Source organism: Oryzias latipes, chromosome 15, assembly GCF_053564925.1.
Source record: "Oryzias latipes strain Hd-rR chromosome 15, Olatipes_Hd-rR_3.1".
Lineage (NCBI taxonomy): Eukaryota > Metazoa > Chordata > Actinopteri > Beloniformes > Adrianichthyidae > Oryzias > Oryzias latipes.
In genome coordinates this window covers 5,820,457-5,964,635 of record NC_136251.1, presented here as the reverse complement: position 1 = coordinate 5,964,635, position 144,179 = coordinate 5,820,457, and the positions used below count along the sequence as shown (strand labels likewise).

General features: G+C 39.4%; 2 protein-coding genes across 7 annotated transcripts; both read left to right on the top strand.

Annotated features, from left to right (window-relative positions):
- The first annotated feature begins 36,255 nt into the window (after positions 1–36,255).
- On the top strand, positions 36,256–105,914 carry col13a1 (collagen, type XIII, alpha 1). 2 transcript variants are annotated; one of them, XM_023962961.2, is made up of 39 exons: positions 41,347–41,438; positions 44,685–44,720; positions 47,015–47,041; positions 52,715–52,765; positions 54,307–54,342; positions 54,785–54,811; positions 55,061–55,087; positions 57,224–57,250; positions 57,647–57,673; positions 57,843–57,869; positions 59,261–59,332; positions 62,435–62,527; positions 65,413–65,454; positions 65,567–65,584; positions 66,035–66,061; positions 66,736–66,780; positions 69,014–69,058; positions 73,344–73,379; positions 73,464–73,517; positions 76,059–76,145; positions 76,264–76,281; positions 76,356–76,391; positions 76,503–76,559; positions 76,638–76,661; positions 76,757–76,810; positions 76,943–76,987; positions 77,955–78,080; positions 78,973–79,044; positions 82,066–82,107; positions 82,251–82,301; positions 82,626–82,652; positions 82,754–82,840; positions 84,266–84,301; positions 85,722–85,775; positions 85,862–85,915; positions 87,218–87,244; positions 90,259–90,345; positions 95,960–95,998; positions 103,115–105,914. In XM_023962961.2, the coding sequence occupies exons 2-39, from the start codon at positions 44,700–44,702 to the stop codon at positions 103,145–103,147; spliced, it is 1,758 nt and encodes a 585-aa protein (XP_023818729.2). In that variant the 5' UTR covers positions 41,347–41,438; positions 44,685–44,699; the 3' UTR covers positions 103,148–105,914. The 2 variants fall into 2 exon arrangements, with proteins under 2 accessions (XP_078788411.1, XP_023818729.2); XM_078932285.1 differs by lacking the exons at positions 41,347–41,438; positions 44,685–44,720; positions 59,261–59,332 and adding exons at positions 36,256–36,432; positions 60,508–60,570 and having other exon boundaries at positions 62,438–62,527.
- Positions 105,915–108,197: 2,283 nt separating this feature from the next.
- prkg2l (protein kinase cGMP-dependent 2, like) lies at positions 108,198–140,255 on the top strand. Of its 5 annotated transcripts, none has more exons than XM_004076916.4 (20): positions 108,198–108,333; positions 108,644–108,781; positions 109,158–109,520; positions 110,947–111,113; positions 117,545–117,658; positions 121,582–121,687; positions 124,550–124,613; positions 124,695–124,772; positions 125,278–125,372; positions 127,169–127,237; positions 127,859–127,957; positions 128,257–128,404; positions 130,251–130,387; positions 131,479–131,568; positions 134,017–134,158; positions 135,577–135,740; positions 136,438–136,560; positions 136,826–136,888; positions 137,436–137,502; positions 140,033–140,255. In XM_004076916.4, exons 2-20 carry the CDS (start codon positions 108,660–108,662, stop codon positions 140,126–140,128), a joined length of 2,307 nt encoding a protein of 768 aa, XP_004076964.1. In that variant the 5' UTR covers positions 108,198–108,333; positions 108,644–108,659; the 3' UTR covers positions 140,129–140,255. The 5 variants fall into 5 exon arrangements, 4 of the variants coding, with proteins under 4 accessions (XP_004076964.1, XP_020564938.1, XP_078788409.1 ...); XM_020709279.2 differs by having other exon boundaries at positions 136,438–136,565; XM_078932283.1 differs by lacking the exon at positions 131,479–131,568.
- Positions 140,256–144,179: the final 3,924 nt, after the last annotated feature.

Below are 144,179 nucleotides of genomic sequence, written 5' to 3'. Positions count from 1 at the left end.
TTGAAGATGGATGGACCACTTTCTGTTTTGTTCTCACTGGATTAAGTTCAGCATTTTTATTACAGTTGGTGCAGCTGAAGCTGCAGATGGAGAACTGACGATGAGTGATTGCTGCTGCATGTGAGACTGATGGGATTAGGATGGTGTGACAAGTGCTTGTAAGGTCGCACGAGTATTTGATGATTTAGGAATACAACTGTATAGAACATAGCCTATTTGACACATGAATTAAATTATTTTTTTTGTTAATTTTTGACCTTTAGAATACTTTGTTTTCTTGTCCATGGTGGCCAGATGGCTCAATTGGTTAAGTGCAGGACTGGCACATGGAAAATCAAGGTTTGATTCCTAGGGGGCGTTGAGCTTCTTCCAGTGTGGGTCCTCCAGCAAGACCCTGCACACTATTGCCTAACTATGTAGCCACCAGGGGGCCCAAGCCTAGATAAATACAAGGTTGCATCAGGAAGGGCATCTGGCGTAAAAATCTCTGACAAACCACCTGTGTGAATCAGCGAAAGCTGACTTCTTGTGGTGACCCCTGAAGGGATAACACCAATCAGTGTTAAATGTTGTGACATTCTCTACTTTTAACCTCACAAAGCCTTCTGTATGAAGCATTTTCGACAGACATGTCCTGAATTGTTTCCGGCTCCGAAAAAAGGACAAACTCAGGAGTGTAAGACACCAGATGTATTTATTCCTGAACTTGAAGGAGCCCAGGTACTGGAGATACACAGCCAATGCACAGATGTGAGATGAGTGTGATCCACAGGTAGAAGAGAAGGGCAGAGTGAAGTCCTCAGTAAAGCAAGTGGGTGGAGGTGTGGCTCCAGACAGAACAGTCAGAAAAGAGAGGGACGCTCATTGGAGCGTGGCAGAACTCAGGAGCCTGGAGCTCAGTCACAAGCACCCTTGATTTTCCAATCCAAATAAATGATGTCCAGAAGGTTCTGTGGGAAACACTTCCAAAAATTGCAGAGGAGGACTTACGAGGCTAGGGGCAAAATGGTGTGGCAGGGAAACAGGAACAGACAATGGTCGTAGAAATGAAGCTGAGAGCAGAGACAGGAGAAAGGCTGAGCAGGTTAGCAGGAAGCCAGGCTGAGTGGAGGGCAGCCAGGTAGACTAGCTGGCAGTGACACCAGAACAGGTGAGTGACTGAATGCTTGCAGTGCAGCGATGCAGCAGAGTGAAGAGCAGAGGCAGAGATTTATAGGTGGAGAAAATCAGACAATTAACACCAGCAGGGCAGCTGCTAATTGGGACATGACAAGTCAGTTGATTGCATTTTACATGGATTGATGCCCTTATGTTTTTTTTATTTCTATTTCCAATCTCATTCTCTGTGTGGCCTTTTTGAGGGCCGGTAGCAGCGGGTGCCACACCCACGAGTTCTTTAGTTTGAAGAGGTATTGACTAATTGGGTCAGCTGGGACAGAACTAAACGCTACCCTTTAGCAAAGCTATACATTTAAGTATATAGAAAATTTTTAAAGAAAACTATGGAATTTATATTGACGACAGATGCGCAATGGGTGTTAGTGATAACATGATTCATTTGTAACATTTCCACATGAGATCTAAACTGAAGGATTCATGTAGGTCAGGGGTGGGCAAAATGAATTATATTTGCGTTTGGGCGCCCCTACTGTCCCGTCAACTATCTGCTACGATGACCGTATGATGCGCTGTCTGTGTGAAGGGGTGGTTGCACGCGGGGAAAACAACGAACAGGTAGAGAGGTGGGGGGCGGGGCTTAGACTCAACGGTTATGATTCCAGACCCGCAACAAACCAACAGCTGCTTCCTAACAAAAAATAGTTCTCATCCATAAAATTAATATACTTTATTGTGTTTACTGGATTTAAAGAAAAAATAAATAGAATGGAGTCTGCATCAACGTGAATCTGTTTCCAACATCTCACTCATCAAACACAGATGGAAAAGTCTGTTCAAGGTTGTGGAAAATGGAGAAAAGATCAAAGGAAACATAACGCTCATAAATAATGAAATACTTAATTAAATATCCTGACAGCATTTTGAATCAATACAATTACTGCCAAATGAACTTTAGGGATATAACTATATATATATAAACGATTTTTTTCTAACAGCATTTTTCAACAGGTTGCTGACCCCTGATCTAGATGAACTACCTCTGTTTCCATCCACACTAAGGGGCCATGTTTCACAGATCAACTGGGTTTATTTGGTTGGACCGGCTAATCTGCTGACATCTATGAGCGTCTCTTTGCTGTCTGCTGTCACTAGAAGTGTCAAGGACGATGCACAGAGCTTGTTTCAATGGACAAGGACTCAAATCCCAAATCAGAGATATCTTTATGCAACACCCAACAACAGTTGTGCTAAGAAGAAAACTAGATTGTAAAAAGTCAGTGCTGGAACCGACACAGAAAGAGATTTGTCATCAAAATTGGCAAAAATAAACTTGCAGCAGCAAAAAATGTCATCTGCAAGGCAAACAAAAAAATAATTCATCTTAGTTCATTTTTCTATGGATCATATTCAAAAAATCTGTTATAAGATCACAGAAACCAAGAGATATAAATTAGGAGTGAAAAAAATGTCATCAAATCACAAAGGATTGAATTTGACAAAACAAGAAGAGACATTTGAAAATGAACAAAAGAAAGAATCAAACTAAATAATTTAAACAAAAAAATTGATTTGTCACAATAATTTAAAACAGAACCGACTTCCTTCTGATAACTCCATCATGCAGCAGACACACCTTAGTGGTGAGATCATGGATCCCGATGTGTCCCCAGCTCAACATTAACAGCGCGGTCCAGGATGCAGCCATCAAGACAGCCACAGAAAGATCCAAGTTCTGGTTCCAGGATATCCTCCTCCCATCCTTAAAGCCCTCCGTGAACCTTTTTCTATCCGTCCACATCGATGTGAATCAAAGAAGAAAGACTAACTCTTCCCTATAGTTCCAAGTATTTAAATTCATTTTGGAATAAAAAAAACAGAAAATAACAACATTTAGAAGAAAAAACAGTTAAAAGTGTAACAGGAAAGCACCATCTGTTAAAAAATAAAACTGCAGACACCCACATTGTCCGCTCCATCCAAACAAGTCAGTATTTCCTGACAGCGTGGTCTTTTCCTCCTTCCCTGATCAGCACAACAAGTTTTTCATATTTTATGAAACAGAGAGCTGTTGTTCCTGAAGATGGGAATTTATTTAACTTTCTCCTTGTTGCCTCCAGACTGGCCAGGATTTTGTTTTGGTGGTTTCAAATGTCAAGATTCCTGTTGAAACTTAAACGTAATGTAATGAAACTCCGCTGTGGCTGATCACATGACCCTTCAGAACACATCTCAGCTGCTCACCTTTAACCTGCAGCTGGGTCTCCCTTTAAATAGTGGCAGTTTTACTTTTATGCTGTGTCTTCTGTTTTTGTTGAGCCTCTCTCGTCTTTTCACAGGTGATAACATGAAATCAAAGTGCTAATGCTTCATGCTACTGCAGAATGGTAGCATGGTCATCACAGTGCCTCTCTGCTCTCTATTTTAACACTGCAGCTCCCCCGTCTGCAGCACCGTGTCAGTGTGTCTGCCCTGATGATCCCAGCAACAGACGTGCACGTTTCAATAGGAATACTGTGCACGCTATGCTGCAAAAGTGGAGTAATAAGTCAGGGTAAAGAAATCATAAGGGGCTGGGGGGGGGGTTCTAGAAGCTTCTAGTGCCTCCGTCAGATTTTCAGTGAACAAAGCCACACTTTACATTTCTTGAATACTTAGTTTGACCTTTGTGACCTTTCAGTGACAGAGAAGGGGAGCAATTCTGGGGAAACTCAGAGAGGGAGTCGAAAGTTTTCAATCGTGTTTCGGAAGATTTACTACAGTCCTACGTACGCACACCCAAACACACATTCACACTCTGAAAGGACCTGGAGCATGTTGGCTCACATGTTTTATCGACTCAATAACAAAAAACAAATATGCAGCTTAAGTTCCTTGACATCAATTTTTGATGGCTACTCCTGTAAAGCATCTCATTAAAACTCAATGCCATGGTTTGACTATGGAAGAGTTTATGTTGATAAAGGACTGACACAAAGGCAGCATGATGTACTTTCATTTAGGGCTTAACAGAATCTGGACCAAGTGCTCAAAATCTATCAATCTTTATGCAAGTTTTTTTTAAATCTGCAAATGTTTTTACACAAATGACACACCAGTAGCGACATTATGTAACAATAAAGCATCTACTAGAATATTGTAGTTTGTGACTTGCTTGTTCTTTCTTCTCTTAATTTTTTAACAAAGAAATACAAGGATATCAAGTATTCCTGTGATTATTACTCACCACTTCATAAACAATGAAGGTATGAAGTTTATGCTCTAAGATTTCCATGTGTGTTTTGCAGAGAAGTATTTAAAGAGCATTCATTTGAAAAAAAAACCTTCAGTTTTCCACTCGTTTACACATAAGCATTTCAAAGTTTTTTTAGTTTTTTTAATCAGTTTTGTAAAGGTCAGCGCTTGGAGAAGTTCTCCTTAGTCAACGGGTTTTTCTCTCCGTACTCATTTCACTCCAAATCTGTCATTTCCATTTCCAAACCACAGACTCTGAGATGTTGCCTATCACCTCTTTAGAAAACATTTTAGCTCTTCAGCATCATTTCTGTCTTCTGTTTGGCTCCTCTCAGATCAGGACTGGGGGTTGTTGGTGGTAAGATGAGGGGATGCTGTTGCCCTCAAAGCTGGAGGTAAAGTGCCTCTTTAGCAGCCAGGTCTGGTTTTGTCGTTTGGGGGAGCTCCGTATGAAACTAGATCCCATTGTGTGATGGAGCTTTTCATTTTGTTTGCCTTTGCAATCGATGCTGGGAACCTCGTCAGCTTTTACTGTTTATTTTAATGGGTGGGTTTGGAAGTAGAACGAAACCATTCACTGACCACCAATATGAGGTTTGACCACAGGAATTACAATGCCCTTCAAGTGTGGGTCAGGCTCTCATTAACCATATGCCTGCTGGAGCAGATTTAACGAGCTCTATTATGCTTAATGCGTGCTGTGTGCCGTCCTCAGGCACAAAACTGTGAAAGTACGCATTAGTGGCTACTGCTGCCTTTGCTCTAATGTGATTTCACTTTGGTGTTTGTATCAGAATCAGAAATACTTTATTAAATTTGTTTGTCACCATAGCAACTGACAGCAGAGGGAAAAAAAGACTTAGAATTAAATAAAAAAAGCAAGAACAAGAAAATGTAGCATAAATGCAAACATCAAGGTATTATAATATAAAAAGCCATTTACAGATCAGCTCATAGTTCATCCATGTTTAAATATCATCTGCCTTTGATAAGGCTGATGTTCTTTATTATACAGTAATAATAATTAAAAAAACTCAGTATATCAATCTAAATGAATGTATTTTCATAATAAGTGTTTCAATAAAACTTTATGAACAACTTCTAAAAGAAAGAACTGTTCAGTTTTTTATAGCACCAATACAAGTACTTCACCAATTCCTGAATAAAATATATTCTAATGTTTTTTTTAAATAAAAACATTTTTACTAAAAGAAACCTCTATTGAACTAATTGTTATTTCTTTTAAATCGTTTTATTTACAAGTAAAGATTGATTACAGTGAAAACTTTACAAATCAATCTATTACTACTATTGCTCTGTGATATTAAAGTCCCACTCTGATCTATTTTCAAAGCGTTCCCAGTGCTCTTTATTATGATTATGCTGTAATGACCCAGAATTTAAAAACCCTGTGTCGTTGGGCAACTCCTGGGCTAAAGGGCCACATTCATGCTTGCTTTCCAACATACCGACTCTCTCATGTTCTAATTGACTAGACACACCTGAACCAGGTAACCTGTCATGAGTAGGGCTTGGATATCTGGAAATCATGCAGACACACCGGCCCTTAAGGCATGCAGATACTGTTCTAGGACATAGTTTCTCCAGAGCAGTGGCAGCAAGAGTGCATCTGAAATTCAACTCTGAGTTGTGGGTGGGACTGTTGGCGTGGAGTAGGTCCTCCCCCCACTTCCCATTGTGTATCTGTTTACACTTTCACGCTAGCTTACAGCCCCTCACAACCCCAACCCAACATTACCAGATTCCAGCTCAGACAAGGGAAACAGAGACGTACATGGATCTGTTTGTCTGCTAGTTGATTCATCAGAATGGAGCAGAGCAGGGAGCTTGTGGCCCACTGATTGTAGTTGGTATGTAACAGCTTCAAAGTTTTGTCTAATGGCATTTTTTCATCTGCTCCAGATTCACAGTGATTTTAGTAGATACTCAGAAATGCAATTTTGCATTTTGCTTTGTTTATATATGTCCTGCATCATCATAAAGATCCCTTAAGAATATGTTCAAAACACCAAAAACACTTTTCACGAACCAATTCTTTCAGAAAACAGAGTAAGTCTTAAGCTTACAGCGTAGCAGCCTTCACACTTTCTGTTTTCATAAACACCTAACATTTTGCCCAGTTTGAGGAATCAGCTGTGTACTGTTCAGAGGCGACAGCTGACACACATCATGTCCTCCTGGGCACATGATTCATCTGCTGTGGACACCAGAGTCCAGCTGACGAATGCTGGCGATGACATCTCCATTCTGGGGCTGGCCTTGTGACATTTAGGTGTCCCTGCAAACGACAGACAGCCTCCATGGTTTCTGCTGTTTTCCTGGTACACTAATGCTCCAATTTGAGGCCTTACTTCTTCATACTCTGTATTAGCCAATAATATATAGAATGATGTCAAGTTAAAGTATAGAGGTTGATAGGTAATAAACAAAAGCTACATTTACACAAAATAAATCCCTAAAGCGAAATTAACTGAAGAACTGCATTCATAGGTAACTTTGTTTTCAATAATGCTTTATTTTTCTCGGTTGTAGTATCTGTTTAAGGCACCTTTATTCTATATTTGACCTCAAAATTGTCCAAATGCCCTTTCGATAGAACATGAAGGCTCACCTCTAAATAAACTCTTAAAATACTTAGAAAATAATTCTTAGTATATTTTTAAAATAAAGTTCAGTAAAAGCTTTTCTAGTTTCTAGTTCTCAGCAGTCTGTCTCCTGTCTGTCTTTATGTCTCTCCTGCAATCCGTCTGCTTTGGGTTCAAGGGCATGGAATGGCTTCCTTAGGTGTCCAAAGAAAGTGAAATCAGAGTAATGTTGTGGTTGTGGCTCCACCATCAGACTACACAGGGGGGCATAAATCTCAAGCTCAACTTTCTGGAGTCTAAGAACTTATATGTCTGGAAAGACCTGGATGTGAGTTTGAGAAATGTGACATTTCTGGGGTCTACATTTTACAGAATTTTCTTTCTTATTGACTTGGTTTAACATCTTTCTTTTTCAAGTTTTGCTTTACTTTCAGCTATTTTAGGCTATTATAAGAGTCAAAAACTAGTTTTTACCCGGCATTATTGAAAAAAGTGTCTGACTAAAAATGTCTATTTTCATGGATTTTATAACCTGATCAAGTTTACCCTTTAATGCAGTGGAGATGTTCTTGTAACTTTTCAACTATTCACAGAGTTGAAATCCCATTCCCATACAGTTTAGATCCAGATTGCAGCTCAGACAAGGAAAACAAAGACGTTCATGGATCTATTTGTTTGCAAGTGGATGCATCAGAATGGAGCAGAGCAGAGAGACTGTGTCCCGCTGATTGTAGCTTACTCATCACTGTTCCAGGCTTTTTTCATCTGCTCCTGATTCACAACAGTTTGAATATAGAAATACTCAGAAATGCAATGTTAAGCTTCAGTTTTTAAAGGTGTCCTCCGTCTTCAGAAAAATCCCACAGGAACATGCAAAAAACACCAAAGATGGCCTTTTGATTGGAGGTGGTCTTCACCGTAATTCCAACTGATTCTGATGTTTAATGTTTTAATAGTTTATTGTAACATACCATTGCCATGCAATATAACTCTGGACTTGTTTTCATCTAACCCTTTATGCTTCCCTTGACTAAATCAACAGTTTTTCATTTCAAATTAGTCTAGTTCAGATGTTTTCATTTGATCTACTTAAATTGATCAATACATAAAATAGAAAAAAACTTGACTCAGATATAGTGAAAGCAACTTGTTATTGTGGGAAATGATGTGATCTTTGAGTTATTCCGCAGTATATTTAGCTGAGACTGGGAGAAGATAGAAGGTAAAACGAGGTGGGGGAAGCATGAATGTAGGTATATTTTCTTAGTGCCAAACTCAGGAAGAGCCATGTGTTTATGAGCTAACTTACTTTAATCAGAGATGCTTTTTGTTATCATCTTTAGATGTTTATACTGGAGGTTCTGTTTTCGTTCTTAGACAAACAGGCAAAAGTCATCAGAGAAAACCTTCCTTTTAATGTGAAGAACTGTGCAGAGTGAGGCTGGACAAATACCAAAGTCCCAAAGCACATATGGTAAATGCATTCAGCTTTGTCCATTTATTTCAGTCTCTCCCCCCTCTGTCTGAGCTTCTGTTTAAATAGATCACATATTCTAGCGTGTAGGCTACCATTTGTTCTGCCTGGTAGCTCAATTAAAGGGTGAATCACATTATTTAATTTTTACAGCTGCTTATTCTTAAACTTGGCCAAAGAACGACTCACGGAGTCCCAGTCACACTCACCTAACTGCTGCTCCAGGCGCCTGTGACGTTTTACATCAGCGCTGAAAGTATTCGCCTTGATCTGCAAGCTGGGATGATAGAAAAGAGTACACATAAGGGATTACTGGGAGACCTAAAGGGTTTTGTCTGTTTTAAGACCACAGGGTGGCCAAAAGTAGCTACCGTCCATGTAAAGCCCTTGGAATAAAAACATTTGTCAGAAAAATCAGAGGATAATCTGTAGCTGTACAGTGGTCCCTCATTAATTGCGGTAGCTAGGTTCTTAAACTAACTGACAATAGGTGAAAAGTAGTTTAGTTTGTACAATTATTCTAGATGATTTAAGGCTATAAACCGTGGTGTCCATTATCAGAAATTATACCATGATCTGGGTGAAAACCTGATTCTGATTGGCTGCTGGGTGTGCATTAAAAAGTGATAATGTATGCCTTTAAAAGAAGTTCCAGTCCATCCAATCATTATCAGTGATCATGCACCAGTCTCTGTAAACATTTCTAGGGAAAAATCCACACCCTCTGGTACAACCTGGAGGTTTAATACGTCTCTGTTAAAGGACCAGGAATTTCTTGAATTCTTTAAAAAAGAGTGGGCAACCTTCTTAGACTTCAACAATACTCCAGACATCCCACCGTGCGTTCTTTGGGAAACAGCAAAGGCAGTCATGAGAGGGAAAATCATTTCTTATTCAACGCACAAAAAACGCAAAGAGAAAGCAGATTTATTAGAATTAGAAAATAAAATCAAAACCCTGGAGACTGCTTATGCTGCTTCTGCACAGGAACACATTCTGGGAGATCTGAAAAATTTAAAGCTGCGGTTAAATGACATCATTAATAAACAAACACAATTTCAAATACAAAGGCTACGACTTGAAAGATTTGAAAACTCTAATAAATCTGGCAAATTTCTGGCTAATCAGCTTAAAATTAACAGAGAAAAATCATCAATCACCTCTATTATGGACCAAACAGGAAATGTCACCCATGACCCGGTCGAAATTAATAACGCATTTGAAAACTTTTATAAAAACCTGTACACACCGCAGATCAATCCGTCAGAGCAAAGTATTGACTCATTTCTTAATAATGTAAACCTACCCAGGCTAAATGAGGATCAAATCACAAACTTAGATTCTCCGCTCTCGCCGTCTGAACTTCATGAAGCTCTGTTACTTATGCCTAATGGTAAAGCACCAGGGCCTGACGGCTTTCCTGCTGAGTTTTATAAAGAATTCTGGGAACAACTGGCACCAACATTTTATAAAACTGTCACATCTATTAATGAGAGCCAATCAATGCCACCTAACATGAACTCAGCCAACATAATTCTTCTTCTAAAACCAGACAAAGATCCCACTAGTCCTTCAAGCTATCGCCCTATTTCTCTAATCAATGCAGATGTAAAAATTATCTGCAAAGCACTAGCACAGAGAATAGAAAAAATCACTTCTCACATAATTCACTTCGACCAGACTGGATTCATCAAAGGCAGACACTCGGATGATAATGTCCGTAGACTAGTTAATATAATAGACTTTGCCACCATTAAAAACCAGGAAATGACGGTACTATCGCTGGATGCTGAAAAAGCCTTTGACAGAGTTAATTGGAAGTTCCTTATTGCTGCCCTCCATAAGTTTGGTTTTGGAGAAGCATTCATCAATTGGATCAAAATATTATATCACAACCCCAATGCATCAGTTAGAACTAATAAACAGACTTCAAACAGTTTTTTTCTTGGAAGAGGAACCAGACAGGGCTGCCCACTCTCTCCTTCTCTTTTTGCTATATTCATTGAGCCTTTAGCTGCAGCAATAAGACAGAATGAGAGCATTATAGGAATAAAAACCAAACACAGCCATCATAAAATTAGTCTTTATGCGGATGACATATTACTGTTTTTAAGGAATTTACATTCTGTAAATGAAACAGCAATGATCATAAATGAATTCTCCTCCATATCAGACTATTCCATTAATTGGAATAAGTCTGTTTTATTACCACTCAACAGGAATATGGAACAAAGACTCACAATTCCAGTTAAAACAGGAAATATCAAATATCTGGGTATCTACTTTTCCCCCAAACTATCAGAACTGGTGCAGCTAAACCACACCCCATTACTGAAAAGCATACAGGACGATCTAACACGCTGGACCAACCTGCCTTTGTCACTTATGGGCAAGGTAGCCACGGTTAAAATGAAAATCTTACCCAAAGTTAATTATCTCTTCTCAATGATTCCCACACAACCGCCATTAAAATGGTTCAAAACATTAGACTCATCCATATCAAGCTTTTTATGGAACAACAAACCTGCAAGAATTAGTCTAAAAACTTTAAAATCTGCAAAAAGCTGTGGAGGATTAGAACTACCTAATTTCCACAAATACTTTCTTGCAAATAGATTACAATATATCTTAAAATGGTTAAAAAATAATCCAGAAACCAACTCATGGTTAGACTTGGAACAGGTGTTATGTGGAAAGATCAACCTGTCACAGCTACCATTTATTAGCCAAACAGTTAAAAAACAGGATTGTTTCAAAAGCATTAATATAAATGCCACCTTAACAGCCTGGTGGGAATTTCTCAAAATATCAAAATCATCAATTCAACCGTGCAAAATGACACCCATCTGGAACAACCCGGACATCCTTATTAACAAAAAAATGATTCACTTCCCAGCTTGGCAAGCAGGGGGCATAAAACAACTAGAGCACGTAATTATTGATAGAAGATTCATAACCCCCCAGGAACTTCAAGACAAACATGGAATAAATAACTTCTTGGAATATCAGCAACTTAAATCAAGTATTACTAAAAAGTATAAAATTAAAGACGACGATTTAAAGCTACCAGATGTAGTTACCACTCTGATTAATTTTTCAATGAATAGAACTCTCTCCAAAATTTACAAACTTTTATGTAATTTAGATAACAATATTGCCCTTCCAACAAAAAAATGGGATGCAGACTTGAGCATCAGCACAGATGAAAGCTTCTGGTCAGAACTTTGTCTAAACACCTTTAAACTGACAAAAAGTCCAAATCTGCAGCTAATCCATCTCAAAACTCTTCACAGAATTTACTACACTGGACAGAGGATGTTCAAGATGGGTCTCAGTAACTCAGACATTTGCGAGCACTGTGATAATAATCTACCCGACAGCTACATGCACGCACTGTGGTTCTGCACTCCTGTCCAAGCTCTCTGGCAGCAGGTATGTGCCGATTTATCAGTCTGGCTTAAGGTTTCAATCACTGCCTCACCGTCACTTTGTGTGCTTGGTGACATGAGTGCCATCGATATAGAAGAAGGATTAGCATCTATCATTTTCATAACTCTTTGTATTGCCAAAAAAACTATTTTAATAAATTGGAAAAACAAGAAAAATATAAACATAAGTCAACACAGAAATCTGCTGTTTGATCATATCAGCTTGGAAAAAATGTCAGCCCAAAGCTCAAGTAACTTTGAAAGAATTCAGTCTCTCTGGTCTCCTGTGGTTGACTCCATGACTTAGGGGGTGGAGGGCTTGGTCGTCGCTGCTCCTTGCCCTTCTGCCGTGGTTTGGGGTGGGGGTCGGGGCTTCCGGTGCCTGGCGGGGGCGGTGGGGGGCTCCGTTGGTCGGGGGGTCGGGTCCGGTGCCTGGGTGGGGCGGGCTGGGGCGCTGCGTGGTCCTCTGGGCTTGGGTGTGGGGGTGCGTGGTGGGGGGGTGGGGTGGTGGTCTGGCTTGGCTTGGGGGGGTGGTCCCTTTGCCTGTGCTGGGGGGGGTTGGCGGGGGGCCCTGCTCGGGTGGGGGGGGCCCAGCGGCGCCGGATGGGCTGCCCATCTGCACCTGGGGCTGGGATCGGCCCTTCCCTGGCTCTGGGACGGGACGGGACAACCCTCTCGGGGCCCCCGGTCGCTCTGGGTGTCACCCGCTTCGGCTGCGGGGTCTGGGGTGGGGTGGGGTGGGGGGCTTGTCGGCCCTGTCCTGTGGGGGGGCGTTCTGGGGGGGAGGGGGGGCCCATTATTAGTACGGGTCGGGGGGGGCTAGCGGGTCGGGGTCTCCGCTGAGGCAATCAGTGGTTGCCTCGGCCGGTTGGCCTCCTCGGTCCCGTCGAGGCCTGACCAGAGCTCTTCTAGGGCCGGCGTCTGGGGGTGGGGGCCTGGGCTTGCTCCGGGGGGGGGCGACGCTTTCTGGCTCCTCTCTCTCTGTGTGGGGTGGGTGGTGCCGGGCCTGGGGTGTCGGCGCCTCCGGGGGTGGGCCCCTGGGCTGGGTGGCCCTGGCCCCTTTGCTGGGGGTGGGCTGGGGGACGGCTGTTTGACCACCGGGGGACAGTCTACCAGCTGTCCCCAACTTACCCCCTTCCTTATATAACCTCATATTAGGGTGAGGGGGTGGGGGGTCTAGCCTGCGATGCGCCTTGGGGGGGGGGCTACTTGGGAGTGGCCCCCCTCCTATGGTTGCCGTATGGAGTGGGCCCCCCCTCTTTCGGTTTTATTTGCACCTTAGACATGTAGGGTCCTTGGTAGGGGGGGTGCTTGGACATCACTGCAAGCAAGCAGCAGATGTCCTCCTGGCACCCTACCCGCCAATTTTAACCGCACCTTAGACATTTAGGGCCCCTTGGTGTGGAGGGTGAGGGGACATCACTGTGAGTAATCAGGAGATGTCCCCTTAGTGCCCTACTCGCCAATTTTAACTGCACCCCCCTTAGTACACACACCCCTCCCCCTTCAATATATACATTCAAACATAAACACACACACATGCACACAAACACCCTCTCAAACACCCATACACGCACACACATTTTACAAGGAAGGTGGGACCTGGGTCCATCTGTCCCCTACCCCTTCCCTGGTGGGGGGTGCGGGCCCCTTGGGGATGGCGGCCGTGTCCCTTGGGTGCCGGCTCCCTGGGCCCGGCGGTGCTCTCTCCGCACGGTGGGGGGGTTCATATTACACCTGAGCCGGGGGTGTTCGTGTCCCTGGGGGGTGGGTCCTGGTCCTTGCCCCTGGACGCTGGGCCCCGCCAAACTTCCAACATGGCCGAGCCTGGTCGGGCCATATTTATAACATCCCTTGTGGGCCGCCCTTTTTTCCCCGGGGTTCCCCCCTCCTGGGCGGGGGCGGCGGGCCCCTGCCTTGCTCCTACCTGGACCAACCGTGGGCCGGGTGGGTGGCTGCCTGGAGTGCGGAGCGGGTCTCCCTTGGGGGGTCCTGGCTCGTACCTGGGGTCGGGGCGGGGGGATGCCCGGAACTCCTGGGTGGTGGTGGGGTGCTCGTCTGGGGCTGTGGGCGTCCCTCTCCGGTGGGGCCCTGCGTTGGGCTCTTCCGGCGCGGCGGGGGGCTGCTTTCCTGGCTGGGCTGGGGCGGCGCTCTCTTTCCCTCTGCGCCTCCCTGCTCTCTGGCTCTGGGGGCCTCGCGGCGGTCCTGCTGGCCCTGGCCTGGGTGGCGGTCTTGGTCGCCCGGGGGGCGGTTGTTCCCTGCCTGTTCCCGTGTGGCGTTGGGGGGGCTCCAGCTGCCGCTGCTGCTGCGGCGGGGGTATGGGTGTGGGGGTGGCTGGGCGCTCCTCCTCCTTCTTTTCACATTCCACCATCCATTTTAGAAGAACATAAACACTCACCTGAGCACAGGTGTTAGCTCACCTTTGCACTAATAGTTTGCATGATTGAATGAATGAAAGATTTCACACTAGTTGGTTTAAAGGCATAGGTATGCGTTCGTGAACACTATCTGTTTTGTGTGCATGTTGACATGTGGACATTTCTGCGGCTAGCAGGTGTGTTGATAATATTTGAGTGTGTGTGAACAGGCCCCGCCCTTTTTGTACTACATTTGAACCGTACCGTAACGATAAACAACCAGTAAACCTGCCTGCTCTATGCTGCTTCATGGTCTTACCCCCCTTCCCCTCCTATTATCACCCTCCTACCCCCCCCTCTCTCTAACGTCCCTCTCTCTTCTTCCCCTCTTTCCTTTTCCGTCCGGTCCAACACCAAAGATTTTCAAACATGATTGAAATTAATAAAGTTTGGCCTCAATTACAAAAGGGGTTTATTCAGACATACCTTTGGTTTGTCTGAAGATGAATAACCCCTCTTGTTAAAATAAAATATGTCCAACACAAGAGGCCCTCAGCTCTCATCTGTTTGCCTAGCTGTTGGACAGGACAAGTTAAAAAAAAAAAAAAAAAAAAAAAAAAAAAAAAAGAAGTTCCAGTCATATGGTTTAAATGTTCATATCACTGCGCTGGCTTCTTTCAAACAGCCTTTTGCTTCATCATCTGGACAAAAACAAGCGGTAAGAGGCGAACTTTCTCTCTGAACTGATGCTTTATTTATCTCATCGTGACGATCAGCATTTATATGTCGCTTTCCTCTGCCAGCTTAGCTGAGCTGGCTAAGGGGCGCGTTGTCACTGTAACGCACATAACAAATAGACAGCTTTTTGTGAAAAAAAGTGATCCAACTGAAAAAAAAACAAGACTAAAGTACTAAAAACTGATTGAATATTTATTTCTTTAGTAAATGACCATGGTATAAGTGGGTTAATGGCCTTCGAAGTGTGCATTTGCGTCAGACGGTTCAGGCTTCCACGGTGTGCGTTAACTTCTGATAATGCACACTACGATGGACTTTAACCCGTACTTGACAGAAGGCTGAATCATCCAACGCCAAGCAGAGGACGGCTGCTTTAACTGTAATTCAACTTAAAAGAAAAAATGGAACCATCTATGAAACCAAAAGCTTTACTGTAGAGTCAATTACTGCTTATAAAAACACTGCTCAGGTGGTTGAGCGGGTCGTCCAATGATCGAAGGGTCGGCGGTCCGATCCCCGCTCCCCCCAGTCAACTGTCTTTGTGGTCCTTGGGCAAGACACTTCACCCTCCTTGCCTCCAGTGTGGCTCCACTGGTGTGTGAACATGCATGAATGTCCTGGTGGTGGTCAGAGGGGCCGTAGGCGTGTACCGGCAGCCCCGTCTCTGTCAGTCTGCCCCAGGGCAGCTGACGCTACATCAGTAGATACCATCAGCAAGTTTGAATGAGGAATAAATGAATAAGGTAAATAAATAGTGCTTTAAGCATCTGAAGAAAACGCGGATGAATCTAATCGACTAAAAACAAAAAGTACTTTGAGGAAACTTAAACGCTGTAATGACTCCACTATAGATCTCTAGTGTTGTCTCCCTGTTACTCTGAGTTTTAACTTTTAAAGAAAAGCACCATGCTTTTAGAGTTTTCTGACACTTTTTCAAACATTTGAACTTTATTCTCACCTGTGCTACCTGTCTTCCCTTCACACTGGTTTGCTAATGTAGTTGTTTGTAATGTTAATCTCTTGTTGCAGTCAGTGATTGCTTTCCCGTGTGCCAGGTCAGCATCTGGTTTTCTCCGCTGCATGATGTTGAATTTCCTCCTTGGCAGCATTCTCACTTTGTTTTTGCTCAATTTGATACCCCGTGTATTTGGAAGCAGTTGGGCCTCGAGCCTCACCATGCAGAACCGTAAAAACGTCTCAGTTATGTTTGAAAGTAAACATGCAGATGAGTTTGATGGAGCAGTCACAGACAAATGGGAATAGATGGTTACAGCATCTGATTAGGAAAACAATCAACAGAAATAGTTTGAGGTCAGACTTTTTATTCAAAAATGAAACATTAAACAAAGTGTTCCATACCCATTCTGCCTTTAGGGTAGAATGAATCGGGAATAATTGCAGGTTCTAGTTGGGTAGAGACATAAAGCAGGACTATTGATCACACTGACTAATAGCTAGAAGGTTCTTGTTCTAATCCTGGTTTCAACAGCATTACCCTGGTTAGTTTTTGCTCTAGCCTTGCCTCCAGTGGAGCAGCTCAGTGGAGTGGAAACCAATCATCCTTGAAAAGGAAAGTTCTTTCTCGATAACCCACCTTTGAAAAAGCTTAAAGGAGGTAAAACTGGTCAAATAACAAAAAAGAGAGTAACCTTTTTAACAAAATTTAGACTAAACATGAACATTTCTTACATGTTTTCTTTATTTATTACTTTATTTATTATTTATATATTTACCGTATTTTCTGGACTATAGAGTGCACCTGTATAAAAGCAGCACCTGCTGTATTTAAAAAAACAAAAGATATACAAGCCGCACCGGCCTAAGCGGCCCAAGCCGCAGATATCTATGTTGAAAAACTAACATTTACTGCATGAACAGAATGATTTTGTACTGTAAATAAACATGTACCTGAACAGATTCTTTCCGAACGGCGCTTTTTAACATGGCAGCGACTTTGCTGATTAACAAAACCAAGAGAACAAAACCGGTATTTATTTACCTTCATTTCTCTAATGTTTGAAACCACAAGTTGCTTTAAACATCTTCGCTGAAAGCCATGAAGTTGTCTTCTTCAGTTTTGGAGTTGAACAGCCTCAGAAGCGCTTCGTCACATCTGTCTCCATCGGTCTTGCTCTCCGTGTCACTGTCATCCTCCGGTAAAGTTGGCTCTGAAGGTCCGTCCCCTCTCTTTGTGTAGCAGTCCGGCCTTTCGGGAGCCGTTGTTGATGGTGGATTCTTTCACAGCACTCCATGCTGTTAGGATCCACTGACAGACATCAGAAAAGGATGCTTTTCGCATGCGGCCAGTTTTTGTGAAAGACTTCTCACCACTTGTCATCCAAGTCTCCCACTCAATCCGGAGTGCAGCTTGAAATCCCTGATTCACACTGATGTCAAGTGGCTGCAAATACTTTGTTGTACCTCCAGGAATCACAGCTGGAATGGAGTTTGTTTTCTTGATCGCTACTTTCACAGAATCTGTGATGTGGAGCTTAATGCAATCCAAAACAAGCAGGGTTTTTTCCGGGGAAAGGGTCCTCCCGGGCACTTACCGCAGTTAACCATTCCTTCATTAGGCCTTCCATCATCCACCCTTTGGTGTTCATTTTGACCACTCTTCTTCCTCTTGGGGGTTGTTCTTTCATCATAGTTATGCGCTTAAAAATCACCATCTGTGAAAGTTTTTGTCCAGATGCCGTGCACACCAGAACGCAGGTAAAGTGCGTCCTCTCGTGTTGTTTTCAAGAACACGGATGATGCTCCTGTCTTGGTCAGAGGTAGATCAAACGCCAAAGGAAGTTCATCCATATTTATGATGTCGTCTGGTCCAAGGGAGTTTTTGTGGACGTTTTCAACTTTTTCCTGATAGGCAGGGTGGAGTTGTTGACAGAGAGTATTCCGTGCCCGAATGGACATGTTTTTACATCTGCTTTTACACCAGCAGCGCGGTTTCCTTCCTGGATAGCAATCTCGATGGCCTTCAACTTAAAACTTGCATCATATGAACTTCTTCGTGTGGTTTCCATGAGGAAGGGGTGAGGATTTGAAAACTAATTACCACTTAGTAATTTGTCCTGCGTGGTCTATCTGCTAAAGAAAAAGTAGCGTAGTCTATTCTTCTTTGCGTTGATTATTCGTCTCTTATTTTTACATTTTAATTCCGATTATAGAGCGCCCCTAGGGGTGGAAGAAAAATCCACAGAATAGCCGCACATTTGTACAAGTCGCAGAGTTCAAAACCTTGGAAAAAAGTAAAGGCTTACAGTCCTGAAAATAGGGTATATAAAAAAGGCAACCATACCAAAACCTCCAAATAAGGGACTGATATTTTAAAGTGCTGTACCTTACATTGGTGAGAGTTAAGATGATTTTGATATTTGAAGCGTTAAGACAATGAATAAAACCAACAAAGCTTGGAGAGGATTAACTCTTGCACCAACAAACAGACTTCTTTAGGGCTATCATTATAGGCTACCTGTAGCTTCTTCATGCTGGATGCCCTGTAGTTGGTCCATAGGTGGCCAGTTTACAGTGGTGTGCTTTGAATATAAGAAGTTTAAGATTGTCAGAACATAAATCCAACCTGTGTGAAAGCATGTTTGCCTGAGCATATGAAATATACCCCTGTCTGTGGATATCATCATCATCTGTCAGTTTATCGTTTATGATATGTCCAAGATATTTTACTTTGTGACAGACATTAAGCTCAGAATCAGACAGTTAAAAAGCAGGAACATTCAATGTAACATCCTCCTTTGTATGACAAATCAACTCAGCGCTTTTACTGGAATTGTGTAAAATATCATTCTTAAAACCAAATTCAGGACAGACATTTAAAAGTTGTTGCAATCCAGAGTCGCTGGAGCTAAAAAAAGAAAAAGAAAAAAGAAATGCAGTTAAATCCTATGTATAACCTGGAGCATTGCTCTGTGTCATTACACTTCATTCATACACTTTATCATTTGAAGCATGAACTAGAAACAATAACACACAAGACATAGAAAGAGACGCAAATGTCTAGAGGAAAAAATGAAGCAGGGACAGCGGTTCAACCTGCACAATACACTGCACTGTTGTTGTAACCTGTGCAGAACACAGGTTACAGCTTTAACCTTTGCTGAAATGCTGTTTGTCTGGACTGAGTGATGTGTCCTGAGGTCAAGGAGAGGTGGAGTTTCCTCCACTTGTCACCCACATCCGGCCACTTTAGTGGGGTTCAGAGGAAGCGTGTGGTGCCTGTATACTGCTGACAGCCGAGCTACCAAGTCAATGGTGAATTGTTAGAATCCGCAGTAAAGGGGAATAATGCCAGATGGAATTATTTATGATAAAGACAAAATGGAACAGCACAGTAAAATAAACATACGACCAATCTCTGAGGATGATTAAGCATCAGTGAAGAAATCTTACTGATGTCAGTGAGGATGAGGAAGGTTGTGTTTACTAACATTGGAACGGCAAGGAGATCACATGATGTGTTATATTTGCCTTTGATAATTCTGCACTTTCTGGAATCCTGTTTTTAACTACTAAATTGTTGGAAAAATGTAAATAACATACGTCCTTTGTGGTGATAGTGAAGTTTCTTGGCTTTACTCACAGAGCAGATGTGGCATAGATCCTATTGAAGCCTTTAAGGTTTGTCACTTTTCATGTTTTTTTTCCTTAGAGATGCATAAATAAATATGCCAGACTTTTGGAACAGGGGCATTTTGCAGATTAGTGTTCCAGACCCCTGACTTTCCAAGCAGCCATTCATCTTTACCTCTAGTGTGTGCATGTATATTTATACCACAACTTTACCAAACACCTCAGCCAGTCAATTCACTGACATGTATGCATCCAGGGTAAAATAAAACTGATGAGAACAATGACCAGCAGCCTGTGATTCCTACTGTTGCTACATTAAAACCAGGCATGTGGCGCACTTAGCTAAAGGTGTTCACACTGGACTGTCGCTACCCAATAATAGTGCGTGTCTGTCACCTACGGTCAGAGATGTGGTGTGAAATGTCAGAAGTGGTGCAAAAGAGGTGAATCTTGCTGCAGGCTTTTTTTTACAGCTTTAATCCGATATATAATAATAATGATAAATCATGTAACGAAAATGGTTACGGTAGAACAGGGGTGCGATGATATAAGTTTGTTTCCTTCCACTCCCTTTCAAGCAATCTTTGGTTTAATGTGTAACTATCCTACGTTTGAAACGTCTTTTTACGAATGTATAACTGCTGATTGTATTGTTTTGAGCATTATCCTCACTTTTATTGCTTGAAATAAACCATTTCAAATCAAATTTAAATATGTGAAAGACTTGGTGTCATAGAAATCCAGCAGGGAACAAACTGCAATTATTAATTTCTCCTCCAAGATTAATTTTCAAACAATTGCTACTTCCATGAATTGAAATCCATCCATTCGTCACTACCAAATCCCAGTACCTGATCAGTCAAAGTTTAAATGGTTTAACTTTCATCGTGCGTTAAGCTGAGCCCAAAAAACACTTAAAACTTGCCCAGAACAGTCATATACAGGCGTCTAAAAAGACTGTTCGTTGAAAGTAGTCGCTCAAACCCATGTTGCTGAGGCTGGTCTTAACGTAGCTTCAGATGCTCCAATGATGCACCTGTTTGGTGTTATTTGGGATTATGAGTGTTCTTTCTTCAGTCCTATGTTGATCTTACTCTTTAGAGCAGTGGTCCCCAACCTTTTTAACACTACGGACCGGTATTACGTCACATAAAGTTTTCACGGACCGGCCTTTCACATGTAGGCTGATGAGTAATAGAGCAACACTAGAACGAAGGGGGAACAGAGGTGTGTCAAAACAAACTATGAGCTTTTATTTTGACACGCATGACATAGTACATCGCACAGGTGTCATCATTCTCTCCCCTTCCCACACTCATGGCGCAGAAAAGAAGTGCTGTCTGTTAAATGTAGCTTTCTTTTTTTTTAATCGAAGGCTCCTCTTCTGTCTCCTGGCTGGGCGTTTTTCCCCTTGGCAAAGAAACGTTCCAGAGATTTTTGTTTTTTACTCATTTTGCTAGGTCCTGGGTTTTATTTTAGCGGTGACCTATCACGTGACAGAGAAGAATGCCTTGGCCTGCATCTAAAGCAGGGGTGGCCAACAGGTTTGACACCAAGAGCCGAATTGTTTCGCTGTGAGAGTCAAAGAGCAACACCACACCTGCCAATACATCAACACACAAACATGCAATTAAAGCCATATTATTTTCCATAACACACTCCTCTCCCTACAACACAACAGCAAGTATTGTACTTGTGTTTATTTCAAGTTTCATTTCAGTTGAGTGTAGCATAAATTAATTTTAACCTTCAATAAAAATAAAAATAAATCTTTAATAATTTTTTTATTTATAGTTTTACAATTGTTTTTTGTCATGAAAACCATTCAATTGATGACAAGTTTATGTAAATTGAAATGACTCAGCTTGTTCACCACTGTAGTAAAGGAAACAAGTATTGACCTGCTTCCTACCAGCTTTTCAGTTTCCTGTACATATCCTTGTGACGGGGTCCCGCCGAGAAAGGATGCAGAGGAGCCAAGGTGAGGAGGTTCTGTCTTTATTTAGGACAGTAAGCACCACAGTTGCTACACGCAGGGCCGCACCAGCGCGTGGCACCTCCGTCTCACTCCTCATTTCACTACCTGTGGCTCCCTTTTGAAGAGCGAGCCCCTACCATTGGGCGTGGCTCTCAATTATTGTCCAGGTGGCACCACAGGTAATGATTTTAAACATAAAATACATGAATACATAAATAATAAAACACAGTGTGGCCCCCCCTCGTCATCTGACGGTGCCACACCGTCACAATCCTACTCCTATCTTTATTTTATTTGTATTTTATTTAACTTAACCTTGGCATTCGGAGCAGACAGCAAAGTACGAATTTCTTTGTACAGGGAAACCCGTTTCTAAGTGTTCATATGACAATAAACCCTTTGAATCTTGAATCTTGAATCAATTTCCTTCCACCAATCAAATTTTGAGTTGGTGTCAGCAGGGCCTTCTAAACTCAAACTCAAACTCAAACTTTATTTATTTATATAGCGCCTTTCATTTCAGTTAAAAACACAAAGGGCTTCACATAAAAGCAGATAAAACAGTCATAAAAACCGAAAATTGTTAAAAACAGCAAACAAAGGACAATCACACAAAGATGGGACCCCTCCCTCACCACCACCCCCCAACCCACCCACCCACACCCCACCTACCCAGTTCCCCCCGTAGAACCCTGAACAGAAACAAAGAACTGCAGCTTAAAGAAGCAGCAGGCTTGGGCAGCGTCACAGTATTCAGACCTTCTGATTGGACAGAAGTTCCAGGAAGTCACATGCAGCCTTGCCCAGTTTGACACAGAGCCACCGAGCACTTTTTGATCTGTCTCAGTTAAAAACAGAGCTGACTGTAATGTCCTCCATAGAGGATTAAGCAAGAAAATCTCCCACTGAGATCCTTGTCTTCTTTCATCAGAAAAATCTGTGTGAATCATGAAGCAGCTGTACAGATTTGTGTGTTTGTCAGTGACCATCCCTGTGTCCACTGTGTCTGTCGAGCAGACATTTTTGGCCCAAAACTGAATTAAAACCTACGCAGAAACACAACTGGACATGCTGGGCTCTCAGCACTGGCCTTGATGGTAACAGAAAAGAACTTCTTGATGGAACTGAAGCGATAATCTACATGACAGGGTCATGAACTGTTTTTGAGGAAAGAGAGGAGGATGGATTTTGTCTTTAAATAATCTGATTGTTTGATGAGTGAAATGATGAATATCATAACAAATAATATTCCAAGTTTATGTGGTTGTTTTCAATGTTTATTTCTGGCTGTAGTTGCATAACGAGATTTGTTTACTCTTTTGTGCAAAGCTCCTTTCTGCATTGTAATACGGTTCATGAAGGGTTGAGGGATTCAGACATAGAACTACTGAAGGCCCAGGTGTGGAAGGCACGGTCCGCCACCTGTATGTACAAGTTGCAGTAAAGCTAGATGTGTCCAGCGTTATGCCATTATGTTCCTTGAATGGGCTAACAACCACAGTTAATCTTCAATAGCTCAAAACAAAGCTGTTATTACTCCAGCCCTACACTTCCAGGTGAGCATCACTTTCAAATTAGCTTCACTTCTCAGCTTTGTTGCTCTTCTGTAACGTTTGTGAGTGCAGCTGTGCTTTATACTCAGTGCCTAAGGCCTCAGTCAAATGCAGCTGCACGGGGGTTGACCCGTGTGGGGGCCGCAGGTTTCTGGGTCAACAGGAGGGCCATAGAGAGGAGGGGCTGCATCTTAAAGGGAGGGCAGGTGTGTCATGCAGTTCCCTTGAAGCTCATCGGCCACCTTAAGGGATGTCATTAAATGCATCGTACCATTGTTGTGCGTGTGCACTCACTGTCGTACAGTGCGTTTTTGCCGCACTCTAGTTGTCAGTAAGGTGCACGCACTGTCTCCTTACTGACTGTGTTAAAAAAGACATGCCTGTCGGACACCAGAATATCCTCACAAACTGCACTCTGATTGTCTAATGCCATCATTTGTATCAGCCAGGCTGCATGCACAGTGGGCGCACTAATCACTTTAACAGCACTAAGCACCCCCTTGCACTGCGCCTGCGTCTCACCTACTTAACCTTCAATTACCCTTAAATGTTGTATAAGTGTTCACTAAGACCTGTTTCCCGCAGCATGCCTGTAGAAAAAATGTACAACATGCACTGAGCGGTCTACAACCTCAATATTTCGTGTGGACCACTTGTACAGGTTTGCCCATTCTTTGCCTGCAGACAATCCATATCCACCTATAAGGGCAGTCTGGATTAAGGTTAAAACTAAAGATAGAAAACATTCAGGTTACGCAACTACATTAATGATGTGCCTCTATTTCAGTCACAGCCATTGTACATCACATACAAAAAGAAACCTGCCCTTCCTTTTGGATGGAGTAGTTTGGAAGTTATAAGACATGCATTTTCTTTTTCCTGAGGGCAGATTTTGGAATGACGACAGAGGACGGTTATTAGTTGCGTCTCACATGAAGATACAATTTCATCTTTGTGCTAATCAGCTGTTGAACCACTGTGTGATTATTTAATCCTTGTCAGAGCATTGTTTTTTTGTCTCCTTTCTGTCTTTTGGCCGGTTAAATAGTCCAGTCTTCTTTTTTCTAAAAAGGTTTCCGAAAGGCCTGTTAACTATTTTCTTCCTATTTCAGAGCTGACAAAAATCAAGTAACATAAAACAGCTGGACTGAGCCCTTTCCAAATTAGTAGCCTTGATACAGGCCAGGTTAATCAGCACTGAATAGATTTGACCCATTGCGTATTCCATATATTAATGCATACATGGGTTTTTACAGCTACCATATGGATATTTCATCAGTGAACAATGTGCCTTTAAAGCATATTGGCTCCTTAGCCTGTTCTCTGGAGCTTTCAAATCTCAAAAACTAAGTAAAATTGCTCTTAAGATATGACTTTCTGCCTTGAACTTCCCTTGTCAAAGTGAATGGCATGAAGGAAATGGAACCAAATCAACTGAGTATGTTTCCTAAACTTTCGTACAGGTTCTCCACTACAACAAGCATCATTTTTTATGCATTTGAGTTTCTTTTATTTCTGCGTTTTTAAAATTTTGTTTCCTATGTAAATTGATGTCATGTTAGCCTAGAGCCAGACAGCTGTCAAATTCTGAATCAATGTTTTAAAAGGCAGGAGAGGTGTAACAGCAACATGAGAGAGGCAGTTTTTCCCTTCTAATGTGGTCATTCCCTTTCAATCAATAGCATATAAAATATCATTTGACCTCAGTTGGATTCAGCTGTTTATTTTCATGTTATCATGCTTTGGACCTAAATTGGTGGTTTCATTAGTGCCTAAATGGATTCAGCCATAACAAAGCAAATATCTGTTTTTATTAGCTTTTTTATCAATATGCCAGCCTTACAGCATTTGCTTGTGATACAGTTAGTTCACTTTTCTAATTAAAAGTCTACAGACCTTCAGGTATTAAAAGTAGAGGGCAGTTTTTGCAGAGTGGTGGAAATGCATGAATCTGTTTTCCATACTCGTTGGCTCTCAGTGCAAAGTGCAAAAGTTCATTTCTGACAAAGACACCGCCCTCTGTAAAGCCATCCACTGTGTGCACAACTGCAGCACAAATCCTTCAAATATGAATTTGAATTCACACCAAGCTGTGCTTTTTATCCATGCAAGTCTGCAAGCTTCAATAGTTTGGTCTTCAGGTGGCAGGAATTAATGTTTGGCTGCAAAGGTGATTGGACATGTTCTGCTAACAGGCTTTTTTTTTTCATTTTCCTGTCACATTATCCACAACTGAAAGCTTTTGACGTCAATGTGGATTGAGTTTGGGAAAAGCTCTCAAACTCACAGCACTTGCAAAACTCATCAGGGCGCTCAATGAGGAGTTTTGTTGGATTCACAGAAAAACTACTGACTGAATGATTTAAATTTGTATTTTTAAGCTAAATGTTTTTGCTCTCTAAAACTGAAAAATCACTGTTTCAAATAGCAACCCTATGTCAAAGCACTCAAAGTATTTCTATATATAGTATTCATTAATTAAAACTACATAATTTACAATGATGTTCTTTTTTTATTTATTATAGGGCATTCTCACTGTAATACTGCCATAGAAGAGGTAATAAAACTTTGTGGGACTTACCAAATTATTTATCAAGTATGACTTCCTAAGACAGTCATGTAAGTCATTTATTCAAAGCCTGAACCTTTAGTTTAGTCCCATTCTTTTCTCCAGGCGTTGTGCTTTACACATTTGTGGGGGATATTTCCATTTTCTGGAAGCTTTCCTATAGTGATCATGACAGTCAAAAATCTCTTCTCTATATTTATATAAGTATAGGACTGCCTGGCTTTAATCAAAGTGAATTTTTTAAAGTTTTTTTTTAAAAATGTAGCTGTGTTTACTAGGGAGGCCACAATCCTTCAATTAGAACCTAACTGTTTGCTCCACCATTGAACCAAATCGTGGAGAAAGTGAATTGTTGCATTCCCTACTGTAATCCAAAGTGTTTCCATTAAAGTGCTTAGTATAGAACAACTAAAAGGTCTTCACTTCATTGTTACCTGATTATTAGCAAACAAAAAAAATTTTTGTTGTACTTTTGTAATGCACAAATCATATTGAACCTAAACAAAACCAAGACAAAAAAAAAGAAAGAAAGAAAAAATGTGAACCATAACATTGGGAAAGGGAATCATTATATATATAGTGATTACTGTGAAGGCCTTTGAAATTACTCCTTAAAAAATATGTACGATTTCATAACATTACTGAAACTTTTCCATTTGAACTGGAATAGTGTTTTTCACTATAGACAGACTATAAGAAAGTGTATTTGAACTATTTATTCTCCTTTGACTTTGCAACGATTCCCTGTAAACACTAACTTAGTTTTTATCTTCCATGGCTTTGCTAGCTTAAACATCTTGGTATCCTCGTCCCCTTTTCATGCCCATTTCAAATCATCTTTTGAATGCAGGCAGCCAATTCTGCACAAAAATGTCTTGAAGTCTCTTGTTGGTGCTCACCAACAGAAGCCTGACAGCCGACACATTTGCACCAGCCACTGCTGTGTGTTTACGATGGCAATCGGAGAAGCGAGGAATCTGACAGACAGGCAGGGATGATGGGGAAGCTGTCCTTGCTGTTTGTGTCTGTATATTTAAAGTGCTAAAATTCCATACGTTATTCTGGGGTCCACATGCAGAGATGGTCTCAGGAAGGTCGCCCACCTGCCGTTCACACCAGTTTCCTCGACGAAACACAGAAGATGAAGTAGGCCGAGGGAAAGTGCATCTTACCAGTTTAGAATAGAGCGGAGACAGAGAACTTCAGCTACATGAGATATAAGCTCATTAAAATCAAATATAGAGAAAAGGGTTCTGCTACCATAACAAATAAGGTAGCTGTTCTAATGAAGATGAGGCGTCTAGTTATGAATTGTTATAGTTTGCATACAGGTTTACAGCAGAGATATAACTGAAGTCCTGTTCTGCTTACATTCTGCTGTTGTTTTTTAGAACTCTGAGATCTTTTCGTCTTGAGACATACCTGTGAAATGAATGATTTAGCTGGTAAACTGGTGGGAAAATTTGATTTTCACTGTGTCATTTACTGAGAGACCCCATGAATCAATCCTAAGTGAGTGACATTTCTTCTCCACATTTGACCCATCTCTTGGCAGTCGCAGACACCTTCAGAAAGGTTTTTGTTGCCGCATTGAGCCCCTGGTATTTTCAGCACAACAGCAGCTCTTTACTGTCTAAAATCCTCATCTAAAGGAGCAACAACTTTTAAACATGTTTGCATTTATCATTCTTGTGACTGTAATTGTTACATTTGTTCACAGATCAGTACGTATTGCTGTGCCTCAGAATACGTGTGTTGAATATAAGGGGGTGCCCATGATTTTGCATGATGGTATGAAATATCAGATGTCCATTTCCGGCTGCAGTAAAGCAGTGCTCTTGCATAAGCAGAAGCAACAGGTGTTGGTAATAGACAGCATTAAGCCCAGCGAACAAGAAGCCTTGGAATACATGATATCATTGCAGACGAGCAAATTTCCTTTACAAGCTGTGTGTGTGAGTAAAGTTTGTTTCATGTTCTGCCCAATGCTTGTTGCACACAAGCTGTTGCTTCAGAGGCCCCTGTCAGGCGCCACTTCATGTGCTATATTTGAATCGACTTCCCACAGGCCTCTGTGAGTGCCTTTGGATCAAGGTGATCTACAGTTTGTCCCTTAGGTGAGCGGGCCCCGCCAGCAGAATGTGATGGCAGGCCAAGAATGCAACATGAATCTGGCTTCTATGTCCAGTTCCTGCATGCTTGCATGCAGAGATGGGTTAAGCTTAGCCTCTGGAACACAATGTCTGGAAGTGAGATGATTTGTCCATTTTTGTCTCTGGATGGGGCGGTTGGTAGGGTTGCACAATTTTGGTATAAAGACAAATTGGTTAAGTATTAAGTGATGGCTAATGCAATGGCTAATGTTATGGTCATGTAAATAATAGCTTTTTTGTGGCTTGGTGTTTTCGCCAAATTCCTTTGTTTTAACTCTTAGTTTCTCACTTTATTTTTCTTCTTGTGAATGGAGATCCTGTGCAGTAGTTGACATGAGAGATGCTTTGTCCTCAAAGCCTAATGATTGGTGTTTGTCAGGCATTCAAAATACTTGATTGCTGCCTTTTCTGTTTGAAGTGACTATCTAGATTTAGTAGGCAATCACTTTTCTAAGAGAGAATGGTAGGTTAACCCTACAGTTTTTGTAAAACTGAGAATGTGTGCGTTGCAACCCGAGTCCAGGATCAGTTGGTGGAGGGGGGGTTTGTTTACAGCAGGTCTTTGATAAAAATCACTTGCAGTCAGCAAGCAGCAAGCCACACCTTCATAAACAACAGGAAATGAAAGAATAATGGTCTTGTCTTGTAGGGGGAAATATTGTCACCCTGACAGCATCAACAGTTGGTTCTGGAGATTTTTACACACCAAATACTTTGTGCTTTATGAAAAAGAACCTGTATGTTTTGCTGAAGTAAACAATGCAGGATGTATGAAAGAGCCGTCATAGATTGTTTTACGGCTTTCCTGCACATTTATAAAGTTACTAACATAAATGACATGCATACAATATCTCTTAAAAACTACTTAAATATTTTTTTTCACATATTTAGCTTTTTAGTGAGATGAAGTTTAACTGTTTTCTTCCAGGTGTAGATAGACTGGTCTGAATAGTAAATAGAAGTATGGCGTTTCATGGCCAATAATTGAATGAGCGCAAAGATAACTGAGCGAGTGTATTCAGGAACTGAGTGTTTTAATAGCATAAAAAAGGCGGATGTAACATGGGTTAAAATATTAACCAACGTCCTAAGACCAAGGTAAAAAAGTGCAGCGAGTATTTTGTGCTGTAAGTTTTTCCTACGTGAAAATAATTTTATACGTTAACGTTTTAATCCACGTTCCATCCACCGTTTTTTTTTCTATTAAGGCCTAAAAAAAAATGAAAATCCCGCCCCGCCGCTTCGCCGGATTGGGCATGGAAATTTCAGCCAATCAGATCAACCAGAAAGGTTACCGCCCCCAAGTGACAAACACACTCTCTGATTACCGCGCCCAAACCCAGCAAGCGGGCAGGAGCGCTGCTCAGTTAGCATATCAGGCGTGCAGTTGTAAAATCCGGGGTTGCTCGGTTAGCATTGCATCTGCGTGGTTGTAAGGTTCCTCACTCAGTTCCTGAATACACTCGCTCAGTCGTCTTTGTGCTCATTCAATTATTGGCAGCCATGAAACGCCACACTTCTGTCTACTATTCAGACCAGTCTATCTACACCTGGAAGAAAACAGTTAAACTATGACTTTTGTCTTCATCTCACTAAAAAACTAAATATGTGGAAAAAATTATTGAAGTATATTTTAAGAGTAACATTAGAAATTGTAGCATGCATGTCGTTAATTTCGGTAACTTTTACAAATGTGGAGGAAAGCCTTAAAACAGCCTATGACAGCTCCTTCATAGTCCTGCAGACATGAGATTATTGTTTTTTTTGGATAGACTCGTGTTTTATTGTAAATAACCTTTGTAAATATCTTTATCTCTAATATTGTGCTATTATATTGTGTTGTAAAAGTAATTGCTGAACCTTTAATCCTGCCTTAGGACAAAAGATGAAATGTAGCTCCTGTGCTTAACTCTGGCATATTTATGTTGAAGCAACTGCTGAAACATTGTTTAATATGCACTGTCCTCATTCAAATAAATAAATAAACTAAAACTAAACCAATCAATTCTGCAAAGTTAATGGGTTTGTTAGTTTTAATTTTGACATTTACTGATGATGATTGTCATTACTGGTTTCCTCATCTGAATGGAACTGTTGGAACAGCCTGTCTGACTTCAGCATTAATTTAGCTTGTCAGATAACTCCCAGTTCTCCCATTGTGTTTGCAAAAAGGTCAGGGGCAAATAGATTAGTTTTTGCGAGAGGGCTGTTTTATGGGTCTGAGTGTGAGTCATGAGGAGGTCCTGAGTGCCTTAACGTACCACATCATTGATGCAGATTACAGCTCACAGTTTCGGATGGTTTGGATGGATTTTGCTTTCAGCTGATGTATTTACCATTTTAGACAGTTACACGTGTTTTGTGTCATGTGTCACACTGCATTAAACCAGATCATTTACCAGACTGCTAATTTTTCTAAATGCCTTAAAGAGCCTAGACTATGCAAAAACAATTTTGGGGGGCTTTTAAGTGTATTATAGAGTTCATTCCTCACAAAAAATAACCACAAAGGGGTATTTAGATCTACTAACACATTTCTGAAAACCTGCTCTCTGAGCAACAGCCCCTCCCAATCTACGAAAACAAGCGGGTTCTCAGATTGTGATGTACAGCGGTGAGAACAGCCCCTTCCAGGAAGAGTCTGCACTGCCAGCACCGCCCCTAGGCTAACACATACACACACATAAATAAATAAACACAAACAAACACATAAATAAATCCAACTTACTGACACTTTCTCCATGGAGCTAGCGGTGATCTGCAAAATGCTTTCCTTGGGGCGGCACCCACAAGGAGCGAGAGGCGGAGGAGATCGAGTCGTCTTACCTTCCGGGTAGAAAAATTAACTCATGAAAATAACTCATATTTCCTTGAAAATATGAGTAAATAGTTCTTTAGTGTGCCAAAGGTAATATATTATCATATAAATGGATATTTTTTTGTTAATTTTTTTATGAGAAAAATAATAAAAGACAGGGTATGTGTGCATTAATGTAAATAAACTACATCACTAAAGGAGAACTCATATTTTCAACACTAAACACAGAGTACCACTTGAAAATGTCTAGATATAGTACAGTATAAACAAAGTCATCTTTGTACTGATGGACTTACTTCTGACTTTCTTGTGTTTAGTTTGTCCTGTAAGTCCACTAAGTGCAGTCTGTCAGATGAAAGTTTTCCTTTAAGTCCCACTCTGATCCTCTTTGATCTGTTTTCAAAGTGTTCCTAGTCTTCTTTTAATTATGAAAATGACATTTTAAACTAAATAAAAAAAACCTGTGTTGTTTTCATAGTTTCTGCAGAGCAGCAGGAATTCATTAGAAATTCACCTCTGAGTTGTGAACAGGACTGTTGGTGCAGAGGAACCCCGCCACCCTTCCCATCACCTATGACAGAGCTCTCTCTCTGTGTATGTCATCTCCCGCTTGCTTAAACCCCCCACAGGCCCAACCTAACATTAACAATGCACCAAAAAGGTGAACAATATTGAAGCTATCCATTGTACAGTTTTGATCCAGATTCCAGCTCTAATGAGGAAAACAAAGACGTTTATGGATCTGTTTATCTGACAGTGGATGATTAGAATGAAGTGGAGCGAGGAGCTTGTATTCTTTGCAATTTTAAGCTTTACTTTCTTTAAATATGTCCTCCAATATCCCCAAAATACCACATGTTAAAAACACTAAAAAATGATTTTCATCAGACAGGATATTTAAAGACTGATGTGGATATGAAATAGAAACTCTCCAATTGCAACCTGCTCTGGTTACAGATGAAGTCTAGTCTGCCATCTCCCTCACTTCTTCCTTCACTCCCAGGACTGATTGGAAGGCAGAGTATTTGACGTGCTGCCAGCTGGAGAAATGTTGTCAAGTGTCAGAGGTCTCTGTGGTTCTCCCAGGGGAGATTACGTGTAACCTCCCAAAGGCACGATGGTTAACTAGTGAAAAGAATACTGTGCTGGGTGCTTTGATTATTGGGAATGTTTTTCATAACAGACCTGTCATGGTTTTGTGTGAGATGTGTTCCCTTTCCCTTTGTTTTTGTTTTTTTTTGGCTAAAAGGGAATGGTACAAAATGTGATTTCCATGTATGAAAAAGATGTTTATCAGAACTGATGAAAAACACAAAGACTCTTTAAATTGGGTAAACCAAAGACTATCTTGATATTCAAAGTACCACTATGACTATCATTATTTAAGACACTGTGCTGTCTGTGTGTAACATCCAGTGCGCCAAACCCTGGATTTAATTGTTTCCCTTTCTCTGTTTTTCTTGCAGGACCTCCGGTAAGTAGACCTGCTGCCCGTTGTGATCAGCATGTGGTAAAGTAATGCTAAACACTATTTCAAATAAATGACATTAACAACCTGTCTTTACACACTTACATTTTTCCATATCAAAGACTGTTCTGATGCATTGGCTTGACATGTAACCTTTGGTGTGGCATTAGTGTAACAGTTCAAACAATTCTTACTTCATGGTTATTCGCAGACAGGTTTTGCAGATTAGTTTTTATAAATATGCATTATTGTTTTGATCGGCTATTCTTTTTTCAAACTCAGAAATTTCTTTCTGGGTTTCTTTTCAAACAAATGGCTCCCTATCTTTAGGCTGGAATTGAATGGGTTAATTGGTTGTTGGTGTGGTTGACTATTGACTTAGACAAAACACATCCTGCCTCATTTATTAATGCATTTGTGTCTGCACACAAAAAGTGAATTATACTTTCAGTTCAGTGCAAGCAAACAGTTAAAAATGGGAAAAGGAAAATGTTCTTACTTCTATTTCTTAGGGCCACATGAATAAGGAAACCTGCTCCAAACATCTGGCTAATCGGACGGGTTCAACAATGAAAAATATGCAGCCCTGCTGCTGTTGCAATCAGCTTTTCCAAATATTAAAAGAAGAAAAGGTTAAAAAACAGTAAAGATTGTTTGTAATTTTCAGGGGAACTTTGCCTTATGTCCTTAAGTGAAAAAGTAAACCCCTTTCTTTGTTTCTGTTTTTTTTTTTGTTTCATCAGAAAATCCTCTTATTTGCATCAGCTTTAGAAATTGAAACAAAAAATGTAATATGGCGAGCAAGAGATGATATTTTTCTACATGACATTTTTGTACAACTGCAACCACATTGGAATCATGCTAGGATTACATGTACACTTCATGGACCTCTGTCTTGGTAAATCACATTTAGTAGCAGTGACTGTAAATCCCCATGCATTGGCAGTCTTCAAATTTTGTCATCCATGATTTACATATTAGCCTTTTTGCTTTCGATTGGTGTCTGTATTGTGAGAATATGTTTTTTTGGACACTTTTCAGCAAAGTATTAGCTGTAGAAAATCTTCTAGAAAACTCAGGTGTCAAGAAAAACATCAGTTGACTGCAAGAAGGCCTGGTCCTGAGTGAGAGATGAAGTTGATGAAATCAGCACCTCTCTACGGTGTTAAGCAGTTTAAATGGGATGTTTGTACTGCTGCTCTTTGGTTTTCTCCATGTTCTGGGTTGTGGGGCTCTGGGAAGCTTTCCATTGGCTACTCCTGACATGAACCCAGCCAAGTTTAAAATGTCAAGGATTTAGATTAGTGAGTTAATGAGCAATCTGCCAATTAGTTTGTTAGAGCTTCAGTTTGTAAACGTCACAGGTAATTGGGCAAGACACCAAATCCCACTTTGTGGTGAAATGTGAGTTCCATTGAATCTAAAGCTGCTGCTAGATTGTTCCTGTCTTTAGACACAATAAGACCAGGATGGACAAGAATGCAAAAACATTTCAGACTTTCGTCTCATTTAGCATGCTTTTATGTTCCACATATTTTTGAGAGAAGACCAATCTTCTTGGAAATTTTATGCAATTACAACAACTGCTAGATTGGGGGCTGGTTTTGCCTAAACTAAGAAATAATAAGAAATCGAAAAGTAAAGAGAATAAGAACCAGCAATTCCTGTGAGTTCTCTGAAGAACATTAGATGTTGGTTAGCGCCTCTACACTAAATTATATTAACACACAAAAGTTTTTCGACATTTTCTACATTAATTTATTTTTTTTGTTTGCACTAAGGACTAATCCTATTCTCATGTTTAGTAAAGATAAAAAAAAAAGTCCAGTCAAAATCATTTTTAATCTCACAATAACTACAATTCCTAGAGCCTCACCCTTTCACATTTGGTGTCAGAACAGTTCCAAATATCCTCTGCAGGTAACAAACAGAGTTTATTAGTAAGTGTGTAGTGGTTGGGAACTAGTCCTGTTCAGAAATGTCCTCTACAGAGGACAAATGTGCATTTCTGGTAGTCAGGATAATGATGCAACATGATGTTCACACCACTTTGGTCTCAATTTGATTTACTCACATTCACTTGGTTTGCTAGAAGTCTGTCTGCATTGTGAGTGAAACAGTGCAGGGTTTGATTGCAAGTAAAGATTGACTTTTAGGAAGACCAGTTTATCAGTACAGTCTGCATCAGAGTTAACATGGACTTTCATTACTTGTAAAAAAAAAAAAAAAAAACATATCCAGGAAAATAGCGTTGGTCTGAACGAAATATCTGTGATGTAAACACACCAACACTGTATAGCAGGGAGTTCAGTTTTGCATGGCACTAAAATGACACAAGCCAAAACAGAGAGAGCAGTTTAATGAAACCTCTCTCCTATACAGCCTAAAAAACGTTGTATCCAACAGAGTAGGACACAGGGGACTATGAATCCCACGTACAACTTCCAAATATATTCTTCTCCTACCACCCCCTCCTTTCCTTCCTATACAGCAGCACTTTGCCAAATGGGAGCCACATGTTGGAGGGTTACTGTGTAATTTAAATGAAGGGTTCCTTCCGCCGCTGGGGTGACCTTCACCCCTTGCAGACAATCCCTTGAGAGCCGGTGGCTGAGGGGCCAACATCTTAGTGCAGGGTGTTCACACTCAGCACTTGGCAGCTATGCACCTTTGTGTGCTGCTCTGTAACTGCATGAATTAGAAGAGAAGGTGTAAATGTGAGTCATTATACCAGCCACAAGGATCTACAATTCCAGACTTAATGACTAAATGTGAGAAACCTGTGTTTGTCCACAGACTGCAGTGTGTGTACTGTTTGAAGGGAACTAGCTCACCAGACAACAATGAAGAGCTGACGTTTGCTAGAAATGTTTTGAAAGGTTCTCTGTAAATGCAAACCCTGATTTGTTGGGAACGAGTACCACATCAGAGTTACAGGGCAATAATCTTTGAGGCAGGTGACAGTTGATTTTGGTTTATTTGGAACTGGCACATGGATGTAGTATGACATGGAGGAATAGTGCTGAAGGAAAAAACTCTGAGTAACCCTCCTCCTTTATCCGGGCTTGGGACCGGCAAAGTGATGGTAAAATAAATCTGGCTGAGTTACTTTTTTGTCTTTTTTCCAAAAACTACAGAATTGGTGTGGGAAGCAGGAGTACCCAGAGAGAAACCCACAGGCCACTTAAAAGAGCTCACAAGTTAAAATCTATGATGTTTACAATTTTCTATTTCATTATTATTTTATCGTAAATTTTTCAATTATTTTTATTTCTATAGTGCTTTATTTTACTCTATTGTATCTACTTTTCAAAACTTTAGCTATTCTGTTTGCAAAATTAAAGTACATTGTGCAGTGTATTGCTAACTATTATGCTGCTGTAATGACTTTATGTCTGCATTGCCCCTTATTATGTTGTACTTTATTTATTATGCTATTCTAATTTTAAGTTTCTCTATTACTAATGCTAAAGTACATCTACCATCCAAAAACACGCTTCATAGGTTAATTGGTCAATCTAAATTGTCCCTAGGTGTGAATGTGAGTGTGCAGGGGTGTTTGATTGGGTGTTTGATTGCGGCCCTTGGACAGACTGGCGACCTGTCGACCTTGGGACCAGGATGTCCCAAGGCTTCGCCCGCAAGTGGCCGGGATAGGCTCCGGCAGCCCTGTGACCCCGAAAGGGAATAAACAAATTAGAAAATGAAAAAAATACCCTTTAAATTAGACTAGTGAAAATATAGTATAATTCAGAAATATTTTCAGTACAAAATAAACATTATAAATCAAACAAAACAACAATGATGTAGAAAATTGCAAAAATATCAGAGTTTTAAGTTTATAAGCTCTTGCCATGACAAGTGGGGTTTTTTCCGGGTACTCCGGTTTTCCACACAAATTTAGTTGTTCAAATAGTAGATGTATTGTAGTTTTAGTAATAGAGAAGCAAAAGAAGGAATAGTAAATAAAATAGGACTATTTTACATACAGAATGGAAAATTAGGCTGATTTGGCTGCATAAAAAGAAGCTTGACATACCAAAATGTACTTTAGTAGTAGTAATAGATCAGTATATGTCATGATTTGAACTTGTCTTGTTTTTGGTCCTTGTTCTGTCTTGTTTCTGTTTCCTGTTTTATTTTGAAAGTCTCCTGTCTTGTCTGTTTTCTTGAGTTTTACTTCCTTTGGTCCCCATCAGCCCTGATCGTGTTCACCTGTGTCTTGTCTGCCCTGTCTGTATATAAGTCTTGTCTCTGCCTTCCTCCTGTGTTGGTCCATTAGTATTCCTGTTCTGGTGTTCATGCCATGTCATGCCCTGTTCCTCGTTCCTTGTCCCTCGCCACGCCACAGTGAGTTTTCGTTTGGTTTTTGTCATCCTGCTCTGCAGCGCTTTTTGTTTGTTCTTTTTGTGCATTAAAACCCACTAGCCCTGATCCTTGCCTCCTGCCTCTGCATCTGGGTCCAACCGGCTCTCGAGCCACCTCACCGTGACAGTATATTAATTCAAGTAGAACATAATTAAGGAAGAAACAGAAATGTTTTGACAAGTAGATACAACATCATGGCTTTGGAATATAGAATAATAAAGGTGGTACATGTTTACAGTAGTTTGACCAAAAAACTTCCAATGAACATACCTTAGCTAAAAGAACTGATATTATGCAGCTTTAAGTGTTTTATTATTTGCTGGAAATAAATAAGCATGAACCTTTTCTATCATTGTTATTAACCATTATGTCATTTCAGCTTTGCCAGACTGTGTTTAGCCTCGTTCTCTAACAGTGTTTTTGCAAAAGTCTGATTTTCTACAACATTAAGCTTTTAAGGTTCATAATAGCTAAGCTCTAGATGACATAACTAAGTTAGGCTTTTTCCTAATTGTTGTGAGAGCATACCATGTATAACATACACCAGAGTTTTTCATTGTTATACTGCTAGTTATGGGCTGTTTTCAATGTATACCATAAATATAGCATATACTATTCATATTAGATTTTTTTCAATTAATATTCAAGTAACATTTCCTAAATAAATTAGCCATTTAGGCTTGTGTAAACACTATTTAACTTTTTTCAGGTAATTTCTGATGTCCTTCACCTTACTCAGTTTGTCTTTTAATCTATACTGCCTATTCTGGGAATTCTTTGTTTTAGAGGTCTTTTTTTTTTTTTTTTTGCTTTTATGGTTTTATACTAAACGTTGAGCCATTTCTTTGTCAGAAATAGAATAAAATAAGGAAGGGGCACAGTTTTAGTGGACCTACTAGTGATGTTACACCTTCTCAACAGCTCTTCAATTTATTACCATTGATAACTAAAACACTGCTACGACACAAGTCAAATGTGATAGATGTTTTTAAAAAACGGCTTTATCAGCCCTTTAATATCAAACAAAAGAAATGTTGTTTGCCTAGATTTCATTCAACTGGCTGGATTAAAGTTGCTTTTTAGTTTTCCTAACAGCTCATGTTTGCATGTGTAATTGACTTCTGTAGTTTAAATTTTTACCACCAGTATCAAAAAATTACAACAAAACTGTAAATGTCAGCCAATCTGTCTCCAAGACCACGCTATGCATTTTATCAGAACAGAAGCATCTAAATAATAATTTCAGAAAGTGTCCGTTTTTGATCCATCAAATGACAACTTAACAGTGACCTTTTATAAGTAAAACTGGGTTTGTATTTCTTCAAAACATGCAATTTCCTGACAAAATTGTTGAATACATATTTCTTTTGAATATAATCAAAATTAATCCACTTGAACGCTTAAACTGTCATTACTTTCATTTGCATATTTGTACTTCATCTACTAATTAAGATCACGACCTATTAAGTAGTTTAAAAAATGCAGCATTTTAAAGTTCCGGTTATGTGTCATTGACAACCAATGGACGCTAGTTGTATTCTGCAGTAAGCGCAGTCTTGAAACTTAATTTAACGCAGAATTACTGCAAAGAAGAGAGCTGACCATGGCCCCAAAGAAACACAAGGCCACAAGTGACAAAGACATAAAGAAAAGCGCTTAAAAACATGAGTAAGTGCATTACATTCATGAAAACCAAACTAGCTCCGCTTCTGAAGCTAGCAGAAAAGATAAGGAGACTTTGAGCCCAGAATGAACGACGAGAAAAAACAGTATCGATATACTCGAGCAACAAGTGGACGACTTGGAAATACACTCCAAGATTAACAACGTGAAAGGCTAACGCAGCTAACACTAATGGAGCTAATGCACACAATACTTTTGACCCCGGCGGGGCAAGACTCTGTGGAGCAACAGGTTGAGGTTTTCTCAGGTCTAAAGGAATTTCCCTGGATCTAAACAATGTTGAGAACTGCCACACATTTGACAGTAGAAAGGAGATGATAAATCAGTGATCATCATCATCAGGTTTTTGAAATAAAAACACAAACCAGCTCTAATAAAGCAAAGGAAACTCATCAAAGGATATACAGTAATCCCTTGTTTTTCGCGGGGGTTACATTCCAAAAAGAACCCGTGATAGGCAAAATCCGTGAAGTAGAAACCTCTATTTTTTTTTTTTACAATAATAATCCTATTAAATACTCTTTATACATTGAAAAGAAAGAACAAACCATTTTACAGGCTCAAGCATTTGTTTCACAAATAAAAGTACTTTAGAAACGTTTTTTTCAACAAATAACTTCTGTACTGTACTGTCAAATAATAATTTGAATCATCAATATGAAGGCTTCAAATCGCGGAGATTAGCCCCGCCCACCGCCACCCGAGTATTGGATTAAACGGGAGAAAATTTAAAAAACAATTATGAAAAAAACAAAGTACAATTGGACAAATAGTGACTAAGGTGTATTTCACTGCTCTTCAGACTGAGCTGCTGCATCCTGACTCCGCTCTGCAGTGTTTTCTTCTTTTGAAGCCCTCGGTGCAGCTGTGTTTGTTCGGGAGAAGAACATAGTGATAGGCAGTTGTTGTCGCTCTTTTTTCTATGGGTTTTAGAGAAACTCCAAATTGCAAGATGATTTGCACGTACGTAATGTACATATTAGACTGCAACACTATTGACGCACAGGAAGAAGCGGAGTGACTTTTTAGCCAATCAAAATGCAGAACACAATGCACGATGCAAATCCGTGAAGTAGCGAAACCGTGAAAAGTAAACCGCGTTATAGCGAGGGATCACTGTATTTATCTGATTGAATCAGCAAAATATTCAAACACCTGGGTGAGAAATTGTAAAAGATAAAAATAAATATATGAAACATCCAAGATGCATGAGTACATCAAGCTCAAGGCCCCAACTGACAGTGTGCTCAGTGAATGTCTCAGGCAATGGAGAGCAGAGGATACAGTGCTGGAGGACAGATCCTCATGGAAGGACCAACCCCTGCATGGGATGTACCAACGGACCATAACTGAAGTGGCTGATATCAAGAAGTCCTACCAATGGCTAGAAAGGGCTGGCCTACAGGACAGCACTGAAGCACTCATCCTGAGCACCAGAGCCATAGAGGCTCATATCTACCACACCAGACAAGACCCAAGGTGTAGATCTACCACACCAGACAAGACCCAAGGTGTAGATCTACCACACCAGACAAGACCCAAGGTGTAGATCTACCACACCAGACAAGACCCAAGGTGTAGATCTACCACACCAGACAAGACCCAAGGTGTAGGCTGTGCAAAGAGGCGCCTGAAACAATCCAGCACATATCTGCAGGGTGGAAGAGGCTGGCAGGGAGAGGCATACATGGAGCGCCACAATCAAGTGGCTGGAATAATTTAACCCTTGTGCTATCCTATGACCACACCCTTACTTTGACGTGTTCTCCCTACCATGACAAAGGTGGATAAAGGTGGAAAGATTTCATGTAATCCATGGACACCAGTGAAGATCACAAATCGTTGAAGAAAAAAGGTTCAGAGCACTGTCTAGTGGGTCTAGATGACCCAACTCCCAATGTTAAAGTGCCTAGGATAGCACAAGGGATACAGGAACATATGTGGAGAATTTGAATTGGAAACCCCAAGGTCAAAATGGGAAACACCTCTGATGAAAGTGGTAGAGAATGAAAGGGACAAAGATCCTGTGGGACTTCCCTTTCAAGCAATTAATAAAACTCTTTTGACAAACTGAATATTTTACAGTCTTATGTGTTATGTTCTGTATGCATATATCCATATATCTATGCATACATATATAGATATATATGTATGCATAGATATATAAAATACATATATATTTATACTATTTATGATTAAGTGTAACATTTGAATTATTTATAAGTGTATGTATTTTATGATCTATGGCACAACTAATTATCCTAGGTTTGAAATACAGTATCTGTGTACAGATGTATATTTCTGTTGTTTATTTAGTTTAGTTTTAGCAATTTTGTTTGCTTGAAATAAACAATTTCCAAACCCAAATTTCAAAGTGCTATCCATTCACGCAGACTTGCAGGAACAACATGGTATATTCTGACAAAATAGATAATAGTGTTATCTGGAACATTCTAAAGTGGTGATGCTGCTATCGTGGTTGGCCCTCATAGAAAAGAGCCAGTGCTTCTGGGCCTTCATGCCCATGTCTGTCAGATTTCACTACAAGCTTATATTTGTCAAAAGGAATGTTTGAATAAAGTTTACATATGTATAGGTAACTTTTTTGTTTTAATTGATAATTACATAAGTCAGATTTTGTTACTATTGTTTAGGTGACCAACTTCATGTTTTTATTTAACCAACTGTTGTAGAAAAAGACTGTAAAGGCTTCAGCATACAAGAAGAAGCGGTTAGCACATAGCGCTTGTTAAAATTTCAAGCCTCAGCTTCTTCTGTTACAATGTTGAGAGTTCCTGTATTACTTCCACCCAATTAGCTCAGCATCTTTTATTTAAGATCCACTTCTTCAAGTTCTTTTCATTCTGCAGAAGAGAACACACTTGACTTTTCATAATGAAGTCCTGGTTGATTCCAGGCATTGTGAGACAGTTTCTTGTTATTTGTTTTAGGTAGAAGTCAGAATGGCACCAAATTGTTATGTCTGTACTAGCAGGATACTCAGAATTGAATTAGTGAAGAGGGCTGAATCACAATTACTTAAAGCATCCGTTTGGCCAATTCCAGCGCTCAAGGTCTTCTTTTGAAATGGCATCATTCTACACCAGAAAAATTAAAACAGAAAGACAAATAAACCAACAACACAATAACGCCAAGAAATGACCGTTTTTCTTCTAGTTCTCATTCTAAGGTTTAATTAGACCTAGGTCAGTCTGGTCTTGATGTTATAAAATTTGCTTTTTTCTCTTTGTACCAATCTTCTTGCACCCCTTTTTCAGGGCCCTCCTGGACGAGCAGGCTTTCCGGTAATTGACATTCTAACTTGTAATTGTGTGTTCCTTTAAGCATGCATGAAACATGCACTGTTCTCTACTCATCACTTGAGTCTGTTTTGGTGAGATGACAACCACAGCTTTCTTAAACACATTTTTTATTTCCTTTTAAAGCAGAATGTCTGTTGCTTGCAAACTGCTGAACTAATTAAACCGTGGCTGTGCAACTTGTTAAGAAGAATGCAAAGTACACAGGCTAAATGACACATTTGGTCATTGAAAAGAAACAACCTATCTGCCTCACTGTACAACTATTTAACTTGTTACGCTAAAACAATGTCAGCAATCAAAGAAACTGTTTTGCTTTTTTGTAAGTGTTTTGAGAACAGGTGGTAGAATTTCTGAAATTGTCAGCTAGTAATGAAAGCTAAGTCATGACTTTACTGTCTGATAGAAGGTTAGGAGGACATAAGTATAAGATTCATCAAGTGGCAGAACACTAGACATCCACATCTGTCCTCTAAAGACACATTTATTAAGTTACTGCTTTTTCCACAAGTACCATCAACCAGTGTACTTGTGGATGTACCATGGTTGATGGTACTTGGTGGAAAATAAGCAAAAACATTTTTTTTCCTTTTTGGATAGATTGTTTTCAAGAGCTGAGAGAAGAGAAGACAAGCAGAAATGTCATTTAATAGGAATATTACCAAATGTGGCTTGCTAGCTTGTTAGAATTGAAGGATGGAACGATCTTTAACACATACAGTACAATTGTTAGTACCTGGTACGTGCATAGTACCTTCATATCAATTGAGTTGTACTGGAATACATCAGACAGTAAAAAATATCAAAGAATCATAATGTATGCAGTAAATACCACAAAGATAGTTTTGAACGAGTCCTTTTTGTCTTTGGGATGCGCAGTATAAAGAAGAACAGCAGCTTCAACCATATTTCTGTTGAAGCAGTTAAAAAAAGGTTTTAAAAACTTCTCAGTTCAAGTGATTACTATAAAACGTACTCTGCTAAACCTGTACTTTGCGGTCGCTGCAAAGAATCATGCTTTGCATTTTAAGAAGCACCCAGATTTAAATAAAGCCACATTTGGAAGAACCACATGGTCTCCTTGGGGACCATCTGTTGAGGTTGATCAGTACCTTGGACAGGGCTTGAAAGAGCTCAGCTGCATTTGGTTGACTTTTTAGGTTTAAAAGGATACACCACAAACTAATGAAAGAGACACTAGCATATGCTGCACAAAGAAGGAGAAGAACCAAATGTTTGTTTTGACTCAGGGTGCATGGAAGACCTGGGATGGAAGTTTGAGTGAAATGTAAAATCTTAAATCGTAAAAGGATTTCATCTTTTCTACTCTGTTGTTTCCAACAGGAAAATCAAGAAATTTCTTAAAGTAGTAAATATGAGGATCCAGTAGCACAAAGTGTGTCTTTCTTGCATTTCCATAAGACCCAGATGATGATGATAATGATTATAATAAATGTAATATTCAAAATTTGTTTTTCTGCTGTCTTAATACAAAGAGGATTTCTATTTTTGAAATGTCCTTCAGGATTGAGTGTAATTTAGGATGTTTCTCTGTGTGTGATCTTGAGTTAGGTGGCAACCTGTCAGCAAAACAAATTCATCCTTCAGTAGCTGGAATACGCTCCAGCAACCCCCATGACAAGCGGATATTTATCATGGAAGGATATCTTTAACATATATTATTCTCAAAACGGTCTACAACATTTTTAAACAGAAATAACTGATCAGGTTAGCAAACCCATAACATATGGGCAAATGCATGACAGCAAAGCAAGAAAAAAAAGATATCAATTAATTTTGTCCTTACTTTTTTTTATTCAATCCTGTATTTTGCTCAACCATCACTTGCTAAACTGCAACACCAGTATTTGTACTTGCTTTTTTCAACACCTGTAGTCTGTTCTCTTATGCTATGTTCACAGCACGCATGTGACATGCATTCTTGAACATGCATTTAGCCCATAGTGTTCACACTGGACAAGCAGGGAGGGGCTTTTTCTTCTTCTTTTCCTGCTCTTTACTATTGCATGTCCATCACCTACAGTTGGAAGAGGTTTGGTGTGAAATATCAAAGTGGTGCAAATCTTATTGAAAACTTTACATAAACTTTTCATTAAAAGTGGTTGCTTGAATGTCCGTTGCTGAGGCCAGTGGGAACATAGCTTCACAGGAAGATCAATCACTCAAAAAAATAAATGAAGATCCTATTTATGTCCACTGATTGGTTATTTGACCAGATAAATTCGAATATAGTTTGCAAGCTGCTCTCACACACATTGTTTCAAAAAACAAAACAAAAAACTCATAAAACTTTACAGAAAAGAAAATAATTCAATTGAAGAAAATGTTTTAAAAAACAAAATGTTAATGATAACAGTATTTTTAAAAAAACAAAATGAACAGTATATTTATTGAAATAAAAAAATACAAATGGGAAAATCTTCTCTAGAGAATCTGTTGCTCTGTCAATCATTCAGCTCTCTCTTTCTTAACCCCTTCACGGCTGAATTTATTTCCAGATATGATTTTTATTGCTTTCATGTAGATGCTAACTTGAGGTAATTTTAAAAGCCACAGTGATTTGAAGCATATTTCCGTCACAAGCCTTCATGCTGTTTATTGGGAAAGTCTGATAGGTGTTGATTTCTGCTTTATTGTTGCGCTGTATGTGGAGGAAATCATTAACAACATCCTGTTACTGAGACTTCATTTAAGTGAATGGAGGAGAAAAGAGTTCCTTTTCCTCCTTTCTTTCCACAAAGCCTGACATAGATACCCTGTTTGGTATTAAGTTGTGAGGTTTGGGTTAAGTACAACACACAGCTTTGCTATACAGTTAATGAAAGACAACAGTTCTAAAAACTAACACAAAAACAGACTTTGGCTGGTTTGCTTTAGCATGTCATAAGTCTGTTTAAGCTCTGGGTTAAAGGATGATTGCATCAACTGAAGTTTTCTGTCATGGTGCAATGATGACTCAGGCACGGCATGTTCTAACTAACCCAAGTATAATTTTGATCCTTAAAGGGACACTATGACAAACTGTCCTAGCAGATATTCTAATGTTGATATGCAGTGGAGTTTGTTTAAAATGAATAAATAGCTAAAACATGTTAGTGCCGTGTCTTTTTGATGGCAAAACATGTGTAACTCTAAGTGTCACAGTGTCCCTTCAAGAGTTCATGCCAGTTCGTTGAGCCCTCTCACTTTTGAATCTGCATTGGTCAATAGGGGGACAAAGGAAGCATGGGAATTCCTGGAAGAATGGTGAGTCCACGTGGCTGCTGCACTCAGATGTTAGCAGAAACAAAACAATATTCAGGACCTAAGCTATTCTAAATAGAGCTTTTATTTTGGCAAATACATCTGGTCCATTTTCCTAGTATTTGCAGACAGAGAACATGGGGCCTTACATTCAGCAAATATTTTTCACAATTTGGAATTGTTTTGAAGGCAAAATGTTTAGTTTTCCCGTTAATGCCAATTAAACGACCTGATATTCATTACAGAGAGATGCAGTTTGATTAAGCTCATATTTTTAAATGTAGTCTTATTAGGAGCTAATATAGTATTGTCGATTAAGAAAACTAACAATGCTACTATGCTTAACACAGTAAAAGCGTGTCTGGAGTTGTCAGTTTGTAAATATTTTTATAATATCTGTAACAAAAACATCCAAACATATGTGCAGTATTTGATTGTTATCTGAAAGTATCACTTCCAGTTGTCTAAAACGTCTGTTTTTCCAGGGTTTGGTTCTATTCTTTACAGTAAAGTTCTCCACCTCTCTTAAGCTTTGTTCACCCTGAACGCGATTGGCAAGGGGCTTCAATTTCAGTGTTAAGTTAATTAACAGACACAATCTGAGGTCCTGCAATGCATTTTGAGCTTGAAGCACTGCGTTTCGCGTCCAGAGTTCAAATATCTGAACTTTGGCAAAGAATTTGTCAACTCGCCTCAACCAATCAGGAAGTCATCTTTGGGGTGTGTAATCAATGGGTGGAGTCCAACACCAACTTGGAGGAGAATCTGATCGTCCCCTCCTGAACTTTATGATATTTTTCTTATTTGTATAGAGACAATGATAAAAAGGTCCTCTAATTTTATTTTCAACTCCTCGGACTAATGCGGGACAGCAAGTCATGAAACTGGGTCACAGAGAGACAGAAGTACCGCTGAAAGTGCCATCATTCAGATTCAGCTTCTGCAGTAGATGGTGAAGTTCACCGTACTGGAAGAATCTCTGAATGATGTCATGGATCCAGACATGGAGACGTGATTACGGATATTTTTGTAGAGTTCTTTAAAATAAATAAACGTGATCTTTCATCATCATTGTAAAAAAAGATAAACAGTCAATGCTTCCATGTAGCAATGAGGCTAAAAACGTTTGACGGTTCCTCCTCCCACATGCGTCCGGAGGATCAAGTGCATGAACGCACTTCTTGACAAGCAACCCGCATCGAATTTGAAGTGTGAATTGTGTTCCTGAGAATGTAACATTTGAGGAACATCAAAGTTAGATGGAATAGATTCAGTGTTTTTTTTTTCATGCTACAACGTATATAATTAGTTAATATTGAAATACATTTTATTATTAGCCATTCAGGAATGTTAACAAAATAATCTGACATGACTCCAGTTAACTAGGTATTCACAAAATCCCTACGTATAATTGTAGCTCCTATTTACAGGGCACTATACAATTGGTGTGTGTGCAGACTCCAATATCTATTACTACTCAAATAAGGGTTGAAATTTCAATGAAACAATTTATGAATAGATTTTTTTCATCTTAACTTTTCAGTATCCCTGACAGAACTTAAGGTTTTGACCACAGCAGACTGCTGAGAAAGAGATTCTTCAACTCCTCCATATGAGATTTTGTCTTTAAGAGATGCCTTTAGTTCCCTGACTTATTTTTGTACTTGTTAAGATGCTTAAGTTACACCAATGGCAGCACATTTTAATATACCATAAAACATGTACATTACTTAGGGAAGATTTTCCAATATTTACAGATCAATTGTCCTAAAGGCGAATTCCAATGGGGAGTTTGGTCATTTTCTGATTAAGACCAAACAGTTTTTATGTTTTCAAATAAAAGATCAAACATGTAGACAAAAAAATAGGTCCAAAGCAACAGCGGATGTGACTTACAAACTTAACGGTGAGTTCAGAGATACTCACTGTCTCAAAGGAACTTTAGATGTTATTTTAAACAATCAATAACCATTAGGCATTAATCTTCAAACTTCTGAGTTTTTTAAATACATGAACGACTTCATTAATTTGCCATGTGTCATGAAGAAGCGTTTAAACGTTTCCAACTGGAAAGCCTTCATATATTCAAATACACAACAGGACGTGTAGCAGTTTTATCCAGTTCTGCTTAACCTCCACATTTATTCCCCAATACTTTACCAACATCCCATCACTTGTCCTGAGGATGCTGCATGCCCCAAACCCTCTCCATGGCTAACACTGGTTCCTCTCTTGTGTCTCTTTCTCCTCCCTTCACACCTCTTGCATGCCACTGTGTCTGCTGTGACTGATCCCAGGGCTTAAAAGGACAAGCAGGGGAGAAGGTAAGTTTAGAAGCTTATACTATTTGCAGGATCACATAAAAATGTCATGTAGTACATGTCAACAGCATTTTTATTCTGTTCATCCTGGTTTTCTTTGTGACAAAGGTCCCTTTAGTTCAGCTTTATAAACATGCAAAGCATCAAAACACACAAAGCAGTGTTGGATGTTGTGCACTGCATTGTGAGCACACTGTGTACAGGTAGTCCATGATTTATGTCGCAGGCTTGGACCTGTATTTTTAAACAGCACTTGGGTCATACTCTAAATGGTTTCCCACCCTGGTTGGATTACCTGAACCCTTTAGTCTGTGGAAACACAATAGCAACTATTTGTCACATAAGGATCTGAAAGCTCTAATTTAAGACTCCCCAAAGAAAGTGGAGACACATTTATTGGAGAGGCTCCTGACGATGAATACTTGCAGAACTGTCTCAAATGAACACGGTTACAGTTATGGATTTGATCATGTTGTTGTTAGTGGTGTGTGGCCCCAAAGCAACATCTTAGTTCTTTGACATGTTAGAAGGAGCATTGATATGATTTGCAGACAGTTTTTTTAAAATAAAAATCTGTCCCGTGTGTCTCATGGGGACCATGGGGCCAGAATGCACAGAAGAAGTTTGACTTTAGGTTTCGCCACAGTCTGTTTAACCCCTTGTGCTATCTTAGATGACTCCACCTTTACATTGACGTGTTCTCCCTACCATGACAAAGGTGGATAAAGGTGGAAAGATTTCATGTAATCCATGGACACCAGTGAAGATCACAAATCATTGAAGAAAAAAGGTTCAGAGCACTGTCTAGTGGGTCTAGATGACCCACCTCCCAATGGTAAAGTGCCTAGGATAGCATAAGGGTTAAGCAATCTGCCATGGCTTAACTATCTTCAAATATTACTACTAACGTTTTTGAAACATTACTCTATGACATACAGTTACTTGCAAAAGTGAAATGACGGTAAAATTAGCTGAAAGTCCCACTCCAATCATCTTTGGATCTGTCGTTCCCAGTAGTCTTTAAATTATGAATATATCATTTTTAGGCAAAATCAAAAACCTGTGTGGTCATTTAGGGTAGAGGTTATTAACCTTTTTGACTCTGGTGCCCAATCTTTCTAGTACAAAGTGATTCGAGGCCCATTCCAATATTAACATGCTAATTTATGTTGACCTATGTCTTGTTTGATTTGTATTTGATAATCAAGTCCTTTTATGGTTTATCATCGGACAACGTTTGCCCAAAGTCAACACACTAAGCCCTGCCTAACTGCCTCTGTTGCACAAAGCCAACATTGATAAAATCAGGGTTGTATTTGTAAATAAATTTAACCTTTCAAAAGGGACTCGCACAAATTTTTTCTTCATTTTTCTTGTTTTAAAAACTTCTCCATGACTTCTGCGACTGACTTCATTTTCTCCTGTGTAGCAGTTTTAAGATTGTCGAATGCGACAGAATGAATCCACCACACCTGGAATCAAGATCTTCAGTTTATTCTAAGTAGTATCAGAGCACAATTACCAGACAGGCACATCGACGACACTCTCTGCTGCTCTCTGCAGTGAGTCAGAGGAAAGGAAAAAAAATCTTCACTTTTTAACACAAATATAGTGAACATTGTGGCAATCAGTCTGCGGTAAGATTCCTAGACAAGGTAATAATATGTTTAAGTTACTTTTTCACAAAGTTTGGACCAAAATAGATTGTCTTAACGTTATTAACAGAGAGACCATTTTAGTTCTACTGGTACTTTAGTAGTCTTAGCATCAATCAGATCTCCTGGTGTTTGCTCATGAAACTTCAGCAGCGCAGAACGTGGAGAGTCAGCAATTAGTGGCGTGTACCCCCCACTTCAACCCGCTACAGTGGCTCGATAGGAACTAAGACGTCATAACAGCAAGAAACCTGGGTTAAAAAAAGCATATAAAAAAACAAGTGGGGAAGGTTTTGAGAATTTTTACTTGGATGATAACATTTTTTTGACTCAGGTACACTGCATTTTGCCGCATGCTACAACACCTGACTGACTCCTCACTGCCACCAAGTGGTAGGAAGCTGCATTCAGGTTTTAAGCTAAATTTTCTTTATGAATATCCTCCATCATGTGAAAAACGCTATAAGAACATGTAAAAAAATATATATATATTCATCAGAGTTGAAGCAGAAAGAATGCTGCTCCATATTTACTTATATTTACAATAAGTCTTTCTTAATTTTCTTATGGGATTAATTATAGAAAACTTTTTAGTGTCTCAGTTTTAAGTCATTTTGACAAATTCTCAACTCCTACACTGCAGTCTGTCTCTAAATGTTTGGTGCGAGCCATCAAACAAATATATATGCCAAAAATGAACCTAATGTTCATCACATAACAGTCAAATTCAGAATTTCTGAGCATTACAGAAAATGAACAATAAGTTCCTGCATGGACCAAGACCTGTTTGAGATTTGTTGGTCATATATAGGACTTCAGTCAACCGTATGCCCTGCAAATGACTGAAAAACCATTCAGGGTATACTTTACCTTTGCCTGACTGTGGGATAGCATCCCTGTGACCTCAGAAGAGTTAAGTAAATGGATGGATGGATTATTGCCGTATAGTTTCATATAATTTATAATAATAAATAATGGCTTGTGGCCTCTTACAAATGACTGGTTAGTTAAAACAAAATCAGTTTTATCTTTCAGCTCCATCTGCTGCCTTAATTATAGCACAGCACAGAGATAAGGATGTGCTGAGTCTCAGAGTGGTTGCTTTGGTTGACAGGACAAAGGGATGCAGAAACTGTAAACGGTCTGGTTGGCTGTAAGAGGCCTATGAGTCAAATATCCTAAAGGTAACCACAATGAAAACATGAAACAGAGGTTTTCCAGAGCTTTCTACTCCCCAACACCTCTGTGAGTCTTGTTGGAAAGGGTTTAGGCCCAGACGCTGGCCAACTGAGCTGTAACAGATATGTGAAGGCTTCACAGGACATATCGAGAAAACAACACTCAGCCGAAAACTTCGAGGCTAGTTTAGTTGAAAAGGAAAAGAGATCTAGTTTGTCTGCTCTCATTTGGTGGTCTTCTGTTTACATCAAGTGACCTTGGCCATATTGAAGAGCTTTCTTTACCTTTTACTTGTAACCTTGACCTCTCGCCTGTTGTTGAGTCAAAGTAATCAAATCTCCATGAATGTATCGGCAGATGTTCACTTGTCTGATTCACTGAAGCAGCTAAAAAAACCAAGGAAGCATTTGAAAAATGGCCTGGGTATCACAGCTGCTCTTATCACATTCCTGTGATGAAATGTCTAATGTTGCGGTTTTGTGTTTTGATTAGTCTGGCAGGCTGGGACTTCTCCTGGATGTGAGAGTCACAGCTTCAATTTAGTTCTCATTAAGCTCCTATATAAGGTGTGGCTTTCTCGTGTTCAATGTCTAAGCGTCTTTGAACCTTCGTTGCTTTTGGTTCTGTTCACTCGGGTTTTAAAACATTTAGTAATTCAGGGACCTGTGTCATGGCCTTCCTGCTCCTGGATTTCATCGTTTGGTATTTAAACATATTTCTGGATACATTCTTTGTGTCATATGGATATCTGGTCCTGTCAGACAGATCCTGGTTTTAGGTTTCCTCTTCGGAGCAGAGGAGCTGATTGGAGAGGCGGCTGGAAACCCGAGTCGGGTCTGTTTGGGTTTTCTGGTTTATGCCATTTGAAGAAAGGACCAGACGGGTTGCCATGGTGGAAATGAAGCGCTCTTTGCCAAAAACAAAATCCCAGAGACACTTTTCTGTTTAGACCACAGCACGGATGACAGTAGGAATGAACTGTGAAGAAGTGCATGCAACCCTGCCATAAGATCTGAAAACTGATACATCCAGCATTCAACCCACAGAGGACAAAAGTTAGATTGTGCAAGTTAAAAAAATCAACTCACTTTTCATAAATAGAATCATGAGTTGCTCTTCTACAAAGACCTAAACACCAACTAATCTCAGCTGGAGACATGTTGCCTAAAAGCAGTGTTGATCTTCAAAAATGGTGTGTGGTCATGAAGAAATGAAGTGCAGCAAAACGCAGATTATTATCAAAAAGTTGATTATTCTGTTTTTCCAATTTAGTGAAATGTCTAAAAAACCTAGCTTGTTAACCTGGGCTCAGCGAGTGACTCCTGCAGTTAGTTTACTGCTCGCTGGTCTCTAAGATGAGCCAGCTGAAGGCTCGTAAAGTTCTGAAGATTCACACTCGAGCATGTTGGTGTGCTGAGGTGATGTGTCAGGTGTTCATTTGTGGCATGACCTCATAAATGTGTGGGTTTAATGTTTGTGGAGAATTTGACGAATGAGCTTGACCATAGGAGGTTTTAATAAACAGTGGGAAAGCATGTGTTTCTTTAGCTGATACTTTGATAGCACATCTTGTCCTTTTAACTAAAATCAATACAGATATTATCTTGTCATTTCAATGATTTCTCCTACTTCTCCATTCTGATATGAGTATGTTTTTAGATTAAATGAGTTTGCTCAAACCATATTATTTTTCACAAAAGCAGAACATTCATTTATTCATCTTCTAAACGCGTTTTGTCCCTATTGGGATCATGGGGTTGCTGGAGCCTATCCCGGCCAATTGTGGGCAAAGGGAGGAGACATCCTGGACAGGTCGCCAGTCCGTCACAGAGCCACAATCACACACCCATGCACACTCACATTCACACCTAGGGACAATTTACAGTTACTAATGAACCTATGAACCATGAACCAGAACTTGTAGTTTTACTCATACTTGCAGGTTTTTGTGCCAATGTTAAAACAATTAAAAAAAGGTTGACAGTAAGTTTTTTATATTAAGATAAATGTATATACATATATATATATATATATATATATATATATACATCAGCCAACTTTTTAAAAGTTGTAATTGCAGAAGTCTTTGGCACAAGTAATGTGTACCAAAGTTTCAATAAAGATGTGAAGAGAGTAAAAAGAGAACACAAATGGTAACAGAGAGAAAGCACACTCTACTGGCAAAGTGAGCTATGATTTGACCTCTTGACATTATTTTGTAATAGCTATAAAAGCAAGATATTTAGGTTTTATTGAATAAACTGAGAAAAAAGAAGATTCACTACTATGCTCAAGTCTGAAGTGAATAGCTTGATAACCAATTAGTGTTGATTTAAAAGGACATTTTTTTTTATCATTTGTTCAACATTCAGCTGTTACAGTGACATTAAATCTTTGGCAATTGCTGTATTTATAACTTTATAATATGTAAAGTCTTACCTATCAATCAACCCATAAAAACTGCTTTGAAGAATGAATGAAACTAGAACTCAGAATCCCGATTTACATCAACCTGCTAACTTTGCATTCTCCATAGCTTGAATTCCCAGCTGGCCAGCATGTTTGCAGTTTACTCATTTGCTGCAAGTTTGACCTCTAACCCCTTCAGATTGTCTGCAGGTTGCCTCAGTGTAAAACCCCCAACAGCTGATTGAAACCAGCACTCATGTCTCTCAAAAGAATATGACTTTGCTACAGTTGCTTACCAACAGGCCAATGCACTGCTGGTATCATGGTTTTCCTTCAGATTTCTCCAAAGGTGATGGAGAAACATGAAAGCGAAAATATGACATCTAGTTTCAAGTGTTTTTAGTAATTTCCGCTCATCTTTTTTTATTTTTAGGGAGCCCCAGGTGAGCCAGGTCTATCGATTATTGGACCCAGAGGACCTCCTGTAAGTGTCTTTGTATGAGGAACTCCTTATGAACTTTTGTAGTGGACTTGGAAGAAAAAACAATTTTTTTTCTTTTTTCTAAAATATGCATTATTCAGGTTAAGGGCTGTCCATCATTACTTTGGTGGTGATCTGATTTAATTTATGAATCAAGATCAATAATTCACAAAGCAAACCATAATTCTAACTATTTAATCCAAATATAATATTCTGTAATCTATACTTATTATATTTTTATTCTTGTTATTATGTTTGATTATATTGTATATATTTATTCAAATTGTAGTCTATGTTTAAAGCAAATGAGTTTGTTTTTCAGAATTTATTTCAGTAAAATAAACCTCAGTCTGATTTTTTAATCAACAAAATACTTTGGAGAATCATTTACTTCAGTAACACATTAGTTTAGTGTATATACTTAAAATCCAACAATATTCTTCATTTTAGAGCAATGATTACATTGCCTGAATATATATGATATTTATAAAGATAGCAAACCAGCAAAACATCACAAATATTCATCCTCAAATTTTCGCGAAGTTTTAAGTATTAAGATACTCGGTACAGCTCTATTCCCATTCGGTTAACGCTGGTCAAAACGTCTTTGAAGACAAGAGGCCTGATGTAACAAAGATGACTGTGAAGTAAACACAAATAGACTTCAAGAGAACAGCGACAAAGATTTGGTGATTTACACTTTTTATAAAAATTAGGTAAAGTTTTGTGCTTTAACGCTCCTGACTGAAACACTTGAAAGGTGGAGTATTTTGTATAATTATTGTTGCACTCCTAATTTTGAACATACATTGATAGATAACATATCCATTAAGCAAAGGTAGAAAAAAAAACCAAAAAAAAAAACAATTTAGCAGCCAGCTTAAGCCAAGCACACATCTGTTTTAGTAATTGATGATTATTGTGATCTATGTGCCTGAACTCCCTGCATGGTTACGGGCAGTTATAATGAAAAACAAGCTGCTGAGAAACTCTGCACAGTAGGAGCCAAGACCTGATGTCAGAGAAGCAGTCAGTTAGAAAGCCCTGGAAGCCGTTCACCTCAGCATGTCGGACCGGCATCGGAGGCTCCAGTCATCATTCTGAGATGGAACCAGGAGCTTTTTTTCAACACTGGCATGAAAAAAAGAAAAATAGTGACAGCTATGACGAGCTCAGGTTGTGGCGTCTTTATTACATGATCACTTTATTACAGGTTAAATCCCAGATGTGTGGATGTTTACCACAAAGGTTTAAAGCTGGTTTGTGAAATATTCAAGATAATGTAGAGAAACTCATTCACCTTTTTTGTTCTGGTACATCTTTGTTTGATCACAACTCGTCGTTTTTCATCCACCAACCGTGCTTAGACTCACTTAGACATACGTATTATTAGAGAGCGTGTTCTCCTCATGTCCAAATCAGTTTCATTTGTTACCTAGTGTGTTGCTGAAGGAGAACACTGATCTGATTTCACTGCTCTGGCTTCAGCACATCTCTCTGCCAGACTCTAGGAGGTTAAATGCTGTTTTTCTTTTTCTCTTCAGGGACAACCTGGCACTAGAGGGTTTCCAGGCTTTCCAGTAAGTCACGGCCATGCTGAGTACAACTCAAGTAAATGATCGAAGGCTGATTTATGTACCATCTGGGTATTTTACACCAGCAAACAAACAAGTCACATTTGATCTCTTTACATGTAATGAGGCATTTTAGCAACAGTCAATCATCATTGATGAATAAATCAGCTAGGTTTAAACACCGTCTTTCTTAATTAATCATTGTTTAATATAGTGTGTTTGAGAACATATATCTATTATGTCTTAGTATCTCAACATTTAAGTCTACTGTAAAAATAAGTTTTTTTTCCTGATGTCAATTTAAAAACTTAATTTGTTTATTCATTTACTGAACCTTATTTACCTTAAACTACTACTTCCAATGCACTTAAATGTTCCCAAAGATACGGGATGCTGATTCCTGATCCTTTTTTGTACTAAAGCATCCTCTTCTCAATTTTCTACCCAGGGTCCCATTGGATTGGATGGCAAGCCTGTGAGTTCTCTTACATTACAATCTAAAAGTTTAAAAAAATGCACGAGCACTGCTTCAGTTTGAAGAGAGAAGTGGTAAAAATTAGAAAGTTACAGTAAAAATGACTGACTTCATTGTGGCCCTCGATGTTCTTTCAAACGTCTTGATCTGTATTAAAACTGCAAAGGATTGAAGTGATAGACCTTTCTCTGCAAAGTTTGTTTGATTTCTGACCCATCGACTTCCTTCATTGTTGAACTCTCCATGCAGGGCCAGAACGGGCTGAGGGGGGACACAGTAAGTATTCATAAAACACGTCCTGCATGTTGTGGCACTACAATACCATCACCACCGTGGTAGCACTTGCTTTACAGCAGTCGCTTCTGCTGCTCGTTTGTTTTGTGTCTGGAGGGAATTCAGGAAAACAGAGTGGGTTCTAGCTTTATGCATGAACAGCTGAATGCAGGAGAAAGTTTGACAGATGGGAGCTGTTAGGCACACTCCTGTTTTCAGTCTGTGTTAGTATGACTAAGAAATCAAACGAGCACAGAGGGATTCTAGCCCGTGCTTTTGAAAGCTTGATAACACTACACCCTTTTAACATTAGAATGAGATATTTTAAAAACATTGGACCCTGTATTAGCCAACAGTGGACATTATGATACAGGTAGAGCAGGACTAACTGAACTGCAGGGAATTTATCATTTAAATCTAAGATGTTATCTAAAGACATTTGGATTTTTACACAATAATAAGCCGAATAATTAAATAAAGCAGAATTGATGCAGGTGTATTGTTTTGTCTTCATTTGCCTGGGCTTCTTTGGGTTACAGGTATGATGATGAGGATGATGTGCCATGTCTAAAGATCAGTGTGTTTATTAGGACATACATTAAATGCAAAATGTGCTCTTGATACCTACAGAGCTGGAGTTGTAAAGGATCAGGAAAGCAGAACCATCAGGTCTATGGTCGTGAGGGAAATTCAGGCATAATGGTATCATGACCCTGGCTGTGTCCGAATTCACTCGACATTCCCAGTGTAGTGCACTGAACAGGGTGTTCACCATTTTGTCAGGGTGTCCACCGCCAGGGGTGGCAGTGGCCCAGGCAGTAGAGCAGGTCGTCCAATGACTGAAGGGTCGGTGGCTTGATCCCCGCTCACCCCAGCCGGCTTTCGTTGTGGCCCTGGGCAAGACACTTCACCCTCCCTGCCTCTAGCGCGGCTCCACAGGAGAATTATTCTTGATCTGATACCCTTTTCTTGACATCTTCTCTTTTTTAATGCTATTTTTTTCTGTATTGCAAGTTATTAAAGTTATAAACTGACCAATCAAATGCCTCTATAAAAGTATAGTCTCACGTCAAAGGTTCAAGATGTTTGAATGACAGATTTTGTGTAGTCAAGCGGTGGTCAAGTGCTTTCAAGTGGAAGGGGTGTGGCCTTCCAACAAGCTCACTCCTGATTGGCGAGAGTGGTTGCCATAGAAACAGTAACTCAGACTGACTCGGACCAGTCAATGCCTTTTGATGTATTCTGGCTCAAACATGGTGACGTAGCGAAAAATTGCAACTGACTTGACTTCATTTGATTGGAGCTGGAAGTTAAGCGTTTTCCATGGGTGATGTCAGACTCAATCAGTCCAGTCCATAGTCAATGATCCATCACCGCACAGATTCAAAACAGAGGTTTGAAAACTAATAAATGCTCTTATTTTCTGTTACAATAAAAAAACAGAGTAAATGTTGATGCCAGTAAAGATAATTGTCTGCTTTTCCTTTACAAAGACCTCCAGCTTCATTGAGAATGTAGTGCTTCTGTTTAAATGCTCACAGTTGTTTATTGCTGCTTAGGTCAGTTCGGTTGCAAACCTGAATTTCGTAGGGAGTATGTAGACGCTTGTTTGATTACATTGGGGAGTTTATGCCTTCTGGCCCTGTTTTAAGGAGCTCCATTCCATTCAGTCCAAGTATGTTGTCTGAAGCCAGACGGGGGACTTAAAGTCAAATGTTGATTTATGGGCCCATCATGAGCTTAAATGTTAGGGATTATTGAAATTGGCTTTGAGGACTGATTTGGTAAATGTACAAATATCCTCTTGTGTTCATTACATGGCTTTGAAGCTGTTAAACCTGTAGGGTCACCAGCATGGGGTCTGCTGGAGGTTTCCTACTGGGTCTTTTTCCAGAGTTCATTAATCAAGCAGTGACTGAGCTTTGACAGCTGCCTACACAGGAATCGGCTCGCCTCTAATGGAAAGTCATATGGAGCGTCTGTCTCCAACAGATGACTGCTGCTGTGTCTCCGGAAACAATAACTTCATCAGTTTGATTAACATATTTGCATGTTTTATTTGAAGACGCGGCATTGTAATTTGTGTTATCAACAACTGAGCTTCAATTAAAACCAACCTGTGTTGCCATTGTTTTGCAGGGTCCGCGTGGTCCAATAGGACTTCCAGTAAGTTACTAAAGTTTTGTACAATTCTTGCATAAAGGTTGAGATAAGCCGGACTTTCCTTGCTTTATCTGCTTAAACTATCACATGGTGTTAATAAGGGTATCTTTCTAACAAGAAATGTATTCAAATCTTGAATTACTTTAGTTACTAAAGCTAAAAACGTCTGATTGGGTAAATTTCATCAACAGTCAGACGTTATTTCAGATGAGTTTGTGCACAGGCACTAATTGTAGAAAATAAGCCAAAAAGATTTTTTTTTTTTTAGAAAACAACATTGCAGAAAAAAATACTCTATAAATCACTTGAACAACAGTCGGCTCCATGAATTCCTGCTATAAACAACAAGTCTGTGCAAAATCTTGATCAGTTTCTTAACCGTTTGTTTTGTTTTTTCAGGGAGAACCAGGACCCAAAGGGGAGAAGGTAAGATGTGGATTAGAGTACTTTTTTGCAAATGACAATAGTTTAAGTGTTTCCGTTTAAGATGTAAATATTGTTGTAAAACCTGATGTCTTCATGCAAGCTGAATGTAAAGAAAGCTCCATTAGGGTAAAATGATGTGAGTTTTAAGTTTGGGATTATTTTTCTACAGGGTGTTTGTGGAGACTACACACACCGGGTAAGCAAACACTTTTCTGGTAGTAACTGTTTCTCATTGTTTTGCAACATAATTATGTGTACATACTTCAACAGTGGTTTAATGAGACTGACGGATGCTGCTTTTTTTTCCACTTGCGTGCTCACAGTGAGCTCTCCACCTCTGTTGTGTTCTGTCAGAACAAAATAAGAAAGTTGGGTTGGGGAGTAGATTTTGGGGCAATAGATGGAAAGGAGAATGGCGGGCGGCACAATGATAGGAAGCACATGTGGAGCTCTGCGGCTCCTTTCCGTGCTGTCCCTAAGGGTTTGAGAAAAATGATGGCAATTATCGGTGGCTTGCAGGAGCGCAAAGTCAGATGTGATAAGAGCCTGTGTGTGGTGTTGCCAAGAATAAGACTCTTTTGTGTAATTGCATGTTTTTCTGAACGATAACTCAATTTTTAGTGTAATTTGAGCTTTTAGCGAAGAAGAGTACATGAAAGCGCCAGTAGAAGTATCTGAAGCTGTGATTCACATCTACGGTCACTACCAGCTGTGGGACACTCAACCTAGAGAGAGAACATTCCAGGATTCATGGGTTGAAAGTCTCACTGTCCAGAACCTATGGGCCTCGTGAATTTGTTTTTCATAGTCCTCTCAGACCCCCCCCCCACAGCACTCTGTCTGGGAGGTCCATCGGCTCACGCCCCGGGTCCCAGCCCTCTAGTGAGTCCCTTGGGTTTGGGGTTGTATGGAGATAAATGTTATCTTTGAAGGAGTTTTTTCTGTTTACTAAATACTGCAAAGTATCTATTCTAAAGCAGAAATTACATTGATGGCAAACACGAGTGAGTCATTTACAACTTCAAATGTGTATGGTAACTTTTGAAGGAGAGTTCCTCACCACCATTTCTGCATGTCGGTTAGTCTTGGCGATCGCAGCCTTGTTTTCAGCCACACAGGACTTGATATAGACTTAAGATTTTTAGATATTGATATTTTTAGATTGATAGATGACAACAGTCAGTTTTAACTGTAAGTTATGACCAAAACGTTTGAATAGATGAAAGATTCAGACTATGAGTTGTGAATGTGCGCCAAAGCCAAATTATGTCTGCAGATTTAAGCAGCCAGATTTAATAGTTTCATTATATAAGTAACGTAAGTCTAAAGTTCCATTTAAAGTCGTACTGGTATTAGCAGAGTCAGGTCAGCTGTTTGTAGCTTGATGAGATGCTAAAGTGGTCTCAGTCAAACTCCAAGTCTGCCTTCAGATCATCTTGATATCCATCTAAATGAAATGCATCTTTTCAGACTCCGGTGAACTAAATATTGACAGCAGTACATTATCACGGGGTTTGCTGCTATCTTTACTGGCTACTGTCCATGCCCCCCCCTCCTGACTGATGTGACCGCTTCCTTTATGTGTAGACTCTCTTTGTGCAGGATCTTCCTCTAAAAACCCTGGCTGCCTTGCGTTCCAGTCAGGCTCTTACGTTGAAGGTTTGTGGGTGCTTTTGAACACCCTGATTAATGACCGCCATTGTGGGTGTCGCCAAGTCGTGCCACAAAGAGAGCCCTTACCTTCAGGCAAAGGCAGCCCTCAGCCTTCTGTTCTCAATGGCCGAGAACCGCTTTTGACTTGAAAAATGTACATTTTACATGAGATTTGTTTTGTTTCATCTTCTGTCATGGCTTACTCTAACATAATTATTGTAAAAACAACCCAGAAAACTGTGGACCTCTCTCCACTTGTGGTGAATAGATGGGATTTGTGAGGGGAATTGCAGCACACTTGCCTACTTTTTTTAAAAATGTATACCCCTAATTTTATTCACACAACATGCTGTACATATTTCAATGCAAGTAGTACCTCTGGTATTTTGTTTTCACAGATCTGTATTAAATTATTGCATTGTATCACACAAAATGATCTATATTTGAGTTGCATATGGAGTACCAGAGCTGTAACAGGTTTGATAACGTGATCGTGGACATTAGCTTTGTTGCAACTGTGGAAATAAGTACAGCGTGTAGAAAAAAAAGAGGCAAGTTGCAAGCAGTTGGCATTCCTTGGTCTCAGCTGGGAAATACTGCTGTAGTGGTGGGAACTGCACTGGGCTATGTTAAACCTGTACCTGACAATGCTGGTCATTTCAACAGAAGCGGCGTATTGTACAGCCCTGTGTTGGACAGTTGGCTTCAGTAAGTCTGATGTGCGCCGCAAACATACATCTGTACTCTCTTTGTGGCAAGACTGACGCCCACTTCTCCTCCGCTGCAAGCTGGGGGTCTGGATGGCATTTCATTGGGATGCTGGTGCTTTTCCATGAATTGAATACTCATTCATTTGACATGAATACAAATTATTGCAGTGAGTTGATACGATCTTCTGAGAAGAAGCTTACCTGCCATCCCATGTGCCCTACCAGGCCCATAGTTTGCTCTGCAGGTGCCTCAACTTCACAGTTTTTCTTTCCAACCTTGTTTTGTTTTTACTTCCCGTTTCTTTGCTTTTCATTATCATGTTCTATTTCTCTTTCCCTCCACATCCCCTCCCCATCTCCGTTCACTTTCCTGGTTCTGCCCTGTTTCTTTTCTCTGGCCTCCTGGTGATCTTTGCCCCGTGACCTTTTTGCACTGCTGGCCAACTGTGCTTTGTGACTCCCCCCTGGCAGATGTTGCCCATCACCGTCCGCAACATGCCCTCAATAAGCCCTCTAATCCTAAAACGCCTCAAGGTACAATTCTCTCTGCCCCATTACCTTGCTCCGTCCTCCAATGCCCACTTTGAGAATGTCAGCCGCCATCATCAAATCCTCCCCGATTCCTCATGATGCTGCTATTAACCAACCTTTGGCTGCTACTGCTTCAGAATGCTCCTTCATGATCAAACTCAAAGACATTTTTGAAATAATATATAAGCAAACAGTTCGTGTTTTAAAGAGGATTTAACTTAAAATGATGAGCACGAAATAATTACATTTGGGTCAAACTTACAAAGTAATTTCACTTTTTTCTCAACTGTTATCATCAGTTTTGCTTAAACTTAAAAAACTAAAATGAACAATCCTTTATTTTTGAATAATTTGACCCCAGAATGGCAAAATGATTAAAAAAAACTTTTTAGTATGTTGTTTTTGGATTGCAACTGTGGATGTGACATAGCCTCAGCAAAGCTGAGAGGCCTCACTACACCACATCTATTGATGCAAATCTTGAAATCACAGCGGATTTGTTTTAGCAGGTTTAGTTTTCCACATCAAGTGGATATATTTAGCCATTTTCAGAGTTCTAATGTACTATTGCTTCTAGTGTTAGGTGTACAGTTGTATGCCATTTTTGTTGAGCTGGCATCAAGCACAACAAGAAATCGACTGAAAAGAAATTATGCAGATCCCAAATACAGTTCTATGTTTGTGTTGTTGTCTTGTTTCGTGGGTAATTTGTTTTCTGGCCACTCCAGTGACCATCTGTTCATAGGCATACTAAATTCAGATTTCAGTATTACCACATACGATGCAGTTTAAAGTCTGTGAAAGAAAAGTTTTAAAATAAAGCTCTGACACGATGATGAAACTATTTCCTAAATCCTAAAATCCAAGTAGCAGAGAGGAGTCACAGCGGAAGTGTCTTAAGTTTTGAGCCTATGCATTTTCAAACAGCCATCTTTGCACTTCCATTTAGTTGTGTCTTATGAGAAACTGTCACTCATTGTAACTTTGAAATAAAGATTGTTGAGCTAGGAACAAGCGTCAGGCCAGGAGTTTTAGGTTTAAAAATAGAGCAGACTCAGGCTGGGCAGCACACAAGGTGCATTGAATTAGCCAGTTACTGATATCTTTAAGGAATTCATCAGAAATTAATATTAAAGTTTGTTTTTCCTGTATATTTTAAGCATTACGTCCATGCTGTTAATCTGAAAGAATGTGTGTTTTTTCTTGTCATTGTAGACCTTACAATGACAACAAAGGTCCTTCTTGTTACCCCACTTTCAATACACAGTACACAGTAAAACACACTAAAACTCAATAATAAAAGAATGTTGAGTCATAAAATTTGATTGTCTATCAACAATAAAGTCTTGACCTTTCCGAGTGTTTGCTGTTGACTGGCTCATCACTCATTTATGGGGAACGGTCAGTAAATTGACTTGCAATTTTCTGAAACTCGTTTTTTCTTAATCCAGTAATACGTCATTTGAAATAAAGTCATGTTTGAAAAAGAGCCAGAAAAAAAAAAACTTTCTTGTGTCATCTGAGTTCAATAATGGCCCAAAGTAAACAGGTTTTAGACTTTTGAACACTGATTGTTCTTGCAAAAACCTTTCATTAGGACCGGTGTTGACCTGAGGATGTACAATTTCCCAATAATTGAACAAAAATGTGCAGAAATGTTTAAATGTATAAAAAGATAGTCCTTAATGCTTCTATGTAAGGTCAGTTCCAATGCATACGCTTTAAAGCTGCTTGCCTTGCTCTTGAGCTAACCTTCATTTCTCAAATGCCACTGACTTTGCTCCTTTTGCTGTGGTGTGTTGGCATGGCTTGTGTGGCAAGGCTAAGAATTACAAATGAATGAAAGTTAAAACTCAAGGTCTCTCAGCAGGGTGAACCGGGAGTGCAGGGGCCCCCAGGACCACCAGGACCCCCTGGACCCCCAGGTACCCCAGGGCTTGATGGTGCCAGTGGTGCTCCGGTGAGTGATCCATACAGTATGTCGTAACAGTGATGGGGCCACTGATTTGGTAAAGTATTGTCAAAGTGTTCCCAGCAGTCTTTTAATTGTGATGATGCTGCTTTAAGCCAAAAAAAATAAAATAAAGAAACTGTGTCATTTTCTAGAACATAGTATCTGCAGAGCAGAAGGAGTTCATAAGAAATTCACCTCTGAGTTGTAGTCGGGACCATTGTCGTGGAGCAATCCCGTTCCCACTTCCTGTCACCCACAACCGAGCTCTCTGTTTACACTCTCTCCTGCTAGCTTACAGCCCCTCACACCCCCAAGCTAACAGTAGCAGAGCAACAAAATGGCGAGCAATATTGAACCTATCCAGGCGTACAGTTCTGATCCAGATTCCAGCTCCGACGAGGAAAACAAAGACGTCCATGGATCTATGTGTCTGTAACTGGATGCATCAGAATGGAGCAGAGCAGACAGACTGTGGCCCACCCAGCTTATATTCTACACAATAGATGGAATCTTTTTCCAATGGCATTTTTTCCTCTGCTCTTGATTCAGAAGGATTTTAATAAAGAAACAGTTTTAATCTTAGATTTTTTTTAAATGCCCTCCATCATCAGAACACACCACAAGAAGATGTTAAAAACAGCAAAAACCCCATTTTCATCAGAGCTGGTCATTAAGTCTTAGAAATTGAATCCTGGGTTTGTGTGACTTTTTGTGTTCATGGGAAGCAAAGTCTTTGGAGTTAAAGTACTGACAATATTTACATCAGCACTTTACATCGCACAGCTTCTATGTATGTTCAGCTTGGTCAGAATTAATACAACTGAAAGGGTTTGAATTTGTACCTCTCTTTTTTGTTTTTTGAAAAAAATGTGCTTAAAACGGTCTGAAAATATTTCAAGTATCTGTTCCTTGTTTATACATAATTAACATACAGTCTGGGCAACGTCTTTAACCCAACACTGCATTTGATGGCCAACTTTTTAACACAAAACAGACTATCCACACAAAGAGAAACAGACTTGCCAAGGCGTCACCAAAACAGATCAAACTTGCAAAAAGCACAGGACAGTAACTCTCAAAGTCCACTGCTGATTCAGAGTCCAGAAGAAATGCGGAAAAAAAACATTTGAAAAACGTACAAACCTTAAGTCCTTCTATCATGAAGCGATAATCTGGCAGCTAAATCCTGAGCTGCACAAAGGGCTTCAGGGAATACATCAGACAGGAGGTAAAACAGACAGACAGGATTTACCATGATCCAAGTACAGAGGAACCACTCATACAGGAAAAAAATCAGAGCAGTTTCCGCATACAAAAGCACAAGAAAAGAAGACTGATGGTCAATACATGTCAGCAAAATGAGAGCAGCCCAAATGCAACCAATGCAAAAAGGATTTTTTGGAAAGGTTAAGCAGTTATATCAAACATGGAAATACGAGTGACTCTTACACTCTCTGTTGGTTTAATGAAATTGGGTTTAAATTTAGGAATACACATTTTAATTTTGATATTAATTATAAAACCAAAAGATTATCTTGGAATCAACTTTAGCAGTGCAGTACTCTTTGTCACTGAATTTAAAAGCCATTGAAAACATATTCTTTCCAGTAAATCCTACCACAGAACATGTGCTGTTCTGTTTTTGACATTCAGATAGATGGGTCTGGGTTGGAAAATTACATGTCATCCTGAATAGACTTAGTTTGCACCAGATCCTAACCTCAGAACTCTTTGAAATAAGAAATTGAAATAAAAGAGATTAAAATAAAAAAGAGACTAAAGACCCACTCTAGTGAAAATCATATTTCTGGTGCTTGTAACATGTTCATTTTTCAGATGAATAAAACTGTGTTTTAAGTATTTTATTATTCAAATCCTCATGGATCAGGAGTAGTTACCCCTGCGGTTTTAAATAGCTCTCAGTTGTAACGCAACAGCTGAAATGGGCTGGCCGAAGTCTCTGTGTTCTGCTCAATTCTGGTGCATCCACTTGAAGACAATTGAATCAGTTAGTTCAAAAGGGGCCCAAGTCCACAATTTGTCAAAAAAGAGATATTAAATGTTCTATGGTCTTCAAGGGAAAAGCTATCTGATTATGTGCAAAAAAGTCCCAATTCCGTTGTAATGTATTGACTATGCTTGACATTAAAAATGCATTAAGTGCAAAATTCCTGGACTTGGGCCTCTCTTGCATGGGTTTAGCTTTATCTCATAGATGGCAGCACTAGTTATCCAATATGGCAGCACACCTGTTTAATTCAAGAAGGGCCCAAGTCCAGAGACTTTAGTTTGCTAGTCCTCTGAAATGATAAAAGTGAGGTGCTTCATATTATAACATTTGTAAGCTATGAACTGGTTCTAAATCTGGGTAAAGTATTAATCATTTGGTGTAGCCTCCCTTTAAGCTATGCAATTAAAATCATTTCCTGGAAAAACAAATCTCTTGGACTTGGGCCCCTTTTGAACTAACCGATTCAATTGGACCAACAAACGTCATTGTTGTCCTCGTCTATGCTGGAATCTGGATCTAAACTGTACAGCTGGATAGATCTGATATTGGTCACCATTTCTGTTGGACTGATAATGTTGAGTTGGGGGTTTGAGGGGCTGTAAGCCAGTGAGAGAATGTAAACAAGGGGATGATGGGATATCAACACAAAGCAGTGATTTCCAACCATGCCGCTGCCCTGCTTGTTTTGCAGTCAGTCAGTCAGTCAGTCAGTCAGTCAGTCAGTCAGTCAGTTAGTTAGTTAGCAATAAACCAATTCTCAATCCATTATACTGCCTTTTTTAATTGTTCTAGAAAATACAAGTTTTCAGATGTGCCTGGGATTGTAGAAAAACATTTTAATTTGTTATTTAGTGTGAAAATAATGATGTAATTTTCCCAGGGTAAACCTGGGGAACCAGGAAAACCAGGAAAAGACCCAAGGGTAAACAAGCTCAGCTTCAATATTCTATCATTTTCCCAAAGTAAACCTAAAACATTGCTGTGCCACTAACATGTGTTCTTATGGTAACCCAATTGTGTGTTTTTTTCTGCAGCTATTACAAGGACTAAAGGTAAACATTCTTGTCTCTTGTCTAGTTCAAAAGTTATATTTTAACCCTCATGATGACTGCCCGGTTCGGACAATCAAACACACTCCAAGCAAAACGTGACTCAAGTGGTTTTCTTAATAGATTTTCTCTACTGAAATATCCTATCAATGCAAAAATTGAAAGTTTTTATGGTAAGTCTTAAAAGAGCCCCATAAGTATCTCTTACTGCAATAAACTCACACAAGGAATTAGCTTTCACTGTAACAAGCCTCTAGAAGAGGGAGTAATAGCTGAGCTTTGCTACGGTGCCACCAGGGAAACATGTGGATGGAAAACATACGGTTGTAGCTCTCAGACAGCCAAAACCACCTGCTTTTCTGGACTCTGCTCAACATAAAATAATGCACTTGTCGGCCACGTTGGATTTGTGCTTCGTAACAAATATTTTCTCACTTTGCTTTATTTTTCCAGGGAGAGCCAGGTGTTCCAGGACAAAAGGTGGGTTCTCTTCTGTTGCTTAACCTTTGAACCTGAATATATTGAGCAGAATTGAGAGTTTTTTTTTATTTCAACTCAATTTACATAGATACGCTGTGTCTTTTTTCATTCCTTAGACCAAAATTTCAATATTTATTCTGATACATATTGTTTTCCTATAGTCATCAACTTGAACACAAAATGCTTGTTTTGAACGACGGCTTCTAAAATCCACCTCTTTCCTCCTGGATTGCAAAGGCCACCGTTTGAGCTAATGCCCCAGACTCTGCATCCCCGGCCACCTTCTCCAGTTCCAAGGCAGCTTGAGATATATTGGTTCAGATTTTTACGACCCTAATCCTTTTGAAAAAATGTATTTTTGCTGGAGATGTTTTTGACATTCCCACTTGGAGACAAATTCAGTTGCAAAGTTTCAAAGTGAATTTAAAGCTCCTTGAAACTGCATCACTTACTCAAGTGTCGTAATTCTAATGTAGCTGTTGGTGTTTTATTGACAGATTTAAATGGTGACAGTTTTTCAGAACAGCTGTCACAACATGCTCAGAGGCTAGACAGACAGGGTTATGGCAGGAAATGCTGGAATCCTGTTTTCTGTCCTTTCAACATCTGTTTGCTATTAATTAGCTCCTTTATGTCAGCATTAAATTAATACTTACCTTCCTGATTCCCTTTAGGGTGATCGAGGCGATGTTGGCCCCCCAGGTCCCGAAGGCCCCAAGGTGTTCAGCTTGCTGCTCTTTAAAATGTTGTTTTAGCAGCACAGGAGAAACATGACATTAAATTCCAAAGTTCTGGCCATATTTTTTTTTAATCCAGCCTCACTCTGAGGCCGGATGTGTATTGTAAATGTGAAGGCCAGATTTGTCATTGGGTTCCTTTTTAAAATGACTTTTTATCCAGATTTCATTTATAAATTGAAAATTTTTTTAGAAGTTGTGGTACGTTAAAACACTTGAGGGCTGGGACCACCACATTCAGATTATTTAGATCAATCTAGAATAGAACCAGGAATCAAAAACTGTCCTGAGATTCTCAATTTGTCTCTCAAGACTTAACAGCAATGAGGTTTTTTTTGAAGAATACTTTTGTCAGCCACCTATGAATTGTTTGCTGAGCAGTGTAAGTTTCTTGGCTAATATTGTGACTGTTAAAACCAAACCTACAGGCAGCTGTGTGATTTGTGGTGTGGTGGATTTTTCCCAGAAAACAGAGAATTATAGAAAGAGGCTGTTGTGTTGTGAGGCTGAATTCCCCTCCATGAAGGCATGTTTATCTGGCTTCCCAATCTAGCTAATAAAATGTTTTTATATGAAGATATTTAGTTACATAAAAAAGAATCTGTGATGTTGTCTTGTAAATCTCTTTAGGAAGACGTTAAAAAAACACTGTGCTCCTACTGAGACACTGTGGACTCAAATTCATGAATGCTTCTGCAAACAGGAGCCTCATTGCCATCCTTAGCAATCAGTCCCACTTTGAAAATCAAGAAAGGAAAAGAAGTATCTTAAGTGTCAATCAAAAGATGAATGACTGGATGCCAGGCAGAAGCACTTCATTCTGTTTTTTTCTTCAGGAAACAGTAGAAGTTGTCTTAAATGCAGACTAGAGAAGCCGTTCCTCTTGTGTGTTTATTAATCTTTACCTGGCAGAAAGTGATTGCAGCTTCAGTTGTGACTCATTGCAAAATCACATACTTTGTATTTCTAGTTTAATAACAAACACCTCAACAACGATTGTAGAAAACGTTTCTGTTGACCAGTTTCTTTGCATAATAAGCAATTATTAAAACATAAATCTCAGTGTTGCCAAGTAAAAATATTTTGGAGTTACAGCTCTAATATTCTGACATTTTTGACCCAAATAAACAATTTCTCCAGACTTATGGGAGAGGCATTGGTGCAGTCAGTGAAAAAACTTGCAGCCATTCACGTTCCCGACCATTCAGTTCAATGGTGTAACCTGTGGTTCAGTTTAAAATCAAGTATTGTGGTTTCTGTGTATAGATTTGATCTTTCATTCACATGCTTGCATACATTGACTTAAAAAGATTTAACCTTGGCTCAAGAGCTGCGAGGGGAACTATGCACACTAAGCTCCTGCTCTTATCCATGGCTCAGATAATCTGCAGGGACGGGAAGCTCCAATGTGGCCTTTCCTTTCCCTTTAAGTTTTTCTTTGATGTAGCAAATCATTTTTAATGTCCCATCGCAGTAAAGCCAAATGACAACACAGAACCTGTGAAGGAACCAGAGGTCAAAGTAGGCAACCTTAACTAAAACATGTGGGAATGGCAGTGAATCCAGATATGGTTGGGAGTTTCTCAGACTGGACTAACCTTGCCACTGTGAACTTCTGTGCATAAAACTGCATTGAAGCACATCTGAGCCGTTCTTCCGTCTCACGCTGCTTTCCCATGAAATCAGCCCAGACTTTATGTTTTTCCTGCCGAGGTTCTTACAAGCACATCAGGCCAGGGAAGGTCACTGAGAGGGCAGGAGACACTCAGATCCAGCCTGGTTTGGTCAGAATTTTGAAGTAGGTTTTGTGCGCCACCTAGTGGACTACAAAATTCCCTCACAAAGGCGAATACCGTATGTCTTTTTTTCTTCTTCTGGATTCTCCATCTAGTCAAACATTTTCATCAGTTTGAATATAACTTAATACTTTTATCATTTTTAACAGATTGACTTCTTTTTCTTGTGTTTTTTTTTTTTTTTTTTTTTTTTTTACAAAAAAGCTTAATGATAGACCAACATACTTCCAGTAGTCCAGCCAATGCAGCCATCTCTTCCTGATTCTTCTTCTGGTCATGACTGAATAGTCAGATGTCCAGCCGTCATGAAGGAGGGTTCTCCCCCCGCTGGGCTAGTTTGATGTATCTCTGGTTGAAAGGCGTGTCAGCTCGTCCTGCGCTGCTGCTTCTCTCAGCTGATCTTTCCATCTGCTTTGCAGGGAGATGAAGGAAAGAGAGGTTTCCCAGGAGAGAGGGGCGAAAAGGTAGGATCACAGCAAAGCATGCAGTTGTGTGTGGCACTATGGAGTTTATTTATGCATGTCAGCCTCACAGATGTAGCTGCTCATGTCAAGATGGTGGAAATTTGGTTTTGACGGACATTTCTGCAGAACAGACTTTTCCAGCTGTCTTTGAACACAATTGAGCTGTAATCCCTCACGATGTCCTTCTTGGGGTCAAGTAACAACACTGTTAGGATTTACTGATGCAATCTATTGCAATTCTCAGAAGCTTTACTAAGTATTGATGAAGACTGAGCACCTGGTTGTTTGATCTCCCGCCTTTACCTAAATCTAAAGGTCACTTTCAGGTCAAATGTATTCTCCAAACAGTTTTGCAGCTACTGCCTCATACCTGCTGTGCCTTCTATAAAGCATTAAATCTATTTACATTTCATTTATTTGAAGTGTGAGGACAGAAAAAGATCTGAACTGATATATGTTGACAGTTTCAATGATATGCATATAGTCAAACTCGAACGAACAAGCAATATTGTAAATATACATTTATACCTACCAAAGATTATGTACAAGTATGTATGACTTCTGAGATCATAGAGATAAGAATTGATGTGGAGAGTTTGAAGATTAAAGTCCAGGCAGTTGATGCTTGCTCTGTCATTCAGCGCATCCTGTCAGGGATCACCACAGCTTACACTGATTCGCACATTTGATTTGGCAGAGATTTTATGCCGTATGCCCTTCCTGACACAACCCTGCATTTTATCAGATTGCATTGACTTTTGAAAACTAAAGGGCTTTCATTGTTGAAAACAGTTCATACAGCGTCGATGTGCTTCTGCAGAAGATCTACGTTCTCAGCTTGAAAACATTTGAAAAGTGGATGTGTCCTCTTTGAAAATCAAGTATATTCTTGTTTTTTATTTAGTTTTTTTATTGGCGTTGTCTTATGTAGATAGCACCAGAGGAGTAGATAGGCTCTACTCATCTGGATGATTGCTATCATGTGTGGTCTAGAGCGGCTCTACATTTACTTTGACTTTTTCTGAGAAATGTTCCTCGGAAAACTTTTTTCCTAAATGTGAAGGAGCTCCTTTACTTCTCTAATTTCGATGGTCCTGCTGAAGTGGGCTTCAGTTCTTCAGTTTGCCAAGCGTAAAAACTGCCTACACTTCAATCTTCAAACTCTCCAGATCAATTGTTTTCTCCAAGATTTCAGAAGTCATACATACCTGTACATTATCTTTGGTAGGTATAAATGTATATGTACAATATTGTTTTATCGTTGCTGTTTTTTTTAAAGCTGAGAAAAAAAGAATGCAGACATTGGTTCTCAGTCATTTCAGTAAGAAAATCACGACAACCAAACAGACATTAGAACAATTAAGTATTCATTCCAATGAAAACTGTGATTTTGATGTTTTTAACATGTTCTTGTGGCATGTTTCTAAAAATGGAGGACAGATATTTGGAAAATTTAGCTCAAAAGCTTTTTTGAGTATCTGTGACTAACATTTACACCAGACAGTGGATAAAATATGTGTAACACAAGAGGCCTTTAGCGACTATCTTTCTGTTCAGCTGTTGCATAGAAGTAAAAAAAAAAGAATTTAATATTGCAAGTATGAGTATTCTGCATTCAAGTCATTGTGAATCAGTAGCAGAAGATATAATCTTTTTCCAATGGCATTTTATCCATTACGTAGAAACACAGTCTCTCTGCTCTGCTCCATTCCGATCATCCACTTACAGACAAACAGATCCGTGCTCATCTTTCTTTTCCTCGCCTGAGTTGGAATCTGGATCTAAACTGTACGGCTGAATAGCTCCAATATCGCTCGCCATTTATGAAGCACTGGTAATGTTAGTTTGGAGTTGACAGGGGCTGAAAGCTAGAGGGAGAGGGTGTAAACACGATGGATGTCGGGAAGGGCGGGCGGTCATTCGCTCAACCAATAGTCTAATAACCTACTGCCACTCTGCAGAAACTATGTCCTAGAAAACTGCACGTCTTTTTGACTTTGGCTACAAACCTGCATCATTAGAATTAAAAGACCACTGGGAACGCGGAACAAAATAGATCAAAAGATGGTCAGAGTGGGACTTTACAGCAACAACACGGAAGAGTAGCAATTTATTAAATGCTAATTTGAAAAGTGTAAATGAAATGTTTGTCAACTTATATCTGAACCATGTGTCATCACTATCATTTGAAAGAGGCATGTAATACGGCGCAATATGAGCACAAGTACATCATGTGCAAAGTAAACAACTAAAATATTTACAAATCAAATAACCTTAAAAAAAAGATAGAAGGATGTGGGTCTGCATTTGCACAAGTCTGTTATCTTTTATGTATCAGTTTTACCTTTCCTGGCTATCAAGTTTCTCTGTTTTTCATATGTCTATGATTCATTATAACTGAATCCAATTTGCCTTATATTTAACTTCATTCATTCATTCATCTTCTGCTGTTTTAACCCTTTTGGGGTCAAGGGGCTGCTGGAGCCTATCCCGGCCACTTGTGGGCAAAAGCAGGGGTCACCCTGGACAGTTTATCGCAGGGCCACAACCAGGGACAATTGGTCCCCCATTGGTGTTCTGGTTCAGGTCCCCCAGCTGGGAATTGAACTGGGGACCTTCTTGCTGTGAGGCAAGAGCGCTAACCACTGCCCCACCGTGCAGCCCAGCCGACTATTTAACTTCACTGATGAAATAAAAGTGAAATGATGCTCACTCTACAACACAAAACTAGTTTGTGTGCAGAAAAAGACATGTAGGTTTGCTGTGAAATGGCATTTAGGAAGCTGAGGGGATTTATCAGGCGGATTCTTTGGTGTTGATGATTGAGGAGTTTGAGCTTTCATCAGCTCAGGGAAATCGGGTTCCTGTATAGATAAGAACAACCTTGTCGTACCCTTTCTTTGCTATCCAAGAGCAGCTGCAGGAACAGACTGAACCCCAGTTCTAATGAAAATCATGTTTTTGGAGTTTTAACATGTTCTTGCAGCATTTTTCTCATGATAAATTTTATTTATTTATGATTCATTCATTCATTTTCTATTCCGTTTATTCCCTTTTGGGGTCACGGGGCTGCTGGAGCCTATCTCGGCTCCAGCAAATATGAGTATTTCTTTATTTAAATCATGATGGATTTGGAGCAGATAAAAGAAAACACAGTTTGAAAAGCTGTCAGTTGTGATGTAGTAACTGAAATGGGGGGGCCAAAATCTCCCTGCTCCGTTCCATTCTTACGCATTCACTTGCAGACAAGTAGAAACATTAACGTCTTAGTTTTTTCTTGTTTTGGCGTCTGTTCAGCCGCATGGCTCCAATATTGCTCGCCATTTTTGTTGCACCTGATTGTTGGCTTGGGGTTGTGAGCTGCTGTAGGCTAGAGAGTGTAAACGAAAGGATGATGGGATATCAACGGAGGTTTACTTCTGCCACCCAAAACTCAGAGGTGAATTTAAACTCCTGCCACTCTGCAGAAACTATGTCCTAACAAATGAAAGAGTTTTTGATTTGTTCGAAAGACCCATCATCCTAAAAGATCACTGGAAACACTTTTACAATAGATCAGAAGATGATCGCAGTGCGACTTTAAAACAGACCTGTGTCATTTGGGGACAGTAAAATACTCCAGAGAGTCCTGATACAGACTGTAGTCCCATTCTGCAGACTTGATTGTATATAGGAGATAAAAATGCCACAACAACATATTAAAAACACCAACAATATGATTTTTATTGGAATGGGTCTTTAAAAAATCTCATCTCATCTGCTGCTGATTATCATGTGTTTAACCAATAAGGAGCAGGTTAGTTGGAAAACATGTTGGACACCGGTCCTCTAAGCATAAAGTCTGACCTTTGGTCTGAGGAATAAGATACTGAAATAATTCTAAGTCAGATGTTACCTGTTTGAAATGGGAAAATATGTTTTATGTTTTTCATTTTCCTCTCTTTCTCTTTATGTTTCTTTTGTTGTTTACTTTTTTCCCTGTTGGTTGACTTTATGTTTGTAAATCAACTTAAAACTTGAGTCTCTGCTGCTATTAAAAATCTGTAATCATCATTTATTTAGTGGTAGTTTTCAATATTGAGTTTCTTGGATCAAAACTTGTGAGAATCAGCACAGATCAGTTGAAACAAGTAAAGCCAACTTCAAGTGCAGCACAAAGATTTGACAGTTCATGTTACATTTGTGTGGCATGATTTTTGCTTTACTGTTGATTTCTTTCATTTCCTTTTTCCCCTGTCCTTTTTTTTTTTTTTTTTTTACTGTAATCTTTTCTTGGGTGCTGTAGGGAGAGCCAGGTTTCCCGGGTGCCCCCGGGCTGAAGGTAAACTTCATTTTCAGAGCTTTGATAGATACCTCATTGGCCTTTAACCTCAGTGAGCAGTAACGGCTTCCCTCTGTGACTAAGGGCCAGGCTGGAATCTCTGGTACCCCTGGCATTCCTGGCAAGAGGGGCTACAGGGTAGGACTGGAATGGAATGAGCATCCAAAAACGTCTGGTTATGCATGTGTCTGCTGAGTTCTCTGGAGTTTGCTTGCTCACCTTGGTTGGGTTTTTGTCAGCTGTCTTTCTGTCAAAAAGGGTTAGTTGGTGATTTAATGTTGCCCCAGGAGAAAGATAATGAAAAAGATAGATTGATAAGGTCATGAGACAGGAAATGGCTTGTAAATGTGGAAACTGGTGTACCTTTTACTTGTTTGACTTGTTACATGTGCTTAGAGGAAGCCTCAGGGGTGAAAGGTTCAGGGTACAGTTCACCACCAAAGCCTTCCAATATCTCTATCAACTACTCAGTCACTTTCATTTAAATTTCCACACATTTCAATCTGCTGGCATGTTTTTGTGTGTAGTTTGCTGTGATGGAACACATGTTCTAAAAGTTCAAAGGAAGAGTTAAAAAAATTCCCGACATACCAGGGGGGTATTCCAGGAAGCACGTTTAAACTAGCCTGACTTTAAGCCTGAACTCTGGCTGAATTCCGCCTGAACTTGCTTACTCTGGGTATGTCGGTTCCAAAAGACGGATATGAGTTGGCGTAATTAGGCTCGACTCGGTAACCCTGGGTTACAGCAGGTACATAAAGACATTCTCAATGGATCGCCGATTTCCGGAGTCACCATGCAAACGCGTGGAGAAAAAAAAAGAAAGCGCTATACTTTGGTGAGACCGAGTCTGAGATTTCAGTCACGGCGTATGCAGATTAGACGTCCATCAAAAAAGTAACACTGCTGCATCAGCAAAAGAAAGAGTTTCTGCTTGGAGAAAAAGAACGGACAAACTAAACACACAAGGGTAATTGAGTAAAATTTTTTCAACCTAATTTCCTAATTTCTTGCGTCTATCCAACATAGTAGTTTTTTGTAGAACTCAAATTTACATATTTATCAAACTAAATGTAATATTACTTGAATTCAATTAAATGTTTTTTCATCTTAATTTATACTTCTTCAACACTCATATGTCGAAGTTTCTCATTTTAATAACATTAAAATGAATGATGCAGTGTGGATTCACAATATGTAAAATACATTCAATCGCCATGATTCTGACCGTAACTTCGGTCCTTGTAATGTTCAGTTGCACTAGTGGTGCTAAATAATCTCATCATCCTCTCCCTCCCTCTCACTCATGGTGCTGAAAGAAATAAACTTAACATGATAAAATAATTCTGCAAAACACAGTAAAACAGCTAAACGACTAAACACATTTGGAAAAAAAGCCACACTTAAACCCAAATCCGTCCAGACAGGCAAAGGGAATGGTATCCCAAAATCCCTTGTGCTAACAGGGGCTCCAAAGTTACACCTACTTAATTGAATTAATTTGAATGAAAGTAAAATAACTGTCTGTGTTATTTTTAAGCTGACTTAACTAAAAAAAAGATTTATCTCAACTGAAGCAAATAATTAAATTAGATCAAAGTAAGCAAGTTTATCTTTCCAACATCCATATGTGGTCTTATCACCCTCTCATGGTGGAAAAAGTATTATCTGAGCTTCTTCATCCACTAAATCATCTTCAAATGGACACGCCATGCTGCTTCACCTCTCTGAAAACAAACTAACCTTCAACTAAACCTGCTCCAGACCTGGTTATGTTCAGAGCATGAGTTGCTATGAACTAAGCATATCCTGAAACATACCTCCATTTTTGGAACCGAAAGCTGAGGTTGTCAACTTCCTTAGCTTCAAACTTACCGTGGGAGCTAGCATAACCTGCTTTCTGGAATACCCCCCTGTTGTCCTTTGAAGTCTGTACACTAGATGTTTCTGGTCTTATAAATCTGGTTTCAAGGGTGAAAATGGGTAAAAATGGAGATGATTCCCAACTGTGGCTTTTGTTGAGAGAAATGTTGAGATATGTTGTTGAGGAAAAAGCTGTAACCTTGATCAACCATTAAGGTTGAAACCTTGACAGGTAAAAGATTTCATCAGGTGAATAATGGAAACTTTATTATTGAACTATGTGAAAACAAAGAGCAAGACCAGCAAAAAGGGACTTGGAATATTTGGTTGACGTTTTAATGAAGACACACTGCAGTTAGGTTCTGGTTCTGTTACATCTGTCTTTTGGGTTTGAGTACATTCGCTTCATTTATTGTGTGTTCAAGTCAAGCCACCCTCACAGAATAATTCTTCTAACCTACAGTTCTTCTTTCTAAGTGAAAAACTGTACTTCCTGTAATTTGCAACTGAAAAAGAATAATGAGAAAGATGCCTATAAAAGTACCTTTGAAGTTTAAGGAAAATTGAAAATGTATAAACAAACACTAACAGAAAAGCTACACATAAAACAATTTGCTGTTTTACACCATCAAGGCTACCTTAAGACAATATTTCTTCGAGGTTTTTGACAGTTCATCTATTAAAAAACATAAATAAAATGTTTAAAATGATTTGAAGTAAATCATTTAAAACAACCATTGATCATTTCAATAAAAGAGTCAGAAACTGTTTGGTCAGGTTAACAGTGCTTAAGTATCTTGCCTGTTTGTATGGCAGGGGGAGAAGGGGGAGCCAGGAACTTTGCCTCAGGGTATGAAGGGAGAGCCGGGTTCTACAGGACTGCCAGGCCCCATGGGGCCCAAGGTAAAGTGGATGTGTGGTTTTTACTTTTGTAGTCACAGATTAATATAGATTTCTTTTGAAATTTATGAACACGTTTGGGCTATTTCAAAGTACTTATGGGGATATTCTTGTTTTTTAGGGTGACAGAGGTGATAAGGTAAGACGGTTGCTTCATAAAAAGTGAAAACTAATAATCGGGCATTTTAATGGCCATCGTTGTTTCATCTCCAGGGGGATGTAGGGCCAGAAGGTCCATCTGGACAAAGGGTAGGTCTCTCTGGTTTGTCACACACACACAAAAAAGTATTTTAAACGAAAACTAAGAAAATATTGTGTATCATTTTCCTAGCCTTTTAACAGTCTTTTTAACCCTGTTAGGGTCTTCCAGGCCCAGCCGGAGAGCCAGGACGAGCTGAAATCCAGTCCAGTGAAAATGTATGTGATTCTTGCAGTTATTGTTTTGGCATAAGCAGAAAGAGAAAGTCACTCAGCAAAAACTCTTTTTTTTTACAGGACATCCGAAACATACCACTGATGGTGAGTCTATTCAAGCAGTTTTTTGTGCTTTGAGACAAACATTTGTTAAACTATAGAGACAATTATGGGCTGACCAATATGAAATGGTGTCCTAGGGTCCCCCTGGATTGCCTGGACCACCCGGAACACCTGGTGTGCCTGGCACCAAGGTATTATTTATAAAATAATTGATAATTATATGTTTAGTAAATAGGAAATCCCACCAGAGACCAAAGAAGAGTACACACACCAGACCCTACTACTAAACCTTAGTTGGTCATTTCATCTTCTAACATATTCAGGGGGAAGTTGGGCTGCCAGGTCCTCCAGGAGTGGATGGAGAAAAGGTAACATTTTTGACATTTCATAAAAATAGTTCTGATTTTTACTAATCAGATGGCAACTTTCATCAAGAGAGAGTTATCAAAAAGAAACATAAAATGCAATAATCAAATTTACAAATAAAAATGTTGATGATAAAATGGAATGAGAAAAGAAATGAGTAAAGATAAACCAACAAATGCTTGCAAATTGACAGAATTGTAAAACTAATTGTTCTTTAAAACTTCCACACTCTTCATTTATCGCTTTTATTTACTTGTACTAAAAGTACACAAGTTTGGAAAAGGTGTTAGCTCCTAGTAAGGTACTGTTGTTACAAGAAGGCAACATGTTAATGGCCTGCATGCCTCTTTTCATGGTTAATAAATCCCTTGTGCTATCTTAGATGACCCCACCCTTACATTGTCGTGTTCTCCCTACAACGACAAAGGTGGATAAAGGTGGAAAGATTTCATGTAATCCATGGACACCAGTGAAGATCACAAATCATTGAAGAAAAAAGGTTCAGAGCACTGTCTAGTGGGTCTAGATGACCCAACTCCCAATGTTAAAATGCCTAGGATAGCAGAAGGGTTACGGAGTTCAGGGCAACAATATAGAAAGTCCTAAAACTTTGTACGTGGCTTTTTATGCATCTTCTTATGCACATGACCCCAATATTTTGAAATAATGTAAAACCTATAAAGGTCATTTCCGAATGCTCGCTGAGCCGCTGTTGCTCTTTTTATTGTTAAGTATTTAGGCTAAATCGATAGTTTAAGTTATTTTTGTCCGACCAATTTTTTAGTGAATTGATAAAAAACAACAGAATATTTGAAAAATAACTGAACTAAGACTCGTGTCATCGTATTCTCCAGCATAAGAGGGGCATAAAAATCTGTTTGGGACAATATAAAGTATAACCCCTAGAAATTATTATCATACTTTTGAATGTCAATAAATGGAAGTTTTTTTAATTTCATGTGATTTTAGGGACCTAGAGGGAAGCCCGGAGAGCCTGGTCCAATGGGCCCCGCTGGTCCTGAAGGTCCCAGAGGAGAGAGGGGTGTCATTGGCTTAACTGGACCTAAGGGCGACATGGGTCCATTTGGAGCACCTGTGAGTCCTGGTTGTTCTTTATCCTATGTCAAATTGTCAATACCCAGGAGGCCTATGGTTGCCACCATACTATTTGATGAAAGACAACAAGCAGCTCAGCTTGTGAATTGCTTTGTTATGGATTTGGCGTAAAAAGCGTTTACAAAAATCTTTGCACACTTTGAACACTGGCAGCTCCATTTCTCACAACTTTATTTTCTAAGTTTAGTTTGCGCTGATTTTATTGGTGTTTTATATCACTGTTTTACATCGCATCAAGTACAACTAAACCTGAAACCATGAGGTTATTGAGGTACAGAATCTCGTGACAATAAACGTTTTAAAGGAGCTCAAATAAAAAGCTTTACCCTCTGTGCTATTGGTTGCAGTGCTTCCCAACCCCAGTCCACAAGGAACACTGTTCTTCATGCGTTCCATGTCACCCTGCTTAACCCTTGTGCTATCCTATGGGGTCAAGATGACCATTAACGTGTTCTCCCTACCATGACAAAGGTGGATAAAGGTAGAAAGATTTCATGTAATCCATGGACACCAGTGAAAATCACAAATCATTGAAGAAAAAAGGTTCAGAGCACTGTCTAGTGGGTCTAGATGACCCAAATCCTAATGCCAAAGTGCCTAGGATAGCACAAGGGTTAAGCACACCTAATTCAGCTCATTATCAGGCTCTGCAGACACCTGACAGTGACAGTCATCAAAGGCAGGTGTGTTTGAGCAGGGTATCATTAAGAAAGACTGGACAGGGTCCCCGAGGACCAGGGTTGGGAAACACTAAGTTGGTGTAACATTAAGAAATGCTTAGATGCAGTCTAATTTTTTCTTGGTCTCAGTGATACTCTTTCATCACTGCCCTGCTGATTGTGACGCATCTTTCTACTTCCTTGTTCTGTAGGGTTTAGATGGCCCTACAGGTGAAAAGGGGGCTACTGGGGCCCCTGGCCCTGTTGGATTACCTGGCACAACGGTATGCAGTGGTGCTCTTCAGGCTGCATTGGTCCTAATCTGTCTATTATCCTGAATAGGGAAGAAAAAAAAATCACATTATTAGTAATTTAAAAAAATATGGGCAAAGGAAAGAAAATTCTTTCTTTTTTTCAATGTTTTCCCTAACATACATGAGTAAAAAACAAAAATTATCATCTTAATTATCTGATTTTGTTGTATTTCAACAATGAAAACACTTAAAGATTGTACATTGGAGTTTTTAAAATTATGAAATAAATTAAAATTACATTGAAAAACAGCCTAGCATTCAGACGAAATGAAGGGAAAAATATGTCAATATGGAATTTGGCTTAAGTTTTCACCAAGCTTTATGCAACAATGCATATGACTTACAGACCCACTCCAACCTGATCCAGTCATCTTTTGATCTATTGTAAATGCGTTTCCAGTGGTCTTTTAATCATGATTATGACATTTTTAGCCAAAAAAACACAAAAACTATGTCATCTCTAGGACATAGTTTCTGCAGACTGGCCGGAGTTCATCAGAAATTCACCTCTAAGTTAAGGGCGGGGCTGTTGGCACAGAGTAACCCTGCCCAACCGTCCCCTTCCCGTTGCTGAGACTTCTCTGTTTACACTCTCTTTTGCTGACTTACAGCCTCTCACACCCTCAACCTTACGTTACCGGTGCAACAAAAACGGCGAGCAATATTGTAGCTATCCAGTCGTACAGCTTAGATCCAGATTCCAGCTCAGACGAGAAAACCAAAGACCTTCATGGATCTATTTGTCTGACAGTTGATGAATCAGAATGGAGCAGAGCAGGAAGCCTGAGCCCCACCCAGCGTATTTTAAAAATCCAATCTTTTTTAATCTCTTGAGACCTGAGGTCTTGTTTAATAGCCTTTTTCTTTTGTAGTCACAGGCCCCCATGTAGAGTTAACTATAGTGGTAAAAAAAACACAATGTGATGTCCTTGTATTGGGATGCCAGGTCTCAAGAGGTTAAAGTGCATTTGTTTTGTCTGCTTCTGATTCACAATGATTTTATAAACTCGTATTACAGGGGGGTCAAACTCAGTCACCCAGGGGGCCTAAATCGAAAACACGCTTTAGGTTGCGTCCGAACAAGATAAACATTAAAGCGAAACTTTTAAACCTTTAAAACGTAACTTTTTGAACATAAATATGAATAAAGAAAAACAGGAATATTTATCCAGAATAAATTAAGTTAAACCTGAAATAAGGTATAATGTTTTGCTTTCCATAAAAGTATATGCTGTCAAAATTATACAAATAATAATATATGAAAATGCTGCAGAAAAAAACAAACAAAGCCTGGAAATATTAATAATAACAAATCATATCATTCCGTTTTCTTTGATATTTTGTCAGTTTTATTACAGCTGGACTCCCGGCATCATTTTTAGCAAGAAGTTCATTTCTTGGTGTGTGACGTCCTGTGTGCGTCTTTGTGAAACGGATCAGAGAGGTTTGATTTTTTTCAAAACCTGTTAATGTTTATATCATTTTTAGGTTTTATAAAACATTAAAAACTAAATCGTAGAACTCATCACTGGGATTACGTCAAAAATATTTGCCATTTCCCTAAATTGGTGCAACATCAACAGTGGAAATCCTTTAAAAACCTCAATACTTTCATAAACAAATGATTTATTTTTATTTATGATCTTATAAAGTGCAGCTGTTTTGTCAAATGTCAAATACTGACACCAACTACACCACAGGGAGACAAAGAATACATTTATGGAAAATAAAGACACGTAATAAAAATGTCTACAAAACTTAATAAAGAATTGCATTATTAGCATGAAAGGCACGGCATGATCCAGGTGTTGCGCAATCGTGGCTGCGTTCCTCGCCGCCCTTCGCCCCTCCCCTTTTTCTTAACATGCATTTGCGGCTTCTGCTCTAAGACCGGAGCGCGTGCAGCTGGAGGGGCGCCAATTCGCAGGTTTCAGGCCGTTTCAAAGTCTGTGATACAACAGAAAACCAATATTTATTTTTTCAAGGACGAGGATGGCGCCCCCCATTTAAATTTGCACCCCGGGGAAATTGCCCGTATTGCCCGAGCCTAAAAAATGCTACTAACAGTACTAGCCGTGAACTGTATTGCATAATACATTTTCTAAAATGTATAGGATTGGTTAAAGATCAAGTATTCTCAGTGCTGACAAACAACAACTTGAAACCACTGCTGACCAAGCAGAGTGTGACCTTCAAGCCTCAAGGTAGCACTTTCTGAAACTGTTATGCTGGAGTAAGGAAAGTAGGGGCTACATTAGCTGGTTTTGCCAAACCACTATTGCTCTCTGCAGGATCCAAACATGTCATATGAACTAAAATTCCAATAGAGGAAGTCAAATAGCTTCTCTGTCCTACAGCCTCGCAGAGATTCCTGGCCATCAGTTCGTTTCAGATGGACAGAAAGACGACAAACCTCTGTACCACATAATGAGTCCACAATTCAGTTGGTTCATAAACTAAAGCCAAATACGACAAAGACCAAACTGGAGATTGACAGACGGAGTTGAAAAATAGAATGCCGTAAGAAGGCCAACTCGACATGCCATGATGATGATGTCCGACCTACTCACTGTATGCACAGATCATCCTGGTCACTGTTGAAAATCCCAGGCTGTTCATTTCAAAGAATGACATCAACCAGTCATTGAGCTGCTGGTCTTGCTCAAAGCTTCATATACAGCTTGTATTCCGGTTTTTCTGTAAAACTTACATTTCTTTTGTGCCTTACAGATTGAAATGCTGCGAGAAAATGTTAGTGTCCCGTCCCAGGACACTAACATTTCCTCGGAACCTGGAAATGTTACAAGGAAATCTGCTAATGATTCTTTTTGTCGCTTTTAGAGAAGTTTATACCATTTCCAAAATTACAGTTACATTTTATTATTATTATGTTAAATTCTAGCGACATTTGAATGCATTTATTCAGATGCTTGCAGTAATGATTTGTCCAAATCTTTGCTTCTCTGTGTCCTTACCCCCTTGTTGTCACAGGGTCCCAAGGGTGAACCGGGAGTTGGAGGAAGGTCGGAAATGGTATGTCAGAAGCCCACAAATGTAATTCACACTCTTTCAGTTTAGAACCAGATCAGAAAATATGTGTTGTTATAAGTAACCACTTTCTAAATGTAGCATCACTGTTGCTACTGATTATTTCTCAAAATGCTGTTTGTGTCTAGATCTATGGTCCTCCAGGGCCTCCAGGACCTCCAGGACCAGTTGGCCCTGCAGTAAGTAAAACAGGATGTCTGTGCAGAAAATCTCTGACAACAATTATAGGAAAGCTTTTTATTAGAATATGATTAAACTGTTAAACATTGTTTCATGACACAACTGTTGTGAACAGTTTTTGTTTCCCACAAAAGAAGATTCAGATTGCCATCAGGTTTTTTAAATGCGCAGGTTCAGTCTTTATTATTGTTTTTAAACTGTTTTTTTTTAAATAATAACAAAGAAAAATGCATGTTATTCTTCTGGTCCTGTTTGTCAATGGAAACACTGATCTATTATGTAGTAGTTCATGGTAATCATCTGGCTGTTTTTGCTTTGTTTAGGGATCACAAGGATCCTCAGGACCAAAGGTTGGCTTCAATCTCTTTAAGCACCAACATGTTTGCCTGGTTGTTGTCTGCATCCCTGTTTTGTCTGTGAATCTGTTGCTCAGAGATCTGGTCTGTTTCAGGGAGAGCCTGGTATAGGAATCAAAGGAGAAAAAGGAGCGTCGGGTCAGAAGGGGGACAAAGGAGACAGAGGCCACCTCGGGCTCCCTGTGAGTATTCTTCCAGGGTTTTCTTTTTTCTAACCGTTTCTGTAATGAAAAGGTGTCACAAAAATACACGTGTGGGAATGTTTCATATTTAACAATAAGCTTGGACATGGCCCTGCATTTTAGTCTCTCGGTTACCAGCCAAAATAGGTTTGCAGACACATTTTCTTTTAAAACAAGAACAACAATCAGATGTGTGTTTGTTATGTGTTTTCTCTGTTTCCAAATCGTCAAAGTAAAAAAGAGAAATCAATTCGAATTCAACTTTATGTCTTTTTGGTTACAAGTTTAATGATAAATGCCGTTCCAGAGCAAAAAACTGTATCAAATTTATTGCTGAGAAACTATTGAAGTGCTAAATTATTAGTCTTTGCGGGATTTGTTGTGGTTAACTGCAATTAACACATCGCTGATTGAAAAAAATGATGAGGAACTCAAGGGGGTGAATGTCATCATTAAATAGAGGTAAAGCAGATTCACCTGAATTCAATAGATAATATCAAGTCAAAACTTGGATTTTCTCTACGTAGATCTTTAGTTTGAAGCAGTTCTGAAGAAGACTCTTCTTCATTGTTTAGGAAACTAAAGGAAAGCATTTCTACCAAACTGCAATTTACATGCTTCTTCTAAAGTATAACTAAGAGGCAAACCCTGACTGTCCAGCTGTTTCTGATATATACAAACTTATATCTGTAATTAGTGGCCTGCTCAGTTATTTATTTTCATAGAAAATATTAATTTTTTTGGAAATGCTTCACCATTGATTTAAGTTTCATATGTTGTTTGTCATATTCTAGAATGCTTCACAAACCATTAAAACAGGCTGCTGCTGCTGTTCAATGCAGAATATTTAAACAAACAGTCTGATTGCAGTTATATTCAGTCCAAAATTGGAACCTTATTGTCTTCATGACTGTAGGTACTCAGTCTGTCAATATTTTTGAAAAATGGTTTGGTTTGGTTGCTTTCTTTTACCACCACAAGTTTGTAGTGGTGCTGACTCTAGATCTCAGTTTTTATTGTGTTGCAAAACTGCAAAAAAAGCTTTATAACATGACGGATGTAGTACAAGGTTCTGCATTTGATAAAAAAGAGGAGCCCTGTCCATCCTGACACTGAGCTGCATTAGCCTCCACCCTCACAAGTGCTGCAGAAGGCACCGTTTGTCTAGATGCGTGGTGTCTAATCACGTCATGACAGCTTAAACAGGAACCCACATGAACACGTCTGTGCAGTCGTCCATGTTCATGTCACTCACTTCAGCTTCACCACCACCACCCCCCCCATTTGTCATCATCTGAGTGTGTTGTTGATGTCACAGCTTGACTCACCTCCCCACCATCCCTTTTCCCCCCACCTAAACCCCCACTCCTCTCCTACCTTTCTCCCCATCACCTCTACTGTCTAACTGTGTACGACGCAATGCAGGGGGCTCATGGGTTAGACGGCAGACCTGGTCCAGTGGTGAGTGGCTCAAATGTCCAGTTCTGGTTCCCTAACCCCTTCCTTTAATCGTCCTCTTCCTCCTTGAGTCTCCCCCCCCTGCTGCTGCTGCCTCTGCTGCTTGCTCTATGTCTCAGATGTCTGCTTGTCTTTCTTTTCTTGTTGCATTTCTTTTTCTGAATTAGCTCTGGGAGGACAGGACAGTCGAGCCCTGAAGAGATTTCCTGATGGCTGAAGGAGCCGTTAGAACTTTCAACAGTATTGCTAACATCGTCAAACAAAAATCTATCATTTACAGATAAAATAAAAATGTCTGAAATAGGATAAAAACCTAAATACAAAGGATCAGTAAAAGTATCTTATAAGGAATTATCTACACTCTGACAGTTTAAGCCCAAATAATCAGGTTGATCAGAGTGTTGTGTCATAGTTCGATAAGATTACCAGAAATACATAACACAATGGCATTACCGCCTTTTCAGGCTCGGAAAGACTTAAAGTTCCATTTCCAAACTGTTAGGATTACTTCTTTGCACGAGAGATCATCACAGACAGTTCAGTGCAAATCTGATCATTAGGATCGAGCCAGGTAGTCCTTTTTATCTTTGGTAACTTACCTCATCTTTGCTAAGTAAAACTGAAATAAACAAATTTATGTCTGAAAGAAGATTTGTTCGACATTGAATCAGAACACAGCTCCCCGTCTGCTGTGGAGAGGGAGCAGTGGATGCATGACAACGGTCTGCAGAAAGAACCTGACCAGAACCTCTGTCGATCACACAATATTGTAAAATCTAGATTCTTAAAACCAAAAAATTGGTAAAGCTTCTCACTACAGGTGATGCTGTTTATTTCTTTTTTTTTTCTTTTTCTTTACGAGGACACAGTTGCAGGTGCAACTTACAAAAAGGGTAATGCCCTAGTGTTGCTCTCAGATCTCATTTCTTTTTTAACCCTTTTTCTCGTAGGATTTTGTTGAGTGCAATCGCTCGGTCCCCTGTCCTATCTCAGCAGTTTCTTTTCTCCTGATCCTGTATCAGCCGAGGGCTGCAAAGCAAACCAGTTTCCAGAATGATGCAAAGGGAGCATGCAGAAGTGTCTTTCATGCATGAAATCAGTGATAGTCTGTCTGGATGGCTCCTCTCCATTTTGCAAGTTACATTATGTGAACGCACCATTTGTAAAGACTTCCGTTTTGATTTTTATAGACACTGTTTGCATTTATTTCCCTTTCCTTCTTTTTTTAACAGTACGATCAGTCAGTCAACAAGCATGGTGCTCTTTTAAAAAAAAAAAGCATTTTGTTTTAAGTAGTTCATGGCTTCCATAAAGCTTGTTGGTTTACTGATTTGACACACATTTGTCATGTTGACATTTCCTCTTCCTGCTCTGCCTGCACCAGCTTCCAGGTATTGAAATAATATTTTTTCTTTTTGTAAAGGGTCTGATGGGACCAGCAGGTATGCCTGGGCCAGCAGGACCAAAGGGGGAGCGAGTGAGTCATCCACTATTTCTCTTTGTGTTTCTCCTAAAATCATCTATAATGGTTTGGAATGATTTACTAAAGATCCTTCACTGCAGGGTGAAAGGGGAGAATCAGGATTACCAGGACCAGTAGGACCACAAGGCAGCCCTGTAAGTTGCTCTAAAGACTTCGAAGAGGCTAAATCTAAGAAAACAAGAAGTTAAAGAAAAATCTATGGATTAGGATAACGCTGAATCTGTCAAAGTCTAATCGTGACATTTATTATACAACCAATTTTGATAAAATAATTTTTAATCAACCAAGATAATTTACCTCTTTGTACCATATGTCAGTAATGCAGGGTGGCTGGGTGGCTCGGTTGGTAAGGTGACAAGCTACCATGCAGGAATCCAGGGTTCGATTCCCGGAGGGGAGCAGTTAACATCACCCAGTGGGGGTCCTTAGGCAAGGCCCTTAACACTACTGCCTCCCGAGCGCGGTTCAGCTGCAGCTCACCGCTCCCCCAGTGGATGGGTCAAATGCGGAGAAGAATTTCCCCATTGAGGGATGAATACAGTATTAATTAATTAATTCACAACAGACCATTAAATCCAGGACTCCACTTAAATTAGCCTCACTTCTGGAATGGAAAAAAAAACATTGAAGAATAGTTTTTATAACTCGCATGATGTGGTTAATAAAAACAAAAATGATAAAAATGACAAAAGTAACAGTCATTCTTATTATTATCTTTACGTCCTTCATTGTAGTGCACCAACACTTTCTAACACTTGTGAGCCAAATGGGTAATGTTGAGAAAGTTATAAATCCCCCGTTGACTGTAAAGAGACCTGGACTGAGTGAGTGTTAATGTCACCCATAGAAAATGAATTCCAGTTACGACCACATGAAGTCAATTCAGTTGCAGTTTTTTCACGAGTCAGAAATCTTCATTTTGGAGGCAGAAGACGTCAGTAAGCAGATTTAGTCTGAGTCAACGTTTCTATGGCAACCACTCTCAACAGTCAACAGTGAGCTTTTTGGAATTCCAAACTCCTTCCACTGAAAGCAGGCTTGGCAGAATCCGTCAATCAAAGGTTTCAAGCTTTTGTAGTGTGACCACCTACTTTTATTGAGGCAGCTGATTGGTCAGTTTATTACTTGAATAATTTGCAATAAATAAAAATTATCCAGAAAAAAAGAGGATTAGAAAGAACTTGTTAAAAAAGGAATCAGATTCAGAATGGTTCTTCTGACCAATAGAATGACTGAGTAACAGCTGTTTATTTCTCTATAGAAGTCTATGAGATTTTGGCTTCTCGGAGCCAGCAGGTACTTCCTGTTTGAATCCCCAAAGGCTAAAACTAAAAGAATATTTTAAAAAGTTCATTAATCAGCTGTAACCTTGGACATTCTGCAAATGTTGTTTGTTCTTTTGAGGTCACTAAATCATTACATGTCCCTATTTTCAGGGATTACTTGGACCGAAAGGAAACCGGGTAAGACACCATCCACAGCACAAAGACTGACATAATTCTGTTAATGAACAATGTCAAGTTTTAGAAGAGTTTTAGATTAGTCATGGGTTTTAGCAGCTTATCTTCTGTAGTTGGCGACAGTTGTTCCTCAGGTCAGGTTAGTGGTCAGGTCATTTGTGCATCTGCCCTGTGGGGTGACCTAGCCAACTGGGTTCAGCTTCAAAGATGCTCTTGAGGCAGAGAGTTAAGGAGATGCACATCAAGAACAGATGTCCACTTTGATATTTTGCATGAATATGAATACATCATGTCCAAATGTGTTTTGCCTTTTTATCAGGCAAACCCCTTGTTTTGCAGTGGCTTTGATTTGAAGATGAGCGTTATAGCTACACTTCAAAACCAACTTCATCACATGAAAAGCCATGAATATGTTGGATAATGCTCCACCTTCAATCCTTCAACCAAAGGGGAAATGATGATGTTTATTTAATGTAAATGGGAATTTTTCCGAGACATGGTGCAAGTCATGGCTTATCAGAGAAGTGTTAGCTTTAATATTATGCATTTCCCCAGATATGAACTATCAATTTAACACACAAACCAAGTCCATGAACATAAGTAGTATTCTTAAGATACTCATCATCATCAACGGGGTCTGAAAATGGAAATAGCCCTGCAAAATGATGTTAAACTGTTTCTCTTCCCCAGATTTTTGTGAATGAGAAAAGTGTTAAACTGTGCACACACCTTTCCCCTTAGAGAATGTTTGTCTTCATCCCATTAACCTGTGACCCTTTTAATATTTCCTCTCCCATCTATTAAGCCATCCTCTTTCATGAGCTCTTTCTCGGCACATTCAACTTGGTTCAGTCTGAAAGCATCCGGCAGCGTCCGGTTGAAAGTGCTGAAGTCAAAGCTGTACAGTAGTGTTGGTGTTTTCACTCTGTCCTGTCTTCTTTGTTTCCGCAGGTCTTCTTATTCCCTTTTCCCTCCCTCCACCTTGTTCTGTGGCCTGTGGCTCTTTTTATTGGAGGGGTTGCCCTCTCTCCCTCTTACCAACCTTGTCCTCCTTCTCCTGCATTCTAATGTAGACCTGCCTTAATTATTTTCCCTTTTACCCCTCCCTCTGTACTAAACACTTCCTTTCCTTGCAAGTTCCTTCAACCCTTGATCCTCTATTACATATCTTAGATTGGCAAGTCGTATCAAATTGTATTGTAAATCTTTTAAACAGTGTGTACTTTTCAGGTTTTGCAATCTTTGATGTGGGTGAGCTGATGTTCTGTTAAATAACCTGTAAACTGCAGCCTTTGGGATTCCTTTTTGTCTTTTTGCCTCCTACTGCTTCATTTTTTGTGGTACAACTTTGAGTATTTCTGTTCGCTCAAATTGAATTTAAAAAAAAAGGAAAAACAAAAGACCAGAGAAATAAAATGCTGTTTGAAAAAGCTTGTAGCTGTGATGTAGAACCGGAACTGGAAGTCTTCCCATATCATTAAAAAAAAAAAACTTTATTTTAACTGGCAACCCTAACAGCTACAATTTCTCCCATTTTACGCCTTTTTTTTTCAATTTGGAACACTTTTTGGGCAAAAAGGGTCAGGATAAATTGTATAATATGTGCTTCTACCCAATAATTTCAGGCGCCATCTTGTCCGCTGGCAGGTCTCTCTCCTGTCTGCTTTGCTCCATTCTGATAGATCCACTGTCAGACAAATAGATCCATGACCGTCTTTGTTTTCCTCGTCTGACCTGGAATCTGGATTGAAACTGTATGGATAGAAAGCTCAGATATTGGTTGCACCACTCATGTTAGGTTAAGGTTGTGTGGGGCTGGAAGCTAGTGGGAAAACACATAAACAAGATGGGTAATGGAAAGTGGGGATGGGATTATTCTCCGTCAACAGTACCACCCACAATTTAGAGGTGAATTTCTGATGATGGTGCTCTGCAGAATCTACTTCCTAAAAAACGACAGATGTTTTGATTTTAGCCATAAATAGAAGACTACTGGGAATACTTTGGAAATGGATCAAAAGAAGATCTAGTGGTTCTATGTTCTTTAAATACATAACTTTAAATAATGTGGTTTAAGTAAAATCAACACAATTTTTAAGTGTAAGCAGAATTTAGAAAAACCGTTTGCAAAGACGGATGTGCATATTGTGCATATAAAATGAAAGAGTTTTTACCGATCACCTCTATAGCTCCGCTGAGAAAGTGGGTGTGTGTGTGTAAGTCTGGGGGCGGTGCTGGCAGTGCAGAATCTTCTTGGAAGGGGCTGTTCTTCACCTTCATACGTATGAATGTGAGAACCCAATTGTTTTGGTGGGTTAGGAGGGGCTGGTGCTCAGAGTGCAGGTTTTTGGAGGAATACTCAGAAATGCATTTATGGATCAGAATACCGCTTTGGGGATATATTTTGTTGGGAATTAACTTTATAATACACTTAAAAGCTTAAAAAGTTGATTTTGGAAGCTAAAGGCCTTTTAATTAATTGATTTATTGATTTTTAATTTAATTAAATTCCCTAATTAATTAATAAATGAATACATTTCATTAAAAATCTGCTTGTTGTAGCGTTGAGTTGATCTATTCAAGGTTTAGTATCATAAAAAAATGATCAATAAACATAATTATGTTAGCTGAATATGATGCATTATTTCAAACTACAAAAAGCATTGACTGAACCTCACTGAGCACCATTGTAATATACTCCAACATTCTTTATACAGCTCAGCAGTTTACAGGTTGTTTGATAGCAAACTGTCTTCACCGACTGCCTTAAGCTCTGACTTTTCCTCCCTAACTCCCTCTACTAATTTTCCCTTTCCCCCGTATTGATGTACACGACCAAGTTGTTTTTCACGTCTATTAGTGGTGGAAAATAATAGTGCATTAAAATACTTCTTTATAAAAGTGTCCAAGTTACATGTACATAAAAATAGATGAAGAGCATAATTGTCAAGCTCATGAAGGAGGATACTTTATTTTTTAGATTTAAAAAACAGTTTTTAATACGCTGTTGTTTGCAGGGAGAGAGGGGCAAGAAAGGCGGCAGGGGGGCCAAAGGGGATAAGGGAGACCAAGGAGCACCTGGATTAGATGCCCCTTGTCCGTTGGTATGTCAGTGGTTTAATGTAGCAGACCAAGAGTCAAAGGGAAGGAACACTTTGCTGATAAAGCAGCAAAAGCAGAGGATTAACTTCCTTTTGGCTCTGGTACTTTTGTTCTTTGTTGACCTATGGCAGAGCTTTAGCTGATCCATCAAAAGAATAAAAACATTTTTTGGGGATAAAGAAAATCTCCCAATATTACCATTTTTTTAAAGGGGGATATGTTAATATTGATGGTAAATGATCAGCCATTTCTCTGCTTTAGGTGCCTCTTTTCCTTGCAGGTCAGTGAGCGACAGGAACCGGACAGCCACTTCAAATGAGTTTCAAGGAATTTCCTCATGTTTTAACATCCTTCCTGTACTTTAACAGATAGTAGGACTCATCTCAATTTAAACATTGGAGGACACTCTTTGTTTCTTTCAAAAAACATTTAGATCTCAGCCTAAATGCCTAAACCAGTATTTGATGCCACTGGTTCGGTTGAGTAGACTGACACAAAGCCAAAACAAAGTGAAATGACCGCTTTGGGGAGCATGGTTCCTGTTGGTCCCAGGTTACCTGCATGCTTAGGAAACCTGCCACCTGCTCACCAGCTGGAGATCTTTGGACATGTTCCAGCCATCAAGCAGTAAAGGGAGCTCTGCTGCTCAGGATCTGCAGAAGTGGAATTTAAACAGCTGATTTCATAAACAGGGTGTCCATGGCTTAAAAGGGGTGAAAGGTGAACCAGGCGTTCCTGGCCTGGATGGGCTGGATGCCCCTTGCGCTGTGGTATGGTGCCCTTTCCCTTCACTTTTCCCAGCATGTCTGTTTTGTCCCTAATTAAACATCTAACTGATCTTACTAAGTTGCTGTAACTAAAACGTTAATGCTGCACACAAGTGCATATGAGTTTACATCAGTTAACCTTTGCTCCGAGGTTTTTCATCCTTTTCTGTCAGGGATCAAAGATCACTCCAATCCCAAATTTTGATTGGCTTAACTAATAACATTTTATGCTCGATTTAGATTTGTTAGATTTTTATTTACTAACTAAATATTAATCACATAACTCACACAATAAAACCTATTACATTACTTCTTAAATTACATTTAGTACCCATCTCTTACACTGAGATCCCCCCCCCCCCGCCTCAAAGCAAAAACCAAACATTACCCGTCACGCATCTGGTTTCAAGACTAAGGCACAAAAAAGCAGAATTATTCATTATTTTGGTCATATTTATAATTCTCTCTAAAATGTACCTCGGATTTTATCAACAATTTTGACAATAAATGAGCAGAAATGTTTCTACCTAATAATTCAAATAAATGTTTCTATTTTTCTTAAGTCAGACAAAAACATATAAAGCTTCCATTATGACACTACTATGCCAAGTCTTTTACTCCTAAACAAAGTCCTATGAAGCTTTATCTTTGTAAAGCAAGAACATTGTTTTTTTTCAAGATTTCTTGTCCCGTGTAGCCGTCCTTGTCAGATAATATTTTAGTAAGCAATAAACCCTAGTTATGTAAGAACTAGGTAGATTTGGGAAGATTGGGATGGCAGAGTTTCATGCAAAACTCCACCTTGTGTTTCATCTACTAAGACTGCCTTCTTGTCATTCCCAAAGTTTACAACTCATGTAAAATTCTTGTTTGGCATTTTCCAAAGTCCCAATAGAAGCTGTTTCCCTATAGGCTCAAAATTTGTTCCTGTAGCCACTGTTAACTAAGTCCATTCAAGTGACAATCTGTATAAACAATCTTTGATCATCCAGATGGTGCTCTTTATTGTGCTCGCCTCAGTTTTGCACATTTTTTGTCTTTAAAATGTTTCCTCTGAAGAAAAAGTACAGAGAGCAGAGACTGACTAGCTTTAAAAATGATGGACATCAGTGCTAATAAACTTAACTTATAAATTAAACTAATTTTACTGTTGTACAGAACACATAAATGTGTGAAACAACTAGCCATGAGCAGAAAAAATGTAACAAGTTTTTTTTTTAAATAATAAATAAAATTATATCTTATCAACGATAAGACAAGAAAAAAATAGTATGTCTGTTATTGTTTTAACCCTTGTGCTATCTTAGATGACCCCCCCCTTACATTGACGTGTTCTCCCTACCATGACAAAGGTGGATAAAGGTGGAAAGATTTCATGTAATCCATGGACACCAGTGAAGATCACAAATCATTGAAGAAAAAAGGTTCAGAGCACTGTCTAGTGGGTCTAGATGACCCAACTCCCAATGTTAAAGTGCCTAGGATAGCACAAGGGTTACGAAGTACACTATCTTCAGTTCCCATGCTTGCATTACATTATTTACCTTTCGTTTTTTATTAATTTTGCCAAATCAATCTGGAACTAAAGCCCCGAGCGGCGTTGTATGGACCGCAGGCGATACCCGCCCTCGATGCCCACCTCTACATGCCACCCGCCCACCACTACGTTTTGACCCAGCCCATACGCTTAGCAGCCACTATGCACATCTATCTCCCTCTTCTGTAAGGCTAACTGAGCTGCATGTGGCTAAAATTGCTAGCATTGCGGTCAGCATCATCAATTTACTCAGTAAAAGACATTGCTTCTGATGCTAATTAAATGCTAACTATGCTAGTTATACTAACATGATTAAAAGTGCTAGCATTGCGATCAGCATCGTCAACTGACTCAGGAAAACATATTGTTTAATATGCTAATAATGCTTACCATGCTAGCTATGCTAATGTGGCTAAAAGAGCTAGCATTTCAATCAGCATAATCGACTCATTAAGAAAAACACATTGGTTAAGATGGTAACTATTCTAATATGGCTAAAGGTGCTAGCATTGCGGACAGCATAGTCAACTGACTCAGAAAAACACATCACTTAAGATTCTAATTATACTAACTAAGCTTGTTATGCTATTGTTTATCTTTAATTTTCACTTTTTTGTTTCTTGCCATGTGCTCATATCCATGAAGTCACCTCTATTCTAAGTAACAACTGAGCTGCAGATTAGCTTTCTGGAATATTTCAATAATCTTTGGTCACATGCGCCTGCAACATTTCTCAAGTGGCATCAATCTTTAAGATCCAAATCAAAAAGGAAGTCAAACAGAGGTCCAGTTCCTTCATGCTGGAGAAGAATTGAACCACACAGGTTTTTACCAAGTTCAACTTTTTGCCCAAACAAAAGTACATTGCGAATGTTTTGATCTGGTCATGGTTTAATTTATCTGTTGATGTAAGGAGGCAGCGTAAGTCAGTGGATAAGAATGTAAACAGAAGGTTAATGGAAAGTTAATGGCCCCGGCCCCGTCCAAATTATAGAGGCGAATTTTTTAATGAACTGCTGTCGCTCTGCAGAAACTATGGCTACGTTCACACCACAGGCTGAAACGACCCAATTCTGATTTTTCTGCCCCTATGCGACCTGTATCTGATCTTTTCATGACAGTCTGAACGACACAGGTTTTTTCAAATGCGACCCAGGCCACTTGGGTATGTGGGCCTGAATCCGATACGTATCCGATCTTTTCAAATGCGACCGCCGTCTGAACGGCCAGGCCACATGTATCCAGGGATTATTTTTTTCTCCCTTTCCGACCGTGGTCAGAAGCGCGGGGCACAGAAGGCGGATCCTCCTCCGGGATTCACTTACCCGTTCGGACCCTTAGATTCTCCAGAGCGGGTTAATAAAGAGTCTATAGCAGTTCTACTGGGGGAAGCCTTCTTTTATTATCGTTCTACTTCCTCCGTAACACACAACATGAATGCGCGCCTCCATTGCCCCTCTCACTCCCTCCTGCGCTGCACGTGCTCTCTCCTCTCTCTTACACACAGCCCCAGCACACACACATCTCCATTCCACAACACTGGGTACAGACGATCCTGGCTCCATTGCCTTCTTAAAATGAGAAGATTGTAATTGTGCTGGCTCCTTCGTGAAAATAAATGTATTAATGCAAAAAGAGCTCTGCTGTTGACAACACTGTTATTGACATCCATTGTTAACGTTAGCTACTTTTGCAAACGAGTGACGTTGTTCACCGTTGAGTACTCTTCTGCGCATGCAGGTCACTTCTGGGTCATTTCACGGTCACACAGGAGATCACAAAAGTTTGCATTTAATTTGAAATGTGAACGGCCTTGCTAAAAAATCTTATTTAAAAAAAAAAATCGGAATTGAGCGTTAAGCCCTAAAGTAATGTTAATATAGTCCAGTCTACAAGTGATTAAAGTCTCTGCACTGATTCTGAAGAGAAAAAATCTGTCTGGCAATATTTAAAAAAAAACAAAAAAACTTTGTGTTTGAAATGTGCGGAGCCCTTAATCTGACGTGGGTAAGATAAATGAATATTTAGAAATAACATTCCCTTCCAACAAAATAATATTCCTTTCTCATGAAAAAATGTTGCGTTACGACGAAATAATTTGTGCGAACGAAATTCATCAACACGAATGTTAGCGATGCTTGGATTTACAGCTGATACCCTCACATTTCTGTCTGTGTCTCATTACATTGCATGAAAGACGTGGAGGATGTTTAGAGAAGATTTATTTCTTTTAAAAAGCTCTACAAAAGCATCGGTAATCGTGTCTCCATGTCTGCGTTCATTCACATCCCGGAACGTTCTCCGTCCTGCCGAAAAAAGCCGCTTTCTGCCGCTACTTCCGTGTCTCTGTGACCCACATTCGTTCAAGAGGGGAAAAATAAAAACAAGAATGATCTATTTATTATCGTCCCAATGAATATAAGAAAAAGATCATAATATTTAGGATGTCCAAGCTTGCTGCTATGTCCGCAGTGATTCTCCGGACATAGCTCGCTCGAGCTATGTGCTATGAGCTCCGGCGCGCTGTGGAGCTCTTCTGCTTGTCATGCCGCCATTTGGGCAGCAGGTTGGCCGGTAGACGGACAGCCAATATGGGATATTGTAGTTTAGGGTCGAATAGGAAGAATAATATCCAGGACTTGTCTTTTATTAACGTACTCGTTGCAGTCACTTTACATCCGACGGCTACATGCTACGTATCCCATCATGCATCACACATATGCCAAAATGCATCTCTACCAATCATTGTGTCCCTGTAACTGTGGTGCATTAAAAAAAATGTATGTCAGAATATTATTCCGTTCCCACGCATTCATTATTCCATGGGAACAAAATATTATTTTTTGTGGGAAATATGATTTCAATGTTAAGATCTGCATCAAAGAAAACTCCAAGAAATTTTTCCAGGTTTTTGCCTAAATTTCTAAATACCAAAGCTTTGACATTTGAGTGTGTCTTTTTTCCTCATTTAAATACTGCTGTGTGCTGTTTTTTATTGTGTAGTGGTTCTTTTGAATCTGTCCCAAATATTTTCAGAAAGCAAAGAATTGAGGGTAACCTTAAACCTAATAACATTATTGTGTGTCATTTATGCTGTCATGAATAAAAAAAGAGAACATATTAAGCCGTATTTGGATTAAAAAAGTACTACTTCCAAAACCCTGTTGGCCAAAGACTATATAGTCAGTCGGTGACGTGTCAGTTCAGCAGTGGTCTGGGATGAAAAAAGAATATTCTGTGGTGTTTTGCATGAATCAGCGTATCTTACAGAATTTCACATTTTTACTTAAACCTTTTTTTCTTGGTTGCTAGGGCGACGATGGCTTACCCGTACCAGGATGTTGGAATAAAGTAAGTCACATTGGGCTGCAGCTAAACGTAGACACGCTAACATCATTGTTTGTACTAATATTTAATGTTTTGCCGTTTGCTTTCTCTTTGCAGTGACGATAACTTTGGAATGGATTGTGTGATTGTACATAAAATATTTATTTTTTTACTTCTCCTTTTCTGATATATATGTAAACTTTTTGCTAAAACGTTTTGTACAGATTGTTTATTTTATGACAAAGTGGTTACTCAATGGATTTTCTTTAACAGTTATGCATTATTTTGATAGGATTAAACTAATAAAATGATTAAGTTGATACATATGCATGATATTTGTGCATTATGGAAATGGATAATGCTTATTAACTTATTGCATTATGTTGTTGTTTTTTCATATATAAGACCATGCTGCACTGAGTTGTGAAGCTGGAAACTGTATTTGTATTTAAAAGACCTTAGCTGATCCCCTCCTCTATGATAAAGTGTTAAAAAAAATAAAAATAGTCTCCTCATTTCAGCTCAGTGATACAGCCAGTGACTTAGTCAGCAATGTGAATGAAACATTGTTCTATTATTTCTTAACAATATTACTAAGCTTTATGATAATCAAATTATTTTTTAGAATAAATATGAGTTATGATCACAGGACTGCACTATACTGTGGATGGTCTGTAGACTCTAGAATATTGGATTTTGAAAAAGAAAACAACACTGGTTGCTTTGGTTTTAATTTTTGTAAATTAGTTATGTAACAATCTGATGTTCTACGTGTCCAACATTTCAAACTCAACATATTTTTCACACTATAAGGTGCACCTGAAAGTTTTGATTCTTTCAAAAAATGACAGTGTACTTTATAATCAGGAGCGCCTTAGATGTGGATTGATATATAGCGATTATGTGTTTATATCATATATATATGGTTGGGTGTTATTGTGAGTACGCTAGCTAACCTGTAGTGGTGTCAGACTGGGTTTTGTATTTTATGTGTAGCACACCACATTGAGAGTTAGCGTAGTCACAGTATAGTTTGTTTTAGCAGTATTAGTCTGTTTTTTAATAATTGGGAGTTATAGGTATTGCAAATATGGTAATACTTCTAATGTGGCTAACGTATAGTGTGACAAACAAGCTTGAGGTTCCCCAAATTTACACTGGTCTGTCTGCGGTGTATCCCCGATGTGTTGGGTCCATCTGACGACCGTCAGTTAGCTTACATTAGCTCCGTTGCGTCTCCCCCTCCCCCATGGCGCCCGTAGAAGGGGTTTGTCCTGCCACCCCCATGTTGAGTAGTTTGTCCTACTCTCTTGCTAATCTCTTCATTTGTCAGTCAAGCCCCGTCCCCTCTCCTTCCTCTCTAAGGCCTTGTAAAAGGCCTGTTTTTTTGTCATAAATGATGTTGTGTTATTGTACTTACAAAATTAAACTTTTGTCATCCGTGGCAAAACTGGACAACAGTGTTATCTGCGATGTTAACGTGCATTATCGCATGGGCATGTCACCTTACACATAGAATACAATTTTGTAAGGTTTTATTTTGAAAGTGTTCGGAAGTGTTGGTTTTGAAGCCGGGACTTGTATCTGTTTTTCTACCATGAAATTGACGTGTCAACAGACCGCAAATAGAACTCCTGCATAAAGCTTCCATTGGGATACAGAAAGGCGAATGTCAGACGCAGACATTATGGCGATGGAAACATTCCCTTGATTAATGACGTTCTATCTTTGGTCAACGGAATGGAGACGCACTGCAAACTGTCCTGTAGAAACCAGCCCTCACTGTGAACACAGTTAATAAAGTGGGTCAGACTTTATCTCTGGCCTATCTCTGACTATGTTCTGTCGTTTAATGCGCCTTATTGGTTGGTGCATCTTATATATGACAGAAGTTTTAAAAAAAGGGACCATTTATTGATGGTACGCCTTATAATCCAGTGGTCCCAATAGTGCAGAAAATATGGTATGGGATGTTTTTTTGTTTTTTTTTCATTGAAAATGTTGACCATGAAACCATAGAAAATGTTACTTCAAACTATAAAATGTAATGATAAAAAGGCACTGATTTGGACAAACTTATTGTAGTGAATTTGCTGTGCTGGCACAGCAAGCAGATTTTTGTAAATTGCACCAAAAAGCAACAGTGTGTGATTGGTTGTTTCAGGAGGGTTTGTTGGTTTAATAATTACTCTCGTTGCATATATAAAAAATTCGCAACAAAAAAATTTTATTCACACAAACTTAAAATAATACACAGAGATCTTAGTTGTTGTTTTTTCAACAGAGAGGAACCAGCGGCACCATACATGAAAATAAACCCACAAACATAGACAACATTTCAGAGAACTAGTTGCCTTGCTGTTGAAGGTCCAGCACCTTATTGGCCACAGAAGTTTGGAGAAAGGAGTTAATGGAAAGGAGAAATCTGTTAACACTGGTTCCATGGAGGAGGGCTTCAGTTAAGATCTTCTAACCAAGTCATTGGTAAAGTAGAGCACCCTGCAGAAGCAGAAGTGAAATGGATGTGATTTCCTATGAAGTTCTGTTCACTGTAAATAGCTAAGTGTGTGTTCATGTGCAGCACTTTTCTTCTTCATAACAGACTGATTTTATCGTATCGAAATAGTTTGTAGACAGTTTATCCTTTAATCTAAAGCTCTGCCAACCTGCTCAGAGGAAGGTTTCCGCTCATTTCTGCTGAGGATCCATTGACAAAAGATGAAGACTTTAAATAGAATTGAGACTTTTTTTTAGTTACATTTTACAACTACGAGCCTGCAGCAGCTATGCTGTACTCAATAAGCTCGACTTGTTAACTTTACTGAGTAACTTAGCTATGAAACAAAAGATTTAACTGGAGTAAAGCTTGATCCATGAAACTTCTGCATTTTCCTCCACTTTGCCTGAGCATGATGTTGCCAATAGATTTTATTGTTTGGATCCTTGCTGCAGTTCCTGATGTCATACTGCTGAACAGGATCTCACATTAACTTACACCTCAGACATCAACTGGCCATTATATTTGCCCTTTTTGTCATGGGAATGTACATGCGTATATGTTAAAATGTCAGTTGTGTTAAAGGTGACTGTAAAATTAAAAGAAAATTTCTGAAGATTCTGGACTTTTCAGTTAGTTTTGTGGTGTTTTAGAGGCTTTATTTTAACTTGGCAACTAAAATGCCAAGGTAACCTGTGATAAAAGGACTAAAATTAATTTTGCACACATTAACATTTTGAGTTATTATTCCCAAAAGAGTCTACAAGTGAGATTTGATCATTTACACTATGTTGTTTCTGAAAGCCCAAAGGCAGCAGCTTTGTGCATCTGTTAAAGCCATGCACAATCCAAAAAAGGACAAAGCTTTCTTTATACATCTATAATAACTTGTGATATTAAGTGCAATCTAGAATTAGCTTTTGATTTTGAGAAAGACAGCAAAGTACTTCATTGAATTCTCCTATATAAACTGATCCAAGACTGGACTGAGGAATCCAAAAGGCAAACTAATGTTCTCCCATAATCTGGTAGGTAGAATAGTAGTTTGTAGGGTGTTAGACTAAAGCCTCCTGAAATATGGATCATTTGGCTTTACAGTCAAGTTCAGCCACTAACCTTGAAGAAGACCTGGCCCACAATTCTGTTCTAGTTTATCTGTAAGGGTTAGTTATTAACTGCAACAGATAATAACTAGGGAATAACCTTTAGTTAACAACCCACTCATTTTGGGATAGATTTTACATGGACATTAGTGTACTATAACCCTTGTGCTATCTTAGATGACCCCACCCTTACATTGACGTGTTCTCTCTACCATGACAAAGGTGGATAAAGGTGGAAAGATTTCATGTAATCCATGGACACCAGTGAAGATCACAAATCATTGAAGAAAAAATGTTCAGAGCACTGTCTAGTGGGTCTAGATGACCCTACTCCCAACGTTAAAGTGCCTAGGATAACACAAGGGTTAAAAAAAACTGTGGTTCACGTACACAACTGGAACCAAATATGCAGATTTTTGGACTAGCAAGGATTACACAAGTCTGCCCCAAAATCACATTAATCCAACTCCCCTTGTTTTTGGTTTGTCCTAGTTAGTCCAGGAGGGGGCTGGAATCTAACCCTCTACTGACATGGGCAAATTTTGTTTTACAACATATTAAGAGTTTTGATATTTCAATTTAAATTAAACTCATGAGCAGCATATTAACTATATCAGAGAACTGGACCAAGTGAGTCCATTTCTGGCTCCAAAATGAAGTAAATTCGGTTCCCATTTTTATGCGATACTGACTTCCAATTGTTGGAGTCAGATGACATCATTAAGCAGCAATTGTTCTAAGTCGTTCTGTCTATGTAACTATGGCAACCACTCTTTCCAATCTAAAGTGAGCTTGTTGGAAGTCCAAACCTCTTTCACTCAAAGCAGGCTACTCAAAATCTGTCAATCAAACCTTTTTAATGTTCAAAGTGGGGGCCCCACACTTTTATTGAGGCATCTGAGTCATCGGTTTATAACTTGAATAACTTGCAATAAAGAAGAAAGTATTGTAACCGTTGTGCTAAAAGTCGGAAAAGGGCAGATAAAACACATTTGTTTCTCCCATAAACAATACTGAAATTAAGTTAATTTCAAAATAAGCTATTAATAAACTAACTAATAAATTAATCTCAAAATGAATCCAAATACCCCTTGTGCTATCCTAGGCACTTTAACATTGGGAGTTGGGTCATCTAGACCCACTAGACAGTGCTCTGAACTAGGGTTGTGTGATGGGTGACTGACATCCCGATGGAGAGACACCATCGTGATGCCACGCCCCCGCCACGTTGCGCGTCGACACCATAAGCCGCGGTTACATGTGCAAAATATCTTGATGGGATCAAGGGTCGGATTAGAATCCAACCGTGTACATGGCACAGAAAAATGTTTTCAGATTATAACAAACGTTCACCGGAAAAAAACCGGAAGAGGAAATAATTTCTGCCGAGGGGCTATTTTTTCCCCCAAACTTTATTGAATGTAACAATTCAATACAAAACGATGTTAAACAGCCCCGAGCGGCTATATACATTGACATGTCAGCTCGGTAATATACGAGAAGATTTTCTAAACGTGCTTTTAATAATGTTACGGTTATTATGAAACACCTGTTCGCTCATCATTTGAATTTTAATCCGTGTGGTCAGAGCTTTTTGTCAACGAATCCAGGATTAGCAGTATGCTAACACGGGCTAACAACATTAGCTTTGGGTGGCGCTGCATCCTGGCTGCATGTAAATATGTGGGAATAACATCAGCCTTTTTTTTTTGTCGGGACACAACTGGAAACACAAATCCACGTGATTGTTTGAATGTTTTCTAAGGACTGAGCGACATTTCTGCTTTGAAGCTCAAACCGCTGTGTGTGCTGACGATCCGAGCTGTGCTCAGACACACACTTTAGACCCGGTTCTGAGTTCGGTTGCTTGTACCCCTAGAGCTGCGGGACGGATCGCAGTCTTAAATCTCCCACACATACCGCTCATGTAACAAAGAACCCCCCCCCCCCCCCCCTCCCCTCAAACACAAAGCTGTAAAAAGTGCGGGAGCGGACAACACTTCTTTTCTATTTTGTTTGTTACTTTTTTTGTTAAAGTCATTTCCCTCAGTTTATACTGGATCATCGCGGATGGGTCATTAGTTGGGAAATAAAATAAATAAAGTAAAATAACGAATAACGAATTATATAAGACCGAAAAATGTAAAAATAGCCCCCCCCCCCGACGATATCATCGTCCATCCCGATGGTTGACAGCAAACATCGTCAACGGCCAATTTAGGGGAAATCGCCCAACCCTAATCTAGACCCACTAGACAGTGCTCTGAACCTTTTTTCTTCAATGATTTGTGATCTTCACTGGTGTCCATGGATTACATGAAATCTTTCCACCTTTATCCACCTTTGTCATGGTAGGGAGAACACGTCAAAGTAAGGGTGGGGGTCATCTAAGATAGCACAAGGGATAAAAAGGTTTAAACATGTCTGAAAGGTTTTACATCCTGAATGCTTATTCTGACCAATAGAATGACGGATTAACAGCTGTTTATTTCTCTTTACATGAGGAAGAATGGGTCATTCAGTCCAGTTCGCTCATATAGTTAATGTATGACCCACAGCCATAATCCGCCCTTCACAAAGTTAAAGGTGGACGATGCTTCAGTTGTAGTTATAGACCTAATCTGACAGCATTTGAAGGAAAGATCGACCAAAACAAAAATGGGAAAAATCTCCAAAATTCTCACATTGCCACAATATGGTCACCAGTTGTTTGTCCTGTAACTATGCCATAATAATTGGAAAACTTTCTTTGGATATCCCCGACACACATGCTTTGGCTTCATTAGTGGATTTTGAGTACTTCTTCTTAGCCCCATAAGAGATTATGCCCCCATTCTTTTTTACAGTTTCTCCTGCTGTGATGACATCACAGTAGGGGAGGGGGTGTCACTCACTATGTCAAACATTTAGTTTTACCAGGTATTGGCTGTGTGCTTTTTTGGGTGAGTTTTGGATTATGAGTAAAACGATTCTTGCTGTCCAGAACTGCTGCGAGACAAAACTAGGGTCCTGGTATAATAAAAGAATAGCGCTGCATAGTGGTGACTCGTAATGGTATAAAAACATCAAAACAATGAATGAACCACTTTTATGTTTTCACAGGAAAAAACCGTGGCAAAGAAAATGAAATTTAGAACATTTATTGAAATGTCCTCCCATTATGTGTTAAATAAATCGAGAAAATCTATTCCAAAAAGCAGCCTGTGAGTTTCAGAAATATACAAAATATGTGTCTAAATATGAACAAACAAAATACAGACCGTCAGACCAAATGCGTTTTCACCCCACTGTACCTACAAGTTCAACTGTACACGTTTACAGTGTGTCTTGTTAATAATCATGATTAAGTTGTGATAAAAAGGGCACATTTTGAAAACAGCCAGGAGTCAACAAGACAAAAGAATGTGCTGAAATGTCTGAAAAAAAGAAACAAAAGCAAAAACTTCCTCGGACTCTGTTCCCTTTTTTATGTCTGATTTGAATGACTGAAAACAGTGTTGTTTTTGCTCATGGGAAGTGTCCTCAATCATGTTTCCATAGGGTCAGCATCCATTCCAGCTGGCTAAGAAGTAGCTCCGTGAAGCATCTTTTCTTGAAGCCACTGAGAGGAAAGTTGAAAGAGGCACCTTTGAGTTTTTACCCAAACCTGGAGTTGGCCTTTCAGCGTTTTTAGGAGGCTGGGCTCAAGACTTGTTTGGGTCTCTATAGGGCATTGAGCAGATTTCGTTCAGGAAGGATACTTGGCAGAGTTCTCTGTTCATCCTGCAGCTCATCATCTCAGAATATGTGGACGGGAGTCAAGGACACTCTCCCCATCAACGGCCTTTCTCATTTGACTGCCTATGCTTTTTCTCCATGTCATGGACACTTCCACTGGACACCTTTTATTGTGTTTGAAGTGACATTGTTTCTGTAACTGTGGGACAGAACTGAGGGGGCAGCTCACATAGCAGTAGTGTTTCCATAACATTTTTTTAAAAAGCAGCGAATATGATTCCTTTTTCATAGAATCTGACCTTTTCAGAAAGATCCCTGTAGCTGCTTGCTATGCCATCTGCTCTGAATGTAAAAGCTGTAAAGGGAATCCTCTGAAACCAGCATCACATGTCAGGCCTGCAAACCTTTTCTTTCTTTTTGTTTTGAACTGAGGTGCGAGATGATCCCACGATCTATTTGTAAGTATTGTACAAATTAAGAGAAACAAATTGTATGTATAAAAGTAGAGAATTGCTGTAAATAATGCATAACAAGGAATGTGCAGAAAGGGAATATCTATTGTTACGGAGTGGCATTTTATTGTGCAAAAAATATCACTTTGTGAGCTATTTTAGCCCTTCTTTTAGAGTTTTATAATGTTTTGTACAATATTTCTGAATTAAATCTACATTGCTGTCACACAAACAATTACTACATGGAGTATGAGTAAATATGAAAGTGGGAGCAAGGCAAATAAAGCAATTGAAATGTTTTCTGCTGCTTTTGCACATCAAACAACATTTGTCTAAATCTAAAAGAACAATCTGAAGTGGTATTCATCAGATTCCTTTACATGCAAGAACAAAACTTTCCTGTTTGGTTTCCAATCAAATGTACAAAAGCATTCCTTGTGTCATATTGACAGCTGCCATGCAAACCCAAACCTGTCGAGGTATTATCTTTTTGTTGTTGCCGTCACATTTTCTTTTTCCAGCTTTCCACTTCAATAGTATGGAATTGAAGCAAAAGGAAAGGTGTTTTAAAATGTTTTGTATTTAGAATTGAACATATCACAGCCAAGAGAGCTCACTATGTTTAAAAAGAAACCAAAAATGAAAAGAAGGGCAATGACGTCACGCCTTCTGTTTGTTCATTTTGGTATTTTGTTCTTTAAGCACGTAAATACTGTGTTGTTGTTGTTTTGCTTTTTGTCTTGGATTTTGTTTTCTAAAGTTGCTTTCAACATGAGATGTATGAATTTGCAGAACTGCATTGTGTGTGTCATTTTTAACTTGTTTAGTGTCATCAATTGTCTCCCTCATGTTTTGCTGAGATAATAACCCTTCCCATAGTTACTTAGTGTTGGCAGGAATCAGGTGCAATTTAGCTGTAATTTGACTTCAATTTTTGTGTTTTGGTTTCTTTATTTTTGAGGATTTTCATCTAAAAACCATTTAAGTCATTTTACAAAATGAATTGATGAAACGTCAACATTCTTTAACCCCTTCGGACAAACAATTGTGACGTCATTTTACCACTTTATTTCACATTTTAATGTCAGCAGCTACTTTTGAAGTAAGAAAGGAGAAAAAGATGCAGGTTTTGAGGTTTTTGAGAAATACGAGGGCATCCTAAACTGTTTCTTTCTTTATATGTTTCTTTCTTGTACAAACACATGTTGACTTGGTGGTATTGCCGCAACTTTTCTGTATCTTGAAATAGTAAATTACCAGAGTTCCTTCATGTTAAGCAACCATCTCTTTTCTTGAGTGCATGTAGATTTAAGAGCAGGATAAATTCTTCATGCAGTGGTTGTAATTAATCTCTAAATGAATCTAAATACTAATGAAAACTTCATGATTTGTCCTGCTGGCTGTCAGCTCCTAGAACATGTAAGAATTCATTTAGCTTAGTTCTGTCTGACCTTGATAGTTTTAGCAACCAACCACCTTCAGCAGAACATGTCAAAGTTCATCATTTAACTCCCACAGATTAAGATCAGGATTGGGTCATCTGTACTGTAGGTTTGAACAAAAGATTCGACATGAACAAACAGGTCAATGCGGTGATTATTGTTAAAGATAAAGACAAAAACTTTATTATATCATCTCAAATGGAAAAGGACAGTTAGAATGGTGCCTGGTCGATCACTTATTGCAAAAACTCTAAAAAGATATTCTGAAAAAATGATCCTATTCTTCTTTTTTGTTTTGATCATTAAACAATCAACAGTTTTTCTGTAAGACGACTTTCTCCAAGGATAACAAAGTGGGCAACACTCAAAAACTGCATGTGTTTGTGTAGCTTTTATTACCCTCCTCTCTCCTAATTTTGATATAAGGTTTGATTCTGCAAAAGCCTGCAGTAATCTGCCATCTGAGTAACGTTTGTGCAGCGTTACAGTCAACAGAGTTTGTGTTTTTTTGGGTTTACTGTGCAGCAGGTGAGCCAGTCACTGCCTCCGACACGCTAAATCTCTGTCTTTTATTGTTGTGTGAGAACATAATGTAGGGACTTCATGTTTCTGTGTTGTAGTTTTTTTAAATCATTGAAAAAAAGTGCAGCTGTTATTATTGATTAATTGCTATAAAAACTGATTGTTTGGTCCAAAAAGTAATAATAAAATAAGTGATTTTAAAATGGATTTTCTTTTCTTTTGCTTTCTTTTGAGTTTTGTGAATTTGAAGTTCCATACAGTCAAAGTTTACAGGATTACCCACAGTCTTTTCATAGCCAATTATCAGTCAGTTTCCTTACAGATATTATTTAGGGTCTTCTCCTCTGCAGAGTCACTCCATCCTCTTTTTTCTCTTCAATGGTGAATTTATCTGTGGGCTTAAATTGACACTTTAATTGTGTTTCTCCTGCTTTAAAATGAAACAAATTTTCCTTTCTCACTTCAAAGGTTATAACTTTGACCTTCACCATGCACTCCAGTTTCATGCAGGTCTTTTGGTGGGCTGTGGCTTCCATCTCTCTATCTTATCTTCACAATGCTAAAGTCAGATTTTTACACTTCTTCAGATCAGTCGCATTCCCATGCAGGCTATTTAACCCTTGTGCTATCCTAGGCACTTTAACATTGGGAGTGGGGTCATCTAGACCCACTAGACAGTGCTCTGAACCTTTTTTATGGAGAGAAATTAGACTCAGTCGGATTTGTGCATGCGTAATTCTTTATTTGTGCGTAAATTAGGATTTGTGTATGCATATTCTTGCTTTGTGCGTGCGTAAATTAGGATTTGTGCATAAATTTGGATTTGTGCGTGATTTGTTACTCACATAATACGTTTTGTGTATAAGTTAAAAAAATATAAAATGAAAAAAATACAAAATGCAATTTACGTATTCACAAATTAAGATTACAACAGCTTGAAACTACTTACACGCACACATCTTTAAAAAACACGCACGAATCCCTTGTTACGCACACACGAAGCCAAAGTTACGCACGGATCTACCGTGAGACTGTTTTCACATCTCACAAATTCGTCCGTAAGTGCTGCGTTTAAATACCAGTGGAATGCTCGGTCATTAGAATTTTCCTATCAGCCTTCCATTCTAAACGTATCCAGAAATTGACTCAATCAACATGAAGACAGTAGATGTTAGTGTTGAACATAGAGGCTACTTACTTCGGGGCGCTGACCACCGAGATGGGCCGCCATTCTTCCCGTGACTCTCTCAGTCTGACTGCCTTTGATTTTTCCGGAAGAAAAAAACAGTGTCTCCTACTGGTCGTTCCTGTTACGCATTTTGTATCAATTCGGTGTCTCTGAGAATAATATACTTTTAAAATATATATTAGCGTTTAAAAGTGAACGTCATATTCTCAGATAATAATTTTTATTTTCCTTTAAAGTTTTTTTAAGCCCTGCTACACCCACTGAAGGAAATACGTTTAGAAGGGAAGGCTGATAGGAAAAGTCTAATGACCGAGCATTCCACTGGTATTTAAACGCAGCACTTACGGACGAATTTGTGAGACGTGAAAACAGTCTCACGGTAGATCCGTGCGTAACTTTGGCTTCGTGTGTGCGTAACAAGGGATTCGTGCGTGTTTTTTAAAGATGTGTGTGTGTAAGTAGTTTCAAGCTGTTGTAATCTTAATTTGTGCATACGTAAATTGCATTTTGTATTTTTTTCATTATATATTTTTTTAACTTATACACAAAACGTATTATGTGAGTAACAAATCGCGCACAAATCCAAATTTATGCACAAATCCTAATTTACGCACGCACAAAGCAAGAATATGCATACACAAATCCTAATTTACGCACAAATCAAGAATTACGCACGCACAAATCCGACTGAGTCTAATTTCTCTCCATACTTTTTTCTTCAATGATTTGTGATCTTCACTAGTGTCCATGGATTACATGAAATCTTTCCACCTTTATCCACCTTTGTCATGGTAGGAGAACACGTCAATGGAAGGGTGGGGTCATCTAAGATAGCACAAGGGATACTAATGAAAACTGATATTGCTGGGGAAAGTGATACTACGGGGTCGATGACCTGACATGGGTAGAAAAATAATTAAGTCTTTCCCATGGAATAATAATTTGTTTCCATGAAATAATATTTTATTCCCACGAAATAATAAGTCACGTGATTAGTCATTCATCAACACGGATGTGAGCAATGCTTGGATTTACAGCAGATACCTTACATACATTTCTGTCTGTGAGTGTCTCATTACATTGCATGGAAGACGTGGAGGATGTTTAGAGATCAGATGTATTTATTTTAACCCTTGTGCTATCTTAGATGACCCCACCCTTACATTTATGTGTTCTCCCTACCATGACAAAGGTCCCCCCCCTTAAAATTAACTGGTGGTGTCAGTGTGTGTGTCTGTAAGAATACATCATGGCCACCAGGGCCCGCCAGATGCTTCTAGATCAAAAGCAGCCCCAGGAATCCCTCCCATGCAGCCAAAATGTGCATCACTGCGTTGTGAATGGCAACAGAATGAGAAAATACAGAATCCCTGGATAAGACAGAGACTTCCCTCAGGAGTGTTCGACGATCTCTGGAATATTTCCCTCAGCTGCTGTGTAAGTAAACAACAGAAAATGTTGTCTGAGCCGGGAACATGTTAGACTATATCTATAGCAATGAGTAAACGATTGTGGTTTTATACATTGTGTGGAACACAAATAGTTTGGGTAGATTAACCTCATGACTTTAGTTCTATTTCAGTATGAATAACGGTTACTGGTAAAGAAGAACTCAGATTAGTGTGAAAGGATTCAGCAATGCTCAAATTAGTTATTTCAATTTTAAGTCATGCTGAAAAAATCCTGATATGTGACAGTGCAGTGGTTTTGGTGAAGCCTAGAGTGGATTCAAAAATTCTCCATTTAGCTCGAGGTCCATCCCTATGGTGGCCAGCCAGCTGCTGGCCATGGGTAACGGTTCGGTCAAAGCCCCCCGGGCGGAAGAGAACAGCTGCCTGCCCTCCATCCACGCAGATGCTCCTCACCTGGACTCTGACATCCTCAGGTTAGAATTACATTTTATGTTCAGAGTTGACCACTTGACTTCTGCAATGATACTGGTATCTTGGTGGGTGCAAAAACCGGATTTTCTCTTAGCTTAAAATGTTGGCTTTATATGACATCAAATTGGGGTGCTTTTACAAAACAATGTAGGTCATATTTAACTCTTTCCTTCCTGTAAAATTTCTAATATACTGTAAGGTTTTAGCACAATTTGATCATTTTAATTTTGAATGACTAAAACAGTCAGGTTTATCAAAAATGAATAATGGACACGTTGTAAGCGCTTTGAGCATCTGGAAAAGAGCAGATAAATCTATCTATTATTATTATTATTATCTAAAAATGAGATTGACTATTTTCACCATTTTGACGTGCAGGGTGAGAATTACCTATCTGGAGACCGAACTTGCACGTCGAAATCAAGAGTTTCAAACGCAGGAGCTCCAGCTGCGACGTCTCCAGAAGGAACTAGAGACGAAGGTCTCCCAGATCGAGAAGCTCCAGGATGCAATCCATTCCCACCAAACTGTTGGACTTTCTCCAACTGCCCTCTGCCACCACAGCTGCCGCCACTTCAGTGCCATCAACCAGGGGCGCTTCCACAAGGTGGCTGTGGAAGTACATCGTCGTCTCAGAGCAAAGGAAGGGGTCTCTGCGGAACCACCCTCTGCTGACAACTTCCTGTGGCGATACAGGCCATCAAGCGTGTCCACTGCCAGGACTGTCCACAAAAACTCCGAGTAGGTCAAATACACTGTTACTAAATCACATAAAATAAGATGTATAAAATGAACCAGACTTCACTTTTATTTACCTTAACTGTCATGACTAATGACAGGCCATCTAATGAGGGGGTTTTATTGCAAGTGTGCACGCATCCATCTATTATATATGTAGATATACATATGGAAAGGACTAAAAGAATGGGATCAGCTTTGTCATGTTTTTTGTTTTGCTTTTTTCCATAGAAATATGTTGGAACTGGACACATACAAGTCTGATTTTTTTTATTAAAAACAATCTATGATGAACTTGAAATGTGGATTTCACCATATGTTTCCGTTATAAAAGAAATATTTTGAACAACAGCCACTATTCGATCAACTATCCCTGACACAAATGCAAGTTAAAGTTAATTGAATTTAATAAATAGGTTAATTCAGATGGCAGTAATATGGACTAAAACCAAAGCAGGCAATAGATCACATGGGTATAAATGCTAAAACTGGGTCATCGTGGACTTCAATCACACAACCCAAGCTTGCCCAGTACTCAAGAACCAATTAGCATGCCTCTTTTTCCTGGATGCAGAGGCAGATCTTTTGTGTGATGTGATAATCAGGGATACATACAAGTACACACAGGAAATCTGCTGAATTAATTGGAACAAGCATTATGCAATGGCTTGATCCCAAGAATCAGCTATTAAAAAAATGCTGTTTGTGTGACAAATGAGCTTAGTAAGTCGGAGCACGGACATGGAGATGCCAGGTGGGTATCACCTCCATTAGTACAACCCTAAACGATTTTGTGGTTTGTGAAAATTCAAAAATGAAGCCTCACAGTGAACACCCCCTCCATCCTAAACAGAATCATGTGGCCTTTTTCTAATATGTTAACTTTTTGTTTAAATACCTTTTTTAACTCCAGTCTAGTTGTGATCAACCTCTTAAGGTATTATTATTTTAGAAGAAGAGCTTTTGTGGGAAATACTCCTCATTACAATTTCTATAAAACTAATCCCAGAAATCATTTAAATTTAGCTTTTTTGAACAGATTTATTTGAACTTTGACAAACAAACATTGTGAGGCATTAAATATTTTTTAACCCTTGTGTTATCCTATGGGGTCCAGATGACCCCCCCCCCTTACATTGACGTGTTCTCCCTACCATGACAAAGGTGGATAAAGGTGGAAAGATTTCATGTAATCCATGGACACCAGTGAAGATCACAAATCATTGAAGAAAAAAGGTTCAGAGCACTGTCTAGTGGGTCTAGATGACCCAACTCCCAATGTTAAAGTGCCTAGGATAGCACAACGGTTACACGTTTTGTCACATTTTGTATAATATTAGCTGAGTAGTGTTACATACAAATGAATTAGGCTTGATAAACAAATAATTTCCTTCACTTGATTATTTTTGCTTCTTTTTTATTGTCCCAGCACCAAGAGACTTATCAATGAAGCCATCTTGAGCAATGACTTTTTGAAGAAGCTAGAGCCACAGCACATGAGGGAGATGGTGGACTGCATGTATGAGAAGGTTTACTCTGAGGGACAGCTGGTCATCCAGGAAGGGGACGCTGGAAACTACCTGTATGTCCTGGCAGGTCAGTGAAAACAAACTAAAGAAACAAAACTCTTTTTATTTTCTTCAGCTGTTTATATGATAAAACGTGTTTGAAGTTTAAACTTCATCCTCCACCGATCCTGAAGATTTGGGTAGATTCGTCAGTGTTTTAACCTCCTAAAACTCAAATTTATGGAGCTTTGACCTGACATTCGGTCTCACAAAATAATAATTTATTCCCACTGAATGGTTAAATCGTTCTCTCAAAATATTAATTCATCTGAACGAAGAATTATTTAAAAATTACAAAAGCAGACTTTTTATTTGAACCGGAAGTAGTTATTTGTCGGGCAGTCGCTTTACTGGCTAACCCCGTTTTTGTGTTAAATAAAGTGAATCTACTCATCTACTTTACTTTCTTTACAACTTTCTTATTGCACCATTTCTAATAAATCATTTATGGAAATAAAGACAAACCAACTCAAAATCCCGTCTCCATGCCCTGGGTTCATGAGGTCATTCAGAGACTTTCCTGCTATAAAACCTGCTTTCCATCGCTCTTCTGCACCTGATATCTAGGGGGTGTGGGACATGACATAAATAGGAAAGAAATAAACCTTAATGCCAACAAGTAAGCCCCCAAACCACCAAAATACTTAATAAAGCTGATAAGACCAATTACTATACAAAATATTGAAGGGTTTATTGTCCTAAATGTATATAACATCCCCCAATCCGCTGCAGCAACAAGTTCTTCGTGCAGCAAAACAGATCACCTGAAACAAAATTCAGATAAATTTTATTTCTAAAGCACCTTTCATGTAAAGGAAACAGCTCAAGGCGCTGTACATAAAAACAAACAAGAACGCAAAAACACCAATCCCAACTCATGCATTAAAATAATTAAATAAGCCCTCATGATAAACTACCCAAAAACAAGTAAAAGAGAAACGACTAAATAAAAAAAACAAAGAACCCAGAAGGCGCCGTCCGCCCTGTCCTCCTGTGGGCTGGGGTGTCAGCATCCATGCAGCATGACTCCTCCCCAGAACCTCCCGCCCCACAATCCCCCAACCCCCGGGTCCAGTGCGCCTGACGTGGCCACACCAGGCCAGGCACCTCGGAAGACCCGGAACAAAAGACGCCAGAGGACAAGCGGGGACAAAACTCTGGGAGCCCGAACACAAACCCCCCAGCCAAGGGGGAGAAAACACTCGTAAACAGTTTAAAATGTAGAAATGCTAAATAGTAAAGGTAAAATATAAAAACTGCTAAAATACGCAAGTATTCATTAAAATACGTTCATGCATATCTTCTTTCTCTTTCGGCTTTTCCCATCAGGGGTCGCCACAGCGAATCATCCTTTTCCACCTCACTCTATCATGGACATCTTCTACCCTAACATTAGCCAACTTCATGTCCTCTGTTAAGACATCCATGTATCTCCTCTTTGGCCGTCCTCTTGCCCTCCTGCCAGGCAGCTCCATCTCCAACATCCTTCTACCAATATATCCACTATCCCTCCTCTGAACATGTCCAAACCATCTCAGTCTGGCTTCTCTGACTTTGTCGCTAACACAGGCAACATGAGCCGTCCCTCTGATGTACTCGTTCCTTATCCTGTCTAACCTGGTCACTCCTAAGGAGAACCTCAACATCTTCATCTCCGCTACCTCCATCTCAGCCTCTTGTCTCTGTCTCACTGCTACCGTCTCTAACCCATAGAGCAGAGCTGGTCTCACCACTGTCTTGTACACCTTTCCTTTGAGTCTTGCTGGCACTCTTCTGTCACACAACACTCCTGACACTTTCCTCCAACCGCTCCAACCTGCCTGCACTCGCCTCTTCACCTCTTTTCCACACTCCCCATCACACTGAACTGTTGACCCCAAGTACTTAAACTCCTGCACCTTCTTCACCTCAGCCCCCTGTAACCTAACGCTTCTACCTTGATCCCTCTCGTTCAGACACATGTATTCTGTCTTACTACGACTGACCTTCATGCCTCTTCTTTCCAGAGCAAACCTCCACCTCTCTAGCTGTTCCTCCACCTGCTCTCTACTCTCACTGCAAATTACAATGTCATCCGCAAACATCATTGTCCAGGGAGATTCCTGTCTTACCTCATCTGTCAGCCTGTCCATCAGCATAGCAAACAAAAAAGGACTCAAAGCTGATCCTTGGTGTAGTCCCACCTCCACCTTGAACTCCTCTGTCTGACCTACAGCACATCTCACCACCGTCATACTTCTCTCATACATGTCCTGAACTACTCTGACATACTTCTCTGCCACTCCAGACGACCTCATACAGTACCACAGCTCCTCCCTCGGCACCCTGTCATACGCCTTCTCTAAATCTACGAACACACAATGCAGCTCCTTCTGACCTTCTCTGTACTTTTCCATCAACATTCTCAAAGCAAAAATGGCATCAGTGGTGCTCTTACGGGGCATGAAACCATACTGCTGCTCACAGATCTCCACCTTCTTCCTAAGCCTGGCTTCCACTACTCTTTCCCACAGCTTCATTGTGTGGCTCATCAACTTTATTCCTCTATAGTTGCTGCAGTTCTGCGTGTCACCCTTGTTCTTAGATCGGAACCAGAACGCTTCTCCTCCATTCCTCAGGCATCTTCTCACTCTCTAAAATCCTATTGAACAACCTTGTTAGAAATTCCACTGCTGCCTCTCCTAAGCACTTCCATACCTCCACAGGAACGTCATCAGGACCAACGGCCTTTCCGCTCTTCATCCTTTTCAGAGCCTTCCTAACCTCATCCTTTCCAATCTCTGCTACTTCCTGCTCCACAACAACCACATCTTCCTCCCTTCTTTCCCTGTCATTTTCCACGTTCATCAGCTCCTCAAAATACTCCTTCCATCTTTTCTGTACACTCTCCTGGGTTGTTAGCACCTTTCCATCTCTGTCCTTAATCACCCTTATCTGTTGCACGTCCTTCCCATCTCTGTCTCTCTGTCTGGCTAGCCTGTACAAGTCCTTCTCTCCTTCCTTTGTGTCTAACCTGTCATATAGCTCATCGTAAGCCTTCTGTTTGGCCTTTGCCACCTCTCTCTTCACTCTACGCTGCGCTTCCTTGTACTCCTGTCTACCTTCCTCAGTCCTTTCTACATCCCACTTCTTTTTAGCCAACCTCTTCCTCTGGACGCATTCCTGTACTTCCTCATTCCACCACCAAGTCTCTTTACCGTCTTTCCTCTTTCCAGATGACACACCTAGCACCTTCCTACCTGTTTCCCTGATAATTTCTGCTGTAGTTTCCCAGTCATCTGGAAGCTCATCCTGCCCACCCAGACCCTGTCTCAACTTCTGCCTAAATTCCTCACAAGTTTCTTCATTCTGTAGCTTCCACCACTTGGTCTTCTTTTCTGTTTTCCCTCTCTTCTTCTTCCTGACCTCCAGAGTCATCTTACACACCACCATGCGGTGCTGTCTGGCTACACTCTCTCCTACCACCACTTTGCAGTCAATAACCTCTCTCAAATGACCTCGTCTACATAGGATGTAGTCCACCTGGGTACTCCTACCTCCACTTCTGTATGTCACTCTATGTTCCTCTCTCTTCTGGAAGTAAGTGTTGACTACAGCCATTTCCATCCTCTTCGCAAAGTCCACCACCATCTGTCCCTCCAGATTCCTTTCCTTCACACCAAACCTTCCCATCACCTCCTCATCACCTCTGTTGCCCTCACCAACATGCCCATTAAAGTCTGCTCCAATAACAACTCTCTCTCCTCTGGGGAAACTCTGTATGACCTCATCCAACTCACTCCAGAATCTCTCCTTCACTTCTAACTCACAGCCAACCTGTGGCGCATACCCACTGACTACATTCACCATCACCCCTTCGATTTCTAACTTTAAGCTCATCATCCTGTCTGAGACTCTTTTCACCTCTAGAACACTGTTTACAAACTCCCCCTTCAGAATCACTCCTACCCCGTTTCTCTTCCTATCAACACCATGATAGAACAGTTTGTATCCTCCTCCAATACTACGTGCCTTGCTGCCCTTCCACCTTGTCTCCTGCACACACAGTACATCTACCTTCCTTCTCTCCATCATGTCTGCCAGCTCTCTGCCTTTCCCTGTCATTGTGCCAACGTTAAGAGTCCCTATTCTCAAACCTATGTTCCTGCCTTTTCCCTTCTCTCTCTGGCCACGGACCCTTCTGCCTCCCCTCTTTCTTCGACCAACAGTAGTCAAATTTCCACCGACACCCTGTAGGTTAACAGCATCGGTGGCGGTCGTTGTTAACCCGGGCCTCGACCGATCCGGTATGTCTAAAGTGTTGTGGATGATTCGCATGGTTATTTTGGCAATTTTTACGCCGGATGCCCTTCCTGACGCAACCCTCTCTATTTATCCGGGCTTGGGACCGGCACAGAGGCAACTGGCTTGCAACCCCTGTGGCTAGATTCTAATACGTTCATGCATATAAAAAGTGTATAAAAAAGAAAGTACCATGAATGGCTCTCCTGGCTGTTTCCACCTTGACTGCCAAGCGTTCTCTTACTGTCATCTCCTGCAGCTTTCAACAATAAACTTATCAGAAGCTGCAAAGCAGAAAGGCAGACTGTCAGTACCTCAGACAGGAATGCTCCAGGGTCTGCGTAAACGCGCCTCTCCGCTGCGTCACGGCGGGGCAAAGAGTCTACACACATACAAAAAAAAACTTACCCCAAACACTCAATGTAGAAGAACCAAAGTCGCTACTGAGACCCACATTAGTTCAAAAAGAGAAAAAAAATTATAAACAGGAATCAAAACCAAGGGGGCTTTTTCTTACTATCTCAATGAAAATAAGAAAAATATCAGAGGATTTAGAAGACCCGAGCTGGCTGTCTTCCCATCCCACAGCGGCTCTCTGTCAGCCGTCCAGTCAGTTGTCCAGGAGCCACCCGGCGTAGCGAGAGATCGCTCCAGCCCCATGGGCTGTTGGGTTAAAACAACCTTCAATATCATAACAATTCAAAAAGTAAAGAAAGACAAACAGTTCCAGCCCCATGGGCCCTGCAACAGGCTGTATTCCTCCTTTGCCCAACAGTAGCCAGGGCAGTCTCCGGCATCCCTGCGGCCCCTGTGTGTGTTAAGAAAATTCAGGAGCAAACTGGCTGCCTTGCAGAGTTGTTGGTCACATTACTAATTTAACCCTTGTGCTATCCTATGGGGTCAAGATGACCATTGACGTGTTCTCCCTACAATGACAAAGGTGGAAAGATTTCATGTAATCCATGGACACCAGTGAAGATCACAAATCATTGAAGAAAAAAGGTTCAGAGCACTGTCTAGTGGGTCTAGATGACCCCACTCCCAATGTCAAAGCGACTAGGATAGCACAAGGGTTATTTCGAAAAAAGTGTTTCCATTGTAGTTTTGCAAAATATGTCAATTTTGATGGGGATCAAAACCACCAACTCTAAGCGCAAAAACTTTTTTCTGATAAATGCGAGCTTTATTGAAATTGACCCGTTTCCATTGAGCACATTTGTTATCCCAAATCAAATGGTCACAATTATTCCGAGGGAATGAATCAATCTTTCATTGGGAATCATTTAGTAATTTTTTCACGCATGTGAGGCTCTGTACGAGTTCATATTTGAGTTAACCCTTTAAGCATGTAGTCACATGGCTCCAGTCAAGCAGAATGAACTAATATGGCAACCCAAAATATGATTTCCACACATGTGGACCCCAGGTCTTAAGGGGTTAAAAAAAACAACTTTTAACTAATTTTTTGTTTTTAAAATGTTACATTTTAAACTTTTAGAAATTAAAAAAATTTGAAGTTCCAAGAGAGTCCAAACCTTTGTGATGGAACCAGCTCAGGGAGATTGTGGGTTTCAATCACCATTTGAGCCAGACTCTAAAAGCGAAACACAACCCTTCTATCCTTAACGCTCTCCATCAAATGGTGCAGCTCCATGCACCTTCCAGGGATGGGTCAACGGGAACAACCTTGTGTGACAACTAATGAGACTTCAACTTTGACTTGAACTGTTCCAGACAACAATAAAAACATGAGTCACAGATGGAACTGTCATCACTTTTCGTGGATCATCTTTAAAATAGGCCTTTTTTGTGAAGACCACAGAGTATTTATGACAACACTGGAGCTCAAAAGTTTCACAGCATAAAATAAGCTCTAGTTTTATTAATTTAAAAAAAAAAGTCGAATTATTGTTTCCTAATTTAGTCAAATGAGTTAAAAAGTTCAGCATAGACAATAAAATCTTAACATGTGATGGACCACAAATGTAGACCTAGAAGGTAGACTACAAAAGGTCAGGACTCCCATAAAAGAAAAGATCTAAATATTACTTGAATGTTATTAAATGCTGTGTCAAGCAAATTTATAGTTAGTAAATAGTTGAAGAATGACTGTTTTGTTTTTATATCAGAGGATGAAAGTGTCTGAGGTTTTTTCTCCCCTTTATCTTGGTCCCATAGAAGGTTTGCTGGAAGTCATTCAGAACGGAAAGTTGCTGGGGGAGATGCATCCTGGCACGGCCTTTGGAGAACTGGCCATTCTATACAACTGTAAAAGAACAGCGACAGTGAAAGGTGAGGAATGCATATGGTTTTTATGAATAAAAGTAGTCATTGTTTAGTGTTCATAGGGTCTTTGTTGCAAAAGGTTGTAGGAATCCTCACAATAAAAAGGAGCAGCAGAGCTTCAGTTTTTATTTGCATTTGAACACAAAAAAAAAACACAATTCAAAAGTAACAGTCCTTTAAACAGGTCAACATTTTTCTTAATTAAAACACCACATGAATGGCTAAGAGAAAAACTGTTTAAATATGGTTTTGTGCTAAATTTTTTGGATTGATTTATTTTTCAATTGATTTCCATTCATCTGTTAAAACATACGGTGGTTCAGAAGAGTCATACCACAGTACTTTAGATTCCCAACACAACACAAAATAACACACTACAGTTAGTCACAACACGAAACAATTAACTCACAACAAGACAAAATCAATTCACAGCTCAACTCTTTCTCTAAACGGAAGTATACCTGCAACGAAAGTTGCAGTGCTTTTATTCTGAAATTTCCGCTGGGCTAAAACATCAGTAAATCACATCTCCATTCGGGGTTCATGAGATCGTTCAAAGATTCTCCCGGTACCAGCAGCTTCTCTCCCCGTCTGTGTGACAGCCGCTTCCGCTGCGTTTCGGTGTCTATGTGACCCACTTTGAAGGCTCATTGTCCTTGACATTGTCATTAACCCGAGGGGGGAAAATAAAAACAAACAGTAGCATAAGCGTCAGTATCTTTAGAGCTATTGTCGGATTAAACAATCTGCAACATCAGAATAAAAACATAAGGAAAGAAAGACAGACCAAAGGTACTTTTTTACGAGGAGAGCGAACAGAGATAATACTCAGCAATAATCTCTCTCCACTCTGGCGCATATTCTGTCGCCTCCTCCTTTATTAAGTTTGTTAAATTACACATGCCCTGTGCTCTAAGGAGGGTAAGCAGATAAAACACAGCTGCAGCACTATTAGAAAACATTAATTACGACATGTCCGTCTTTTCACAGTCTTCCCACATCCTCTTTGGACCTGCAAAGTCTTTTCTCACAGATAACACAGAGCGTCCATTAATTCCGGTAGATAACACAGTTCTCATGCTGATGCTCGGAAGACGCCAAGATAGTTGGTTTCCTCCCAAGAGTTTCACCTTCACCTTCCGGTGAAACAGAACTTGGACACAGACACTGTCAAGTTATTTTGCTCCACTTGAAGGGGAAAGCATCAAATGGAGGAAATGCCAGCAGGACTCCACTCATGACTCAAGAACGTGTCTCTTTTCTTTATTTGTATTTGACATTAGACAGAGACCTTTTCCTGTGTTAATGAGTAGTTGAAGAAACCAAACAAGGTGAAAAACCTGTACAGAAATAATGCTTATGAAAATATATTGTAACGATCCGGCCGGACCGTCACTTTAGTGGGGTAGCGAAAGCCAACTGCTCATGAAGAGGTTCTAATGGAGAACTGTCCGTGCCCCACACACCGCACGACCCCGGACAGTCTCAGGTTGGAAGAAACGTAGAGAGAGGCAATATTAGCTTTTAAGCAACAAGCCTGTTTATTCCAGCACACATACAGCCCAAACAGCATGGAGGGTCACTTCAGCTTCCAGCCCTCTGACTCAAGGTTTCACCCTAAGCTTCCCACTTCCCATGAGCCTTAGGGGCTGAAGGCTACACTGCCCCCACCTAAGAGGGTTTGTGTCCCCACAACCCTCACATAACTGCAGAACTGAACAACACAACACAATTAGCAAAACACAGGAACACACTGGCTGGAAACTCCTTCGCACAATCCTGGGTTTCGACCGCCACCGTGTACAGTCCTCCTCTTAACTGGCTGGGTTAGCACATCTGCAACTGACACAGTTCCATGCCAGTATGTGCCCAGCCAGGAGAACCAGTCCCCGCCTCTGTGGAAGCACCACCATCAGGGTGCACGTCACCATGGGGGAGTAGACTCTCTCCAAGTGAAGAGCTGCACACCAGCAGCAGAAGGTCCCCAGGCATCCCAGGCGATCGTCTTCATCACTACGGCTGCTGTAGGGTCTGCTTCGTCAAACCCTCCTCCCCAAAGCGAAGCTTTGCTGTCCGCGCTGACAGGTCTCGCAGCTCCGCAGGTGGGAGGTCCAGCAGTGTAGCGCCCTCTAATGCCAGGCCTGGGTGTGTGAGAAGTCCCCTTCGGCGTCTAGCCCTCATGGCCGGTCGCCAGGTTGACCTGAGCCAGGTGTGGTTCCAGTGTTGTTGAGCCATTGCGTCGTGAAGGTTCAGCTGGGCTGCGCACCGTCATCACAGTCTGGTCCAGATGGTCTAGCGCTGGCGTCGGGCAAGGCCAGGCTGCAGATGACGGTGGGTGCTCGATCCATCAGGGAGTTGATGTCGCCTGTACTCCTCCCTTCTCCCGAACTGCCTCCAGAATGGCGTCAGTCCCCGCGGCGTAGCTCTCCATGGTGTGGCTCTCTGTGGAGTAGCAGTGGCTAAGGATCCCACTTCTGACACCAATGTAACAATCCGGCCGGACCGTCACTTTAGTGGGGTAGCGAAAGCCAAATGCTCATGAAGAGGTTCTAATGGAGAGCTGTCCATGCCCCATACACCGCACGACCCCGGACAGTCTCAGGTTGGAAGAAACGTAGAGAGAGGCAATATTAGCTTTAAAGCAACAAGCCTGTTTATTCCAGCACACATACAGCCCAAACAGCATGGAGGGTCACTTCAGCTTCCAGCCCTCTGACTCAAGGTTTCACCCTAAGCTTCCCACTTCCCATGAGCCTTAGGGGCTGAAGGCGGGGCTAACCCCCAGGTCGCTATAATATACTGTTTTACAATTAAATTACAAATAACTATATTTTAATTTCAAATAACACAATATATTTCAAATTATCAAATTTCACACAACGATCCACCGCGATCAATTAATCAAACAGACATAGAAAATAAATTTCAAACAATTCACGTGTAGCGCACCGATAACGCGATAGACAGCTGATCTCTAAAGCGCCCCTGAAAATGCCATAAGCTGATCAACCCCCGATCACTTCCGCATCTTACCGGCTGCCTCTCCACTTTTTTAGATGCCTTGGGGTGGATTTTTTTTCGTCCGACGGTTGGCCCGAATGTCTGCTTCCTTCAGCTCGCCTGTCAGATCAGTGATCAGCACTTTTGCGCGACACGTAAATCACCATGCGCACACACAGGCGCGCTTACGCGGGTTTAATTAATCTCACCTGTTGCGGTTGACCTATTTTTGGAATCTTATTTTTCTTTTTAAATATTTTCCTTAAATTTTATAACTCACTTTCCAAATATTCAAGTTTTTTTTCTTCTTTTTTTCTGATCATTAAGTGAGATTTGACCTAACAGACACTTCTGCATGTATGATCATATTACTTATATAGCTAGGAAATGCATAAAAGCAAATATGAGATATCTTATAGATATCTTATATACATTTTTCCAACAGCTATTGAGCACCTTATTATGATTCATATCACTATTCAAATGTGAAAAAATATATACAGTACAATAAAGATGGACTTTCTCACAAAATATTTATTTTAGCATGAATATGTTGACGAGTCCTCATTACCAGCTCATATAACTTTACCGAATTGATGTTTTTTTATTTTTAATTAAAAATTTACAATTAAAAAATGGCCCCCTAATTGTATTTATTTCTGTTATTTTGCCCTCTTGGGTTATTGCGGGACAGTGAGCCTTCAAAGGGGGTCACAGAAACACAGCGGAAGTTAATTGTTACATGTTGTGAGTTTATTGTTTGGTGTTGTGAGTAAATTTTTTTGTGTTGTGACGAATTGTAGTGTGTTATTTTGTGTTATGTTGCAAATCTAAGGTGTTGTGACCCTTCTGGCCACCATAAAAAACGCCTTGTTTGAAATTTCAATTGTGTTGAGAGAGTCATTTTTAATGTCTTCCCTATTCTTCAGCTGTGTTACAGTCGCACATCTGGACCCTGGAACGTCAGACCTTCCAGACTATCATGATGCAGACCACACAGGCCAGACACCAGGAGTACTTCACCTTTTTGCGCAGGTACCAAAGCACTGGCAGCTGGAAGACGGCATGTGACATTAAAGTTCAGTACAAATACAGATCTCTGGCCTTTTTCTTTGCTTTGCTAAAAACGTTTGATTTCGATTCAACGCTGGGCGGGCCAAAGTCTTCCTGCTCTGCTCCATTCTGATTCATCCACTGTCTGACAAATAGATCCATGTACTTTTTCCTCGTCCTAGCTGGAATCTGGATCTAAACTGTACGGCTGGTAGAGCTCGGCTATACGGCCAAAAAAATTTAATCTCTGTTTTTTTTTATTCCAAATTTGATTTCAATCTGTTTTTTCCTGCTTTTACTTTCTTTAACAAATGATAAAATAACAAAAACTATTTTATGTCAACATCTCCTTCAGAAATTGCCTTTAAATCCAAGCTGTAAAAATGTTTGCAGTTGAATGCAGCAGATGTTTTGTGAGCTGCCGCTAGCCAAGGTATTAATAGTTTTGGATTTTTTATTAGTTTTAGTTTTTATTTTGTTTTGAATTTTTGTTTTTAAATTTATTTAGTTTTAATTAGTTTTTAGAAGCAGCTTTACTAGTTTTTATTAGTTTTTATTTTTTGAAACTGCTTTGTTTTAGTTTAGTTTTTATTAGTTTTAGTGTTAGTTTTAGTTTTTCCTTTTTTTTTTAAATTAGGATATTTGTCAGGTGCATGATTCAAAATCACAAGAATAAGTGTTGTATAATAAAAACTCAATCAAAGATACATTTTGAAACACTTATTATTCAGAGGACACAAGGACAACCATCGTTAAATTAAAATACAACAGCCGATAACAGCATTACGTTACCTGCTCTCGCTTCTTTTCCGGGGGAGGGCGGGCGAGAGGCTAGCTTGTCTAGGTAGTGTTGATTTGGGTTTTTGTGTGCGCTTTTTAGATGTACTTTTAGATTCGTAGGGTTTTTCCCTTTGAGGAGCGTTCCACAAATTTTGTCTCCTGCTTCGACTACAAGGCACTTACTTTAGTTTTCAACGCTGTTATATTAAAAAAAGTCCCAAATAGGACTCTCCCGCTTTCTCCCAACTTTTAATGCAGCCATCACGCTCATGTAAATGTCTATGACCACGCTAGCCGGCAGTGTCTGACAGACATCATGTGACGTCACAGACAACGTGATGCCGTAGGGGTCAAATACACAGTAAAACTAGCAGCGTGAAGTAAATAGATTTTATTTCAACCCAAAAGACTTATGTATTAACAAAGACGAAAACTAAGTATTTTTTAGGGGTTAATATTAGTTAGTTTCATTTCGTTTTATACACACAACAAACAGTTTTATTTAGTTTTTGTTTTCTTTTTAACTCTCGTTTTTATTTTTATTTCAGTTAACGAAAATGTTTTTTCAGTTCTAGTTTTAGTTTTTTTGTTCATCTTAGTTAAATATAATAACCTTGCCGTTAGCTTGAGCATCTCAGAAAGACAAACACTAGAATGCATTCGGCAGAGCATTTTTGGTAGCAGCAGCCTTGAAACGGCTGTCACAATTCCAGAAACCAAAATCTCATTTTTGTTTTACCAGACAAGATTCCATTATTTTACAAAGAAAAACTATAGATGTTATTTTAAAAAATGATATTACGTTAAATGCCAACATCATGAAAACATCAGATAAAAAAACAGTTTTCTTTTCTATGGAACCCCTGTATTGATTTCTAATCAATATTTGAAGCAGAAAAGCTTTTGGTGTTTTAACACCACCTATGAAATGATTGATTTTCAATCCCACATGAGTTCTTTGTTTTCTTGCTAAAAAACGCCTCCATGAGAAGACGGTTTAAGTCAGTCACCTGTAGTCTGAACCAACTGTAAAAATTTAAACCTGCTGAGAAAACAAGGACAGATTTACCAAAAGGGGAGCAGATTGACAGAAAAGGCACTTTTTAAACTCAGTCCGTTATTACAGAACAGCTCGTTAGCATGGCATGATAGAGTTGTTGCATTTAGCATGGTAGCAATAGTGTGTAAGGACACCGCTGTCCCCAAATCAAAACTTTAATTGAAACTTTCTGTTGCTGCTGTATTTCAACAGGTTTTTCCTCCAGTTCTTTCTAGATCCTGTTATAAATCATCATGTTCTGCTGCTTCATCAGCTTAAACTGAAGCTACAGGAGGCATCTAGCAGAAGTCACTAACACTAGTGTTTTCTTTTTCCGCCTCATGGAAGAAGCTCCTCTCTGCTTGCTGCTGTTTCCACATCTGCGCTCTGAGAGAGACCGACGGACTGACTTTACTCCAGACAACGGAAACGCAAGAGAGCAGATAGCTGGGAAACTAAAATCTAGATTTTCCCAAAAAAAACAAATCATTTAAAACAAATTTGAATCAAACGATTAATACCATTAAATGCCCAGTCCAGCTGGATCGCTCCAATATTACCTCCCATTTTTGTTGCACAAGTAATGTTATCTTGGGGGTGTGAGGGGCTGTAAGCTAGGGAGAGAATGCGTAAACAGAGACCTCCTTTTTTGTTGGGGGGGGGCCAACAACTCAGTGAGAAACTCATGCCAATGTGGAGAAACTTGGTTCTAAAAAACAAAAGGTGTTCCTTTTTGATTTTAATTTGAGCTAAAAACAGGACAATTAAACATTATACGCATATAATAAAATCATAATTAAAATAACACTTTAAAATACATTAAAAGATGATCAGAGTGGTACTTTAGTACAAAATTTGTATTCCAGACTCTAAGTTGTTACCCTAAAATTTCCGAACGGATAGTGGTTTTTAGTGCTGATTTTTGTCCGTTTCTTTGCTTTTAAGGTAAACAAAGAAGATATTTGTAAGTCCAAAATGAAATAGAAGCGTGTTTCTTGTGTTTATTTAGTTTCTTTCTTTCTTAGTGTATCTCTGCTTAAACAACTGCCTGAAGAGAAACTGGGAAGGATTGTTGATTGTCTTGAAGTGGTGAGTCCTTTTCCTGAATCTTTCCATGCTGCTCTGTAAACAAATCTATAAAGAGTGCAGTAACTGACTGTTTTGTTCCAGGAATACTTTGAGAAAGGAGAGTATATCATTCGAGAGGGTGAAGAAGGCAACACTTTTTTCATTATTGCAAAAGGACAGGTATGATATTAGCTGGCAAATGTGACAAACCGATGAAGCACTTTTTTGGAAGGATAACCACTAAGTTTACCAAACTCCATCCCTATAAAATATCTATGAAATAATGTATTTATATCCATGCAGCTACATTTAACATAGCAATAGATGCTGTTAGAAGACAATCAAAAATATTAACTTGTTTTAACAAGATGAAACAAATCTGCAAATAAATCTTTTTTTTTTACTTTGTTTTAGAATAGATAAGACTATTGTCAGTCTTTTATTGAATGTTTTAGTAAAATAGACCAGTTTTTAGTAATTGCTCATTTGTTTGGAGATATTGCTTAAAAATAAAAGAAGTTTGGGTTTTGTTTAGCAAAGTTTTTATTAGTTTTTCAGTAAAGTTTAAACTTGGAGAAAAATAATATTGGGGTGTGATACTTCATAAGCATGTGTCTCCACTGCCATCTGAACATGAATCTGCTGCTTGATCCTGATGTAATCTCATGAAGTGTTTTAAATGTAGGTCACAGTCACACAGAGCTCCGAGGGATTTACTCAACCTCAAGAAATTAAGACCTTAGGAGTCGGTGACTACTTTGGAGAAAGAGCTCTCATCAGGTACAAATAATAATTACTACAGAAATAATATTTCTGAATCCATTACATTAAAATGTGTTTGTCTCATACAAGCATAAATAAAATTGTTGGAATCTTTCTTTTATTTAAAGACAAATCCACAATTCACTAAAGCAAAAAAAATTCACAAATAATAAGTAACAATTTGAAATCAGTCCACCATTAAAAATCAGATATTGTTTTTAATCTGATTTAATCTGAAAAAAATTGTTAAAAAAATATCAAATGACACCGATCTGGACAAATTTAGTACCTCACAAAATCAAAATCTTTTTTCAAAAGTAAAGGTCAAGTTTTTTCCCTTTCGGGGTCACAGGGCTGCCGGAGCCTATCCCGGCCACTTGTGGGCGAAGGCAGGGGATGCCCTGGACAGGTCGCCAGTCTGTCACAGGGTAGAGTGTCCACAATCACACACCCATGCACTCTCACACTCACACCTAGGGACAACTTAAGTTGACCAATTAACCTATGAAGCATGTTTTTGGAGAGTGGGAGGAAGCCAGAGAATCCACGCATACACGGGGAGAACATGCAAACTCCACACAGAAAGGTCCCCCATTGATGTTCTGGTTCAGGTCGCCCAGCCGGGACTTGAACTGGGGCCTTCTTGCTGTGAGGGAAGAGCGCTAACCACTGCGCCACCGTGCAAAATTTTTCTGGCCTTTATTTGTTCCCACATCGTGAAAAACATGGATGATGTTGAGCGAGAAGCTTTGGTTTTTGTGTTTAGGAGAGATCTACAGAGGCGCCAGCAAGAACGTCGCCGTGTCTGGGTTCAATAACTTGAATTAAACCCCAAATGGCCCTTCATCTAACACGTCCATCTAACATAAAAGGATTCCATCCGATTGGTCAAATGCATAAATGGATTTATTTAATTTGTTAAATACTTCAAGCTGGGATAAGATTGTTTTAGTACATTTAAGGTTACAATTCATCGTAGTTTTTAAAGACTTTTGCGATATGCGTACCGCACAGCCTAATACCGTGATAACACCTTAAATTTGCGCTTTATTGTGCAAGCCTAGTTTGAGGTTTATCCAAGAGGGGAAAAATAAAAAATAAAACTAGTGGAACTTTTTGTTTTTTGTTGTTCTCTGTCTGCCGGGCAGCTAACCGCCCGCGGACCAGTATAGCAAACGCCGCCGCCCGGGGTCCAGCCAGACCACGGATGGCGTCGCGGGCTTGATCGCTGGCGACCTGTCCAGGGCGTATCCCGCCTTTGACCAGGGCAGTCTCCGGCAACCCCGCCACCCCAGAAGATTAAGAAAATGGATGGAAGTTCAGGAAGAAAATCCTCGCATTACGCAGCCATATTGGATACATTTTTCTACCTTGTGATCGAGTCACTGAAAACATCACGTGCCCAAAGCTGAGTCTCTGATTGGTTGAGGCGCCACATCATCTCGCTGTGCTGCGTCCAAACTACTCCGCAGGCCCTCAGATCGCGTCTGTACATTAGGTTAACATTAAAACTTGACATCGCTGATGCATAAATTGAATCTCATGTGAATGCAGCATAAAGATCATTTGACTATTTTAGCGAATGTAGTATTGTGAGTAAAGCTGCACATAGGCAAGGCAAGTTTATTTGTATAGACATGGACAAAGGCAATTAAAAGTCTTCATATTATTATTAATATTAACATGGCTGCAACTGGCACATTTCTTTGTGAACCAAAAAGTGTATTACTGTGTCTGTTCTGACTGCAGTGATGACAGAGTGTCGAGTTTTGTGTAAATCTTGCTATTTTTTTATCTACTGGATCCGACCGCAGTGAGGATGTCCGCTCTGCCAACATCATTTGTAATGAGAATGACACACAATGCCTGGTGGTGGACAGAGAGTGAGTAACTGTGTTTTGTGTTTGTGGTGTTGTTGTGTAGCTGAAACCATACTAAACAGCTTTTCACCAGCTTAAATCAGTCATTTGGATGCTGCAAAAAAAATCAGCATTTAACAAATCAGTTGACAAGTTTGGTGAGGAAAAGTTCAGCATGAAAATGTAACTGCATTTATCTGTTAAGCTGAATAAATCATCATCATCAGCTTATCTTGGACATTAAATTATGTTTAAATGTAGATTTTATTTATTGTGTGTTTGAAATTATACTAACATCGTGATTGGTATGCTTTTCTGTTATAGTTAAATTTGAATACATAGGTTTTTTGTTGAAACCATCATTTCTTCAAACTGCCATCTGGTTCCAACCCTTTTATAATTTAACTATAGTATGATGTTAGTATTTGTGAGGTTGGCCTTAAGAGTTCTCAGATTTAATTTAAAGACATTTCACAAGACTTTAGAAATAACTGGAATACTTACCTGAACAGGTAAAACTTAATTTTTTAATAGGAGTGATCACTGAAAAACTTAAACCTCAAACAAAGTTAAGAGCTATGTTTTACTGATTGCATGGTTATTTTGAAATTGACATAAAATAAATCTCTCTTCTCCTTTTATCAGCAATTTCAACCAAATGGTGGGGACTTATGAGGAGCTTCAGACTTACCTCAAGGAATATGTAGGAGAACTTTCCAAAAGCGATGAGAGGAGACATTTTCTGTGAGTGCTGGAATGCTGCAAAAACGTTTTGTTTGTTCATTAACAATACAATCTGTTTGCTGCGCAACACAATACTTGTACCTCAGAGTGATGGTAAAAACTCTAAATTGTCTCTAATCTTTGCTACCAGTCCAGTACAGAAAGGAACTCGCAAAAACACACAATACTGTCTCACTCAAAATCTAGAGCAGTCAACTGTGTAATCAAACTTTATCATAAGACATATACAAACAACTGATTATTGCTGTTGTGTGCAGTAGTGAATAGAAGAACAATACATCTTTCATTTTGTCTCTCAGACCCCACTCTCAGCAGAGTGACTCTCCAGAAGCTCAGGAGCTAAGCAGGCTAAGGGAGAGGACTGCTCGCATTCCTGCAAATCAGCCTTTCCAAGAACTTGAAGTCATAGCAACTCTGGGCATGGGAGGATTTGGACGAGTTGAATTGGTGAGATGCACCGACATAGTCATGGTTCAACTGTCAACTGGCATTTCTCTCTTTGAAAATGAAAATATTTGAGGAAAACTTGTTCTTTCTTGCTCATGACATAATTCAGTAAGGTCTTGGGCCATAACCAACAAACAAGGATGTCCACGGGCCAAAGCCTATCTAACTCACTAAAGACATTATTTAGTAGTGAAAAAGAATGCATTGGCAAAAGATACAGTAATTATTTGGTCCATGACAAAAGTTTACCTCAATACTTTATTTCCCATTTGTTGTGGATGACAGAGATAAATCATTTTCCTACAAGTCTTGACACAGTTTTGACACTCTTGCCTGTATTTAAGTCATTCTTCCATTCTCCTTTAGAGCAGTGATGTTTTGGGACTGTTGCTAGGCAACTCCCTCCAAAAATATTCTATGGGGTTGAGATCTGGAGACTGGCTGGGCCCCTCCAGGACCTTTTAAAATGGTTGCTATGTAGCTATTCCTTGGTTGCCGAGATGTTCGTTGTCATCTTGGAAGGTCCAGATTCAGTGGTCTTGTGTGTCTTCCATTTCTTAATAATACACAGTTGATTTCTTCACACGTATTTCAAATCATTCCCAGCCTAGATCAACAATTGTGTTTCTGGTGTCCTTAGACAGCTCGTTGGTCTCGGCCATAGTGGAGTTTGATGTATGACCGTTTAAGGGTATGGACAGGTGTCTTTTATATAGGTTACCAGTTCAAACAGGTGCCACTAAAAGAGAGAGAGGAGCCTCAAAAGATAAGTTACATGCCTGTCAGAGCAGGAATTTTTGCTTTTTTATAGGTGAACAAATAATTGAGTATTTTACCAATTATATAATTAAAAATCAGATTATGTAAATTCCTAGATTATCTTTTTTCTGCCATTCTATCTTTCACACTTAAAGTGTATGATGAAAATTACAGGCCTTTTGCTTTTTAATTTAGAGGACTTGCACAATTGGTAGCTGACGAAATATGTTTGCCCCCGTGTCAGATGTAAAATTCATAGAGCCTCTTTTCGATCCCTTAAACAGGTTCCATCTATCCATCCATTCTTGAGCTTTCTTTTATGAGGGGACAACAGTCCAAGCAGTGGTGGATTGTACCTTTCACACCCGGGCCTACAGTAGTGCTACGTCTGAATCACTCAACCCCTCGTGAACCATATTACAATGCAGAAACGAGCTTTGCATTGCTACTTGAAAATTCCTGCAGCCACAATTATTCCACGAAATAAACGGAATATACAAACGAGTAAACCCATTTCATTATGCAAATACAGCCAGAAAAGAACATTGAAAATATGCCCTTAAATTTGGAATATTATTTGTTATGATATTCATCATTTCACTCATCAAACAATCAGATTATTTAAAGACAAAATCCATCCTCATTTCTTTCCTCAAAAACAGTTCATGACCCTGTCATGTAGATTATCGCTTCAGTTCCATCAAGAAGTTCTTTTCTGTTGCCATCAAGGCCAGTGCTGAGAGCTCAGCATGTCCAGTTGTGCTTCTGCGTAGGTTTTAATTCAGTTTTGGGCCAAAAATGGAAGCAGCATAACTATCACTAACACAGTAAAAGGAAATGGATATTTAATGAGTATGCATGGCCAAAATATACTGAACACATGATTCAGATATTTTTGAGGCCTTCAGAGAAGGCCCTGACGGCCCACCACTGAGTTCAAGTAAGGCTTAACCAGACCTGTCTGTCTCCCTCCAGTTCCTGATTGGATTAACTTCTAATTAAGATTGTGTCAACATTTTAAGTCCTCAATATTATGAGAACTTAAAATATATTTATTTTGACAGTTTGCTTCTCTGCTTATTCTCAGGTGAAACTAAAGGATGAGGAGAGCACGTTTGCTTTAAAATGTATTAAAAAGAAGCATGTTGTGGATACCAGACAACAACAGCACATCTACTCTGAAAAAAAGATCCTTCAACAAACAAACTCTTCATTTATCATCAGGTTGGAACACAGTACAGCATCACACACCTTGAAAAACTGAGAAACAGTCATGTGAACATATGATTTGTGCTCAGTATTATAACCTCTGGTAGGTTTTTACACAGTGCAATACCGTGTAAAAAAGTCATGTCCGAATTCCCACTCTAACCCCTAGTGCACTATAAAGTGCGTTCGACATTTTGTAGAGCTGTCTGAATCTACAATTCCAAAATCCAGTGCCCTAGAAATTTCCCAGAAGTCTCTGCAAAAAAACTGTGTGCATCGACTGGTAGATTGGCGGATATAGACCACAATGCACTACGTCTAAACAATTTTTACCAAAAAATATATTTTAATGTTTTTTTTAACAAATCATCAATGTTTTTATCTACAAAGCACAGTGGACTCATAAATAATCGCAGCAAAACGCTCATAATAATTAATCAATGACGTCATATCCACTTTTTGAAAAAAAAAAAAAAAAAGTAGTGAGTATCCGAATTGCTTTATTAATTCAGGGCACTATAGTGACGCATTATATCGTTTTTAAGTAGTTAGGGGTAAGGGTGGGAATTCGTACACAACCAAACATGACTTCATTTGCCCTCTAAATTGGAGAAAAGAAGTGTTATACTAAGGTTGGTGTCGCCAAGGATCTGAAAAGAGAATGTTGCTGACCTAAATTGAAACTTTCTCCAAGATTTATCTGGACTTTGACTTTACAGAACTAAAGACTAGTGTGAACAGTTTGTTGACTAAAGAAAGTTCAGCCTAAATGCTCCTCTTTCTTTTGCACCAACTACATCACAGCCGTCACTCTTCTTGCCGTCTAGTCTTTTTTGTAATACGTTGAGCTCCTTGAAAAGCAGTACCAGCTTTACACGCAAATGTGGCTTGTTTCTTTTATTCTCTTTCCTTTTTTGTTCTTCTTTTAACAGACACTAATTTCTTTTCTTCTCAGTGTGCCCACTTTTACAGTTTTATAGTAAGCATTAAAGTGACAATTCTCTTTATCTGACAAACACACGTAACATTTCATTCTCATTGTAAATCATATATATTTTTATTTTGGAGAGGATTGACAAGTTTACGTTGCTCTGCCTGGATTCCAGATTATTCCGGACATTTCGTGACAATAAATACATTTACATGCTGCTGGAGGTTTGTCTCGGTGGAGAGCTGTGGACTGTGCTGCGGGACATGTGAGTGTTTGCACCTTTGGTTCAACAAATTATAGTGTTTAGAATCTGGTGTTAAAAACAACGCAACTCAACAATTACTGCACAACAGTCTGCCACGTGAACAAGAAACGTTAGATATCAACAGTTCAAATATTTGTGTAAAGAAGATATCTGACAACATGAGAGTGATAGGATATGGGATCGATAGACAGTACATAAACATTTACAAAAATTCATAAACATTGTGTGAAAAATTATTAAGCCCCTCCCACACTCAAATTCTCAGTCTTTTCTTCCCTTTCTAAGGATGAATGGCAGGTGCAATCAGTTATTCTAGAAAAAATCAATTGTAAAATCTTTATTGAACCAGTTTAAACACAGAAACCCAACAAAAATTGGCACCATTCCTATAAGATGGCAGTAACAAAACAATAAACTGCCTCTCAGTGTTCAGAAATGTTTTTTTAGACTGCCACATCACTTCAGTTTATTACTGTAAACTGAAATACAGTAGAGTTTCTGTATACTGTGTTTCATTTTACAGTAATAAAGCTGTAAAATGGATCACAGCACATACATACTGTATTTTATCTTACAGTTGTACTACTGTAAAATGAAATACAGTAGTTACTGGCATTCAGCTGCCATTAGTTACCATACATGTTCCTACAGTAATTGTACTGTGCTTCCTTTTACCATAATGTTACTGGGTTTTCATTTCCAGATTTTTGACTGTTCAAAAAAGTACTTAAATAATGATTTGGGTTTCCTTTTGACTGTTTTGAGCAAAGACCATCTTCTCTTAGTTCATTACAAGCTGTTTTTAGCCAAGGCCATATTTACCCTGAATGAGCTTTTAGATCAGGGGTCGGGAACCTTTTTGGTTGAGAGAGCCATAAACGCCATATATTTTTGAAATGTAATTTCGAAAGATCCATAGAATAATGTAGCGTCCCTTTCCCACACTGAGGCACGGAGACTTAACCTTTTTTAAGGTTCTTCATTCTGGTTACTGTAGACCATAACCAGCACCGTACAGCTTATTCAGCAACTCCTGAATCTCTCCCGCCGAGAGCGCTTCACCCAACTTTCTATTCCCTCCTCCCGCACCAGCCCTCCTATTTCCCTTATGCAGCCCATAGCTGAACCCTGTTGGTCCAAACTTCCCAATAACAGGCTGAGCGACAGAACTGAGGGCCAATCAGCATCTCTACTTGATGCGTTCAAGGAACTCCGGAACTTAGAACGCGACCCAACAGCCGCCCAATTCAACTCATACAATATGTTTAAAAGTAAAAATACAAAGTGAATGTGTGCATTTGATGTAATTCCAACACTTTTAAAGTACAATACGTCTGTGGATTCTTTTCAATAACATTGTTATGCTGTTGCTAATCAATGATATTTCTTACCATTAACACAATTTCTGGTGCTGCGTGGTTTTGCTGACCGTTGCTGATGGTCTTGTCTGGTTGATACGTTATGCCACATCTAAATGTTGTGGTTGCCCTCTAGTGTTTATGTTATTTTGGTTACGTTTCTGGCGGGTTAGCTGTGGTCCTTCCCTGATCTATCACAGCTGCCTGCAATCATGTTGCTTCCTATTTGAGTTCTGTTCTTTGTTTTGGGATGGAGAGTCTTCTCTGTTTGGATCCTGTTTGGTTCAAGTCAATTCTTAAATCTTGATGAATTTGTTTGAGTCTTCCTGCATCTGGGTTTATCCTCTCTGACCACCTGTAACAAGAAATCTGTTACAGTGTTACAAGTTATGTCTGTAAACACAAGACTGTGTTAAAAAAAACAGACACCAAGAGCCGAGTACGATTTCTCACATGGAGAGCTGGAAACAGACAACCCTTTGTCACCTTTGCTCCAAACCGCTCTAAGGGTGTCTGCCCTCTCCTCGCACCTGTATTCAGAATTGGGTTGCCTCAGTTACATGATAGTCAAATACATCTACTGTAGGTCACTAGGTTAGTAGTTATCAAAATATTATTTAATTTTCTGCTGTAGTCACAGGACGTTCTGTCTTTCAGGATTAAATCAGCTCACATTCCAGACACTCCTTTCTTTCCTGGTGAGGTGATCACTTCTCCAAATGGCACTCAGAAAAATCCCAATGCAACAAATTTAATTGTGTAAGACAAACAGAAGATAAAAAACAGTCTTAAAAACAGCAGTTAATGATAAATAAAGTATATACATTCCACAATAGGTAATTTGCCTTCTGCTCACACTATACTTGGTGTGTTAACCTCTTTCAAATTGAAAAGGAGTTTTTTCTTTCCTCTTACCTATAGTGCATATTTTAGGGAAACAAGTTATGATCAAGCTAAAGGAAATAACTTGGTGAGAAAAACGAAATGTAACTGTTTTTTTGCTGTTTTGGCTGTTTCCATGTTAAGTCTATTGCACAAAACACATTAAAACATGCTTTCTGGTTTATCATTTCTTTTTCTAACCCTTTAGGAGTTGTTTTGAAGAGCAAACTGCCAGGTTTTGCATTGGCTGTGTCCTGGAAGCCTTTGATTATCTCCACAGTATGGGCATCATCTACAGAGACCTGAAGCCTGAAAATCTGCTGCTTGATGCTGATGGTTACGTCAAAATGGTGAGCCATTTATTTCGGTGTCTGTTAATTAGTCACTAAACATTTTGTTTTGTTGTTTGTTTTGCAAATGAGACAAAGCTACGATAAGTGTCCATACTTGCTTGTCTGTCAGAAACAGACTTTTTCCAAATAATTCGAATATCATGGAAAGTGTATTCAAAAATTAAACTTTCATAAAATATGGTTTCAGAACCCATTTTATAATTGATTTCAAGTATTCATTTGTTTATTTTTACATAAACTGGGGTTCTACTTCATGAAACACCCAAAAGCAGGATTTTAAAAAGATAGAATACTGTAGAGAAATCAACATTTACTTCTGAGTTTTTGTAGAAAGATTAGGAAAGACATCATGATCACATCAAATAAACCCAAATAAAGTATTTTAAAATAGTAACTCAATTTTCAAAACTTCAATCGAATGGGCCGCGACCATCTCTTTTGCTGGTTCATCAACATTTTGTCCTTCCGTTAGACTTTCTGTTGGTCTCCTTGGACTTGGATCAATGGTGGTTTTCCGCATAGTTGTTAAGTTTGAAGTCTTCCCCATATTCAACTGAATTGAGACAATAGAACGAAAGTGAACCAGTTTGACCCTTGTTTTATCCTAGGCACTTTAACATTGGGAGTGGGGTCATCTAGACCCACTAGACAGTGTTCTGAACCTTTTTTCTTCAATGATTTGTGATCTTCACTGGTGTCCATGGATTACATGAAATCTTTCCACCTTTATCCACCTTTGTCATGGTAGGAATAACACGGCAATGGTCATCTTGACCCCTTGGATAGTGCAAGGCAAAAGGACCTGGGGAAGATTCCAAACTTAACAACTATCCCAAGCCTTAAGGTCTCCTCCCGATAGCATCATTCAGCTCTATCCACAAATATATTTCTAGGATTAGCATCCGTTTCACTGTAGGCCACTTCACAATTACCCAGGATTTGACCATTATAGCCATTTAGCCTCGAGGGTTTTTAGTTGAGTGCTTTGATTCATTTTGTTTGTTGAAAGATCCATGACCTGGAACTCAGACCAAGCTTTCTGACACCAAGCTTTGCTCCTGAATCCCTTGTTATTGATCACTTTCTTATTTTGTTACTATGGTCCATGTTTAGTGTGGTGCACACCATGTCACCAAAAAGCACAGTAACTACTTGTCGCCCTCTAAAAGGCAGACTGACTGACTGCATGTTTGAAGATACCCGTGATGCCAAGTAGAAGTAACACCTTCATTTAACTACGTCTTTTTTAGAGGTTTTAGATAAAATGAGAAATTAAGTCGCTATCTCAAGAAAACAGCTTCTGTTTTCTCTGGATTGTTACAGATTGTTGATCACGACGCTGCAGTTGTCTACTCAAAAGACAATGTTTGTTTAGCTTTCATTTTAACGTGTCCTCACTAAGCTATATTCTCCAGGCAGACTTTGGATTTGCAAAACAAATTGGTATTGGAAGGAAGACCTGGACTTTTTGTGGGACTCCAGAATATGTGGCACCAGAAGTTATCATGAACAAAGGTCATGACTTTGGAGCTGACTGTTGGTCTTTGGGAATCCTAGTATTTGAACTGCTAACCGGCAAGTAAGTTAATTCTCCAGACTTCTTAGCAATACTAGGATGTACACTGTACTACATAAGTAAAACATTTCATTCAAAATGATGGACTCCAACTTAATAGAATACACGAGTCATTGTATAAAGCCTTTTAGTAACTCTCTTCACCTGATTAAAAACAATTGCAGAAGGAAATAACATATGCAAAAATACTATATAGCGCTTTTCTACCTTCTTTGAAGGCAAGAGGGGTTTACAGTCACAGTCCTAATCACCCATACACACACTGATGTGTGTGAATTGTGTACTATGCTGCTGAACACTGGAGCCAACCAATAACCACCTCAAGCAATGTGGGGTTCAGTGTCTTGCCCAAGGAACACTTTCGACACATGGGGGCACATAGCGGAACTGAGACTGGCTCTCTTGTTGCACTAAAGGAGAAATTGATGAAATACAAGATTTAAAATCAAGAATATAAACCTAAGAAAATATTGCATGTATTTTTTATTTATATATATTTTTTAAAAAATCTACCTTTCGCATCCTTTCTTTTTTTCTTCAAATATTGTCTCTTTTTTCTTTTAAATTTTCCTAAATAAAATACTATATATCTGTGATAAAAAATGTGTGCCCACCCCACCCTCTCCTCTCTGGTTATACAGATGTTTCAGAATAAAATATGTAAATATGTATGTAGTAAACATAGTTGTTTTGCTTGCAGCCCCCCCTTTTCTGGATCAGACCCTATTAAGATTTACACAATGGTCCTCCATGGCATCGATAGGGTGGATTTTCCCAAAAGAATAGGAAAACGTCCAGATGATCTTATAAGAAGGCTCTGCAAGTATGGTGAAGCCCACACTTTTACATGATAGGAGAATAACATCATTATCACTGCTAGAGATGTCAACCTCTAGTCTTTGAGGGCCACTGCCCTGCTTCTTTGGACAATTATAACAACGCAATGGTAAAGAAGCTAGTTGTGTAACAATACTGGACAAAATGCTATTTCAAGCCTCACTTTTTGCCATGCCAAGTAGAACTTCTTTCTGTTTTTAAATGTACTTGATGTATCTGCATACAAATATTGTATCTATTTTTCCTTACAGACTTAACCCGGTGGAGAGGATTGGAAACAAAAAGAATGGTATCATGGACATTAAGAAACACAAGTATGATCTTTTTCTGTATGATTTTTCCTTCTCTAGTTGTGCAGTTTTAGTTCAGATCTGGCCTACATTTCCTGTTGTTGTAGTTGAACAATTTTTCAATTGCGTAAATGTTTGGGATAAAAAAAATACGGTTAGAATTTTACATTAAAATACTTAACCAAACACATGAACTCTAAAAAGTAAAGAAGACCTATTTAACTTGATACTGACTGATAAAAAAGTTATTTCGGTTTTTTCATTTTATTAATTTTGCCAACTTTGTTCTGCAAAAAATGGTTTGCAATTTTTTGTGTGTACTGTAGAACTTTGCTTCCTACAGTTGTAAATGTATTGCATTATGTGGCCCACTCTTAAGTATAATGTTAATAAATTAAAAATTAAAAAGTCTGAACACTTACTTTAATTTCAACTGTTGAAATTTCAGGTGCTTAACTAACACAGTTAGTGAGCAAAAGGTTTATGTTTATTTAGATTTTAATTGTATACAGGTTACATTTTTGAAGTCTTCAACAAAAATATTTCCATCTAAGATTTAGTTTGTTTCCAGATGGTTCCAGGGATTCAACTGGGAAGGTTTGCAGGGTCGGAAACTGCCATCACCACTGAAGAGAGAGGTAATACTCACTCAGAGCCAAATAAAAGCCAAAAAAATATTTCCTTCAGTTCACTAATTGCATTTTAATGAGAAAAACATGTAAACTTAACAGTTAATCTAAAAATGTACATGCAGGTTAGAAATTCTGCAAGTTTTCCCACTAAAAAACACGCGAGGTCTATAATGTTCATCATGGTAGAATTCAATTGAGAGACGGAATCTAAAAAAAGAATCCAGGAAATTATACATAGTATGATTTTTAAAGAACTCTATTATGTAAAAGCGGTCGCCTGTCTCAAACATCTGGAAATAAAACATGGTATCTGTAAGCAAGCATATCACTATTTGATTCTCGGGGTTTCAAATCCTTGCATCTATGGACTTCCCAGGGTTTACAAGGATGGAGTTCCTCTCAAACTCATATCCAAAAGCACCAACTCTGTTACAAACAACATTTCCAAACATCTGGCTGCAGATCTGGAACATTCAGATGATCACATCCAAACCTCAGAGCATTTTACCGTGAAGATCAGGGGACGGCAACTGGACACAAAACTTTGGTGTGACAACACAGCGTCTCCACCACAGCCAATGCAAAGCTGTCAGAGGAAGACAGCAGAAAGATGGCACCCTGGCCAATAGAAGCAGTCTCATCCCTGGCAAGTCATGTACACTCCTGGACCTGTGCCTGAACACCACTTAGTGCAGCTGCTTGGGGGAATTCTACCTGAAGTACAGGCCTTCACAGAATCCATACGTTGACCGCAACATGCTATCTTAGATGACCCCACCGTTGCATTGACGTCATTCTCCTGCTCTCTACTGCTCTTGCAGTAGATGGTGAAGCTCACAGTACTGGGAGAGTCTCTGTATGATTTCATTAATCCAGAGATGGAGACGTGATTTCCGATATTTTTATAGAGCTTTTTGACGTGTTCTCCCTACCATGACAAAGGTGGATAAAGGGGGAAAGATTTCATGTAATCCATGGACACCAGTGAAGATCACAAATCATTGAAGAAAAAAGGTTCAGACCACTGTCTAGTGGGTCTAGATGACCCAACTCCCAATGTTAAAGTGCCTAGGATAGCACAAGGGTTACAAGGAAAAGGATAAGCTTTGAGTAAGAAGACTTTAAGCTTTAACCTGGAACAAAGAGAATTTTGAATGACGTATTGCAGACCGTCCTTAAATTTTTATCTATTTTTTATTTTTTTGTCCTGTCCAACAGCTGAGCAAACAGATGAAGACCTCTTGTGTTGGATTTTACTGTTACAACAGGGGTTATGGATCTTCTGACACACCAGAGGTATATTCGAATAAACCCTGTTTGTAATTTAGACTGAACTTATTCATATTAATTATTTTTGTAACAGTTTTTTGTTGGACCGTGCAGAAAAGAAAAGGAGGGAAGAAGAGAGAGGGATGTTAGAGAGGGAGAGATAGGAGGGTGAATACAGAAAAGGGGGGTGTTAAATCATAAAGCAGCATAAACCAACAGGTTGCTGGATGTTTATAATCACTAATGTCAGGTTTGGATGTGTAACAAACCTAAAAGGGGCGGGGCCTGTCCACACACACACTCACATGTTACAAACATACCTGTTGGTTCCAAAAATGTTCACATACACACAATTAAACATGGACATCAAACAACCGATGTTCACACATGCATACCTATGCATTCAACACACGTGGAACATTTCATTCAGTCACACTAACTATTTGTGCAAAGGTGAGATAACACCTGTGCTAGAGTGAGTGTATCTGTTCTTCTAAGGTGGATGCTGGAATGTAAAAAGGAGGGAGAGAACCCAGTCCTCCCCACACCAACCACCCTTCCCTGTGTTTTTAAGTGGGACAACTTGCAGAATTGATGACCGCAAAACATTTTTCCCCATTATTTATCTGCACAAATGGGTTTAACAATTCTTTCTGCAAAATATCCTGACAAAACCAAGCAAATAGTGGAAGAAAGGCCAATTATTCAATTTAAGGATTGAAATGTTGGAACTGCAGAGTTCATATTTATTTATACAAATCTAGCATTTTTGAATCTTGTCAATTTTATCAATATTTTGTACATTTTATCAACAGAAATTTAAGAAATATTTTCCTAAATGAATTTGTAGTTATATTATTTACAGGCAGAGTTGTGTTTTTTATCCACCTGTTTGTGCTATTTTGCTTAAAACTTTTTGCATTTTTTGCATTGCAACTTAAATTCACTCAGAGTGGCGGCTGACCTGAAATAGATTTTTGTCTCCTGCCCTGATGGGTGAGAGTCATCTGTCCGTATGTGGCTCGAAGATGGGGTAGAAATGAGAGTAATTTCTACTCCATTGTTGGGCTTATTTAAAAAAAGAATACAATGGTCATTCACTATATTGCGGTTCAACATTCATTGTCTCCATGTTTCATGAAGTTGACCTATTTTTAGAACCTAACCTCCGTGATGAATGAGCGAACACTGTAAAAGCTTTTCATAGCTAGGAGGAAAATGAAATTCTTGTAATGACATGATCCCAACTGTTGGCATTATTTTGCAGCTGAGGGGGCCTATGGATCACAGTAACTTTGACATGTTTCCACCTAACTCAGAGGAGGCTCCAGATGAGTTGTCCGGCTGGGATAAGGACTTCTGAGGACTGGAATCTGTCTGACAAAACAGTGAAATCAGACCAAGGCTGAACAGTTGACTTACTGGGTGGACAATAGGGTGCATGCTCTTGTTGAAGAGTGACTAAATAAAACAAAGTTCTTCCTACATGAGTGCTTCTGTTTGCTTGTACTGTGTGACAGCATATTTGACCAACTCTAACTCAAGTACAAATGTTATTTTAATACTTTTTTTTGAACATTGACTGCACATCAGAGAACTCTAGAGAGTTTTTAAAGGTGAAAAAATGATGAGTGCTTATAATTGTCAAGAAAGCATTGTGTTGGTCTGTATTTTAAGAGTATACTTTTTTTTCCATATAACCATTTTGTTATGTGAAATGCAGTTTGACTGCATTTGGATTGGAAATTATATTTTAAAACAGAGCATTTTAGAGTTTTTATTTGGAAACTTTTGTTGTCGTTTTAGAGCCAATTGCACCAACGGCTTGATGAACCTCGTGTAAAACTTAGAGAAATGCTGCGTTCATGTGGTGTTTGAATGATTGGAAGAATGAACAACAACAAATCTTCACACACCACATGGATGCTAGAGCGGAATCCCCAAACATTTTCTTGTGAGGGCGACAATAATTTTTTTTTTTTTTTTTTACTTTAAACTTCTTTTGTCTTTCTTTTAATTGTAAAGCCCTTCAGGGAATTGTGAAGTGCTATATGTGTCATGGTGCCTCTGCCAGCTCTCCTCCCCCTCCCCTCTCTGCTCCGGACGCGACCAGCTGGTTCCACTCAGCATGCAGCCTCTTAAGGAGATCCAGAACCAGCATTCAACGCCAGTTCGTTGTTCCTCTACGGAAAGATCACCACAAGTGTTCCTCTGGTCGCTGTTGTCTGTCCACGCTCCTCGTCCAGTCAACGTATCCTGTTCAAGCCAAATCCTCCGGTTACTGCAGCCGAACCCTCCAGCCTACCTCGCCTCCGAGTCAAGATTCCAGCTCTTTATCGGACATCATAATCTCTCACTGTGAAGTAAAACATTTCTACTTTCCTGACACTTTTTTCTGAGTTTTCTTCCGGGTTCCAGCATTTGGGTCTGCCAAGTCTCGTGAGTTTATGACAATATGAATAAAGTTTCATTCATTCATTCATTCATTCATGATCCTTTTAATAAAATAAATAACACTATTTATTAAATAAAAAATGACCAAATATCTGTGATTTTCAAAGACAAAAAGTCAGGAAAAAAAACACTGATTCATTAAAAAAAACAATAAATAGTGGATCCTCTCCCGCCATAATCCCATAGAGGCTTTGAAAGCTGCAGCTCATCACACGTCTCACAGTTTGCGCTAAACTTTCAGAATAAAACTGAGCAGCTGCGCTGTGTCCTGCACGTCTGTTTCTCATCCAGTAATAATGAAAACAAGCAAATTTCTTTGTTTTCTGCTGCAGCTACGCATATATCTGTGTTACCTTTTCACCAGAACAGAGTTCCATCGGTTATTGCAGGACTTAAAAGTGACGTTCTAAAAATAACCCGTGATTGGTGAAATCCACAAAGTAAAACACCTCACTATGTGTGTGTGTGTATGCTGAAGGTGGTGTTGTCTGCGCTCGCGCGTGTCCAGGAAGAGGGGGGCAGGACCGAGAGTGAGTGTGTGTGGAGCGCGTGTTCAGTTTTTGTGGTGAGTTACGGAAAATCAGTGATAAAGAAAATTCCTCCAAAAAGAACAGAGACTGGTTCTTTTGTTAACCCGCTCTGGAGGCTCTGACGGTCCGAACGGGGTAGTGAACCCCGAAGGAAGATCCGCCTTTGGCCCTGGAGAAGATCTCCCCTGCGTCTTCCGACCACAGTCAGAAAACCACACAGGAAAGGTTCAATACGACAAACTACAAACCACTTTTCTCAGACAGACATGAACATTTTCAGCCTTTTCTCTTGTTTAAATTCTCAAACCTTCATATAAATTAGGTCCAGGATCTTAGAATGAAAACAAAGATCTGATTGATCACAGATTTCTGATCTGAAGAGCTGCGCGTTTCTGTACAGGAAACACGGAAGAGATTGATTGACAAGGTCTCCAGCCAATCAGGACACAGAACAGGGTGCGCTGCTTTAAAAAAGCAGCATAATCACTCTAAAAGAAAGAGCTAAACCGGGAAAGATGAACTGCGACATAGGAAGGAAAGACTGTATTCTTTTTTGTTTGACAGAGATTTTAGAGGAATTCAGATTGGGGCACAGACTGCAGAACGGTGGATTAAAATGTCACTTTCTATGCGGGTCTCGATCGTGTGGCCAGACTGAAAAAAAATCATGCGTGTCTGATATTGTTAAGTGGGCGGGACCAAACATGGAGTCAGGCCGTATCCGTGGGCCTTAGTCTGCCCACCCCTGCTTTGGAGCATAAAAATGTTCATGCGTCTTCATTTTTGTCTTTTGGCTCCATCTTCCTTACTCACAACAAACCCCTTTAGATCTTTCTTCACAACCTTAGCTGCTGCTGATTACCTGGATCAGGTGGGCGTAGTCATAAGGACCTTCAAGGAAAGGTTGGTTTGAAAACATGGCCCTGGATTTGGGCACCCCTGCTCTAGGGTTCCTTCCTGGCACTTTCAACCTCAGCATTCTGTCACCAATATTTATATCCCCGTCCTTTGAAATGTGTCCAATGCAAAGGTCATGTCAAACATAAAGTTCAACTAAACTCATCTGTGGCTTGTTGTTACGCTGTAGGACAGTATATTACACACAAAGAAATCTAAAAAAAAAAAGGATCCGTTTTTATTGCTAACAGGGAAATAATGGTGGGGATTTTTCAGGAGCTCGAAGAAATGAGGAGGATATGGCAAACAGGAAATACTTGAGGTGATTGTAAACTTAACCCAGATGTGACCAGGACAGAACAGTTTAACCAAGCAGAAAAAACTAACTAAACACAAGAACTTGGCAGAAACCACTGACTGTATAGCCAACAGAAAACCGTTTTCTATGTCTGATGGTCACTCTCACTGGTCCGGTTCAAGGGTTCTATCACAAAAATTCAAACTCCAGACCCTACAAATTGAACATCATAATTGAGTTAATTCCTTAATTTCTTTTTCATTTTGGGAATCTACCAATTCATTTTAGAATTTAATAATTTAATTATGTATCTTTTAAAGTATTTCCTACTGTCTTTTAGTTTGTTTTGCATATTGATTTTACTCAATAAATCAATGCAATAAAAAAAGTACATTTATTTTGTAATTAAAAGTCTGGACTTTATAAACGTATGACACAACGATGAGGTTTTAGAAAAAGCTGAGAAGTTTCGCTCCACACCGTCCCTCAGGAGAGATCCAGCCCTGCCTCTTCTGTCTCCTGCTCATCCAGTTGACGTCATCCACTCTGTTCTGCACCATGGCCCGATTATTCTTCAGCCTCTGTTGTGTCAGGAAACACCTGGCATAAGCTACCATCTTGCACATTTTATCTGATATCAATATTAGTATTGACTTTTGTTTATCTGACTTTCTGTCTCACCTGGGGGGTATTCCAGGAAGCATGTTTAAACTACCCTGACTTTAAGCCTGAACTCTGGCTGAAATCCACCTGAACTTGCTTACTCGGGGTATGTCGGTTCCAAAAGACCGGATATGAGTTAGCGTAATTACCCTCGACTTGGTAACCCTGGGTTAATGCACGTGCTCGTCAAGTACATAAAGACATTCTGAACAGATCGCCGATTTCCGGAGTCACCATGGAAACGCGTGGAGAAAAAAAAGAAAAAAGAAAGCGCTATACTTCAGTGAGACGGAGTCTGAGGTTTTAATGAAGGCGTATGAAGATTATACGTCCATCAAAAAAGTAACACGGCTGAATCAGCAAAAAGAAAGAGTTTCTTTTAGTAGAAGAACAGACAAAGTAAACCCACGAGTTTCTGATCTTATTTCCATTTTCCTTGCGACGCATATATATATATAAATTATCCAATTTTGCCAACTTAAAAGAATTACTTCTATTGGTAACAAGTAATTGAGTTAAATTTATTCAACCTTATACAACTCAAATTTACATATTTATTTAACTAAATGTCA

Excerpts from the sequence above, each read along its gene's own strand:
- prkg2l (XM_004076916.4), top strand. The coding sequence starts at position 108,660 with ATGGTGGCCAGCCAGCTGCTGGCCATGGGTAACGGTTCGGTCAAAGCC. Across the intron at positions 108,782-109,157 it reads CTGGACTCTGACATCCTCAG|GGTGAGAATTACCTATCTGG; the intron begins GTTAGAATTACA and ends TTTGACGTGCAG. Across the intron at positions 111,114-117,544 it reads CTACCTGTATGTCCTGGCAG|AAGGTTTGCTGGAAGTCATT; the intron begins GTCAGTGAAAAC and ends TTGGTCCCATAG.
- col13a1 (XM_078932285.1), top strand. The coding sequence starts at position 36,394 with ATGCCCTGTTCCTCGTTCCTTGTCCCTCGCCACGCCACA. Across the intron at positions 62,528-65,412 it reads ATGGTGCCAGTGGTGCTCCG|GGTAAACCTGGGGAACCAGG; the intron begins GTGAGTGATCCA and ends TAATTTTCCCAG. Across the intron at positions 76,560-76,637 it reads AAATCCAGTCCAGTGAAAAT|GACATCCGAAACATACCACT; the intron begins GTATGTGATTCT and ends TTTTTTTTACAG.